This window comes from Pelobates fuscus, chromosome 5 (assembly GCF_036172605.1).
Source record: "Pelobates fuscus isolate aPelFus1 chromosome 5, aPelFus1.pri, whole genome shotgun sequence".
Classification (NCBI taxonomy): Eukaryota; Metazoa; Chordata; class Amphibia; order Anura; family Pelobatidae; genus Pelobates; species Pelobates fuscus.
This window is the reverse complement of record NC_086321.1, coordinates 84388965-84504800: the sequence shown is the minus strand read 5'-3', so window position 1 is coordinate 84504800 and position 115836 is coordinate 84388965. Positions and strand designations below refer to the sequence as shown.

General features: G+C 41.9%; 1 protein-coding gene across 1 annotated transcript; it reads left to right on the top strand.

Annotated features, from left to right (window-relative positions):
• Positions 1-14836: 14836 nt before the first annotated feature.
• LOC134612012 (chondroitin sulfate proteoglycan 4-like) lies at positions 14837-85032 on the top strand. The gene is made up of 10 exons (XM_063456396.1): positions 14837-14906; positions 28361-28524; positions 30619-34167; positions 42628-43098; positions 45330-45506; positions 73096-73294; positions 74144-74275; positions 76065-76237; positions 81817-82000; positions 82123-85032. Exons 1-10 carry the CDS (start codon positions 14837-14839, stop codon positions 84177-84179), a joined length of 7176 nt encoding a protein of 2391 aa, XP_063312466.1. The 3' UTR covers positions 84180-85032.
• The last annotated feature ends 30804 nt before the right edge of the window (positions 85033-115836 follow it).

Below are 115836 nucleotides of genomic sequence, written 5' to 3'. Positions count from 1 at the left end.
TATGCCATAGCTCTTTGTTTCATTTAAAAATAGTAAGAATACATTTCTGTATAATGTATGGAACATTTTTATTGTATGACAGATCTTCTACAACAGAAATTATGTTAATGGCTGCAGCACGTCATCGACACAAATGTTTCCTCCACTATCATGCAAAGCTATAGTGCGAGAGAGAGCACAAAAAAAATTATCCAGCGCTGTACAATAGGTGGAATAAGAAACAAGTAGTTGCAACAAGTTGGATACACAGAAACAGAGGGTGCTGAGGGCCCTGCTTAAAGGGAAACTACAGAAACAGAGGGTGCTGAGGTTCCAGCTTAAAGGGACACTATAGTCACAGAACAACTACAGCTTAATGTAGCTGTTCTGATGAGTATAGTATGTCCCTGCGGACTTTTTAATGTAAACACTGTCTTTACATAGAAAACATTCCTCCCTAGGGACACTTCCAGTGCTCTGCATGGAGGTGCTATACTTTCCCCATTGAGATGCATTGACCAATTTTGATAATCTCAGAGCTCAATCAGCTGTTCCATGGCCATTTACAACAGTCTGATTTTTAAACATACCCAGTCCAGCAAGGAACTCAGAGCTCAATCAGCTGTTCCACGGCCATTTACAACAGGACCCACTATCGCTGGAATCCAGACACACCCTTCACCTTCCCAGCCTTGTGTTTAAGAGCTTTTCTGGCAAGCTCCTGCCCTACCTGAGCAGAATGCTCTCCCCGGCTGTTCCCACCTCCTATAACCTCCGATCCAGTACCAGCACTTTATTTAGTCTACCTCGATACAAAAAGAAAGCAGCCCGATCCTCCTTCTCCTACAGAGCACTGCTATTATGGAACGACCTCCCGCACACTTTCAAATCTTCCCCAAACCTAAAGTCCTATAAGAGATACCTCTCTACATACCTCAAAACAGAATGCACCTGTCATGGTTGATTATATATTTCCTACCTGTTCTATGTACAGTTTTGTATATATTGTGTATTAATATTGTTTTTGCATTTTACTGTACCCTAATGTAACAATGCAATGATTTGTGGACCCTGGACATACTTAAAAACGAGAGAAATCTCAATGTATCTTTCCTGGTAAAATATTTTATAAATAAATAAATAATCTCAGCCAAGGAAGCAGAGCGGGGCCTACGAGCTGCTGAAAGGTGAATTTTTGTCCTATTTAAAGGGAAGGGGGTGAGGGGGACCTAAATAGTGTTTTAACACTATAGGGTCAGGAAAACATGTTTGTATTCCTGACCCCATAGTGTTCCTTTAAACAAATAGCCTCAGTTGTTGAAGAACAAATACCTTATACAGGGAGTGCAGAATTATTAGGCAAGTTGTATTTTTGAGGATTAATTTTATTATTGAACAACAACCATGTTCTCAATGAACCCAAAAAACTCATTAATATCAAAGCTGAATATTTTTGGAAGTAGTTTTTAGTTTGTTTTTAGTTTTAGCTATTTTAGGGGGATATCTGTTTGTGCAGGTGACTATTACTGTGCATAATTATTAGGCAACTTAACAAAAAACAAATATATACCCATTTCAATTATTTATTTTTACCAGTGAAACCAATATAACATCGCAACATTCATGTAGCGGAGAGCCGATCTTGCACAGCTATTCTCCACTAGAGATTCCAGTGAGGCTCAGGAACAAGGTGATGTTAAGTCCATAGGCAAGGTTTCCAGCAGGTAAAGTAATACAGCAGTATCCCCATCGCAATCCCAATAACTGGACGACACACAGTTTCAGGAGTAGACTGACAAGCTTTATTCCACAGTTCCTTATAAAGCCCTCTCCCATGCAAGGGAGGAGGTTCTAACACTTAAGACATTATCCAATCTCTAAGTAGTAACCTCCCACAGATCTCCTCCCCTCCTCTAGCATCATAATCCCCTTATTGTGTACACAGTTTTCCCCGAGTTTTGGATGTACCCTAAATACTTGGGGTACATCCACAAATCCAACATCCCCAGATAGCTCTATTCTGGGGGACCAACATACTTAAAAATTAGCCCATTCGGATGAATGGTTCGTGAGATATGGGGTTCCAAAGATTTGACCGACCGCATGGGTAAAGTATCCGAAAACAGTTCCATGCATTTTGGCCCTGCGGTCGGTCACAAACAAGGGAATGAAAACAGGCGAATTGCCTGTGTTATAGAGCCTGGAGAGGGTTTGAATGAATTCCCTTGTTTATGGGGCTCTTTCTACCGAACGGCGGGTCATTCGGTAGTTTCCATACGAATTTCTGGAAGTATGGAGGTCTCAGCGGTGTTTGCCTAGTCAAGTGTCCGATTTTAGTTCCAGACACTCGACGGCAAAACACCGCTGTTCGGTAGTTTAAGATGGCCGCCGCCACGTGTTTGTTTCCCGAATGGCGGCCACCCAGAGGACAAAGACCACACTGCACTGATTGCCAATTACCTGTTTGCAACATTGTTGCAAACGGTAATTGGAGGCACACTCATTCCTGGGTGGTCTGGTTGTTCGGTAGTTTCATTCCCTTGTTTTATTTGAATGATTCTACCGAACAACTAGAGGAATACAATTCTTTACATACATTTAACTGTCATTATACCCGGATACCATGCTTTCTATACATGTACATATACATTAAACCAGCCATATGACCAAATACACTTATTCTCATACATGTCGTGGGACAGCCCGGTACCAATCCGCTACACTGCTCCCCCTTGCCCACAAGCCGGCATACACAGTCTGATCCAACACGGATCGGCTTGGGGATGTCCGGGGGCTCACGGATCATTTCTCTAAGTCAGTTTGTCTTGACAACCCGTCAGCATTTCCATTCTGCTTACCCGGCCGGTACTGGATATTAAAGTCAAAAGGCTGTAGCGCCAAACTCCAGCGCAGCAGCCTGGCGTTGTCTCCAGCCACCCGGTTCAGCCATACTAACGGGTTGTGATCCGTGAGCAAGGAAAAGGGCTGTCCATATAAATAGGGTTGTAGCTTCTTTAGGGCCCACACCACAGCCAGGCATTCCTTTTCGATGGCGGCGTAGCTTACTTCTCGAGGTAACAGTTTGCGACTGATGTAAGCCACTGGATGTTCCCCGCCATCGGCCCCGACTTGACTCAGTACTGCCCCCAATCCAAACATAGAAGCGTCTGTGTGTACAAGAAAACGTTTAGTTGGATTGGGAGCTGCCAAGACAGGGGCATTTATCAGTGCATTTTTCAATTGTTGGAATGCCTGCTCACACTCCGGGGTCCAGTTTACTTGGCGGGGAAGGTTCTTACGGGTCAGGTCAGTGAGGGGTTTGGCCAGGGCGCTATAATTGGGAACAAACTTCCGGTAATACCCTGCTGTCCCTAGAAACGCTAAAACCTGGGTCTTAGTCCTAGGGGTGGGCCACTGGGCTACAGCCTCTACTTTGGCGGGTTCGGGTTTTTGTTTACCGCACCCTACTCTATGTCCCAGGTATTGTACCTCAGCCATGCCGATACTACACTTGGCCGGCTTCAAGGTCAGACCTGCTTCCCTTATCCTATCTAGTACAGCTCCGATGTGAGCTAAGTGTTCCTGCCACGTATTGCTAAAAATAGCAATATCGTCCAGGTAGGCACATGTATAGTCCTGGAATCCATCTAGGAGTCGATCCACCATCCTTTGGAAGGTGGCTGGGGCGTTTTTCATCCCAAATGGCATGACCTTAAACTGGTACAAGCCAAATGGGGTGACAAAGGCCGACTTCGGGATGGCGTCTGGGGCCAGGGGGATTTGCCAATACCCTTTACACAAGTCAATAGTGGTGAGGTATTGGCCCCTGGCCATTCTGTCCAGTAACTCGTCTATCCGGGGCATCGGATAGGCGTCAGATACAGTCTTCTCGTTCAATCTCCTATAGTCCACGCAGAAGCGGGTCGTACCGTCTCGCTTTGGTACGAGGACTACAGGAGATGCCCAAGGACTGTCTGAGGGTTCAATCACCCCCAGTTGGAGCATTTCGTCGATCTCCTTACGCATGTTTGCCCGTACCGCTTCTGGAATGCGGTATGGCGTCTGGCGCATGGGTAGTTGCCCTGGGGTCTCGACCCGGTGAGTTGCCAGAGGCGTGTATCCAGGTACATTAGAGAACGTTTCGCGTTTCTCTTCCAATAGTTGCTGTACCTCGATCCGCTCCTGTGGGCTCAGCCGATCTCCCAGCGTAACCTCCCCTAAATCTCCGGACAGCTGCCCATCCCCCAGCAAATCGGGGAGGGGTAAGCTGTCAAACTCTTCCGTGTTAGGGGCACAGATGGCGGTTACCTCCTCAGTACGCTCGTGGTAGGGCTTCAGCATGTTCACATGGAGCATGCGTCGCCCCCCAGTCCCTGTGCAGGGGCCGATAATATAGGTGGTATCGCATCTTTGCTCCACCACCTTATATGGGCCCTGCCAGGCGGCCTGTAACTTATCATGTCGGACAGGTTTTAAAATTAGTACCTTCTGCCCGACCTGAAAGCTACGGTCCCTGGCTCCCCGATCATACCATGTACGCTGGCGGGTCTGGGCCTCCTGAAGGTTTTCCCGTACCGTCTTGGTCAACGCTTCTAGGCGGTCCCGAAAGGCCAACACATATGGTAGGATGGGAGTGCCATCTGTGCTCCGGTCTCCCTCCCAATGCTCTCTAATAAGATCCAATGGGCCTCGGACCCTCCTTCCAAACAATAATTCAAACGGGGAGAACCCTGTGGATTCCTGCGGCACCTCCCGGTATGCAAATAGGAGGTGCGGCAGGAATCGTTCCCAGTCCTTGTGGGTCTCTGCGAAGGTTCGGAGCATCTGCTTCAAGGTACCATTGAATCGTTCGCAGAGCCCGTTCGTCTGGGGGTGGTAAGGGGCGCTGATAATAGGCTTAATGCCACAGATCCTCCAGAGGTGTTGGGTGAATTCTGCGGTAAACTGGGTACCCTGATCCGAGATAATCTCCCTGGGTAATCCCATCCGGGAGAATATCCGCATGAGGGCATCCGCGACCGTCTCAGCGTGGATGTTGGTCAGAGCCACTGCTTCTGGATACCTGGTGGCATAATCTACGACCGTTAAAATATACCGTTTTCCTGACGGGCTAACTTTATTGAGGGGGCCTATCAGATCCACCGCTATTCGGCTAAAAGGTTCCTCTATTATGGGTAAGGGGTGAAGTTTAGCCTTCCTGCGATCCCCCCTTTTTCCCACTCTCTGGCAGGTATCGCAAGTCGTGCAATATCTGCGTACTTCCTGGCTAATCCCTGGCCAGAAGAAACTCTGGGTTAGTCTGTACCTGGTGCGACTAACCCCTAGATGTCCGGATAGCGGAATATCATGCGCTATCCGGAGTAATTCAGCCCGGTACCGCTGTGGTACCACTAATTGTCTCCTCGCTATCGGGTCTAACCCCGTAATCTGTTTGGTTGTTTCCCTGTATAAAAGTTGTTTATCCCAGATAAACTTCTCTCCCTCCGCCCCGGGGGAACCCGTGCCAACCTTGTCCCTATACACCTGAAGCGTGGGGTCTGTTGCGACTTCAGCTACAAATTCATTAGGTGGAGCCCAGGGGACACATTCTAGAGGGGGGGTAGGGTTGCTTACCTGGACCTCCGGCAGTGTGTTGTGGTCCTGGGTGCGGGCCTGTTGTCGGGTGACTACAGGGTTGACCTCTCCTGTGGTGGGTGACTGGGGCTCAAAAGCAGAAGTGAGCCTCCCCAGATCGTTCCCCAATAAAACCTCCGCCGGTAAATGTGGCATCAACCCCACCTCCACTTCCCCTGCCCCCGCTCCCCAATGTAAATGTACCCTTGCTGTAGGTAGCCGGTACACTGCTCCCCCAGCTACCCGGACGGCAACAGTTTTGTTCAGTTTTGCCTGATCTGAAATCAGGTGGCTCTGTACCAAAGTGATGGTGGCTCCCGAATCTCGTAATCCCCGGACTGCTGTACCATTCAGATATACCGTCTGTCGATGGTGCCGTAGATTATCCACATTGGCCTGGACCGGATCTGCCTCGTGCAGTACCTCCCATTGTTCCACAGTAGTAATGGGGACTGCGGAACCATATGGGGTGGTGACTAGGTCCTGGTAGTGGTGGGCTGCGGCCGCCCTGGGTGGAGGTGGGCCTGGATGAATCCAGGTGGAACGGTCCCGTAGCTGTGGGCATTCCCTTTTATAATGTCCCCACTTCTGGCAGTGATGACAGGGGCCAGCGGTGGGTTGTCGGAACCGGGGCTGTGCAGCGGGTGGTGGAGGTGGTGGTAGTGGTCTCGGTGGAGCTGGGGTGTAGTTGTTTCCCCCGAATGTTTTAAAGGTTGCTTTTGGAGCTGCAGGTTTTTGTGACCTGCGTGCATCCAGGTAGTCATCCGCTTTCCTAGCCGCCTCGGTAAGGGAAGTAGGGTTTCTGTCCCTTACCCATTCCTGGACCTCATTGGTTACTCCCTCATAGAACTGCTCCATCAGCAACATTTGTATTACATCCTCCATAGAACGTGCCTTGCTAGCTTGCACCCACCCGAGCGCTGCCCCCTGTAATCGGCATGCCCACTCTGCGTGCGAGTCCTTCTCTGTTTTCTTTAGATCCCGGAACCTCCGCCGGTATGCCTCGGGTGTTATAGCATACCTGGCGAGTATAATTTCTTTCACTTTACTGTAATTCCTTATTTCGTCATTAGGTACAGTCCGATATGCCTCTGCTGCCCTCCCGGTTAACCTTCCGGCCAAAATAGGTACCCAGTCCTCTGCGTTAATTTTATGCAGTGCACACAGTCTTTCAAAGTCTTGCAGGAAAGCGTCTATATCTTCCTCTGCCTCCACATATGTTTTAAAAGCCTGGTATGGTATTTTAGGCTTACCTTCCTGTGGCACATTAATTGCAGAGCTTTGTTCTGGTGCCTGTGTCCTTAGGATGAATTCTTGTACCTCGGCCATTGTCCTGGTAACAATTTCTGTTGGGGGGTTTTCCCCATAAAAGGATAGCCTGAACTGAACCTGCCTCTGGAATTCCGATCCTTGTGGTGTTCCTCCCGGCTCCCTCTGTGCCGGAACTGAATCGCCCTCCATTCTGTACTCTGCCATGAGTTCTGTAACAAGTACTGCTTTCTTCTTATTGCTGGCTTGTATACCCCTTGCCTCTAGGAGGTCCTTTAGCGTGGAGCGTTTTAGCGCAGAAAAATCAATCTCCATCCGTACTCCATTTACGCTTGTTCCTCTGTGAGTTTGGATCCCAGCGCTGCCAACCAATGTAGCGGAGAGCCGATCTTGCACAGCTATTCTCCACTAGAGATTCCAGTGAGGCTCAGGAACAAGGTGATGTTAAGTCCATAGGCAAGGTTTCCAGCAGGTAAAGTAATACAGCAGTATCCCCATCGCAATCCCAATAACTGGACGACACACAGTTTCAGGAGTAGACTGACAAGCTTTATTCCACAGTTCCTTATAAAGCCCTCTCCCATGCAAGGGAGGAGGTTCTAACACTTAAGACATTATCCAATCTCTAAGTAGTAACCTCCCACAGATCTCCTCCCCTCCTCTAGCATCATAATCCCCTTATTGTGTACACAGTTTTCCCCGAGTTTTGGATGTACCCTAAATACTTGGGGTACATCCACAAATCCAACATCCCCAGATAGCTCTATTCTGGGGGACCAACATACTTAAAAATTAGCCCATTCGGATGAATGGTTCGTGAGATATGGGGTTCCAAAGATTTGACCGACCGCATGGGTAAAGTATCCGAAAACAGTTCCATGCATTTTGGCCCTGCGGTCGGTCACAAACAAGGGAATGAAAACAGGCGAATTGCCTGTGTTATAGAGCCTGGAGAGGGTTTGAATGAATTCCCTTGTTTATGGGGCTCTTTCTACCGAACGGCGGGTCATTCGGTAGTTTCCATACGAATTTCTGGAAGTATGGAGGTCTCAGCGGTGTTTGCCTAGTCAAGTGTCCGATTTTAGTTCCAGACACTCGACGGCAAAACACCGCTGTTCGGTAGTTTAAGATGGCCGCCGCCACGTGTTTGTTTCCCGAATGGCGGCCACCCAGAGGACAAAGACCACACTGCACTGATTGCCAATTACCTGTTTGCAACATTGTTGCAAACGGTAATTGGAGGCACACTCATTCCTGGGTGGTCTGGTTGTTCGGTAGTTTCATTCCCTTGTTTTATTTGAATGATTCTACCGAACAACTAGAGGAATACAATTCTTTACATACATTTAACTGTCATTATACCCGGATACCATGCTTTCTATACATGTACATATACATTAAACCAGCCATATGACCAAATACACTTATTCTCATACATGTCGTGGGACAGCCCGGTACCAATCCGCTACAATTCACAAATATACATTTCTGACATTCAAAAACAAAACAAAAACAAATCAGTGACCAATATAGCCACCTTTCTTTGCAAGGACACTCAAAAGCCTGCCATCCATGGATTCTGTCAGTGTTTTGATCTGTTCACCATCAACATTGCGTGCAGAAGCAACCACAGCCTCCCAGACACTGTTCAGAGAGGTGTACTGTTTTCCCTCCTTGTAAATCTCACATTTGATGATGGACCACAGGTTCTCAATGGGGTTCAGATCAGGTGAACAAGGAGGCCATGTCATTAGATTTTCTTCTTTTATACCCTTTCTTGCCAGCCACGCTGTGGAGTACTTGGACGCGTGTGATGGAGCATTGTCCTGCATGAAAATCATGTTTTTCTTGAAGGATGCAGACTTCTTCCTGTACCACTGCTTGAAGAAGGTGTCTTCCAGAAACTGGCAGTAGGACTGGGAGTTGAGCTTGACTCCATCCTCAACCCGAAAAGGCCCCACAAGCTCATCTTTGATGATACCAGCCCAAACCAGTACTCCACCTCCACCTTGCTGGCGTCTGAGTCGGACTGGAGCTCTCTGCCCTTTACCAATCCATCCATCTGGCCCATCAAGACTCACTCTCATTTCATCAGTCCATAAAACCTTAGAAAAATCAGTCTTGAGATATTTCTTGGCCCAGTCTTGACGTTTCAGCTTGTGTGTCTTGTGGTTCAGTGGTGGTCGTCTTTCAGCCTTTCTTACCTTGGCCATGTCTCTGAGTATTGCACACCTTGTGCTTTTGGGCACTCCAGTGATGTTGCAGCTCTGAAATATGGCCAAACTGGTGGCAAGTGGCATCTTGGCAGCTGCACTTTTGACTTTTCTCAGTTTATGGGCAGTTATTTTGCGCCTTGGTTTCTCCACACGCTTCTTGCGACCCTGTTGACTATTTTGAATGAAATGCTTGATTGTTCGATGATCACGCTTCAGAAGCTTTGCAATTTTAAGAGTGCTGCATCCCTCTGCAAGATATCTCACTATTTTTGACTTTTCTGAGCCTGTCAAGTCCTTCTTTTGACCCATTTTGCCAAAGGAAAGGAAGTTGCCTAATAATTATGCACACCTGATATAGGGTGTTGATGTCATTAGACCACACCCCTTCTCATTACAGAGATGCACATAACCTAATATGCTTTAATTGGTAGTAGGCTTTCGAGCCTATACAGCTTGGAGTAAGACAACATGCATAAAGAGGATGATGTGGTCAAAATACTAATTTGCCTAATAATTCTGCACTCCCTGTATTGTTCATTATATATCGAGGTAGCTAAAATCACTATAAAATCAGGATTTTTTTATATGATAGAAAGATAGATATTATAATAATATATTGACTGGATAGCAATATCATTGACTTAGAGCTAGGAACCACAATCCCGGTCCGACCAGTAAGTGACCCTGGGCGATATACCTAACGATGTATACCCTGCCCACCTCAATAATATGAGGTTATTCCTGCATCAGATGATAGGGAACCAGGGCAATCTGATGACAAGCGAGCTACTGGAACAAACCATTCCTGGATTTAAAACAAGAACCAAGACCGCTTGAATGCTACTATAACAGCAGGCACAAGCAGGCTAAATGAAATGTACGTGGGAACTATGGATGAGCAAGTGACCATCATCTACCCTAACACCAAAACAGCTGGTAACACAACATTGGAACATTGTCAAGAGAAAGCTAGTGCAACTGAAATTGGATTAACTACCGAAAACATGAACCATATGTAGAGATAACAGTTCGCCGGGAACTGTTCGCTGGCGAACATAGCTTGTTCGCGGTCCCCGTGGCGTGCGAACATATGCGATGTTCGGTCCGCCCCCTATTTGTCATGGAGGTGGGAGGGTCTGGGAGGGAGGGTCTGCTGCTGATTGGCTGGAGTGTGTCTGCTGACTGTGAGGTACAGGGTCAAAGTTTACTCAATGATGACGAATAGGGGGCCCGCCGCGGCGACCGTGAACAAGCTAGGTTTTGCCGGCGAATAGTTCCCGGCGAACTGTTCGGGACATCTCTAACCATATGCAATGAGGAAGAAATCTCCATGAGGAAGAAATTCCCATACCCACATACATACTTGCAGAGGTAATGGGGATACTCGTTGGGTGAATCCCCACCCAACGAGAACATAACAGATATAAGAAATATGATCCTGGAAAAAGTACTGATCAACTAGTGTCACAACTGGAATTGGATCGACTACCTTAAACATGAACCATATAGTTACATAGCTGAAAAGAGACTTGCGTCCATCAAGTTCAGCCTTCCTTACATTAGTTTTTTGCTGTTTATCCAAAAGAAGGCAAAAAACCCAGTCTGAAGCACTTACAATTTTGCAACAAGCTAGGAAAAAAATTCCTTCTTGACCCTAGAATGGCAGTCAGATTTATCCTTGGATCAAGCAGTTATTACCCTACATTGAAAGATTATATCCTTGAATATTCTGTTTTTGCAAGCATGCATCTAGTAGCTGTTCGAACATCTGTATGGACTCTGATAAAACCATGTCTTCAGGCAGAGAATTCCACATGCTTATTGTTCTTACAGTAAAAAAAAACCTTTCCTTTGCCTTAGACAAAATCTTCTTTCTTCCAGTCTAAACGCATGACCTCGTGTCCTATGTAAAATCCGGTTTGTGAATAGATTTCCACACAATGGTTTGTATTGGCCCCGAATATATTTGTATAAAGTTATCATATCCCCTCTCAGGCAACGTTTTTCTAAGCTAAATAGGTTTAAATTTGTTAACCTTTCTTCATAGCTGATATGTTCCATTCCTTTTTTTAATTTTGTAGCCCGCCTCTGCACTTTTTCTAGTGCCAATTGCACAGCATATTCAATATGTGGTCTTACCAGTGATTTATAAAGAGGCAAAATTATATTCTCGTCCCGAGAATGAATGCCCTTTTTCATGCATGACAATACCTTACTGGCCTTGGCCACTGCTGATTGACATTGCATATTGTTGCATAGTTTGTTGTCTATAACAATTCCCAAGTCCTTTTCGTGTGTTGTTATCCCTAATTTGCTTCCATTAAGGGTATACGTTGCTTGTGTATTCTTTATCCTGAAGTGCATAACTTTGCATTTTTCAACATTAAATTTCATCTGCCATTTGAGTGCCTAGTCCCCCAGTCTATCTAAATCCCTCTGCAGCAAAGTAATATCTTGCTCATATTGTATTATTTTACAGAGCTTTGTGTCATCTGCAAACACTGAAACATGACTTTCAATGCTGTCTTCAAGATCATTTATAAACATGTTAAATAGGAGGGGTCCCAGAACAGACCCCTGAGGGACACCACTTGCCACCTCTGTCCAGCTTGAAAATTTACTATTAATGACAACTCTTTGTACTCTGTTTTTAAGCCAATGTTCTACCCAATAATAAGCATTTTCATCTAGACCGATTTCCTTGAGTTTGAACACTAATCTATTGTGTGGAACTGTATCAAATGCCTTGCAAAATCCTAATAGATCACATCCACTGCAACACCCTGATCTATACTTCTACTTACTTCTTCGTAGAACGCAATCAAGTTAGTTTGACATGACCTGTGCTTCATAAAACCGTGCTGGTTTTGCTGATAACCATGTTCTTCTCAAGGAACTCTTGAATATTATCCCTTAATAACCTTTCAAATATTTTACCAGCCACAGAAGTTAAGCTCACATGTCTATAATTTCCAGGCAAGGATTTTGAACCCTTTTTGAATATAGGAACCACATCTGCCTTCCTCCAAGCCTCCGGAACACTTCCTGAAAGAAAAGAATCTTGAAAGTTTAAAAACAGAGGTTCACTTATTTCTACACTTAGTTCCTTAAGTACTCGTGGATGGATACCGTCAGGCCCTGGAGCTTTGTTTATATTAACTTTTTTTAGTTGTTGCAGCACCATGTCTTGAGTTAACCAATTACAATTATTCTGCAAGTTTTTAGTAGCAATCATTTGCACATCTATTGCCATAGGTTCTCCCTTAAGATATACGGAGGAGAAATAGTTATTTAAAATTCCTGCCTTTTCCTGGTCTTCATTAACTAACACACCCGTTTCAGTTTGTTTTTGGGTAATTTTAGAGGTTTTTAGAATTTATGTACTTAAGAAAATGCTTTGGGGTTGGTGTTGCTCTCTTTAGCTATCATTTTTTTATTTTGAAGTTTGACAAATCTAATTGCCTTTTTGCACGCATTATTTGCTTCCTTATATCTTTTATAAGATGCATCTGATTTGTCCGATTTAAATGCTTTAAATGCCCTTTTCTTATTTTTAATCTCGTTTTACTTCTCTACTAAGCCACATTGGTTTTAATTTGTTTCTTTTATTTATTTATTTATGAATGGTACATCCTGAGAAATGTACCTTTCTAATATTTGTTGTAAGATTATCCATTTATCTTCAGTGTTCTTTTCACTAAAGAGTTTATGCCAGTCAATATATTGTAAAGCTACCCTTAACTTATTGAAATTGGCCTTTTTAAAATTGTATGTTTTAGAATACCCCATGTGCTTTTGTTTTTTTTGAGTTTATTTCAAAGGACACTATATTGTGATCACTATGAGGAAGAAATCCCCATACCCACATACATACTTGCAGAGGGTGTGGGTATACTCTTTGGGTGAATCCCCACCCAACGAGGACATAACAGATATAAGAAATATGATCCTAGAAAAAGTACTGTTTAACAAACCTGACTTAGTGGCAGGCAAATGCCCGGTGGGCCGCGATGGCAGTGGGGCCGAGGCCGGCAGGGGAGATCACAGGATGCTGCTGTGTGCCTCCATGGGCCGGTGGGGAGATCAAAGATCTCCCTCACCGGCCCAGAGACACTGACATGCGGCCACCGGCTGGGGTGTGAGGGAGGAGAGGACCGGCGGAGCTCTAGCCAGCAGCTCCGCTGGTGTTCCTCTCGCAGGCTAGAGTTCACTCTCACACTGGACCACCAGGGAAGGATGGCAAAATGGCTCCCTACCCCCAGGCAGAACGTCTCCCCCTCCCAGGCTAAAGGTAAGAAGGGAGGGGGGGGGGATATCACTTTTTTTTATTATTAATAAAAAATATATTTAAATAAAAAATAAATTCACACTCACACTCAACAGCCCCCTCACACACATAGCACCCCCAGACACACACAGCACCTTCAGACACACACAGCACCCTCAAACACACACGGCACCCCCAGACACACACGGCACCCCCAGACACACATCGCACCCTCAGACACACAGCACACCCTCAGACACACAGCACCTTCAGACACACACAGCACCCTCACTCACACACAGCACCCTCGCTCACTCACACAGCACACTCCCACACATATACAGCACACACACACACACATATATATATATATATATATATATATATACAATATATAAAATAACCCTCAGTGAGTTAACAGACAAAGAAAATTAGAAACCTAGAATGTGACGGCAGATAAAAACACCCTCACACACAGCACCCCTCTTACATACACACACACTGCGCCCCTCACACATACAATACGTCCAAATATATATATACACACACTACAGCACCCCTCACACTGCACCACTACACACATTACGCTCCAGATACACGCTATATCCCTTACCCTATATGCACTCTTAATCCCCTACACACACACACACACACACACAATCTCCTGTACACACTCTGAGTCCTTTACACACTAGATCTCCTACACACACACACTGCACCACCTACACACACACACTACATTCCTTGTCAACAAACACATACAACATTCTCTGAACACACTCTCTCTACAACCCCTACACACACTACGTCACCTATACACACACACACTACAGCCCATATGCACACACTCGCTACATCCCCTATAACACTATGCCCCCTATACACACACTCTCTACAGCCCCTAGCCACACATATTACACCACAAAGACAAATGAAATTGACCTATTTACACAATACCACACCACACTCTACACACACGCGATCCCACAAGCAGGCTACAAACACATGCACCATACACTTTCCTGGCCCTTTTGTCCTCAGGTATCCCACTTGTGGAGACACCAGAGACAATTTAAAAGCAAACACAGCACAAGCATGTTATTAAATTTGTTTGCGCAGAACAAATTCAGGGCCTTTTTCTAATGCCAGATCTTTTCAGCGGGGCTCTGCGCATTGAACCAACATGCTCACTTTGAGAGGGGGCGTGCTTGTCATTAGTGATGACAAAACACACCCTCCCTGGCCCCGCCCCCTTCTTAGGGGGCCACTCTGATTGAAAAATGCCCGGGCCTAATATTTTTCCCAGTCCGGCCGTGCTTAGTGGTGGTTGACAAGAAACAATTTTGTTCAGTACCAGTCATGTGACTATAACATAAGGAAAAAGGAACATGCCAAGACTGAAAGAAGAGCTAGAAAGGATGTGGAAAGTGAAGGCAGTGGTTGGAAAAGGCAGGACTGAAAGACAGCACTAAGGCACTAATCCTAGCATGGAATGGAGTCTACCACAAAGAAGCCAGCATCTAGTAGCCGGATGCAAGATGTCCTGCACAAAGTAGCTGGATGTAAGATGTTAGCAGGAACAGCATACACCAGCAAAAGGGTAGTTGAGAATGATCTAAGATCCAGACAGACAAGCAAATGCTGGCCAACCTTGTGGTGGTAGACAAGGAAAAGAAGACTGCAGTCGTAGTGGATGTAGATACCCAGTGACTACAACAACAGGAAGAAGGAACATTAGAACGTGGAGAAATACCAACACCTGAATGAAGAAATAGAAAGGATGTTAGGGGGTGGCGGGCGGTGGCTTCAACAGATTCCAGGTGGGACATCTGAGATCACTGTCCAGAAGTGTACAGTTCTAGGAACAGCTACTGCGCAGAACCCTCAGACTCCCAGGACTCTGGTAGAGGACCCGAGAATGAGGAATAAACATACCACCCAGGAGGGGTAAAAAATGTTTTTTTTAAAATGTTTATATATATATATATATATATATATCAGCCCTTTTAAAGATTAGAAGATGTTTGTGACTCTGCATATTCTACATTGTCAAGTTAATAAACAATTGCTACTTAGAATACCTTAACCATTAGGTACCAAGGCTATTTAACACACTAGGACCAGATTCGTTTTGCTACTTTTATTTAACTGTAATTTCCTGATCTTTTATTTTATTGCTTATAATCATTATACACAAGTAGAGAAAATGTGTCTCAAAATAAATGTGCTTGTTGTGATTATGTTTATACTGGATTTGTTGAGCATGTTTATCCAAGTATAATTCACAATTTCATTAATGGAGGGCTAGTTGCTTCTGGGCCATATTTCTACTCTTCGTCATTCATGGTAATACAGGTTAACTTTTCTATAGAGAAAGCTTGGTTTATTATGGGAAGGTTAGGGCAGTGTCACTCTCAATTACGGCAAGTGACAGAAAGTTGAGTATGTTCCTTCAAGAGACACTCCAGGCTGCTAAACAAGGTACGTTTAAATGAAAGCTAATAAGCTGAAATACCTGTGGTTAGTTTATTTTCTTCCAATTCTGTGTAGTTTTCCTGCAGTGCTGTAAAATGTTTTGTTGTTTTCAGCAGTGTAACCCAGCCTCCTTAGCCACCCCCCTCTCACATGTCAACATGTTCCTGGTTCCCAGACTCTGAAATAAACATACCTTTTCCAGCCAATAAAAATAGAGGCATGTCTTCTGCAGTGTAAGGAATGCTCGCAGCACAGACTGCACCACAGAGACAAAGCTAGAGCCCATATTCACTCCTCTCCCTCCCTGTTTGTAATGCAAGTAAATTCTCCTGCAGCCTATGTCAGCCAACACCCCTACCCTCTGTTAACTCCTTTCCTACCTGTCCCTGTCAGCTAACCTCACTACCCAACTGTCCCTGTCACCCAACCTCACTACCCACTGTTAATTCCTTCCCTGCCAGTCCCTGTCAGCCAACCTCACTACCCAACTGTACTTGTCAGCCAACTTCACTACCCACTGTTAACTCCCTTCCCTGACAATCAATGTCTGCCAACCTCAGTACCCACTTGCCCTCCAGTCCCTGTTATTCAACCTCCCTAGATAGAGATATAGAGAGATTGATATATTACACAAAGCTCTATAGGTATTTATGAGTTTGCCTGTCTAAAACATATGACACTATATGATAAGGTGTGTGTGTGTGTGTGTGTGTGTGTCGTTGTGTGTGAGAGATGTGGTATGTAAGTTATAGTGTCTGAATGCTGTATTTGTAGTGTAACTTAGTTTGAGTACTTCTTGGGCAGGCATTGTGGGCATGTGTTAAATAGTGTTGTCGCGAACCCGAAATTTTCGGTTCGCGAACGGCGAACGCGAACTTCCGCAAATGTTCGCGAACCGGCGAACCGCGCGAACCGCCATTGACTTCAATGGGCAGGCGAATTTTAAAAACAACAGGGACTCTTTCTGGCCACAATAGTGATGGAAAAGTTGTTTCAAGGGGACTAACACCTGGACTGTGGCATGCCAGAGGGGGATCCATGGCAAAACTCCCATGGAAAATTGCACAGTTGATGCAGAGTCTGCTTTTAATCCATAAAGGGCAGAAATCACCTAACATTGACACCTGTCCTCAAAGCCCAGCCCTGATACTCACTGACACAGAGCAGAATAGAGACTGTTCCCTGTCCACAGAGACCATGATACACACTGACACAGAGCAGAATAGGGACTGTTACCCCTACATAGGGTCACTTGGCAGATATGGATTGACACCTGTCCTCAAAACCCCTGATACACACTGACACAGAGCAGAATAGGGACTGTTCCTCCTACATAGGGTCACTTGGCAGATATGGATTGACACCTGTCCTCAAAACCCCTGATACACACTGACACAGAGCAGAATAGGGACTGTTCCCCCTACATAGGGTCACTTGGCAGATATGGATTGACACCTGTCCTCAAAACCCCTGATACACACTGACACAGAGCAGAATAGGGACTGTTCCCCCTACATAGGGTCACTTGGCAGATATGGATTGACACCTGTCCTCAAAACCCCTGATACACGCTGACACAGAGCAGAATAGAGACTGTTCCCCCTACATAGGGTCACTTGGCAGATATGGATTGACACCTGTCCTCAAAACCCCTGATACACACTGACACAGAGCAGAATAGGGACTGTTCCCCCTACATAGGGTCACTTGGCAGATATGGATTGACACCTGTCCTCAAAACCCCTGATACACACTGACACAGAGCAGAATAGAGACTGTTCCCCCTACATAGGGTCACTTGGCAGATATGGATTGACACCTGTCCTCAAAACCCCTGATACACACTGACACAGAGCAGAATAGAGACTGCCCCCCCTACATAGGGTCACTTGGCAGATATGGATTGACACCTGTCCTCAAAACCCCTGATACACACTGACACAGAGCAGAATAGAGACTGTTCCCCCTACATAGGGTCACTTGGCAGATATGGATTGACACCTGTCCTCAAAACCCCTGATACACACTGACACAGAGCAGAATAGAGACTGTTCCCTGTCCACAGAGACCATGATACACACTGACACAGAGCAGAATAGAGACTGTTCACCGTCCACAGAGACCATGATACACACTGACACAGAGCAGAATAGGGACTGTTACCCCTACATAGGGTCACTTGGCAGATATGGATTGACACCTGTCCTCACAACCCCTGATACACACTGACACAGAGCAGAATAGAGACTGTTCCCTGTCCACAGAGACCATGATACACGCTGACACAGAGCAGAATAGAGACTGTTCACCGTCCACAGAGACCATGATACACACTGACACAGAGCAGAATAGGGACTGTTCCCTGTCCACAGACACCATGATACACACTGACACTGAGTATTGTATTGGTAGTTCATAAGGGCTTTACGCATTGTACATAATTAGAATTGAACATTAAAAACATGAACATTTACCAGAGTGCAGTACAAAGACATGAGGCAGATAATTGGTGGCATAAGGGCTTAGAAAGACAGGAATCAAAGGTGAGAAATGTCCTGCTACAACAATCTTACAATCCCTTTGTGGATGACTCAACATTCATTTGTGGGTAAGATCAGGCTGGCACAATTTATTTTAAAACTGCAAAACTGGGTACAATCATCAGTCCAGTCAACTATGAAAGTATTCTCAAAATCACAACAGTGCACAACATAATGAACAGACCCCTGTTTTTAGCTAGACAAATCCATCAAGAAACAAATCTCAAGTATTATTATGCCTGATAGTATATTTTAAAATCATTTGCAATACTTTTAAAACACCTAAAAATTATAAAACCTTTTCATTTCACTTTTAAATTAATTTGCTTCGAATTAAAAAAAAAAAAAAGAAGAAAAGAATATATTATGATTTTCTACTGTTAACTCCTAGATGAATCGATACACAATAACTAAGAAATAACAGAATAAATCAGAAAAAGGAATATAACAAAAGAAAGCTGAGTCAGCAAATTAATTTCTATGCAAACACTGACATTCATAATCGCACAAATAAAATATTATCCAGCACAGAAGCCCACTTTTAGATTGTAGAAGGTGGGATTTGGCATTATGTATCTAAAATGCAGAGCAACTGTAATGGAAGCACACACACACTCATATCAAACATTTAACCAAGAACAATTCTGCACACATTAGTGTGCACACATTAGTGGGCAAAGTTCTGAAAGTGGAGCAGTCACCATGGAAACCAGTGGCATGTTCCTGCTGAGTGATCCACTCTTAGAACGTTGCCGCAGACTCTCTATAGTTAGGCAGGTGGTAAATATCCACTGAGTGCCCTATGTAGTAAGAAATGGTGCCTTTGTTATAATACAGAGGATAGAGGAGCTGCCTGTATTACACAGGGGATATTATTTACTATACTATATATTATCCTAATTATTATATTAATTATTATCATTAAAGGAAAAATCCAGTGCCAGGAAAACTATCGGTTTTCCTGGCACTGGAGGTACCCTCTCCCTCCCACCCCCCAATACCCGGTTACTGAAGGGGTGAAAACCCCTTCAGTCACTTACCTGAGGCAGTGACGATGTCCCTCGTCGCTGTCTCCTCCTCCGCGCCGCTCCTCCTACTGTCTCCGTCGGCCAATGGGCGAGACTAATCCCGCCCACCGGCCGAGGAGACCTAATGCGCATGCGCGGCATTAGCGCTCCCCATAGGAAAGCATTGAAAAAGATTTTCAATGCATTCCTATGAGGAAATGAGCGACGCTGGAGGTCCTCACACAGCGTGAGGATGTCCAGCGACGCTCTAGCACAGATAATCTGTGCTATGAAGGAGGAAGTGACCTCTAGTGGCTGTCTAGTAGACAGCCACTAGAGGTGGAGCTAACCCTGCAAGGTAATTATTGCAGTTTATAAAAACTGCAATAATTACACTTGCAGGGTTAAGAGTAGTGGGAGTTGGCACCCAGACCACTCCAATGAGCAGAAGTGGTCTGGGTGCCTGGAGTGTCCCTATATTAATTGTTAATATGTTAATATTAACAATAATATTATGATAATATGTAATATGTTATAATCACAGTATAGTATTATAGTATAGTATTGACTCCTTGACTGACATCAAAATTGAAGATCTCAGCCAATCCGATGCTTTCCTATGGGAAAGCATTGTGATTGACTGAGATCATCAGTTTAGATTATGTAAGCCAATTGGGCGGATCCGGCGCTGGCGGACTTGTGCAGCTCTAGAAATTAGGTAAGTTTTTACTACATTGGGGGGGGGTGGGGGCTAAATAGTTAAACACGATAGGGTCAGGAATACACATTTGTGCTCCTGATACTGTAGTGTTCTTTTAATACACTGTTGAACTTTATTTCAACTTTATTTCAGTTTTAGGAGACATCAACAAGAATAACTAAGTAGTCAGCCACAAACCTTTTATCTATACCCAATGTTTGTGTATAGGTATTTTGTAGAATAATTTAATAACAAAAATAAGTTTGTGAATAGTGAGATTATGAGGTTTATTAAAGGACCACTCTAGGCACCCAGACCACTTCAGCTTAATGAAGTGGTCTGGGTGCCAGGTCCTTCTAGGGTTAACCCATTTTTTCAGAAACATAGCAGTTTCAGAGAAACTGCTATGTTTATGAATGGGTTAAGCCTTCCCCCTATGTCCTCTAGTGGCTGTCTCATTGACAGCCGCTAGAGGCGCTTGCGTGCTTCTCACTGTGATTTTCACAGTGAGAGCACGCCAGCGTCCATAGGAAAGCATTGTGAATGCTTTCCTATGTGACCGGCTGAATGCGCGCGCAGCTCTTGCCGCGCGTGCGCATTCAGCCGACGGGGAGGAGAAGAGGAGGATCGGAGGAGGAGAGCAGGAGGAGATCTCTCCGCCCAGCGCTGGAAAAAGGTAAGTTTTTACCCCTTTCCCCTTTCCAGAGCCGGGCGGGAGGGGGTCCCTGAGGGTGGGGGCACCCTCAGGGCACTCTAGTGCCAGGAAAACGAATATGCTTTCCTGGCACTAGAGTGGTCCTTTAATGTTTGCCTTAAAATATATAATTTATACAGTTAATTTTAATATCGGCTGCTTATTTTTTCTTTTTAGCGCGCGTGGCGCGGGGGGGGGGGGGGGGCTCATATTTGATTTTCGCCTAAGGCCTCAAAAAGTCTAGAGCCGCCTCTGATGTGAAGACATTATTATCATGCAGGTATTAGAAATAGCAGTATTAGGCAAAAGCGTTGGAGCGATAAAAATCTTGGGAGCCCAGTGTGAGTCACCTGTTTCAGCTTGGAAAGGTGCAGAGGGGGCAAGTCAGAGTTCGCTGTGTCGGTTGTATTAAACAGTGTCCTCAGAGCTGTCTTACGGTGTGAGTTCCCCTTCATCCAATACCCCTCGTGGGAAAAATTGTTAAATGTGCTTGTGGGTCCCGCCGGGGTAGTCCAGTTGCAAGGTCTCCCGTGCTGTGCCTGGTTGCCCATCTCCGTGGGAGCTTGTGATTATGACGCAGGTTAGTGGTGTGCTTGTCTGGGTCTTTATCAAGCTGCTGCACCGCAATGAGGGTCTGCTGCTCAACTGTTGCTTATCGGGGTTCGGTTTCATGTGGGATTTAGGTAGGTCCCGCAGGCCCCTTCGAGGTGGTGTCACCGCTTGGTGTGTTAGCTTAGAGGTAGACAGGAGATGTCTCCATCGTTGGTGCCTTCTTGTTCCCTTTACCTTCAATCGAGGTTCAGGTCGGTTGTGGTGGAGACGCGTGGGTCCCTCTCTGGGCAGGGTCATTTGCACTTTTGCCTGCCTCTCTCTATTTGCTATTTTCGCCCAAAAGGCGTTGAAGATTGCGTTCAGCCTTGTCAGCGTGTCAGTGCCGTTGGAGCCACATGGTGGCGTCTGCCATTTTGTGGGCCTGTATAGCTGAGGGTTGCTTCTGGGGCTCCGCCGTCTGTATCAGCCGTGGTCTCTGTGTCTGGCGGGGTTGGACTGCGATCACCCCCACCGGTCCTAAGGGGGGGGGGCGGGTAAGCTGTGGCTCGGTGCCCCCGGTGTAGAGGCGAGGAGAGCGGCCGCTTTCACCCAACCCCGTCCACCGTAGGCCACCGTGGGCCACCTCTGTTTCGTGCTTGCGGGAAACACCGGTGTCTGTTAGTAGTCGGGGTGCCTCTGACACGGGCAACGTATCCTGGCATCAGTTTAGGCTTCAGATCCATGACACTTTCCCTTTTAGTCAGCTATGGCTTCGGGAACTCCTCCGCCATGCGAACGCTCAGTTTGCAGGTCAGGCCCCGCCCCCCAACACAGGTACTTTTAAAAACCCTTACCTCAATAAGCACTTACCAAACTGGACATATTTTCATTAACGTCCCCACTGTGTCTTTAGATTCCTCTCTATGATATTCCTTTCTCAAGCTCAACCACACACTAGCTGGACAAGATACGTACATTCCAACATACTTTCTAGCAAATCATTACGCTTCTATTGCCCTGCATTCCTTAGGGATAGATCAACTGGCTGTTAAGAGTATTGGTGTGGGCCATGTCATTGTATATTTGTAATTCAGTCATGCAAGGCCTACACCCATCCTCATGCTGAGGTATTCATCCAACAGCGCAACTCATAGCTAGAGCCTTGCTCCTACCTCTCTAGGTTTTAGATAGGGCCTCACATGTCACGGCCACTTCTCTGAATCTCTTACTTGTCACTGAGGGGCCAACATTCCTGCCACATAGTTCGGTGGCCTCAGTCCCTCTGCCAATTTATAGCTAGAGCCTCTCAGAGTCACTTGGCACTTAGTAGGGCTTCACCTTTCCCTCATTTAGCTTCTTTTTCACCATTCGACACTATGTAAGCCGCCAGTTGTTATACTATCACCTACATGACTATCACATTTACTCTACATATAGATTTTGCACAACTCAGAACTAGTAAGATATTTCAATCCAGGCTCCCCAGCCAAACCCTCCACCCCACCTAGTCCATGCATTCCAGCCATAACCCAGGTTACCTCAGCCCCACTTCCTGGCGATCTTGTACCGTTCCACTTTTACCACTGAGCTCAGACATAAAGGAGTGCCATTTCGCTTTTTTGGCTCAGAAGATTGTGCTGTATTGACTCTGGTTTATAGCTCTGGGCTACCCTACCTTGTGTCAGCACCCAAGCTGGAAAACACAGAGAGCATGACAGGGATATAGGCCATGATGGCTCCCATCGTTTCATCTTTTGAATAATTGTTGACACTAGTGATGTTTAGAATTCCCTGACTTTGTACATTTTATCATCCCATGTAGTACCCTACATCATGCTCATTACTTCCATCAGCTCATTGTTACACTGACAGTTGCTATCCAGCAGATGTTTCCTCATCTAATGTTATTAGATATTATTAGTTATCTGTACAGTAAGGTCCCCGGTTAGTAGTTCAAAGCTAGGGAACACAGATGGTATATCTTGACTGTTCCGTATTCGTTCTCACCTTTTGTCACTAAGAGCCATCTCCCTCAATAATCACACTTCCCCTCCTCTAATTGAGTTAATTACAGGTGTCATTTCACTTCTACCAGGTATTAGAATTTGTTCTAAGCTCCAATCTATTAGTTAAGACTCATACAACTTAAGTACTATAAGTAGCTGAATCAAGTATTGGTTTCTTGCTGGGGCCTTTTATCAACCCGTTTATTTGCGGGTGAACCTACCATATTAGCCTAATCAATGGGAATCACAATTATTCCTGCGCAAGTTTATTATCGGCTCCTTGTTCTTTAAAGTTCCCAGCATTAGGTCATGGTATTTGGCCTATCTTAAGGGCCACAGAAGCAGCCTGACTAGGAAGATGCCATATTCCTCATCTTCAAGTTGCTCCCAGTGCATCAGTCCCAGTGGCATTTGCACGATATTTAGCGAACTGAGTATTCTACTTTGCCACCCATCTTATGTTTGGAGTGAAGAGATGCCCAAACTACTCAATATAGTTGCATAATCTATCTGTAGGCTCCTCCTGTATGTCAGTACTCAGTAATCTACATGAGGGTATTGATTATGAAACCAAATGCCATACCCTGAAGCAGATGTGTCTTTTGTATCTGGTACATCCTTTGGAACTCCGCTGTCTTGATCAACCTTTGGCCCCTACACCAATTTTAATTTCAGGAAATACATAAGACTTGAGATCATTGCAGTTCAGCAACCGTGCCGCATAAGTCCAGCATATCAGGGAAAGGGAAAATCCTTTCTGGGCAAAGATGCCTGTTTCCCATATAGATCTCAAGTCTCTCCTTGGTCTGCTGAACTTTAGCATGCACCTTACATAAGGGAGTACATTAATTTACCATCCACTCAACCTGCTCCCAGGTTCACCTGTCAACAATGTCAAAAATAGCGTTGTTACATTCAAAACATGCTTGAGCAGTCCTGTTCATGTCGCTAAACTTTCTATCCCACCAGAACAGGGAAACCATGTTCACTCCACCATTGTCTCTCATTTCTGGACTAATACAGCCACCTACACTGGATTGCAGCCAATTTTATAGTTAACTGGGTCTGTGACACATTTCCCATAGTGAAACCTACCCTGATTAGTAAATCAGCAGCATGGGAATTATTACCGGTCAGTCCCCCTCATTAACAATAATAGGGTTGATTAGCTGGCAGCATCACAGAAACTCTACTTTGTTCACGTACCTATACCAGGCTGTCACAACATAGCAACCGATGAGGTGACTCGATCACAATTTTTCTTATTCTTCTGAACTCTCTCTACGGTGGCCAAATGAGCTACTAAACCCCTACAGTCCAGAATTTAATTGCTGGCACACACAGCACTCTCTGCCAGGGCTCTGGCCATTTTCAATAAACTCACTATCGCATATGAAATCATCAAACCATTCGATTCCATGAAGGCATTCACATATTTTTTGCCATCTCAACCTTTAACTAGCTTTAACTAGCTTTAACACCTTAAAGTGACTCGAATACAACCGTTAACATTTTCAAGTCATGCTAAAAGAATACACGCTGCTCCTACTACCTCTAGTAATATCCCAGAATGTATAATCTAATGGGTGGGACAGTAGAGTCATCTGCATATGCCATACATATCCCTCAACCTGAGAGGGAATTAAGTCATGCATTTAAGTATTGGTTATATAATGTCAACACATATTTAGTGTTAAACTTTTTGCCCTCTTTTACAGGCCTACCCAAACGTTGATTCCGGCACACCACAACCGACTTACACCACCATTACTATAACTCTACTTATTGTATACGACCACAAATGAGAAGGCGAAGCCTGTAATTGTGCGAGGAGTTATCCGGCCTATAAATACACAGACCTCCCCTTCCTCTGGGTTGAGACTGCCTGGTTCAGCCCACCTACCTCTCCCTTTATTAAGCCATTCATCTTGGTGGGTCCTCTTTTACAGGCCTACGCGAACATTGGTTCCAGCACACCACAAATGAACAAAGAATGATACTTGTGGCTGGGGGTGTAGCCAGGGCTGTTCTGAAACTGTTTAAGTGACTTACTTATGACTTAATAATAACAATTTGTGCAACAAAAATGCAGTTTAGAACAAGAACAATGTATCTTATTTACACAGACTGATTTCTAAACATATTTATTGTCGTTTAAAGACCCATTACTGTATTAGTTCTACAGTACACACCAACAATACAGAGCTACTATACAGCCTGTTCCAAATTATTATGAAAATTATATTTTTCTCATTTACCTAAATAATTGATGTAAATACCAGTCAGCATAATTCTCATGTTATCAACTATTAAGATTACAATTCACATTTTATTAAACAAACCTCCTAATGATAACAGCATTTTTATTAAACATAAAAAACTTACAATGCACTGTTCCAAATTATTACACACAGTAAGTTTCAAAACACTTTATTGGTTGTAAAGAACTGAAAATTGTCATTTGTTGTGTTTGCAGCATATTTACTGAAATCAAAAGCTATTTCAATCAAACTTACAACAACATTCTAACTTTTTAAACATTTTAACAGGTCACGTTACATTTTAACATAGGACCCCTTACTTGATAGCAGCTTCACAAGTCTTGCATCCATTGAACTTGTGAGTTTTTGGACAGTTTCTGCTTGAATTTGTTTGCAAGATGTCAGAATAGCCTCCCAGAGCTGCTGTTTGGATGTAAACTGCACCCCATCCTCATAGATCTTTTGCTTGAGGATGCTCCAAAGGTTCTCAATAGGATTGAGGTCAGGGGAGGATGGAGGCCACACCATGACTTTCTCTCATTTTATCCCCATAGCAACCATTGGTGCAGAGGTATTCTTTGCAGCATGAGATGGTGCATTGTCATGCATGAAGATGATTTTATTACGGAAAACATAGTTCTTCCTTTTGTACCAGGGAAGAAAGTGGTCAGTCAGAAACTCCACATACTTCGCAGAGGTCATCTTTACACTTTCGGGGACCCTAAAGGGGCCAACCAGCTCTCTTCCCATGATTCCGGCCCAAAACATGACTCCACCACCGCTTTGCTGACGTCGCAGCCTTGTTGGAACAGGGTGGCTGTCCATCAACCATCCACTACTCCATCCATCTGGACCATCAATGGCTGCACGACACTCATCCGTGAACAGGACTGTTTGAAAATTAGTCTTCATGTATTTTTTTTTGCCCAATGCAGCCATTTCTGTTTGTGAGCATTGGTTAGTGGTGGCCGAATAGAAGGTTTATGCACAGTTGCAAGACTCTGGAGGACTATACACCTTGATGTCCGAAGGACTCCAGAAGGCACCAGCAGCTTCAAATATCTGTTTGCTGCTTTCTAATGTTATTTTAGCAGCGGCTCTCTTGATCCGATGCATGAATCTGGCAGAAATCTTCCTCAATGTGCCTTTATCTGCACAAACCCATCTGTGATCTGAATCAGCCACAAATCTCTTAATAGTGCGATGATCACGCTTACGTTTTTGTGAAATATCTGTTTTCATACCTCGTCCAAAGCATTGAACTATTTCACTCTTTTTGGCAGCAGAGAGATCCTTTTTCTTCCCCATATTGCATGAAAGGCCAAAATAGGGATTGTCCCTCCTAAATAGGGAACGTTGGGATATATGGCACTGTCGTGAGTTATGTGTGTATGTTTGTTATGCAAGTGTGAGAGCTGTTGATTAGGTATGTTTATTTCATTAATTTGGTATGTTTAAGAGTTACAGCTAATATGGTGTAAGCGTATATGACTGATTAAAACATTGTATAGGGCTCTTAAATTCCAGTGATATTTTTAAGCTGTGATGAACCAGCAGCGTGATTCCCAAAAATGAGAATTGCTGGGAATTAAAAGTTAATTTTACATTTAAAGTAAAATAGGAAAACTGAGAAAAACAATTGACTTGGATAATTTTTCTGGTTTGGCTATTCAACCCTAAACTGTGTTATTTACTTTTTAAATTTCACTTTGAGTTCATGGCAATTCGAAATTGTACGTTCACTTAAACATAGATTATGGACTTAAAGGGACTCTCCAGTTTCAGGAAAACAATCCGTTTTCCTGGCACTGCAGGTCCCCTCTACCTCCCACCACCCATCCTGGTTGCTGAAGGGGTGAAAACCCCTTCAGTGACTTACCTGAGACCTGGTTTCGGGTTGCCGCCGCTTCTCCCCTTCCTCACGTCAGCCGGCGGGGAGACTCTTATGTTCATGCCCTGGCAGCAAGCATCCCTTGCACACATTTGTGCCAGCACAAATGCTAGCAAATGTATGTTCTATTGCTCCGCGTTACTGTGTTACTCACCCAGTAGGTGTTTCTCACACTCACTGGGGAAGTATGGGATGCACAAAGTATGGGAAGTATGAAGTAAAGCAGTAAAGCTAGCATGTTAGCAGACCTCCCAACATTGGCCTTACAGAATCAGTACGGAGAGTAAAGGGGACAGGTCAGTGAGGCAATCTGACGCAATCCAGTCACTGGCTCTCCCCATTAGGGGCATACCCACCAAACAGGGGAGCGTGCCCACCCACATTACTAGCAGGTCAGCCTGCCAATCATTTTAGCCAGTCCATTGAGGGCAGACTCTGTAGGGAGCACTGTTACTATGCTCCCTGCTTGGTCCTCCTGCCATAAACATAGCACAAGCACTTCTGTGATGCGCCAATGCTATGATTTTTGGAGGACATCCGAGGACTAAGTCAGGATGGTGGGACTGTCCTTCCAAAATCAGGACAGGTGGGAGGCATGTGTTACCATCAACATGGAGGATTACTCTCCTTGGGCTAGGGTACCTAAGCAGACTCAATCAATCCACACTCACAAACCCCATATATAATCACTCAGATAACTCCTCACAATCACACTCAGCCAACCAGACACATACATACAATAACACTCAGCCACTGCACATATCCCACTCAGGTATATTACTTAGGGGGGGAGCAAGGAAGAGCGATGAGGCGGGCCCTTCTTTGCTTCTTGCACTGTGGTCTTGTGGTTCCTAGTTATGCCCCTAAAGTTATTAGTTATGCTAATATATTCTTGTTTTAATATTTGACAGCTTCATTTTATGGAGAAAGTTATATTGAGTTAAAAACCGAAGAATCGTTCTCCACATCATCTCTTCAACTTCGATTCCGTACAAGCAAGCCAAATGGACTACTCTTCCTCGCAGCTGGGAAGAATGACTACTGCTTACTACAGCTATACAACGGACATGTTCAGGTATTATTTGAAAGTTATTGCTTTACTTTAAAGATTAAACAAAATCCATGTTATTTGAACTTTGATTTTGATTTATCCATTCTGATCAAGTGCTTTCTCCCCCGCCCACCCCCCCCACTACCACTTACCCCTCACATGTCAAAGGATTCATGATTAGATTTCTCTTACATTTTGGGCATAAACTTTTCATTTTGGTGAAACCTGTACTTTTAGGATTTTTGCTATTGCGGGATGAGGGTCGCATTCACCCTTTAGATGTAATTATTACAATTACAAACTCCTTTAGAAAGTGTATGGTATTTGCCACTAAAATACCTGCTTTATCTTTCGTTTTAAAATATAATTATACTTTTCTTTATTTTAAACTAATCTTTTGTAGGTGGGTGTGGAGGCAGTAGACACACAAACACATAGTGGAAACCATTGTGCAATAGTCACTATTCCCTCCAATGGATTGTATGCTAGTAGATCAACAATGCTAGTAGCAGCTTAATGTAATTGTCAAAATCTAATTTAACGTAAAAATTACTGAATCATCAAGACCCCAATAGTACCACAGGGAATCAACAAACTATTCCCTCTTTTTGAAAGAAAAAAAAATGCGTGGCAATCACAAGAAGTCTCTAGTAACCAGCTATAATTTTTTCCTTTTTTCTCTATGGAAATACAGTCCAAATATTTTAAAATAACATATTCTTAACAATGCAAAAATCTAAAAGTTTAAAAAAAAAAAAAAAAAAAAGGATTGTTTGGTTTACTTGTTAATTTAATGCAGCAAATGCATCAATACATCTCACCTATAACATGTTTTTGTTTTTTTTTAATTTTGCTAGTTTTACCACTATTGTTGTTTTTTTTTTTTTTTTACTTCATTGTACTAACAGAACCGCCCATGAAGATTGGTTCTGAGTAAGTTGGCTCCCTCATCTATAATAGCCATGCATAGGATAGAGCATTCAAACACAATCATCTTGATAAAAAGATCAAAATAAAGTTGATTAACTGTGCAGTCCCTTTAATTGTTATTAAAGTGGCTTGTACTACCACCTAGTGATTGAAATGAGAAATTAGGAATTCATGTATGACAGTAGTACATTTCTATGAAGTAGTGGAAACGTGCATCCACATAGTGTTACATTGTTGCAAGCTACAAAATCACAATTTCAGAGATCTTGGTTTTTATTCGGGATGTGCATGGGCAAAAAATTTGGTTCGGTTTGGCATTCGGGACTTTGGAAATTCCCTAACCCTAACCCCAACTCTAATCCTACTAGTGTTGGGGTAAAGGGTAGGATTAGGGGGTGGGGTAAGGGGTAGGGTTAGATTCCTGTCATCATTCCCTTCATTTTCCCTCCCTCTCCTGTTTTGCCACTTTTCAGAAAGCCGGAGCACTTCAGCAATTCGAAGCAAGAAGCATCCGAATGTCCAAATTGCAGAAATTCGTCCGAATTTTAATTCGGGCAAAAACTAATTGCACATGTCTAGTTTTTATCTTGCCTGATGACAGTCAAGTTATTTTCATCTGGACTTTTCCACAACAACCTAATCTTTATTTTCTTACTTGTATCAAGGATTAGTAGACAGAGCCCAATGTGCGTTAGCAGGCTAAAACAGAAATCAAGGCAAGGTACTGGCAGAGAAAAAACAACGGCATAGTCAGGATAGCGAGAGGTCAGGCAGCAATGGTTCAGAAATTGATAACTGGATAAATACCAGTAAGATACGTGTAATCAATGGGAGCAAAAAAAGGCAACTTAACTGAACAAGGAGAGCAGTCTACTTATAGGGAGAAAAAAGTACGCCTCCCCACGTCCTGCTCACATTAACAAAACACGTCCTGAGACAAGAACTCCCCTTTTAGAGAATCTCGACCGAACCAGGATTCGCCGATACTCCACGGCCTGGCATCCTGCAGAAAGAGAAGATGGACGCAGCGTGGGAGCTAGAGGTAAGTGCGGGCCTGAACAGGAGCCTGACAATTTGACATAATTTTTTTTTCTCATTCTGTGTCTGTGCACTGTTGCCTGTAAAACACAATTTTAAACAGCAATTTATACATATTCATAAACCATTATTATGTTTTTCACCTTTCAGGTAAAAATGAAGCTTGGGAAAAATGAACACATCATCCTCCTTGACCAGACACCTCGACTCGATGACTTGGAATGGCACTTCATTACATTAAATCATAAAAATGCTGATGTTGTTCTTAATGTTGATACAAATTACAAATCAAGTATAAAAATTTCTGGAGGATCTTATAAAATCAATGTTCAACATGGACTTTATGTTGGTGGTATTGGTGACCTCAATGCCCCATACAAAAATCAAGTTCATGGTTACTTCAGAGGATGCTTGGATGATGTTGTATTCAATGAGCATAAATTACTTTCCTCTCTGAGACCATACCCTGGTTTGAAAAGTGTCTATGAAGTATCCCTCGGTTGCAGCGATGAGTTCTTAATCACTGAAGATGACCCTATCAATTTTTTCAGCTCCAAGTCATACATAGCTTTTCCCTCTTGGAATGTTGGTGAAGGAGGAATCTGGGAATGCTTACTGCAGACCTCCATTGGAAGAGGGTTACTGCTTTATCATACAGGAAAAAATGGGTATTTTGTTTCATTGGAAGTTCAAGACTGGATAGTAAAAGCTCGTATAGGAAAAGGGAAAAATGCAGTCCACCTTTCCTCTATCAAAACCATTACAGAGAACAAGTGGCATTCACTTAAACTTAAGATCACAGAGAACCATCTGCATCTGACAGTAGACCAAGAATCTGCAAAGGCATTGCTTGCTTCTCCCTTAAACACTAATCAGTTGAATGGATCATTGTATGTTGGTGGTGTAGATGATGCTTCACGTCCTCATATAATTAGCTTAGGTCTACCTGCAGTTTCTGGCAAGCATGCAAAAGGTGGTTCATTTAAAGGCTGCATGAAAAACATAAGAATAAATTCTGTGAAGTATGGACTGAAACATGTGCTGTCTAGTAAAGATATCTCTCCTGGCTGCAAAACTGAAATAATGCAAGTCTTGGAAACCAAAACCGTATCTATTACAACTGTTGCTCCAACTACCAGTTTAGTTACTACTCCTTCTGTGGCCAAACATAATGTTAAAGACCGATTCCTCATTTTGAATAATTTAATCGTACAGGAGGGAGGAAGAGCTGCTCTACTGTCTAAACATATCAAACTCCAACTGGATTTTAAAAAGCTGGGGCTCCGTCAGTCTCAAATTGTATTTCGTATAGTGGAACATCCACTGCATGGACAGCTCAAAATGGACATCCCATCCCAACAAGAGAAGGATATGTTCACAATGTTAGATTTATGGCATGGGCGAATTACCTATATTCATGATAGTTCTGAGGGGACAGGGGATCATTTTAGTTTTTCTATTTCCACTACAAGCAAGAATGAAATGCCCTCATACTTGCAAGGTTCAGAACTATATATTTCCAATATTACTGTCACCCCAGTAAACGATGCTCCTGAACTCATCCTTCCAGAAGGCAATCTTTTTGTGTTACTGGAATACTCAAAGAAGCCCCTCACCGCTAATCTTCTTAAAATTATAGATGTAGATACAGAGCCACAGAACTTAACGTTAGTGGTTCTTGGTAACCTCAACCTAGATGCTGGATTTTTAGAAAACGTGAAAAATCCTGGAAATGCAGTTACCACATTTTCTTATTTTGATTTGCTTGAAGGGAATGTATTTTATGTTCATCGTGGGGTGAAGAACTCTAGATTAGTGCTGAGAGTAGTTGATGGAGACAAGGTGAGTAATACAATAGTACTCAGAATTTTAGCTGTTCCTCTTGAATTTAATGTAGTGAACAACACTGGCATTGAAGTAATGCAAGGTGAAAGTTCTTTAATACAGACCAGCAAATTAGCGGTGGAAATAAATGCTGTGAATCAAGAGATTGAAATTAGATATGAAATAACTGAAATGCCAAAGTTTGGTGAAATCCAAAGAAAAAGTTCTGGAAATGAGTGGAAGGTCGCGGTCTCATTTACCCAACGTTCTCTTGAACGTGAGCGAATAAGATATCTTAGCACCTATAAAGAAGTACAAGAAACCAATGTGGTTGAATACTTTAAATGTAAAGTCAACATTGGAAATAAATCAAGTGAAGAATTTACATTTCCTATTCGTGTTTCATGGATTAATTTTACATTAGTCAGAAATACCCCTTTAAAAATTGAGAGTACCAAAAAGGCATCTCTTAGTACAGAAAACCTATATGTTATTCTACATGGGATAACAATACCAGAAAAAGACATTTGTTTTAAAGTATTGTCCCTGCCAAAAAAAGGAAATTTGCTGGTTAATAATAAGATTTTAAAGAAAAATGCAAAATTCTCCCAGGTAGATATCACAAATGGAAAATTGGAATATGAACTGTTTGATCGACCTAATCAAGACTCCCAGGATTTGTTTAGTTTTGCATTATTCACGAAACATGCAGAGTCAAAACCTCATAATTTTATAATTCTCCTGAAAGCTGACATGAACGCAATTATTGTCACTAACACAGGTTTGACTTTACCAGAAGGGGATGCAAAACTCATAACCAGACAGCTGCTTTTTGTGCAAACTTTGAATAATAAAACCTTCAACTACAAGATTTCGAAAAGCCCCCAACATGGCAGTCTCAAATTAATGAATTTTTCAGACTCCCAACTGAGCAACAGTAACATCACAGAATTTTCAAGCCAAGATATTGTAGGTGAACGTTTAATGTATGTCCACGATGATTCTGAAACAACGTTTGATACATTTACACTCATAGCATCTTCTGTAGAGTCTGATGAGAGAATTGTTGATGAAGATGCAGTTTCTTTGCAGGCAGAAATTGTCTTTAATATATCCATAGAACTGAAAAATGATGAAAAACCTGTCCGTGTGGTTGATAAACTCTTTCACGTTGTTCGGAATGGACAGAGGCTAGTCACATTGGATGATTTGCGTTACCATGACCCTGATACAGATTTTGATGACAAAGAGTTATTATATACAAGACGTGGTATTCCCAATGGAGACTTGGTATCCGCTGATGATTCTTCTAAAAAACTTTACGAGTTTACCCAAGAGAACTTGGAAAAAAAACAAGTCCTTTACATACACCATGGAAGTGATTATGGGCGTTTTGTCTTGTTTATTACTGATAAAAAACATTACACCTCATCACTACTAGAAGTTAGTGCATCAGAACCATTCATTAAAGTAGTAAACAATACTGGTCTACTGGTGCAGAAGGGGAAGGAGATTATATTGACAACATCTAACTTCAGTTGTGTGACAAACCTTTACATTTCAGGAGATGAAGAGATTGTATATCATGTAATTTTGCCACCAAAATATGGACAGATTCGTGTACAGAATCGTTCAGCCAATTCTTTTAATCATCAAGACCTAAAGTTGGGTCAAGTAGTTTATAAACATGATGACCGCAATAATCTAATGGACACTTTTAATTTGACAGTAAAAGTCAAGTCTATAGTTCTGAATGTTGAGATTAAAGTTCGTGTGTATTTAGAAAGCCATCAAAGATTGCCAAAAGTTTTGCACCTGAACGGTCTTCTAGTAGAAGAAGGAAAGCCAGTTAAAATTGACAAAGAACATTTGCAGGTGAGATTGTAAAAATAAAATATACTTTTTACTTGGGGAACATAATTCTATTAATGGTAATTGATGGATTTTCAAGCAGATTGATTTTGTAAAATGAAATTAAACATCAAAGGAAATAACAAAATATATTTCTTGATTGAAGTCCATATAGTGAGGGAAAAAAAGTATTTGATGCCCTGCTGATTTTGAATGTTTGTCCTCTGACAAAGAAATGATCAGTCTATAATTTTAATAGTAGGTGTATTTTAGCAAAAAAGTTATAAATTGATTTGCATGCTGTCAATGAGTGAAATAAGTATTTGATCCCCTATCAATCAGCAAGATTTATGGCTCCCAGGTGTCTTTTATACAGGTAATGAGCTGAGATTAGGAGCACTCTCTTAAAGGGAGTGCTCCTAATCTCAGCTCATTACCTGTATAAAAGACACCTGTCCACAGAAGCAATCAATCAGATTCCAAACTCTCCACCATGGCCAAGACCAAAGAGCTGTCCAAGGATGTCAGGGACAAGATTGTAGACCTACACAAGGCTGGAATGGGCTATAAGATCATCACCAAGCAGCTTGGTGAGAAGGTGACAATAGTTGGTGCGATTATTCGCAAATGGAAGAAACACACAATAAGTGTCAGTCTTGCAATATCTCACCGAGTTTCAATAATCATGAGAACGGTGAGGAATGAGCCCAGAACTACACGGGAGGATCTTGTTAATGATCTCAAGGCAGCTGGGACCATAGTCACCAAGAAACCAATTGGTAACACACTACGCCGTGAAGGACTGAAGTCCTCCAGCGCCCGCAAGGTCCCCCTGCTCAAGAAAGTACATGTACAGGCCCATCTGAAGTTTGCCAATGAACATCTGAATGATTCAGAGGAGAACTGGGTGAAAGTGTTGTGGTCAGATGAGAACAAAATCGAGCTCTTTGGCATCAACTTAACCCACCATGTTTGGAGGAGGAGGAATGCTGCCTATGACCCCAAGAACATGATCCCCACCGTCAAACATGGAGGTGGAAACATAATGCTTTGGGGGGGTTTATCTGCTAAGGGGACAGGACAACTGCACCACATTAAAGGGACGATGGACGGGGCCATGTACTATCAAATCTTGGGTAAAAACCTCCTTCCATCAGCCAGGGCATTGAAAATGGGTTGTGGATGGGTATTCCAGCCAAGGCAACAAAGCAGTGGCTCAAGAAGAAGCACATTAAGGTCTGGAGTAGCCTAGCCAGTCTCCAGACCTTAATCCCATAGAAAATCTGTGGAGGGAGATGAAGGTTTGAGTTGCCAAACGTCCACCTCAAAACCTTAATGACTTGGAGAGGATCTGCAAAGAGGATTAGGACAAAATCCCTGCTGAGGTGTGTGCAAACCTGGTGGCCAACTACAAGAAATGTCTGACCTCTGTGATTGCCAACAAGGGTTTTGCTACTAAGTACTAAGTCAAAGGGGTCAAATACTAATTCACTCATTGACAAGTAAATTAATGTATAACTTTTTTGACATGCGTTTTTCTGGATTTTTGGGGGGATATTCTGTCTCTCACTGTTAAAATACACCTAAATAAGGTTTGGTTAATAGATTAATTTCAATTGAAGCATTATGTAGCTTATTCGCTTAAGTTACTGCATAAATTATTAAGCTTAAAAATTGTACAACTATAAAAGTTTCTAAAAAAAAAAAAAAAAAAACACAACCAAAAAGCCGGGCAGTTACTTTGCATAATAAAAGAGGTAGTGGAATAGGGACTTGAAATATTTTTGCCCGCTTAGACTTCATTCAAGTAGAGCGCTAGGAAATATGGCACTGTGTATATACTTAGGTTGTATATTCTTTGTTTGTGTTGGGTTTTTTTTTTTTTTTTTTTCCTCACCCTGCCCTTCCCTGGGTCACCACATTGCCTGGAGAACCAACAAAATATTACGTACCTGTATATGTATAAGAGTATAATGGACAATGAGGAATAATTGAATTAGGAAGATGGCCAATTATTTAACTATACTTACTTTAAACGTTAAAGGCCTAAACAGCCCTCATAAACGCAGAATGTTAGAGCATGAAATGGTGAAATCAAAAGCTGCAGTGGTATGCCTTCAGGAGACACATTTGTGTGTTAAGAATCCACCTAAATTTAAAATTAAAGATTACCCCCAAAGTTTTCACTCTATGTTTACGACCAAAAGTAAAGGGGTATCAATTTATTTTCATTGTGATTGGGGTTTTATTCCTGATAAACAATATATTAGGAATGATGGGAGATTGCTGATTTTGGTTGGATTACTAAACGGATTACAAGTAACTATAGTGTCACTATATGCACCAAATGATAAACAAAAATCGTTTCTCACTATGACCTTTCGAAAGATAGAGCAATATAGGGTGGGGCATATATTTATCTGTGGTGATTTTAATTGTGTTCCAGACCCCTCTTTTGATATCAAAAGAGTAGAGGACAAATCACCGAAACAATCATCAGTCTACCTTGGTAAATACTTAAGGAATTTATTGCATGAGTTTGATTACTATGACCTTTGGCGTAATCTTTATCCAAGTGAGAGGGACTTTACATACTATTCAACTGTACATAAAACTTTTACTAGAATAGACCTATGTCTGTTGGACATTAAAACCTTGCCCTTTGCAATTAGCGCACAAATAGGTTCAATAACGTGGTCAGACCATGCGCCTCTTAGCATTAAGATAAAAGTGCCATTTTCTGTAAGGGGGAAGAGTTCTTGGCGCCTAAATGATAGCTTATTAGATAGTGAAGAATATCTCCCAAAGTTGCAATCTCAGGTAGAAGTGTTTTTTAGAAATCATGTGAACTGCCAGACTAATGTCACTACTCAGTGGTTAGCCCATAAGGCAGTTATAAGAGGCATGTTAATACAGCAAGGAGCAAGGGTAAAGAGATTACGGTCACAGGAAATGAGCAAATTAGAATTAGAGTTGACTAAGATTGAGGCCACTCATAAAGCTGCCCCTACTTCACGCTCACATTCACAACTGATGGTGATAAAGTCAGCTGTACAAGATTTACAACTATTAGAGACAGGGAAGCATATGAGAATATTAAATCAATCGCATTATGTTATGGGGAACAAAGCGGGTAGACTTTTAGCTAATAAAGTAAAAAAAAAAATTACAAGTTAAAATCCCTTATATAGTCTCAAAAAGGAATGATAAATTATATAATCCTCAAGATATAGCAAATGAACTGGCAAATTATTATTCAGGGCTCTATCAATTAGAGAGAGATACTAATACATATCAACCAAAGGAGGAGGAGATCAAAATTTTTTTGGAGAAGGCAAATTTACCTAGGTTAACACCACTTCAATGTACCTCCCTTGATAAACCATTTGAGGAAGAAGAGGTAGCAGTAGCAATAAATTCCCTCACTAAACATAAGGCTCCCGGGCCAGATGGATTTTCAAATTATTATTATATAAAATTAGTAAAACAACTGATCCCTACTCTTACGAGACTTTTTAATTTTATAAAAGATACTGGTGCCATTCCCCAAGAAATGTTGGAAGCAAATATTGTGGCTTTACCGAAACCTAATAAACCGCCTACACAGAGTGAAAATTTAAGACCGATATCCCTACTTAATACGGATATTAAGATCTACGCTAAATTGATAGCTTTACGAATTAAACATTTCCTCCCGGATCTTATCTCAGAGGAACAAGCAGGGTTTATACCTGGAAAACAGATAGGGGATAATACTAGACACTTTGTGAACTTGGTGGAATGGGCAAACACTTCATCACAACAAGGATTAATTTTAGCTTTAGATGCTGAAAAAGCATTTGATCGTTTACATTGGGGGTATATGTCACTTACGCTTATTAAAATGGGTTTTCCATCAAATTTTTTAGCAAGTATATTAGCATTATATCAAAATCCTAGTGCAAGAGTGTTTAATACTGGTTTTTTTTCTGATAAAATAAAAATAAGTAACGGCTCTCGGCAAGGCTGCCCCCTTTCCCCTCTTATTTTTATTATATGTATGGAACCTGTAGTAAGGATTATTAAACAAGATAATAATATTAAAGGGTTGACTACACCAGGGGGTACTAAAAAAATAGCGTTGTTTGCGGACGATATTCTGCTCTTTATTAAAGACCCAGAGTCTTCCTTACCAGTACTGATTAAACTATTAATAGAATATGGGCAGGTGTCGTATTATAAAAACAACATAGCTAAAACACAGGCGCTACCTATTAAATTACAACAAACAGTAATAGATAAATTGAGGCTACAATATAAATTTGATTGGCGTACTACATTTATAAAATATTTGGGAATTAAACTTACTAAAGCAGCTAAAACATTAATTAAAGTAAACCATTACCCAATGCTCCAACAAATTAAAAATACAATGGCAAAGTGGGAAGGTTTGGAGATTTCATGGCTGGGACGCATAAATCTTATTAAAATGATGATACTACCTCAGATACTATACCTTTTTAGAACATTACCCATAGCACTCTCTAACAAATTACTTAAACAAATTCAGAGCACTATAAATGCTCACATTTGGAAGAGGAAACCCCCAAGAGTGGCACGAGGGAGTTCAGGTCTTTCATATGTAAAAGGAGGTCTGGGAATGCCAGACATTAAAATATATTACAGAGCATTCTTTTTAGCAGAAGGGTTTAGATTACTCAGAATGAGAAAAACCTCTCAATACCCAATTTGGCTAACATTTGAAAATGCATGCTTAGATACAAATAACATAACATACTACCTATGGACATGCTCGGTTCCCCAGTCTCCTTTAAAACCTATGTTACAAAGCACAAAACTCTTACTAAGATTATGGAAAAAATGGTGTCCATGCGTAATAAATCTTAATTTGATGTTTAAAGCTGCACCATTAATGGCATTAGCAGCCCTTTCTTTGGACCTTCAGATGAGAAGGTGGCAAGAGAAGGGGGTAAGACAAATAGGCAATTTAATGACCGGGCCGCAAGTAAAATTATTTCCTAATCTTCAAAAAGAATTTAACTTAGATACTAAAGAGATGTTTGTATACTTAAGGATTAAGAATATAATAAAGGCATATGCTATGGATAATGCAGATAATGAGGCAAATATCTTACCCTCACCAGAATTTATTTTGTCCCGTAAGTCTAGTAAACCATTTTCTTGGTGTTATAATGCACTGATTGAAAGCGAGGCACCAGAAAAATTAAAATATATAAATAAATGGGAGAATGAAATTGGGAAGCAATTTTCAAGGAGAGATTGGCACTTAGCTATGTTCAGCACCAAGCAAGCCTCACGTAGCTTATCGTTATGGGAGGCGTATTGTAAGGTGACAATGAGGTGGTACTTGGTACCGCAAAGATTAGCACATATGTATGCTGACTCATCAAGGTTGTGTTGGAGGTGTGAGAAAGAAGTTGGTTCTATGCTGCATATTTTCTGGGATTGTCTATATTTAAGAGAGTTTTGGAAGCGAATTCAGAATCTAATATATGAAAAAACAAAGCTTATGATTCCATTGCATGTGGAGAAATTTGTACTTCATATTATTCCTGGGATTAATACACATGCTCACAGAAAGGTAATTTTAAATATCCTTATGGCAGCAAAAATAGCCCTAGCAGGCAATTGGAAGCAGAAAGGTATTCCTTCAAATGAGGCAGTATATGCTAAACTGAACAAGATTAGCTCATATGAAAAGATGGCTAGTGAAGTTAATGGATGTCTTGACAAGTATAAAAAAGAATGGTACAGTTGGATAAAAAGCGACTGAATATGCTCTTTATATAGAGATAGAGGGATTAAATAGAGTACATAAAGGTAATGGGTGACTAACCAGGGTTCGGCGGGGTGAATGGTGGTAGGGTGCTTTCTGTTTTTTTTTGTTTTGTTTTGTTTTTTTTCTTTCCCTTTTTTTTTTTTTTTTCTTTTTTTTTTTTCTGTTTTTCTGTTTTGTTGTTTTCTCTGTTGTTTGGTTATGGAAATTAAAAAACTTAAAATTAACTGATACTGCATCAAATTAAAAGGAGTATATTACAATTGTAAGACAGATGAGGAAAAGATAAGATAGATGAGGAAAAGATAAACTAAACCAGAAAGGAAGGCATTCACTTTTCTCCTCTTTTATATAATAGGAATATAATATGAAGATAAATGATTACAATGCTAATGAACGATATAAAGGCAATGTAATAATGCAATGATTACAATATTAATAAATGAGATAAAGGTAATGTTAGAATGTAATGGGGAAATGTGCTATGAAATTGTGATGTACTGCGTGTTAATACTCTTTTTGGAACTAATAAAAACTAAAATGTAAAAAAAAAAAAAAAAAAGAAAAACATTTTAATATAAATAAATATACCTACATTACATATTTAAAGAAATACATGACAGTAATAATCCTCACTAGGATATACAATCTACTGCATCTATATCAATCCTCAAGAGTATATACAAGGGAAAATATGTAATATGAATAGGTATAAATGGAACAGGTCAACATTTTTAGATTCTATTATTGGTTATTTAATGATTAGTTCATTGGGGATATCTTGTAAACAAAATTAGACCTTTATATAGTGTTTATTCAGTCACAGATAATATATCCCTTGCCACAAGTAATACAAGAGATACACACCACATATTTTGTGTATTTTATTAAAAATATGTTTGTTTAAAGAGCATAGTCACCAGCAGTGTCTGTATGAAAAATGTATGTGGTGCCTCATAGTGGGGACCCTTTGTTCTGTCGGATAGCGGACCATAACTGGTCAACAGGTTTTGTGCATAGGAAGCGTTCGAGAGCCAATCGGATCAATCCTGGTCAGAGCAGTGCACTGTATAGTAAATATAAAAGTAATATTTATTTAGTGGAGCGTAAACTACATCTCATAAATAAATACTCAAGAGATATTAATACAGTAAGGATTTTTAAGGACCTTCTCATATGACCTACAGAAAGTGTTTTAGGTCATAGTCCTCATTTAAAACCATTGGATATAGTGTCTCCAAAGTACTTATCCATTTGGTCTCTTTCTGCAGTAACATCTTTTGTCTATCACTGGCTGCCCCTACGTAGGTGTGGGATACCATCAATTACTTGAAACCGTAATTGATTAACATTATGTCCTAGTGTCTTGGTACAGGAGTTTCACTTGATCCTCTCTGTAATGCTGCTCTGTTGCCTCTCTTGTACTCTCCTATGTGTTCCTTACTGGCCTAATCGTCTCACCCAGATAAAGCAATCCACATGGACATTTCAAGATATAAACTAAATGGTCTGAGTTGCAAGTGTAATAATCATTTATTTTATATTTTTTGCCTGAGTGTGGATGTGTGAAGTATTCTCATTTAATTACACTGTTGCAGTGTATGCAACCTAGACACGGAAATATGCCTTTCTTGGGTTCTGAGAAAAACCTTGTTTGTTTTTTGTTGCTCCCAATGTCTGACCATACCAATATTTTTTCAAGGTTTTTGGCCCTGCGATATGAAAATAGTAGATGTCGAATTCTTTAGGTAAATTAACATCACCCTCAAAAATCTTCCAATATTTCATTATAATCCCCCTGATGTTTTTGCTGTATGGTGTAGGGTGATAAGAATGGTATTCTATCTAAATTATCCTTCCTTTTCGTTGTATTAAGGGCTTGTTCCCTTGTGAGTTTACATACTCTCTCTTTGTGTGCTTCAAGTAATTAAACGGATATCTGGTTGCATCTGGTTTTCTTGTGATACTATCTTTCTCACTCTTAGTAGTTGACTGTAGGGAAGACCATATTTTAAGTGTTGGGGATGATAACTGCTAAATTCCAGGAGGTTGTTTCTATCTGTAGGTTTTGTATATAGTTCTGTATGTAATTTATGTTCTCATAGATATATTTGTGTGTCCAAAAAGGATACCTTGTACTTATCACATGTGATTGTGAATTTTATATTAGGATCCAATAAGTTCAGTTGATAAAAAAAGGTATGCAATTGGGCTCTCGTATGAACACTGTTTATATGTTGCAAAATGCGAATGTAAATAAAGTTATGTTAATGTGAAAAAAAAAAAAATACACCTATAAAATTATAGACTGATCATTTCTTTGTCAGTGGACAAACGTTCAAAATCAGTAGGGGATCAAATACTTTTTTCACTCACTGTATAAACATCAGCAATTTGCACTTTGGTAAGTTCCAGGAAGCTGATCAGTCTTGGGGGAATGTTAGGGTTCAATGAAATACACCTTGAGAAGTTTCAAAGTTTGGATTAATCACAGGGATTGGTTGGGTTTCAACGAAGATTAAATAAATTCAGCAATAGTTTTTAATTAATTTTTAAAATGCCTCCTTACCTTAGTAATATTAAATGCATTGGTTATATAATGTAATCAATTTAATTAATTTGCATAATCTTGATTTAGATTTTTATACAAACATTTAATTTCATATAACTATTGTGTTTTATTCTAGGTTATCCATGAATATAACTCACCCAATGAAATAGTTTTCACAGTAGTAACAAGCCCATTACATGGTTACATACGCAAATTTGAACCTACGGAAGGACACTTGGCTACGGAATCCAGTTCTCTAGTGACATTTACACAAAAGGATGTTAACATGGGAAATGTTCAGTATGTACAAGCAGGCTTTGGTCAGCTTCATGATAACTTTACAATGGATGTTACCAATGGAGTACGAGAGATCACTGGAATTACATTGTTTATCGATATCATTCCTACCTTGATCCCTCTGGAGGTTCAAAATATAACTGTGAAGGAAGGGGCATCAAAGGTCCTAACACTGGAACAATTAAGAATCCCCAGCAAGCATTTTGCAGGTCTCGTTTGTGATTTTGTCTTGATAGATTTTCCAAAGAATGGTTTTGTGGAAAACACAAGATATCCTGGAATAAAGCTCTCACGTTTTACTACAAAACAGGTAATATGCATGTATGATTACTTGCACCAACGTATATTATTATAGTAGAAAGTGAAGCACCAATGTTGCTCACATATGCAACAGTAAAGTGCAATTAAATAAAGCCATTGCTGAGTCCAGCTGGGTGCTTGTAGTGCATAAATTGTTGTTCATGACAACTAAAAGGCTAGGTTAAGGCGAATAAAGGTGAAAAGTTCCTTGAAGGGTCCATAGGTGTCTCATCTATCAATGTGCAATCCTTAACACATGGTCTTCCCAATTCAATATGACGCACCTTCCAGAGTGACCAGTCCTGTGGGCTGAGTGACACCTTGGGTTTCATGGATCAATGTTTCCCCATATCAGGCTATACGAGTGTTACACTTAAACTGAGCCACAATACATTTTGTCTAATACAAACATTTAAGCGGTGTGTCTTCATCCTGACAGTGAAAGTCCAAGCCTTCATATAAGTAACGGTAATACAAAAACGTGAAATTTGCTCCTTTGCTTTCTGTGCAATGTGCAAGGTCTAATTGCCAAAACGGACCCCAAAACATATATGAGGTATTCACAGAATTTAAACAAATTATATAAGCTTTCAACTTCTATAACTCCCTGGCATCGTAAATGAAGTAAAATGTATTTTGTATGTTCAGTAGTTTTAAAATTTTACTCATATCCAAAATTAATGTTCCCTTTCCCATGGAATAAATTAGCATTAATATGCAGTTTCAGGATATTGTTATAATATTTAGAGGTAAAAGGAGAGAAAAGGCTGCGCCAAAAATGACTTAAAAATACAATAAAATAAGTCCCAATAAAAGTAAACAAGTAAAACGAAGGATAAATGTCAATGTTTGTTGTACTGGATACACTGGTGGAGTGTTCTCTCTTCTTGTGATGCTTTGAATCCTCCCGTGATATGTAAAATATAAAAGGGAAAAGGACCAATTGTGCAGGTTGTGGGGTACGTAGTAGGTAAAAAAAAAAAAAAATGTGTAAAGAACTCACATTTTCATGAGCTATAACCAGCTCAAGTGGAATAGGCGTTCTGCAGTATAATCCCTGCTAGTAGGATATCACGGAAATCTGGTCCACTTTGGGTCTGGTGCTGTCCAATTCTCAGGAGAAGGGAGAGAAATATATAGACAACAGATAGTGCTCTCCGTAGATAAAATGTGGTATAGATGCAAAACAATAATAAATATACTCACAGTGTAAAGTGCAGATGACACTGCACTTGAGATATGGCGTGGGTGGTATAATCCCCACCTTAGGATGTATAAAATAGCCAGGAAAGGAGAATATAAAATAGTAGTAATAAAAATATGAATGGCACAAATGTAAAGCCAAACGTAATTTATTGTTTAAAAGTATATAATAAAATCAAAATGAAAAAACCTTAGTGGTGAAACGCGTTAATGGATTTTATTATATACTTTTAAACAATAAATTACGTTTGGCTTTACATTTGTGCCATTCATATTTTTATTACTACTATTTTATATTCTCCTTTCCTGGCTATTTTATACATCCTAAGGTGGGGATTATACCACCCACGCCATATCTCAAGTGCAGTGTCATCTGCACTTTACACTGTGAGTATATTTATTATTGTTTTGCATCTATACCACATTTTATCTACGGAGAGCACTATCTGTTGTCTATATATTTCTCTCCCTTCTCCTGAGAATTGGACAGCACCAGACCCAAAGTGGACCAGATTTCCGTGATATCCTACTAGCAGGGATTATACTGCAGAACGCCTATTCCACTTGAGCTGGTTATAGCTCATGAAAATGTGAGTTCTTTACACATTTTTTTTTTTTTTTTACCTACTACGTACCCCACAACCTGCACAATTGGTCCTTTTCCCTTTTATATTTTACATATCACGGGAGGATTCAAAGCATCACAAGAAGAGAGAACACTCCACCAGTGTATCCAGTACAACAAACATTGACATTTATCCTTCGTTTTACTTGTTTACTTTTATTGGGACTTATTTTATTGTATTTTTAAGTCATTTTTGGCGCAGCCTTTTCTCTCCTTTTACCTGTACATCCTTATCTCAGAGGGTTAGAGGGTGACCCTCTGTAAGGTTGCTGCCTTTTTTATATATTATTAGCGCTAACCTACTCCCCACTTTTTTTCTTATAATATTTAGAGCTTGTACTCCTTATTGTTGCATAGAGGTTCTGATCAGATTATTTAGCAAATTATTAAATGCTGTTTATTTCTCTTTTAAGGCGGAGCAGGAGCTGATCTACTACACCCATGATGACAGTGAAACTTCCTTCGATAATTTTTCCATAATAGTCAAAAACACTGAACTTGCCAAGCAAAGTCTGCCGCAAACAATTTATGTAACAGTGACCCCAGTAAACGATGAGCTTCCAGTTATTACAACTAACAGGATATTTCGGGTAACAATTTTTTATATATAAATATAAAAGTATATTACTCCAATTACTTTTTTTAAATGTTGCAGGTTGTAAGGTAAAGAACACTCAACGCACCATATTCATTACAGCATTTCAGAACAGTTTGACATTTTACCTGGGGTACGGCCTCTTCTCTTTAGCTTTGAGAGCAGGGAGCTCCTGCTAGGAGATTCCATTAGCCCTGCACTGCCGGGCTTAGCTCAGACAAACAGCAGACCTCAGGTATGAAGCCAAAACTTTCTTAAACAGTATGACTACTTACATTGTGAGGGGGCACTAGGACATAACCGATGTAAACGTAAAAATGTAAAAAGAAAAAGTCCAGGGGGTCAATGCAACCTTCATACTAGTATAAGGGAGATTGTAGACCTCACTTATGAACCCCTGAGGTCATACCTACCAAAATTAGGAAACAATGGCTGCCCATTCACTAAAAAGGCCCATTCCCATATTGTCTCAATCCAGTTGCTAATGGGCTTTATTGAATTAGAGACTCCATGTTATTTAACCTCCACTAGATGTCACTGTAATACCTAATCTCTTAATAGGTATAACACTCTTTGTTGTTATTATGCAGCGTTCATATATTTCATAATTCATTTCAGTATAATAGCACCAGAATTAAGATATGTCCCTATATTACTTAACCTCCCATAGATTGTTTTAAAACTTTTGTTGAATAGTTTTATTTTAATCTTTAATATGGAAAAAGATCTGATGGAAAACAAAGAGCACTAGACGACGTATGCCATAGCTCTTTGTTTCATTTAAAAATAGTAAGAATACATTTCTGTATAATGTATGGAACATTTTTATTGTATGACAGATCTTCTACAACAGAAATTATGTTAATGGCTGCAGCACGTCATCGACACAAATGTTTCCTCCACTATCATGCAAAGCTATAGTGCGAGAGAGAGCACAAAAAAAATTATCCAGCGCTGTACAATAGGTGGAATAAGAAACAAGTAGTTGCAACAAGTTGGATACACAGAAACAGAGGGTGCTGAGGGCCCTGCTTAAAGGGAAACTACAGAAACAGAGGGTGCTGAGGTTCCAGCTTAAAGGGACACTATAGTCACAGAACAACTACAGCTTAATGTAGCTGTTCTGATGAGTATAGTATGTCCCTGCGGACTTTTTAATGTAAACACTGTCTTTACATAGAAAACATTCCTCCCTAGGGACACTTCCAGTGCTCTGCATGGAGGTGCTATACTTTCCCCATTGAGATGCATTGACCAATTTTGATAATCTCAGAGCTCAATCAGCTGTTCCATGGCCATTTACAACAGTCTGATTTTTAAACATACCCAGTCCAGCAAGGAACTCAGAGCTCAATCAGCTGTTCCACGGCCATTTACAACAGGACCCACTATCGCTGGAATCCAGACACACCCTTCACCTTCCCAGCCTTGTGTTTAAGAGCTTTTCTGGCAAGCTCCTGCCCTACCTGAGCAGAATGCTCTCCCCGGCTGTTCCCACCTCCTATAACCTCCGATCCAGTACCAGCACTTTATTTAGTCTACCTCGATACAAAAAGAAAGCAGCCCGATCCTCCTTCTCCTACAGAGCACTGCTATTATGGAACGACCTCCCGCACACTTTCAAATCTTCCCCAAACCTAAAGTCCTATAAGAGATACCTCTCTACATACCTCAAAACAGAATGCACCTGTCATGGTTGATTATATATTTCCTACCTGTTCTATGTACAGTTTTGTATATATTGTGTATTAATATTGTTTTTGCATTTTACTGTACCCTAATGTAACAATGCAATGATTTGTGGACCCTGGACATACTTAAAAACGAGAGAAATCTCAATGTATCTTTCCTGGTAAAATATTTTATAAATAAATAAATAATCTCAGCCAAGGAAGCAGAGCGGGGCCTACGAGCTGCTGAAAGGTGAATTTTTGTCCTATTTAAAGGGAAGGGGGTGAGGGGGACCTAAATAGTGTTTTAACACTATAGGGTCAGGAAAACATGTTTGTATTCCTGACCCCATAGTGTTCCTTTAAACAAATAGCCTCAGTTGTTGAAGAACAAATACCTTATACAGGGAGTGCAGAATTATTAGGCAAGTTGTATTTTTGAGGATTAATTTTATTATTGAACAACAACCATGTTCTCAATGAACCCAAAAAACTCATTAATATCAAAGCTGAATATTTTTGGAAGTAGTTTTTAGTTTGTTTTTAGTTTTAGCTATTTTAGGGGGATATCTGTTTGTGCAGGTGACTATTACTGTGCATAATTATTAGGCAACTTAACAAAAAACAAATATATACCCATTTCAATTATTTATTTTTACCAGTGAAACCAATATAACATCGCAACATTCATGTAGCGGAGAGCCGATCTTGCACAGCTATTCTCCACTAGAGATTCCAGTGAGGCTCAGGAACAAGGTGATGTTAAGTCCATAGGCAAGGTTTCCAGCAGGTAAAGTAATACAGCAGTATCCCCATCGCAATCCCAATAACTGGACGACACACAGTTTCAGGAGTAGACTGACAAGCTTTATTCCACAGTTCCTTATAAAGCCCTCTCCCATGCAAGGGAGGAGGTTCTAACACTTAAGACATTATCCAATCTCTAAGTAGTAACCTCCCACAGATCTCCTCCCCTCCTCTAGCATCATAATCCCCTTATTGTGTACACAGTTTTCCCCGAGTTTTGGATGTACCCTAAATACTTGGGGTACATCCACAAATCCAACATCCCCAGATAGCCCTATTCTGGGGGACCAACATACTTAAAAATTAGCCCATTCGGATGAATGGTTCGTGAGATATGGGGTTCCAAAGATTTGACCGACCGCATGGGTAAAGTATCCGAAAACAGTTCCATGCATTTTGGCCCTGCGGTCGGTCACAAACAAGGGAATGAAAACAGGCGAATTGCCTGTGTTATAGAGCCTGGAGAGGGTTTGAATGAATTCCCTTGTTTATGGGGCTCTTTCTACCGAACGGCGGGTCATTCGGTAGTTTCCATACGAATTTCTGGAAGTATGGAGGTCTCAGCGGTGTTTGCCTAGTCAAGTGTCCGATTTTAGTTCCAGACACTCGACGGCAAAACACCGCTGTTCGGTAGTTTAAGATGGCCGCCGCCACGTGTTTGTTTCCCGAATGGCGGCCACCCAGAGGACAAAGACCACACTGCACTGATTGCCAATTACCTGTTTGCAACATTGTTGCAAACGGTAATTGGAGGCACACTCATTCCTGGGTGGTCTGGTTGTTCGGTAGTTTCATTCCCTTGTTTTATTTGAATGATTCTACCGAACAACTAGAGGAATACAATTCTTTACATACATTTAACTGTCATTATACCCGGATACCATGCTTTCTATACATGTACATACACATTAAACCAGCCATATGACCAAATACACTTATTCTCATACATGTCGTGGGACAGCCCGGTACCAATCCGCTACACTGCTCCCCCTTGCCCACAAGCCGGCATACACAGTCTGATCCAACACGGATCGGCTTGGGGATGTCCGGGGGCTCACGGATCATTTCTCTAAGTCAGTTTGTCTTGACAACCCGTCAGCATTTCCATTCTGCTTACCCGGCCGGTACTGGATATTAAAGTCAAAAGGCTGTAGCGCCAAACTCCAGCGCAGCAGCCTGGCGTTGTCTCCAGCCACCCGGTTCAGCCAGACTAACGGGTTGTGATCCGTGAGCAAGGAAAAGGGCTGTCCATATAAATAGGGTTGTAGCTTCTTTAGGGCCCACACCACAGCCAGGCATTCCTTTTCGATGGCGGCGTAGCTTACTTCTCGAGGTAACAGTTTGCGACTGATGTAAGCCACTGGATGTTCCCCGCCATCTGCCCCGACTTGACTCAGTACTGCCCCCAATCCAAACATAGAAGCGTCTGTGTGAACAAGAAAACGTTTAGTTGGATTGGGAGCTGCCAAGACAGGGGCATTTATCAGTGCATTTTTCAATTGTTGGAATGCCTGCTCACACTCCGGGGTCCAGTTTACTTGGCGGGGAAGGTTCTTACGGGTCAGGTCAGTGAGGGGTTTGGCCAGGGCGCTATAATTGGGAACAAACTTCCGGTAATACCCTGCTGTCCCTAGAAACGCTAAAACCTGGGTCTTAGTCCTAGGGGTGGGCCACTGGGCTACAGCCTCTACTTTGGCGGGTTCGGGTTTTTGTTTACCGCACCCTACTCTATGTCCCAGGTATTGTACCTCAGCCATGCCGATACTACACTTGGCCGGCTTCAAGGTCAGACCTGCTTCCCTTATCCTATCTAGTACAGCTCCGATGTGAGCTAAGTGTTCCTGCCACGTATTGCTAAAAATAGCAATATCGTCCAGGTAGGCACATGTATAGTCCTGGAATCCATCTAGGAGTCGATCCACCATCCTTTGGAAGGTGGCTGGGGCGTTTTTCATCCCAAATGGCATGACCTTAAACTGGTACAAGCCAAATGGGGTGACAAAGGCCGACTTCGGGATGGCGTCTGGGGCCAGGGGGATTTGCCAATACCCTTTACACAAGTCAATAGTGGTGAGGTATTGGCCCCTGGCCATTCTGTCCAGTAACTCGTCTATCCGGGGCATCGGATAGGCGTCAGATACAGTCTTCTCGTTCAATCTCCTATAGTCCACGCAGAAGCGGGTCGTACCGTCTCGCTTTGGTACGAGGACTACAGGAGATGCCCAAGGACTGTCTGAGGGTTCAATCACCCCCAGTTGGAGCATTTCGTCGATCTCCTTACGCATGTTTGCCCGTACCGCTTCTGGAATGCGGTATGGCGTCTGGCGCATGGGTAGTTGCCCTGGGGTCTCGACCCGGTGAGTTGCCAGAGGCGTGTATCCAGGTACATTAGAGAACGTGTCGCGTTTCTCTTCCAATAGTTGCTGTACCTCGATCCGCTCCTGTGGGCTCAGCCGATCTCCCAGCGTAACCTCCCCTAAATCTCCGGACAGCTGCCCATCCCCCAGCAAATCGGGGAGGGGTAAGCTGTCAAACTCTTCCGTGTTAGGGGCACAGATGGCGGTTACCTCCTCAGTACGCTCGTGGTAGGGCTTCAGCATGTTCACATGGAGCATGCGTCGCCCCCCAGTCCCTGTGCAGGGGCCGATAATATAGGTGGTATCGCATCTTTGCTCCACCACCTTATATGGGCCCTGCCAGGCGGCCTGTAACTTATCATGTCGGACAGGTTTTAAAATTAGTACCTTCTGCCCGACCTGAAAGCTACGGTCCCTGGCTCCCCGATCATACCATGTACGCTGGCAGGTCTGGGCCTCCTGAAGGTTTTCCCGTACCGTCTTGGTCAACGCTTCTAGGCGGTCCCGAAAGGCCAACACATATGGTAGGATGGGAGTGCCATCTGTGCTCCGGTCTCCCTCCCAATGCTCTCTAATAAGATCCAATGGGCCTCGGACCCTCCTTCCAAACAATAATTCAAACGGGGAGAACCCTGTGGATTCCTGCGGCACCTCCCGGTATGCAAATAGGAGGTGCGGCAGGAATCGTTCCCAGTCCTTGTGGGTCTCTGCGAAGGTTCGGAGCATCTGCTTCAAGGTACCATTGAATCGTTCGCAGAGCCCGTTCGTCTGGGGGTGGTAAGGGGCGCTGATAATAGGCTTAATGCCACAGATCCTCCAGAGGTGTTGGGTGAATTCTGCGGTAAACTGGGTACCCTGATCCGAGATAATCTCCCTGGGTAATCCCATCCGGGAGAATATCCGCATGAGGGCATCCGCGACCGTCTCAGCGTGGATGTTGGTCAGAGCCACTGCTTCTGGATACCTGGTGGCATAATCTACGACCGTTAAAATATACCGTTTTCCTGACGGGCTAACTTTATTGAGGGGGCCTATCAGATCCACCGCTATTCGGCTAAAAGGTTCCTCTATTATGGGTAAGGGGTGAAGTTTAGCCTTCCTGCGATCCCCCCTTTTTCCCACTCTCTGGCAGGTATCGCAAGTCGTGCAATATCTGCGTACTTCCTGGCTAATCCCTGGCCAGAAGAAACTCTGGGTTAGTCTGTACCTGGTGCGACTAACCCCTAGATGTCCGGATAGCGGAATATCATGCGCTATCCGGAGTAATTCAGCCCGGTACCGCTGTGGTACCACTAATTGTCTCCTCGCTATCGGGTCTAACCCCGTAATCTGTTTGGTTGTTTCCCTGTATAAAAGTTGTTTATCCCAGATAAACTTCTCTCCCTCCGCCCCGGGGGAACCCGTGCCAACCTTGTCCCTATACACCTGAAGCGTGGGGTCTGTTGCGACTTCAGCTACAAATTCATTAGGTGGAGCCCAGGGGACACATTCTAGAGGGGGGGTAGGGTTGCTTACCTGGACCTCCGGCAGTGTGTTGTGGTCCTGGGTGCGGGCCTGTTGTCGGGTGACTACAGGGTTGACCTCTCCTGTGGTGGGTGACTGGGGCTCAAAAGCAGAAGTGAGCCTCCCCAGATCGTTCCCCAATAAAACCTCCGCCGGTAAATGTGGCATCAACCCCACCTCCACTTCCCCTGCCCCCGCTCCCCAATGTAAATGTACCCTTGCTGTAGGTAGCCGGTACACTGCTCCCCCAGCTACCCGGACGGCAACAGTTTTGTTCAGTTTTGCCTGATCTGAAATCAGGTGGCTCTGTACCAAAGTGATGGTGGCTCCCGAATCTCGTAATCCCCGGACTGCTGTACCATTCAGATATACCGTCTGTCGATGGTGCCGTAGATTATCCACATTGGCCTGGACCGGATCTGCCTCGTGCAGTACCTCCCATTGTTCCACAGTAGTAATGGGGACTGCGGAACCATATGGGGTGGTGACTAGGTCCTGGTAGTGGTGGGCTGCGGCCGCCCTGGGTGGAGGTGGGCCTGGATGAATCCAGGTGGAACGGTCCCGTAGCTGTGGGCATTCCCTTTTATAATGTCCCCACTTCTGGCAGTGATGACAGGGGCCAGCGGTGGGTTGTCGGAACCGGGGCTGTGCAGCGGGTGGTGGAGGTGGTGGTAGTGGTCTCGGTGGAGCTGGGGTGTAGTTGTTTCCCCCGAATGTTTTAAAGGTTGCTTTTGGAGCTGCAGGTTTTTGTGACCTGCGTGCATCCAGGTAGTCATCCGCTTTCCTAGCCGCCTCGGTAAGGGAAGTAGGGTTTCTGTCCCTTACCCATTCCTGGACCTCATTGGTTACTCCCTCATAGAACTGCTCCATCAGCAACATTTGTATTACATCCTCCATAGAACGTGCCTTGCTAGCTTGCACCCACCCGAGCGCTGCCCCCTGTAATCGGCATGCCCACTCTGCGTGCGAGTCCTTCTCTGTTTTCTTTAGATCCCGGAACCTCCGCCGGTATGCCTCGGGTGTTATAGCATACCTGGCGAGTATAATTTCTTTCACTTTACTGTAATTCCTTATTTCGTCATTAGGTACAGTCCGATATGCCTCTGCTGCCCTCCCGGTTAACCTTCCGGCCAAAATAGGTACCCAGTCCTCTGCGTTAATTTTATGCAGTGCACACAGTCTTTCAAAGTCTTGCAGGAAAGCGTCTATATCTTCCTCTGCCTCCACATATGTTTTAAAAGCCTGGTATGGTATTTTAGGCTTACCTTCCTGTGGCACATTAATTGCAGAGCTTTGTTCTGGTGCCTGTGTCCTTAGGATGAATTCTTGTACCTCGGCCATTGTCCTGGTAACAATTTCTGTTGGGGGGTTTTCCCCATAAAAGGATAGCCTGAACTGAACCTGCCTCTGGAATTCCGATCCTTGTGGTGTTCCTCCCGGCTCCCTCTGTGCCGGAACTGAATCGCCCTCCATTCTGTACTCTGCCATGAGTTCTGTAACAAGTACTGCTTTCTTCTTATTGCTGGCTTGTATACCCCTTGCCTCTAGGAGGTCCTTTAGCGTGGAGCGTTTTAGCGCAGAAAAATCAATCTCCATCCGTACTCCATTTACGCTTGTTCCTCTGTGAGTTTGGATCCCAGCGCTGCCAACCAATGTAGCGGAGAGCCGATCTTGCACAGCTATTCTCCACTAGAGATTCCAGTGAGGCTCAGGAACAAGGTGATGTTAAGTCCATAGGCAAGGTTTCCAGCAGGTAAAGTAATACAGCAGTATCCCCATCGCAATCCCAATAACTGGACGACACACAGTTTCAGGAGTAGACTGACAAGCTTTATTCCACAGTTCCTTATAAAGCCCTCTCCCATGCAAGGGAGGAGGTTCTAACACTTAAGACATTATCCAATCTCTAAGTAGTAACCTCCCACAGATCTCCTCCCCTCCTCTAGCATCATAATCCCCTTATTGTGTACACAGTTTTCCCCGAGTTTTGGATGTACCCTAAATACTTGGGGTACATCCACAAATCCAACATCCCCAGATAGCTCTATTCTGGGGGACCAACATACTTAAAAATTAGCCCATTCGGATGAATGGTTCGTGAGATATGGGGTTCCAAAGATTTGACCGACCGCATGGGTAAAGTATCCGAAAACAGTTCCATGCATTTTGGCCCTGCGGTCGGTCACAAACAAGGGAATGAAAACAGGCGAATTGCCTGTGTTATAGAGCCTGGAGAGGGTTTGAATGAATTCCCTTGTTTATGGGGCTCTTTCTACCGAACGGCGGGTCATTCGGTAGTTTCCATACGAATTTCTGGAAGTATGGAGGTCTCAGCGGTGTTTGCCTAGTCAAGTGTCCGATTTTAGTTCCAGACACTCGACGGCAAAACACCGCTGTTCGGTAGTTTAAGATGGCCGCCGCCACGTGTTTGTTTCCCGAATGGCGGCCACCCAGAGGACAAAGACCACACTGCACTGATTGCCAATTACCTGTTTGCAACATTGTTGCAAACGGTAATTGGAGGCACACTCATTCCTGGGTGGTCTGGTTGTTCGGTAGTTTCATTCCCTTGTTTTATTTGAATGATTCTACCGAACAACTAGAGGAATACAATTCTTTACATACATTTAACTGTCATTATACCCGGATACCATGCTTTCTATACATGTACATATACATTAAACCAGCCATATGACCAAATACACTTATTCTCATACATGTCGTGGGACAGCCCGGTACCAATCCGCTACAATTCACAAATATACATTTCTGACATTCAAAAACAAAACAAAAACAAATCAGTGACCAATATAGCCACCTTTCTTTGCAAGGACACTCAAAAGCCTGCCATCCATGGATTCTGTCAGTGTTTTGATCTGTTCACCATCAACATTGCGTGCAGAAGCAACCACAGCCTCCCAGACACTGTTCAGAGAGGTGTACTGTTTTCCCTCCTTGTAAATCTCACATTTGATGATGGACCACAGGTTCTCAATGGGGTTCAGATCAGGTGAACAAGGAGGCCATGTCATTAGATTTTCTTCTTTTATACCCTTTCTTGCCAGCCACGCTGTGGAGTACTTGGACGCGTGTGATGGAGCATTGTCCTGCATGAAAATCATGTTTTTCTTGAAGGATGCAGACTTCTTCCTGTACCACTGCTTGAAGAAGGTGTCTTCCAGAAACTGGCAGTAGGACTGGGAGTTGAGCTTGACTCCATCCTCAACCCGAAAAGGCCCCACAAGCTCATCTTTGATGATACCAGCCCAAACCAGTACTCCACCTCCACCTTGCTGGCGTCTGAGTCGGACTGGAGCTCTCTGCCCTTTACCAATCCATCCATCTGGCCCATCAAGACTCACTCTCATTTCATCAGTCCATAAAACCTTAGAAAAATCAGTCTTGAGATATTTCTTGGCCCAGTCTTGACGTTTCAGCTTGTGTGTCTTGTGGTTCAGTGGTGGTCGTCTTTCAGCCTTTCTTACCTTGGCCATGTCTCTGAGTATTGCACACCTTGTGCTTTTGGGCACTCCAGTGATGTTGCAGCTCTGAAATATGGCCAAACTGGTGGCAAGTGGCATCTTGGCAGCTGCACTTTTGACTTTTCTCAGTTTATGGGCAGTTATTTTGCGCCTTGGTTTCTCCACACGCTTCTTGCGACCCTGTTGACTATTTTGAATGAAATGCTTGATTGTTCGATGATCACGCTTCAGAAGCTTTGCAATTTTAAGAGTGCTGCATCCCTCTGCAAGATATCTCACTATTTTTGACTTTTCTGAGCCTGTCAAGTCCTTCTTTTGACCCATTTTGCCAAAGGAAAGGAAGTTGCCTAATAATTATGCACACCTGATATAGGGTGTTGATGTCATTAGACCACACCCCTTCTCATTACAGAGATGCACATAACCTAATATGCTTTAATTGGTAGTAGGCTTTCGAGCCTATACAGCTTGGAGTAAGACAACATGCATAAAGAGGATGATGTGGTCAAAATACTAATTTGCCTAATAATTCTGCACTCCCTGTATTGTTCATTATATATCGAGGTAGCTAAAATCACTATAAAATCAGGATTTTTTTATATGATAGAAAGATAGATATTATAATAATATATTGACTGGATAGCAATATCATTGACTTAGAGCTAGGAACCACAATCCCGGTCCGACCAGTAAGTGACCCTGGGCGATATACCTAACGATGTATACCCTGCCCACCTCAATAATATGAGGTTATTCCTGCATCAGATGATAGGGAACCAGGGCAATCTGATGACAAGCGAGCTACTGGAACAAACCATTCCTGGATTTAAAACAAGAACCAAGACCGCTTGAATGCTACTATAACAGCAGGCACAAGCAGGCTAAATGAAATGTACGTGGGAACTATGGATGAGCAAGTGACCATCATCTACCCTAACACCAAAACAGCTGGTAACACAACATTGGAACATTGTCAAGAGAAAGCTAGTGCAACTGAAATTGGATTAACTACCGAAAACATGAACCATATGTAGAGATAACAGTTCGCCGGGAACTGTTCGCTGGCGAACATAGCTTGTTCGCGGTCCCCGTGGCGTGCGAACATATGCGATGTTCGGTCCGCCCCCTATTTGTCATGGAGGTGGGAGGGTCTGGGAGGGAGGGTCTGCTGCTGATTGGCTGGAGTGTGTCTGCTGACTGTGAGGTACAGGGTCAAAGTTTACTCAATGATGACGAATAGGGGGCCCGCCGCGGCGACCGTGAACAAGCTAGGTTTTGCCGGCGAATAGTTCCCGGCGAACTGTTCGGGACATCTCTAACCATATGCAATGAGGAAGAAATCTCCATGAGGAAGAAATTCCCATACCCACATACATACTTGCAGAGGTAATGGGGATACTCGTTGGGTGAATCCCCACCCAACGAGAACATAACAGATATAAGAAATATGATCCTGGAAAAAGTACTGATCAACTAGTGTCACAACTGGAATTGGATCGACTACCTTAAACATGAACCATATAGTTACATAGCTGAAAAGAGACTTGCGTCCATCAAGTTCAGCCTTCCTTACATTAGTTTTTTGCTGTTTATCCAAAAGAAGGCAAAAAACCCAGTCTGAAGCACTTACAATTTTGCAACAAGCTAGGAAAAAAATTCCTTCTTGACCCTAGAATGGCAGTCAGATTTATCCTTGGATCAAGCAGTTATTACCCTACATTGAAAGATTATATCCTTGAATATTCTGTTTTTGCAAGCATGCATCTAGTAGCTGTTCGAACATCTGTATGGACTCTGATAAAACCATGTCTTCAGGCAGAGAATTCCACATGCTTATTGTTCTTACAGTAAAAAAAAACCTTTCCTTTGCCTTAGACAAAATCTTCTTTCTTCCAGTCTAAACGCATGACCTCGTGTCCTATGTAAAATCCGGTTTGTGAATAGATTTCCACACAATGGTTTGTATTGGCCCCGAATATATTTGTATAAAGTTATCATATCCCCTCTCAGGCAACGTTTTTCTAAGCTAAATAGGTTTAAATTTGTTAACCTTTCTTCATAGCTGATATGTTCCATTCCTTTTTTTAATTTTGTAGCCCGCCTCTGCACTTTTTCTAGTGCCAATTGCACAGCATATTCAATATGTGGTCTTACCAGTGATTTATAAAGAGGCAAAATTATATTCTCGTCCCGAGAATGAATGCCCTTTTTCATGCATGACAATACCTTACTGGCCTTGGCCACTGCTGATTGACATTGCATATTGTTGCATAGTTTGTTGTCTATAACAATTCCCAAGTCCTTTTCGTGTGTTGTTATCCCTAATTTGCTTCCATTAAGGGTATACGTTGCTTGTGTATTCTTTATCCTGAAGTGCATAACTTTGCATTTTTCAACATTAAATTTCATCTGCCATTTGAGTGCCTAGTCCCCCAGTCTATCTAAATCCCTCTGCAGCAAAGTAATATCTTGCTCATATTGTATTATTTTACAGAGCTTTGTGTCATCTGCAAACACTGAAACATGACTTTCAATGCTGTCTTCAAGATCATTTATAAACATGTTAAATAGGAGGGGTCCCAGAACAGACCCCTGAGGGACACCACTTGCCACCTCTGTCCAGCTTGAAAATTTACTATTAATGACAACTCTTTGTACTCTGTTTTTAAGCCAATGTTCTACCCAATAATAAGCATTTTCATCTAGACCGATTTCCTTGAGTTTGAACACTAATCTATTGTGTGGAACTGTATCAAATGCCTTGCAAAATCCTAATAGATCACATCCACTGCAACACCCTGATCTATACTTCTACTTACTTCTTCGTAGAACGCAATCAAGTTAGTTTGACATGACCTGTGCTTCATAAAACCGTGCTGGTTTTGCTGATAACCATGTTCTTCTCAAGGAACTCTTGAATATTATCCCTTAATAACCTTTCAAATATTTTACCAGCCACAGAAGTTAAGCTCACATGTCTATAATTTCCAGGCAAGGATTTTGAACCCTTTTTGAATATAGGAACCACATCTGCCTTCCTCCAAGCCTCCGGAACACTTCCTGAAAGAAAAGAATCTTGAAAGTTTAAAAACAGAGGTTCACTTATTTCTACACTTAGTTCCTTAAGTACTCGTGGATGGATACCGTCAGGCCCTGGAGCTTTGTTTATATTAACTTTTTTTAGTTGTTGCAGCACCATGTCTTGAGTTAACCAATTACAATTATTCTGCAAGTTTTTAGTAGCAATCATTTGCACATCTATTGCCATAGGTTCTCCCTTAAGATATACGGAGGAGAAATAGTTATTTAAAATTCCTGCCTTTTCCTGGTCTTCATTAACTAACACACCCGTTTCAGTTTGTTTTTGGGTAATTTTAGAGGTTTTTAGAATTTATGTACTTAAGAAAATGCTTTGGGGTTGGTGTTGCTCTCTTTAGCTATCATTTTTTTATTTTGAAGTTTGACAAATCTAATTGCCTTTTTGCACGCATTATTTGCTTCCTTATATCTTTTATAAGATGCATCTGATTTGTCCGATTTAAATGCTTTAAATGCCCTTTTCTTATTTTTAATCTCGTTTTACTTCTCTACTAAGCCACATTGGTTTTAATTTGTTTCTTTTATTTATTTATTTATGAATGGTACATCCTGAGAAATGTACCTTTCTAATATTTGTTGTAAGATTATCCATTTATCTTCAGTGTTCTTTTCACTAAAGAGTTTATGCCAGTCAATATATTGTAAAGCTACCCTTAACTTATTGAAATTGGCCTTTTTAAAATTGTATGTTTTAGAATACCCCATGTGCTTTTGTTTTTTTTGAGTTTATTTCAAAGGACACTATATTGTGATCACTATGAGGAAGAAATCCCCATACCCACATACATACTTGCAGAGGGTGTGGGTATACTCTTTGGGTGAATCCCCACCCAACGAGGACATAACAGATATAAGAAATATGATCCTAGAAAAAGTACTGTTTAACAAACCTGACTTAGTGGCAGGCAAATGCCCGGTGGGCCGCGATGGCAGTGGGGCCGAGGCCGGCAGGGGAGATCACAGGATGCTGCTGTGTGCCTCCATGGGCCGGTGGGGAGATCAAAGATCTCCCTCACCGGCCCAGAGACACTGACATGCGGCCACCGGCTGGGGTGTGAGGGAGGAGAGGACCGGCGGAGCTCTAGCCAGCAGCTCCGCTGGTGTTCCTCTCGCAGGCTAGAGTTCACTCTCACACTGGACCACCAGGGAAGGATGGCAAAATGGCTCCCTACCCCCAGGCAGAACGTCTCCCCCTCCCAGGCTAAAGGTAAGAAGGGAGGGGGGGGGGATATCACTTTTTTTTATTATTAATAAAAAATATATTTAAATAAAAAATAAATTCACACTCACACTCAACAGCCCCCTCACACACATAGCACCCCCAGACACACACAGCACCTTCAGACACACACAGCACCCTCAAACACACACGGCACCCCCAGACACACACGGCACCCCCAGACACACATCGCACCCTCAGACACACAGCACACCCTCAGACACACAGCACCTTCAGACACACACAGCACCCTCACTCACACACAGCACCCTCGCTCACTCACACAGCACACTCCCACACATATACAGCACACACACACACACATATATATATATATATATATATATATATACAATATATAAAATAACCCTCAGTGAGTTAACAGACAAAGAAAATTAGAAACCTAGAATGTGACGGCAGATAAAAACACCCTCACACACAGCACCCCTCTTACATACACACACACTGCGCCCCTCACACATACAATACGTCCAAATATATATATACACACACTACAGCACCCCTCACACTGCACCACTACACACATTACGCTCCAGATACACGCTATATCCCTTACCCTATATGCACTCTTAATCCCCTACACACACACACACACACACACAATCTCCTGTACACACTCTGAGTCCTTTACACACTAGATCTCCTACACACACACACTGCACCACCTACACACACACACTACATTCCTTGTCAACAAACACATACAACATTCTCTGAACACACTCTCTCTACAACCCCTACACACACTACGTCACCTATACACACACACACTACAGCCCATATGCACACACTCGCTACATCCCCTATAACACTATGCCCCCTATACACACACTCTCTACAGCCCCTAGCCACACATATTACACCACAAAGACAAATGAAATTGACCTATTTACACAATACCACACCACACTCTACACACACGCGATCCCACAAGCAGGCTACAAACACATGCACCATACACTTTCCTGGCCCTTTTGTCCTCAGGTATCCCACTTGTGGAGACACCAGAGACAATTTAAAAGCAAACACAGCACAAGCATGTTATTAAATTTGTTTGCGCAGAACAAATTCAGGGCCTTTTTCTAATGCCAGATCTTTTCAGCGGGGCTCTGCGCATTGAACCAACATGCTCACTTTGAGAGGGGGCGTGCTTGTCATTAGTGATGACAAAACACACCCTCCCTGGCCCCGCCCCCTTCTTAGGGGGCCACTCTGATTGAAAAATGCCCGGGCCTAATATTTTTCCCAGTCCGGCCGTGCTTAGTGGTGGTTGACAAGAAACAATTTTGTTCAGTACCAGTCATGTGACTATAACATAAGGAAAAAGGAACATGCCAAGACTGAAAGAAGAGCTAGAAAGGATGTGGAAAGTGAAGGCAGTGGTTGGAAAAGGCAGGACTGAAAGACAGCACTAAGGCACTAATCCTAGCATGGAATGGAGTCTACCACAAAGAAGCCAGCATCTAGTAGCCGGATGCAAGATGTCCTGCACAAAGTAGCTGGATGTAAGATGTTAGCAGGAACAGCATACACCAGCAAAAGGGTAGTTGAGAATGATCTAAGATCCAGACAGACAAGCAAATGCTGGCCAACCTTGTGGTGGTAGACAAGGAAAAGAAGACTGCAGTCGTAGTGGATGTAGATACCCAGTGACTACAACAACAGGAAGAAGGAACATTAGAACGTGGAGAAATACCAACACCTGAATGAAGAAATAGAAAGGATGTTAGGGGGTGGCGGGCGGTGGCTTCAACAGATTCCAGGTGGGACATCTGAGATCACTGTCCAGAAGTGTACAGTTCTAGGAACAGCTACTGCGCAGAACCCTCAGACTCCCAGGACTCTGGTAGAGGACCCGAGAATGAGGAATAAACATACCACCCAGGAGGGGTAAAAAATGTTTTTTTTAAAATGTTTATATATATATATATATATATATATCAGCCCTTTTAAAGATTAGAAGATGTTTGTGACTCTGCATATTCTACATTGTCAAGTTAATAAACAATTGCTACTTAGAATACCTTAACCATTAGGTACCAAGGCTATTTAACACACTAGGACCAGATTCGTTTTGCTACTTTTATTTAACTGTAATTTCCTGATCTTTTATTTTATTGCTTATAATCATTATACACAAGTAGAGAAAATGTGTCTCAAAATAAATGTGCTTGTTGTGATTATGTTTATACTGGATTTGTTGAGCATGTTTATCCAAGTATAATTCACAATTTCATTAATGGAGGGCTAGTTGCTTCTGGGCCATATTTCTACTCTTCGTCATTCATGGTAATACAGGTTAACTTTTCTATAGAGAAAGCTTGGTTTATTATGGGAAGGTTAGGGCAGTGTCACTCTCAATTACGGCAAGTGACAGAAAGTTGAGTATGTTCCTTCAAGAGACACTCCAGGCTGCTAAACAAGGTACGTTTAAATGAAAGCTAATAAGCTGAAATACCTGTGGTTAGTTTATTTTCTTCCAATTCTGTGTAGTTTTCCTGCAGTGCTGTAAAATGTTTTGTTGTTTTCAGCAGTGTAACCCAGCCTCCTTAGCCACCCCCCTCTCACATGTCAACATGTTCCTGGTTCCCAGACTCTGAAATAAACATACCTTTTCCAGCCAATAAAAATAGAGGCATGTCTTCTGCAGTGTAAGGAATGCTCGCAGCACAGACTGCACCACAGAGACAAAGCTAGAGCCCATATTCACTCCTCTCCCTCCCTGTTTGTAATGCAAGTAAATTCTCCTGCAGCCTATGTCAGCCAACACCCCTACCCTCTGTTAACTCCTTTCCTACCTGTCCCTGTCAGCTAACCTCACTACCCAACTGTCCCTGTCACCCAACCTCACTACCCACTGTTAATTCCTTCCCTGCCAGTCCCTGTCAGCCAACCTCACTACCCAACTGTACTTGTCAGCCAACTTCACTACCCACTGTTAACTCCCTTCCCTGACAATCAATGTCTGCCAACCTCAGTACCCACTTGCCCTCCAGTCCCTGTTATTCAACCTCCCTAGATAGAGATATAGAGAGATTGATATATTACACAAAGCTCTATAGGTATTTATGAGTTTGCCTGTCTAAAACATATGACACTATATGATAAGGTGTGTGTGTGTGTGTGTGTGTGTGTCGTTGTGTGTGAGAGATGTGGTATGTAAGTTATAGTGTCTGAATGCTGTATTTGTAGTGTAACTTAGTTTGAGTACTTCTTGGGCAGGCATTGTGGGCATGTGTTAAATAGTGTTGTCGCGAACCCGAAATTTTCGGTTCGCGAACGGCGAACGCGAACTTCCGCAAATGTTCGCGAACCGGCGAACCGCGCGAACCGCCATTGACTTCAATGGGCAGGCGAATTTTAAAAACAACAGGGACTCTTTCTGGCCACAATAGTGATGGAAAAGTTGTTTCAAGGGGACTAACACCTGGACTGTGGCATGCCAGAGGGGGATCCATGGCAAAACTCCCATGGAAAATTGCACAGTTGATGCAGAGTCTGCTTTTAATCCATAAAGGGCAGAAATCACCTAACATTGACACCTGTCCTCAAAGCCCAGCCCTGATACTCACTGACACAGAGCAGAATAGAGACTGTTCCCTGTCCACAGAGACCATGATACACACTGACACAGAGCAGAATAGGGACTGTTACCCCTACATAGGGTCACTTGGCAGATATGGATTGACACCTGTCCTCAAAACCCCTGATACACACTGACACAGAGCAGAATAGGGACTGTTCCTCCTACATAGGGTCACTTGGCAGATATGGATTGACACCTGTCCTCAAAACCCCTGATACACACTGACACAGAGCAGAATAGGGACTGTTCCCCCTACATAGGGTCACTTGGCAGATATGGATTGACACCTGTCCTCAAAACCCCTGATACACACTGACACAGAGCAGAATAGGGACTGTTCCCCCTACATAGGGTCACTTGGCAGATATGGATTGACACCTGTCCTCAAAACCCCTGATACACGCTGACACAGAGCAGAATAGAGACTGTTCCCCCTACATAGGGTCACTTGGCAGATATGGATTGACACCTGTCCTCAAAACCCCTGATACACACTGACACAGAGCAGAATAGGGACTGTTCCCCCTACATAGGGTCACTTGGCAGATATGGATTGACACCTGTCCTCAAAACCCCTGATACACACTGACACAGAGCAGAATAGAGACTGTTCCCCCTACATAGGGTCACTTGGCAGATATGGATTGACACCTGTCCTCAAAACCCCTGATACACACTGACACAGAGCAGAATAGAGACTGCCCCCCCTACATAGGGTCACTTGGCAGATATGGATTGACACCTGTCCTCAAAACCCCTGATACACACTGACACAGAGCAGAATAGAGACTGTTCCCCCTACATAGGGTCACTTGGCAGATATGGATTGACACCTGTCCTCAAAACCCCTGATACACACTGACACAGAGCAGAATAGAGACTGTTCCCTGTCCACAGAGACCATGATACACACTGACACAGAGCAGAATAGAGACTGTTCACCGTCCACAGAGACCATGATACACACTGACACAGAGCAGAATAGGGACTGTTACCCCTACATAGGGTCACTTGGCAGATATGGATTGACACCTGTCCTCACAACCCCTGATACACACTGACACAGAGCAGAATAGAGACTGTTCCCTGTCCACAGAGACCATGATACACGCTGACACAGAGCAGAATAGAGACTGTTCACCGTCCACAGAGACCATGATACACACTGACACAGAGCAGAATAGGGACTGTTCCCCCTACATAGGGTCACTTGGCAGATATGGATTGACACCTATCCTAATGATCCCTGATACACACTGACACAGAGCAGAATAGAGACTGTTCCCCCTGCATAGGGTCACTTGGCAGATATGGATTGACACCTGTCCTCAAAACCCCTGATACACACTGACACAGAGCAGAATAGAGACTGTTCCCCCTACATAGGGTCACTTGGCAGATATGGATTGACACCTGTCCTCAAAACCCCTGATACACACTGACACAGAGCAGAATAGAGACTGTTCACCGTCCACAGAGACCATGATACACACTGACACAGAGCAGAATAGAGACTGTTCACCGTCCACAGAGACCATGATACACACTGACACAGAGCAGAATAGAGACTGTTCCCTGTCCACAGACACCATGATACACACTGACACTGAGTGTCCGCGTGAAATAGGGCCGTGAGTAATGACGTCACGGGTAGCCTGCCCATAGTATCGCATAGGGTGGAAGAGCTGATAGGACATCTGAAACGTATTGGGATGGAAATGCTTAATTGTTCTCCAAAATGCTTGACACCACCCCATAGTGAATCTCTGCAAACTTTAATACCATCAGAGGAGGAAGAATGTGGCAGCCCACTGGGATTATTCGAAAAATTTCAAATTGATGATTTTCCAGACCCTGGGTTTGACATTAGTCCAGATTTACATCTTGTGACCCATGAGGATGTTCCAGGCACTACTTGTGAAATAAAGACAGATAATAAAGTGAATGATTCTTCTCCTTGGGACTTGCACCCTGTCGTTGAAGGTGGAGTAGGCAATGGCAAGAGCATGCTGTGGGTAGTCAGTGCAAACACTCTCTTCCCGGTGAATAATGAGGAGACTAACTATGATGACGTTATTTGCATTGAAAGTAATGATGCCAGAGATCTTTTGAAACCATATGGAAGGAACGAATTGGTTAAAAGAAAGTCAAGAGACCACCTGCATATAGACAAGAATACGCATAAGAGAAAGAAGAGAACAGGTGAAAAAGAGAAGCTGCAGACTGCCTATCTGCAAATAGTTGAGTTATGTCCTGAAGATGTCCGTGTTACCACAGTGCAGACTCTGTTTGATACACTACTGAGGAGAGTCAGAGAAACCCCAGATCTTCACGTATTGGATGAGTCGGTGCGTGGAGTTGCAGAGAACGTAGAACAAGAAATATTTAAACTTTTCCTGTGTACTGACAGCAGATATACATAGGGTCACTTGGCAGATATGGATTGACACCTGTCCTCAAAACCCCTGATACACACTGACACAGAGCAGAATAGAGACTGTTCCCTGTCCACAGAGACCATGATACACACTGACACAGAGCAGAATAGGGACTGTTACCCCTACATAGGGTCACTTGGCAGATATGGATTGACAAATCCCTGACAAACAGCTACCACATGCAAGGAAGGCAGCAGGGGCGCAAATGACCCACTCCCGACGCGGGAAGGTAGTGACGACAAATAACAATACAGGACTCTTTAGAGGCCCTGTAATTGTAATCAGTCCACTTGAAATCCTTTAACTTTGATCAATTGGAGGGAAGTCTGGTGCAGAGCCACTGACCCATGCGCAGGGCCAGCCTTAGGCCTTTGGGCGCCCTGTGCAAGAAATCTTCACCCTGTCACACCCATGTGCAAGAAATCTTCACCCTGTCACACCCATGTGCAAGAAATCTTCACCCTGTCACACACACACACACAGGCAGACAGCCATACACACGCACACACACAACTGCGACTGACTAGGTTTGTCACCTCCTCAAAAGGACGCATGAGCCTACAGGCATTGCGCATGAGCGTCCAGTAACGTGGCAAAAAAATTCCCAGCTCCCCAGAGGCTGTCCTAGCACCCCGGTCATACAAATATTCATTAACAGCTTTTTCTTGTTGGAGCAGGCGGTCGAACATTGGGAGTGTTGAATTCCAACGTGTAGGGCTGTCGCAAATCAAGCGCCTCACTGGCATGTTGTTTCGCCGCTGGATATCGGCAAAGTGAGCCATGGCCGTGTAGGAACGCCTGAAATGGCCACACACCTTCCTGGCCTGCTTCAGGACGTTCTGTAAGCCTGTGTACTTATGCACAAAGCGTTGTACGATCAGATTACACACATGTGCCATGCACGGCACATGTGTCAACTTGCCCAACTTCAATGCCGCTATCAAATTTTTTCCGTTGTCACACACAACTTTGCCGATATCCAGTTGCTGCGGAGTCATCCACTTTTCCACCTGTGCGTTCAGGGCGGACAGGAGTGCTTGTCCGGTGTGACTCTCTGCTTTCAAGCAAGTCAAACCCAAGACGGCGTGACACTGCCATATCCGGGATGTGGAATAGTACCTGGGGAGCTGGGAGGGTGCCGTTGATGTGGAGCAAGAAGCAGCGGCACAAGAGGACTCAGCCGAGGAGGTTATGGAAGAGGATGGAGTAGGAGGAGTAGAGGAGGTGGCAGCAGGACTGCCTGCAATTCGTGGCGGTGTCACCAACTCCTCTGCAATGCCACGCATTCCTTGCTTGTCAGCCGTCAGCAGGTTTACCCAATGCGCAGTGTAGGTGATATACCTGCCCTGACCATGCTTTGCAGACCAGGTATCAGTGGTCAGATGGACCCTTGCCCCAACACTGTGTGCCAGACATGCCATGACTTCCTTTTGCACAATCGAGTACAAGTTGGGGATTGCCTTTTGTGAAAAGAAATTCCGGCCGGGTACCTTCCACTGCGGTGTCCCAATAGCTACAAATTTTTTGAACGCCTCAGACTCAACCAGATTGTATGGTAAAAGCTGGCGGGCTAATAGTTCGGACAAGCCAGCTGTCAGATGCTGGGCAAGGGGGTGACTTGGTGACATTGGCTTCTTACGCTCAAACATGTCCTTGACAGAAACACATGACTGTGGGCAGATGAGCGGGAACTGCTCAAGGCGGGAGACGGAGTGGCGGATGGTTGAGAGGGGGCAAGAAGGACAGCAGTGGTTGACGTGGCTGAAGATGCTGGACCAGGAGGAGGATGGCGGCTTAGAGTAGGCGTGCTGCTTGTACTCATGTGTTGATCCCATAGGCGTTTGTGATGTGAGATCATGTGCCTACGCAAAGCAGTTGTACCTAGGTGGGTGTTGGACCTCCCACGACTCAGTTTCCTTTGGCACAGGTTGCAAATGGCATCGCTGTTGTCAGAGGCAGACACACAAAAAAAATGCCACACTGCTGAGCTCTGCAATGACGGCATTCTGGTGGTGGACACAGCATGCGTTGATTGGCGTGCTGTCGGGCTGACCCCGGGTGCCGATGCATGCTGTCTGACTGTGCCACTAGCTCCTTGCGACGACCCCCCCCCTGCTTCCAACTCGTCTCCTCCTCCTCCTCTCTGTCTCCCCATCTGAACTTTCGCCCTGTTTTTCTTCTTGCCGAGCGGGCACCCACGTGACATCCATGGACGCATCGTCATCATCAACCGCTTCGCTTGTATCTGACAACTCAGAAAAGGAAGCAGCAGCGGGTACAACATCATCATCATCACACCGTACCTCCATGTGTTTAATGCTGCCTGCCTGAGACATATCCCTGTTATCTACATCCTCTAGCAATAATGGTTGCGCATCACTCATTTCTTCAAACGGGTGTGTGAATAACTCCTCTGACATACCAAGTAAAGCGGCTGTGGTGCTAGTTTTGGTGGTGGCGGCAGGCAGGTGAGTGCTATCTTGAGAGGTGCCTGAAGCTAAGCTGGAGGAGGATGGTGCGTCAAGGTTCCGAGCGGAGGCTGTACAAGATTGGGTGTCCTGTGTTAGCCAGTCAACTAAGTCCTCAGAACTTTTCAAGTTCAGGGTACGTGGCTTCTGAAAACTGGGCATTATTCTAGGGCAAAAGGGAATCACAGCACCACGACCACGACGGCCCCTGCGGGGTGGCCTGCCTCTGCCTGTCATTTTTTGGGGGATTAGTGGTACTATGCGTGCAAGCTACTGTGAGACCAGATATGATTGGCAATGTGCACTGGAACAGTTCTGCAGAGCACACGCTACAGGAAGGACTGACAGAGCCGCTTGAAGACAAGTAACTGCTATTCAATCTATAACAGTGAAAAACAAATTTTGGTTTTAAAAGCACGCTATAGAGACACCAGATATGATTGGCAATGCACACTGGAACAGTTCTGCAGAGCACACACTGTAGGCCTGAGACACCGGCTTGAAGACAAGTAACTGCTATTCAATCTATAACAGTGAAAAACAAATTTTGGTTTTAAAAGCACGCTAAAGAGACACCAGATATGATTGGCAACTGTCAAAGCACGCTGGCACAGGTCTGCAGAGCACACGCTGAAGTAGGCCTGACACCCAGACGCTTGCAGACAACTAACTGATCTTCTATTACAGTGAAAAAAAATGATTTCTTTAAAATCTAAAGCTTAAGCTATTGTTAAAACAGATATGAGTGGTGGCACTGACTGTGCAAATGGGCAAGGCATCCAACCTGACACAGAAGCTGGCTGCAGGCAACTGCTCTTCTATTACAGTGAAAAAAAATTATTTATTTTAAATCTAAAGCTTAACCAATTGTTAAAACAGATATGAGTGGTGGCACTGGGCTAGTGGGCACAGTATCCAATGTGAACCTCACACAGAAGCTGGCAGGCAGGCAACTGCTCTTCTATTACAGTGAAAAAAAATATTTATTTAAAATCTAAAGCTTAACCAATTGTTAAAACAGATATGAGTGGTGGCACTGACTGTGCAAATGGGCAAGGCATCCAACCTGACACAGAAGCTGGCAGGCAGGCAACTGCTCTTCTATTACAGTGAAAAAAAATTATTTATTTTAAATCTAAAGCTTAACCAATTATTAAAACAGATATGAGTGGTGGCACTGGGCAAATAGGCACAGTATCCAATGTGAACCTCACACAGAAGCTGGCAGGCAGGCACCTGCAATTACATTACACAGGGAAAAAAAAAAAAAAGCAGCCTGATGTTATAGCCCTAAAAAGGGCTTTTTGGGGTGCTGTCCTTACAGCAGAGATCAGATGAGTCCTTCAGGATTGTAGTGGACACTGAATACCCTAGCCTAGCTATCAATTTCCCTATCTAATCAGCAGCAGCTAAACTTTCCCTCCTCTCATTAAGCATGCATCTTCCGAATGAATCGAAAATGGATGCTGGGAGGGAGGTTGGAGGGTGTGGAAGGGAGGGAGTGCTGCTGATTGGCTGGAATGTGTCTGCTGACCGAGAGGCACAGGGTCCAAGTTTGCCCAATGATGACGAATAGGGGGCGGATCGAACTGCGCATGTGTCCGCCCGCAGCGGCAAACGCGAACACGCTAATTTCGCCAGGAACTGTTCGCCGGAGGACAGTTCGGTACATCACTAGTGTTAAATGATGCAAATAGTATCACTAAGCTCCAGCCCACCCATATAGGTGTGTCATTATTGATTCTCATAGAGAATCACTGGAGCATGGCCATTAATTAGTGATATCGCGAACATGACATTTTGAACATGAAATAGACTTCAATAGGCAGGCAAATTTTAAAACCCACAGGAACTCTTTCTGGCCACAATAGTGATGGGCCCCCACCCACCTGAGCGGTGGGTGGGGGCCCTAAACAAGAATAAGGGGCCGACCTAATGTCCTCCCCCTTGGCCCCCACCCCTGAGCGGTGGGTGGGGGCCATAAACAAAAGTAAGGGGGGGAGGACCTACTGTCCTCCCTCTGGCCCCCACCCCTGAGTGGTGGGTGGGGGCCCTAAACACAAATTGGGGGAACCTAATGTCCTCCCCCCTGGCCCCCACCCCTGAGCGGTGGGTGGGGGCCCTAAACACAAATTGGGGGGGAACCTAATGTCCTCCCTCCTGGCCCCCACCCGTGAGCGGTGGGTGGGGGCCCTAAACACAAATTGGGGGAACCTAATGTCCTCCCCCCTGGCCCCCACCCCTGAGCGGTGGGTGGGGGCCCTAAACACAAATTGGGGGGGGACCTAATGTCCTCCCCCCTGGCCCCCACCCCTGAGCGGTGGGTGGGGGCCCTAAACACAAATTGGGGGGGACCTAATGTCCTCCCCCCTGGCTTCCACCCCTGAGCGGTGGGTGGGGGCCCTAAATACTAATAAAGGGGGGACCTAATGTCCTCACCCCTGGCCCCCACCCCTGAGCGGCGGGTGGGGGCCCTAAATACCAATAAGGGGGGACCTATTGTCCTCCCCCCCCGCCCCCACCCCTGAGCGGCGGGTGGGGGCCCTAAAAAAATGTGTCCCCCAGGTGACTAGGGGTCCCCAAACCCCTAGTCACCCCCTCCCCCCCAAAAAAATGATCCCCCTACCTACCCCCCTCACCCTAAAACTAATGAGGGGGGAACATTTAACCAAGAACCTGTAAAAAAAAAAAAATAACTTACCATTCGATGTTTTCTTTCTTCTAAAATCTTTTTTCAGCCCCAAAAAAGGCCAAATAAATATCCATAATAACCGACGCAAAAAAAAAGCGCAAAAAAATATAATCCATCTTCACCCGGCGAGGGCTCCACGCAGACTGAGCTCTGCCGGGCGGGGGAAGGCTTATAAAGCCTTGCCCCGCCCTGCAATTAGGCTCAGAGCACTCTGATTGGTGGGTTTAAGCCATCCAATCAGAATGCTCTGACAGGTAAATGAAGAGACTGACAGGTCCAACCCCCCCTAAATTGTGTTTAGGGCCCCCACCCACCGCTCAGGGGTGGGGACCAGGGGGGAGGACATTAGGTGTGTCCCCCAAACACAGGTTACTGGCTATGGGGGGATAATGTATAATAAACACAGGTTACTGGCTATGGGGGATAATGTATAATAAACACAGGTTACTGGCTATGGAGGATAATGTATAATAAACACAGGTTACTGGCTATGGAGGATAATGTATAATAAACACACACAAAAAAAAATGAATGCAGCTTCAGAATCAATCTAAATTGTATGCTGTCTAGGAGGTGGGAGGGTCTGGGAGGGAGGGTCTGCTGCTGATTGGCTGGAATGTGTCTGCTGACTGTGAGGTACAGGGTCAAAGTTTACTCAATGATAATGAATAGGGGCAGACCGAACATCGCATATGTTCGCCGTCCGTGGCGAACGCGAACAAGCTATGTTCGCCAGGAACTATTCGCCAGCGAACCGTTCGGGACATCACTAATTATTTCTAAAGTACAAACAGTCCGGCTGAAATACAGGAAGCAGGGAGAACGCAAACGGGGAAATTACATAAAATCAGGAGGAGCAGAAAAGCTAATCAAATAAATATATATATGTTTATTTAAATAAATAAACATAAAAACATAGAATGTGACGGCCGATAAGAACCAATAGGCCCATCTAGTCTGCCCAATTTGAAGTAAAGTATTACTTTACTGAGAGGGTAGTGGATGCCTTCCAGCTGAAGTGGTAGCCTTCCAGCTGAAGTGGTAGATGTTAAAACAGTGAAGGAGTATAAGCATGTGTGGGATAGGCATAAGGCTATCCTATATTTAAGATAAGGCCAGGGACTAATGTAAGTATTTAGAAAACTGGGCAGACTAGATGGGCCGAATGATTCTTATCTGCCGTCACATTCTATGTTTCTAATATTTAAAAAAGGTATTTCTAAAGCAAATTTTTACACTGTTTAGGGGGGAAAAAACATTTAGTGACAGTAGGTTTACTGTTGGGGGGGGGGGGAGAGTGGGACAATGATATGCATTTTTTTTTACCTATACTGTTCCTATAATATGATAATGGAGGAGTTACACCATTTTCTATTTAAAGGGGGTGGGGGCAGCAGAATGTGCGAATGATGCAGTTAAACTTTACTTATCTCCGCCTTCCTATCACTTATGATCACTGTGTATGTTGTCAGAGCAAGATAATGGCCCTAAGGGTTAGACAGGGGACATGAAACTATGAATTTGCTTGACCCATTAGCTAACTGGTAACTTGCCTAGGGCCCTGTTGGATCTTAATTCTTCTCTGTATGACGGTGAAGTTCAAAGATCTTTGTTCGCTGTAGATTTGTGGTCACTGAAAAGATGAGGGCAACCTTTCATTGCCAAGCCTCATACTCACATGCAGGGCAAATATGTGCAGTATACTGTTAAAGTGTGCATCAGCTGAATGTTTTCCTACACATGGATCACTCTGAGAGCAAACGCATGCTGGTAACTTATTGGGAAGGAGTTAATCCTAAGTGCTTCTGGCCCAGAGCAGTTACATTTAGCTTTTTGATAGTGATCACTGTGCATGTAACAGTTCCACTGCGATTAACTGCATTTCAATATGGTAAGGTCACTGGTCCTCTGGGACCAGCTTCTTTTGTTTGTGTTTTACACATAGGACAGTGGTCCTTTTAAGGGTTTAATTGAAAAGTGGGGGCAGCAGAATGTAGGAATGGTCCAAGGGAGGGGGGAAAGTAACTTTTATACAGCCCCTGTCACCCCTCCACAGTCCCTGTCACCCCACCGCCGCCCCTGTCACCCAACTATAGACACTGTCACCCCACCACAGCCCTTAAATATAAATACATTAGGGGTGCATTGGGGATACTGGCTCTGTCTGTAACTACCACTAAAACTGTGTATATATTAACATAAAAACAAACAAACCACATCAGTAAATATTCTCTAATTTCAGGTGTGGGTTGGCTCGGTCACAGAAGTTACTTCCGAGGACCTATCTGCTGAGGATAAGGACTCTCCTCCAGCAGATCTTGCGTATTCCATTACTCCACCAAACAATGGCTACCTGGCACTAAAATCTGATCCCAACAAAAGTATACTCAATTTCACCCAGGAACACATAAATGAAGGTCATCTTGTATTTGTACATAGTGGTAAGTTCTATAATATTTTACGGTAAGGTATCCCTGCACTAGAACATCAACTTTTTGTGTATAGTATACAGAAATCAATTGGTGACTGCTGTTCAAGCCTAGGACCTTGTGCATTTGTACATTGTACATTTTGTACAATAAATGCCTGTAAATACTGTTATTAATATATTTAATAAGTCTGATAATAGTTTTACAAGTAAAGTGTAACATTAACCACCTCCCACCCTCCAACACCCCAATCTTTTGGTGTAATCCCCACCTTTTTTTTTCTCTTTAATTTCATTATTCATTGTTGGTGTTTGTAAATACAGTGAACTTCAGCCATTTTTTTAAAAACTTGACTACCTCAGATTTGTCTTTCAGATGTTAAAGAATTATTAATTATTTGTCCCACTGCACCTGGTGTTTGATATTGATATATTCAGTCCAGTATATTTGCATGCATAAGGATTGCATTGGTGTTTACTGCAACAATGACAAAAAAAGTGTGCCGATACTTCTTTCTCTCAGTTATATAAAAAATATCTAGGCATAAGACAAGTAATGTAATGCTTTGTGTAGGATTATTACATTTTATATTTTTTTCTTTTGTTTTTTTGTAGATATAACATTGACTAGCCTAGATAGCATAAAGTTGAATACCTATGATTAAAGTACATTGCACCCAGAATATTTGGAAAGATAATTTCCCAGGCAGTGTAACGACACTTATTTTTTTTCAGCAGATAATGACTGCAAATACCTTTTAAACATATTTTAGCCATTTTCTATGCATATGTTTTTAGTGTGTATTTTAATCGTATATCTCAGAATTTATGCATCTCTGAGTCTATACTCATTTCTTTTCAGGAGCAATGTCGGGGGGGTTTAACTTCCAGGTCACAGATGGTTTGAATTTTGCACCACGGCAAATCTTTAGTATCACCGCAAGGACCCTTGTCATAAACATAGAAGTTAACAAAGGATTGGGAGTATTTCCAGGTAATTTGTCTTTAAATAATACTTTCAGATATTTAGAGGAACACTGTAGCTTTAGGAATACAGGCTTATATTCCTACAGTGCCCCTGTCACTAGTTATATTCAGCTCCCCCATGTTGCCATAAAATTGTTATAAAAGGGTTTTGGCTTACCCTTTTTAGCTCCGAGACTCCCTCTGCATTTCTGCCATCTCCATCTCCAGCAATGTCATAGAGGAGGCACCACTTCCTCCATCATTAGGGACCTGATGCAAATGTGGGATTCCCTGTGAGCTGCAATGTGACGTGACCAAGTTTTATTTGATCAGTGCAGTGTAAGCACCTATAATGGCTTAACCCTTCAAAGTAGACATTGCCCTTTCTGCAAAATGGCAATGTTTTGCTTTGAAGGCTAACATACAGGACCACTGCCCCCAGACTACTTAATTGTAATGGAGTAGTCTGGATGACTTTTGTGTCCCTTTAACCCAGAAAAGTATATGTATCGCCTAAGTGCTTCCTGGGGTACAGATGTTATTTTTTCAATATCTACACTTATCAGCCACAACAATAAAACCACTTACAGGTGAAGTGAATAACATTGATTATATTGTTACAATGGTACATGTCAAGGGGTGGAATATATTAGGCAGCAAGTGAACAGTCAGTTCTTGAATTTCATGTGTTGGAAGCAGGAAAAATGGGCAAGTTAAAATATCTGAGTGATTTTGACAAACAGTGATGACTAGATGGACTGGCCAGATCATCTCCAAAACAGCAAGTCTTGTAGGGTGTTCACAATATGCAATTGTTACCCACAAACCGGCATCAGGATCATTGGTGCCCAAGGCTTGTTGATGCATGTGGGGAGCAAAGGCTAGACCATTTGGTCCGATCACACAGAAGAGCTACTGTAGCTCATATTTCTGAAAAATGTAATGCTGGCCATGATAGAAAGGTAAAAACTAAAGTAAAAAGTTACTTTCGGACTATCCCAAGGCCCAATGCACATTTAAATAACTGGAGGTATGTTAGTATCACTAAAGTGGCCATTTAAGTGTAATCTCATCTGCCAACGTCAAGGCAAAGCCTCCTAGGGGAGTCCTACACTAACAATTCACCTTGCTGCTTTCAGCTAAAAGGTAAAATCTCTGAGACAAAGGTTATTTTTTCACCCTCTACACACTTATTAACCCTTAATAGGGAACACATGGGGTGGGCGGCAGGACCATAACATGGCTGTGTAATACAAAAGCAAATACAAACATGCAAAATTAAACCCTGCTCTCCAACTCCCACTACTCCTGGGCAGCAACAAGGACTATAGTAGACATCAACCCAATCAATACAATAAAAACCAAATCAAAATGTTACTTGTGCACTATCCCATATCTCTATGGACATTTAAATAATTGATAGAAAGGTGTCAGAACACACAGTGTATCACAGTGCATTTCTACAAAGCCGCAGACCGGTCAGAGTGCTTATGATGACTTCTGTCCACTGCCGATCTGCCGCTGGATCATTGAGCAAGAAGGTTGCCTGGTCTGACAAATAACATTTTATTTTAGATATGGTGGTTGGTCGGGTGCGTGGTTTACCTGGGGAAGAGAAAAAGGCAGGACGGCAGTAGCTCTGGACAGTGTTCTCTTGGGAAACCTCGGGAAGTCAAAAAAGGGCAACCCTGCTTACATTATTCGAGTTTATGGTTTTTTTTTATTATTATTGTTGTTGTTATACTTTTTACAGATTACACTGCCCACAATTTCCTTCATACTATAGTTAGCTCTGACTTTTGTATTGTGTTTTTCAGGAACCAAGAAGGGTATTTCTTCTGATGTATTAAAAGCAGTAACTAATGATGAAGATAATATGAGGAACAGGACAGTAACATTTACTGTTGTCAGTCCACCAAAACATGGACAAATTGTAAAGTTAACCACACCGAACAGAACTGAGGAAGTCTCTAGTTTCACACAAGAAATGGTTTGTATCCCACAATGTATAAGTTTCTACATTTAAACAAACAATATGTGTTCCAGAGATACACCATATTTGTTTAGCAAGCTTCTCACGAGCAAGAATAGTTTGAAGTGACTCTTAGTTTAAACTAGTCGAGATCTAACAATTCAATACATTAATGGTTTGATAGCAGATACAGAAGTAGATCATTTCAAATATTGGGAGCTAAGGGAAGCTTTTTTTTCTGGATGGTTTTTCCACCTTTTTAAGTCTTATAAAAGTATTCTAGACTCTCTTTGGTTTTATAATATTCATTAAAAAAAAAAAAAAAACAGTTTTCAAAACATGGACTTCAGCCCCCCCAAAACATCTTCATTGGAATTGTTATTTTAACAAACTGTTTGAATTATTATGAAACTTTTTTCTGAAACATCACTAGAATACTTATATGTTCAAAATATAATATGTAAAAGTCGCCAACATTTCAACCTAAATCCACTCTTCACCTTTCCTGCTTCATTCAGACTGGCTTATCTGTGAATCTCCCACTCACTATGAGCAGCATACTCATGCCAACTCCACACACATCTGCAATAACTAGTCAACCTCTTGTACTTTAGAAATAATTAGTGATGTCCCGAACGGTTCGCTGGCAAATAGTTCCTGGCGAACATAGCTTGTTCGCGTTCGCCACGGACGGCGAACATATGCGATGTTCGGGCCACCCCCTATTCGTCATCATTGAGTAAACTTTGACCCTGTACCTCACAGTCAGCAGAAACATTCCAGCCAATCAGCAGCAGACCCTCCCTCCCAGACCCTCCCACCTCCTAGACAGCATGCAACTTAGATTAATTTTGAAGCTGCATTCTTTTTTTTGTATTATTTTTTTTGTGTGTTTGTGTTTATTATACATTATCCTCCATAGCCAGTAACCTGTGTTTATTATACATCATCCCCCATAGCCAGTAACCTGTGTTTATTATACATTATCCCCCCATAGCCAGTAACCTGTGTTTATTATTCATTATCCCCCCATAGCCAGTAACCTGTGTTTATTATACATTATCCCCCCATAGCCAGTAACCTGTGTTTATTATACATTATCCCCATAGCCAGTAACCTGTGTGTAATATAGAGATACTGTGTGTAATACAGAGATACTGAGTGTAATACAGGGATACAGTGTGTAATACAGGGATACAGTGTGTAAAACAGAGATACTGAGTGTAATACAGGGATACTGTGTGTAATATAGAGATACTGTGTGTAATACAGAGATACTGAGTGTAATACAGGGATACAGTGTGTAATACAGGGATACAGTGTGTAATACAGGGATACAGTGTGTAATACACAGATACTGAGTGTAATACAGGGATACTGTGTGTAATATAGAGATACTGAGTGTAATACAGGGGTACTGTGTGTAATATAGAGATACTGAGTGTAATACAGGGATACTGTGTGTAATATAGAGATACTGAGTGTAATACAGGGATACTGTGTGTAATACAGGGATACTAAGTGTAATATAGAGATACTGTGTGTAATACAGAGATACTGAGTGTAATACAGGGATACTGAGTGTAATACAGGGATACTGTGTGTAATACAGGGATACTGTGTGTAATATAGAGATACTGAGTGTAATACAGGGATACAGTGTGTAATATAGAGATACTGTGTGTAATACAGAGATACTGACTGTAATACAGGGATACAGTGTGTAATACAGGGATACAGTGTGTAATACAGAGATACTGAGTGTAATACAGGGATACTGTGTGTAATATAGAGATACTGTGTGTAATATAGAGATACTGTGTGTAATACAGAGATACTGTGTGTAATACAGAGATACTGAGTGTAATACAGGGATACTGTGTGTAATACAGGGATACTGTGTGTAATATAGAGATACTGAGTGTAATACAGGGATACATTGTGTAATACAGGGATACAGTGTGTAATATAGAGATACTGAGTGTAATACAGGGATACTGTGTTTAATATAGAGATACTGGGTGTAATCAGGGATACAGTGTGTAATACAGGGATACAGTGTGTAATACAGAGATACTGAGTGTAATACAGGGATACTGTGTGTAATACAGGGATACTGTGTGTAATATAGAGATACTGAGTGTAATACAGGGATACAGTGTGTAATACAGGGATACAGTGTGTAATACAGGGATACAGTGTGTAATACAGGGATACAGTGTGTAATACAGAGATACAGTGTGTAATACAGAGATACAGTGTGTAATACAGAGATAATGTGTGTAATACAAGGACTATTGGAGAGGGGCAGTAAATGTAATATAATAGAATTAAGGGAGGAAGACATGAAGAGGGGGGCAGTAAATGTAATATAATAGAATTAAGGGAGGAAGACATGGAGAGGGGGGGCAGTAAATGTAATATAATAGAATTAAGGGAGGAAGACATGGAGAGGGACATGGCACTAAAAGACTGTGTCCACTCCGGGCAGCAGCCAGCTGACCCATGTGAGTCAGGCTGGGGCTGCCGGGAGCGGACAAGGGGGAGATATGTGGCGGGACATCGCCACTAAGTGCCATGTCCCCTGAGTATTCAGAGGTTTGGTTTTATATTTTGTGTCTTCAATATGTACTGTGATGGTTTTCCCTTGTGTATGTCTTGCTATTACTGCATTGCAGAACATTTAAAAGTTGAGAGTTGAGAGTTGACAGTTAACTCCTGGAGCCTTGAATAAAAATTGTCAGTTTACTCCCAGGCTATGTGTCGTGTGGTCCTTGGGAATGGGAATTATGCTGTGTGTCCTGCCTTCTGTATGATGAATCCTGAGTACCAGCAGAGAGCCCTTGGATTAACCCCTGCCGCTCCGCTACAAGGCTCCCATTGGCCCACGTCATTCCAGCACCCCCACACACAAACGTTTTGGGGGCGTAGGCATGACGTTGGCCAATCATTGGTGTAACAGTAGTGTACATTAAAAAAAAAACTAGAAATTTGACTGTGAAATAATAGCAGTCAGTTTCCTTCACACGTGTGCGTTTCAGGGCCTGCCAGGGCACAGTGTAACACCAGTGCAACTCATATCTGGTGTAAAAGTAGTGTACATTTAAAAAAAAAAATGAAGGGGGCTTGTTGTCACCTTTCGGGGACCCTTGGTGTTGTACGTGGCTGGGTGGAGGAAGAGACCTTCAATGACATCAGTGAGGACAAGGAACGGGACATGGCTAGCTTGGTATCCAACCTTGTGCAAATGGGGAGTTTGCGGTTGTGCAAATGGACTGTTTGCGGTTGTTTGCGGTGCGTTAAACGGGGTGTTTGGTCTGTCACTGTGAAGCGGGTGTAACCCTTACACTACCTGATCGATACAACATCATACCTGAATGTTAGGTGATTTATGCCCTTTATGGAAATAAACCAGACTCTGCATCAACTATGTAATTTTCCATGGGAGTTTTGCCATAGATCCCCCTCCGGCATGCCACAGTCCAGGTGTTAGTCCCCTTGAAACAACTTTTCCATCACTATTGTGGCCAGAAAGAGTCCCTGTGGGTTTTAAAATTCGCCTGCCTATGGAAGTCTAAGGCGGTTCGCCCGTTCGCGAACATTTGCGGAAATTCGCGTTCGCCGTTCGCGAACCGAAAATTTTATGTTCGCGACATCACTAGAAACAATGAATATTAATAACTTAAAAAGCCTTAAAAAGGTGGAATAACCATCCAGAACAAAGTTTCCATTAGCTCCAAATATCAGAACACACAGTTCATTGCAGTTTGCTACGTAGCCTCATACCAGTAAGAGGGCTCATGATGACTCCTGTCCACCACAGAAAGCGCCTTCAATGGGGATGTGAGTGTCAGAACTGGACCATGGAGCAATGGAAAAAGGTTGCCTGATCTGTTGAATCAAGTTTAGATCAGGTGGATGGCCAAGTTCATGCGCATCTTTTACCTGGGGAAGAGATGGCAGCAGGATGCAATATGGAAAGAATGCTTGCCAGCAGAGGCAGTGTAATGCTCTGGGCAATATCCTGCTGGGGAACCTCTGGCATTCATGTAGATGTTACTTTGACATGTATTACCTACCTAGAGAATGCAGACCACGTAAACCCCTTCATGTCAATTGTGTTTCCTGATGGCAGTGGCCTCTTTCAGCAGGATAATGCAACCTGCCACACTGCAAAAAAATTGTTCAGGAATTGTTTAAGAAACATAACAAAGTGTTTAGGGTGTTGTATTGGCCTCCAAATTCCCCAGATTTTAATCCAAAAAACTTGCAGGACGTAAAAAGATCTGCTGCTACTGTCTTGGTGCCAAATACCACAGGACACATTGAGAGTTCCTGTGTAGTCCATGCCTCATTGCATCAGAGCTGTTTTGGCAGCACAAGGAGGACCCACATGATATTAAGCAGGTGGTTTTAATGTTATGGCTGATCTGTTAAAGCTGCTCATTTGTATTTTAGTATGACTAAAATCCCAGAATTAATTGTTTCAGAAAACATTTGGTTCAAGCAGCAAAACATTTTTTCATCTATGTTATTTTAATTAATTGTAGCTAAATTCTAAGCACCCATTGGGATCTCATTATTTCCTCCTGCTGGTCATGTGGTGCTTTCCTGGGATGGTTTTGGTTGTTATTTTGCAAATGATAAATTACTTGTTTTTCTTTGGTTTCTGGTGGAACATTTGACTAACCTATGGTGGTACCTGCAATCATCTTGTTCTAAATAATTGTAGATCCAAATTATGTGGGTATGCCCTCTAAAATGTGCTAATTTACATAAATCAATCACATCAAAACACGTTGGATAAACTACTAAAGATATGGTAACTTCATATTTTATACTATTCTCCACATTTTTTAAGATCTCAAGTTCATTTGAAGTTGTGCTTTAAATAACTAAAGTGGAGCCTAATGCCCGGCACCTGAAATTTGTCTTTTTGTTTTGTTCACATATTTCATACAAAACCCTGTAGGGGGAGCCCTTTATTAGCCGTACTGTTTACATAATGTTGAAATAAGTTGCCTGTTTATTTAGATGTACTTAGCATGATTTACAGTAAGACATTTTTTTACAGTAGGGTTTGTGAATTCTACACCTATTTTAGGGCATGCATGATTCAAGGATTGTTATCATTTTAAGGATTTCTGATACCTTTTTGAAAGGTTGTAGAATATTTATTTAAGGATATATTTTTCTTCCAATTCACAAATGTTCAGAATTTTTCCTTTATGCATATTATTAATTTGTGTCCCTTAAATATAATCTAAATACTGTAAGCAAACCTACATAGCATCATAATACAATTCATTCGTGTTGCATTATTTTGGCTCACGAGTGGCAATTTACAATCATCTACAGGGAGACAACTTACACAAAACAAAGTACCAGCAGTTGCAGTTCACAAAGGTGATGTGCTATTAACAAATAACTAGCATGTGCAAGGGAGACAAAAATCTGAAAATGTAAATACCCTACATTCCTCAAAACACATGAATAATATCTTGTTGTTTTTAATACAGTTAAAAACTCAGTTTCTTAAGCCTGTATGTTAGCTAACTGTAGATCGGCTACTTACTGGTTTTTATGTCTTTGCACAGGTCAATGATGGGTTAATATTGTATGATCATACAGATAGAGAATCTGTGGTCTGGAGTACACAGGATTCGTTTTCATTCACCGTTTCTGCTCCCCCAGCTGTCCTGATTTCCCAAGTATTCCTTATCACAGTATCTTATGATATTAGTGATCCTAAGAGATCGACACAACTTGTAGCCAATACAGGTAAACATGTAAATTATATTTTATGCCTTTCTTTAGTACACGTTTCTAGATTGATATGAAGAGTCTTGGAATGGAATCCGCTGTTAAATACAATGTACTAACGTAGATTTGTTTTGTACTAGGTGCTACTGTTGAGGAAGGTGGAAAAAGTCTAATAACTAAGTCAATGTTGGATGCTTCAAATCTTTTGGTCAAGCTTCCAGAATCACAACGCCCCTCCTACGAAGTTTGGTACCAGGTGATATTAATGCCCAGCCACGGAGTAATTATAGTCGGAGATCGGAATATTACAAAAGAAAAACCCAACTTTTCACAGTACATTATCAACAAATTTGGAATTACATATCTACATGATGGCTCAGAGTCTCTCAGTGATAATTTTACATTTGCCACCTGGCTTAACTTAAAAAGCAAATCAGCGGTGAAGCCAGAGGCTGGCGTAGTGGAAGAGATGTTTAACATCACTGTCATAGGTGTAAATGACCAAGCTCCAGAGCTGAAGACAAAAAGACCATATTTGAAAGTCTTGCAAGGGAAAAAGATCGCCATTTCCTCTAACAATCTAAACGTTGAAGATCTAGATAACCCTCCAGCAGATATAAAATACACCATTATAAGTCCTCCTAATAATGGTTTCTTGGCAAAACGAGAAAATTTTAATGTTTCTGTTCAGCATTTTACACAAGCAGATATTAATAATGACAATCTTTGGTTTGTGCAAGATGGAAGCTCTTCTTCTGGACTTTTTTATTTTAGTGTGACTGATGGAAAGCACAAACCTTTGTATAAGCTGTTTAATCTGGAAGTCACTCCTGTTTCGATCACCTTAGTTAACAAAACAAATCTTGCCATTCCTCAAGGACAAACCTTGGTTAACATTACTAATGCTCATTTGGCAGCAGTAACAGATGGAAAGAGCACTGTTATAAGCTATGAAGTGGTACAGCCGTCTCTCTTTGGCAAGCTAATCATAGACGGTATAGCTGTGACCAAGTTTGACCAGAACAACATAGACCTGGGTGAAATAACTTACGAAGTTGGGCACCTTAATGCATCTTATGATAGTTTTGAGATTGTTGTCTTCACATCTGAAAGCAACCTCACAGGTCAGGTGGTTAATATCACAGTGGAACCTCTCTTGAATGTGGGATCGGAGATAAAGATAGCAGCAGGTACAGTTTACACATTAAAGAAAAAAGACCTAGACGCAACTGAATTGGCAAATATTACAAGTAGTGATCCAGAATTCCATCTGCTTGAATCTCCGACATATGCTAGACTTGTACAAAGAAAACATCCCCAAAAGCACGTACTGGAGGTTATTGATATGTTTACTCAAAATGACATTGATACAGGTTGTGTACAATTGGATGTAATTGCCAATGTTACAGATGTTGAAATGCTAAATGACTCTTTTGCTTTCTTACTCAAGGCCAAAAATGTGCCACCTGCAATAGGATACTTCCACTACTCAGTGGTTCCTTATGATTCCCTCTTTGTGACAACAGAAGCATCTATATCAACGAGCAAATCTCAATCATTGCTTACCTCTGTTGCCAGTGAAAAAAATACACTGAATTACTGGCAAAATACTACAACTGCAAATGCACCCATAAAGGTGGTACAGCGGCTTGGGAATCGCAATCGATGGGGAAGCCTGAAGGATGAAGACAATCTTTTCTATGACACAGACACAGTAACCACTAGTTCCTCCAGAAGAGTGACTGTGGCTACCATAAAATCTGTTGCCATAAGCCCTAAATCAGAGCCAAGTCAAGGCAGCAATACACTTTCCATAATTATTCCACTTGTGATATTTGCTATTTTGCTACTGGCTGCCATTTTCTTTGTTTGGTTTTGGCTTCTAAAACGTAAGACAAAAAAGACTAAGCCACATGTCAGAAGCCATTCATATAGCATTGTGCCTCAGGTCCCGAGCCCACACACTGAACGAAGTACAACAGTGCCAACTGTCACAGTAACCCCTCTACAGAAAAGCACGGATTACATCTCTGTGAGCCCAGTATTGTCCACTAGGCATGACCATTCGCCTACTAAATATGACCCATCTCTTACCATAAATGCTCAACAGAACTCCTGGCTACTAATGGATCCTGAAATGATTCAACACTGTAGAGCAACAAATCCTACCCTGAAAACTAATCAATATTGGGTATAGAGAACAAGCCAGCTCAAGACATTTTTTTGTAAGCCCTTGGATGTATTCTATAAATGTTTTCATTTTTATGTTTACTAAAAGCGCGATTATATTTATTTTATTGTCATTTATCTCTTGTGTTTTTTATAGAGTAAGCAGTGTTTCCTGCTTTAACAATTAAACAGTTGATCTATAATCAATGGGCTACTTCTGCTGAATCTGAACTACTGTAGTAGTTGTTATATATCAATGTGTAATTATTATATTTTATTTATAGTTAAATATATTGCAAGCGTCATCTCTGATTCCCAAATTAGATTTATCACTGTTACCTAGAAATACAGTGGAACAAAATGTGTCGTGGCTTTAGATCTATAAATATAAATACATACCTTAGTTTTATTTATTTATTTTTTGTGTATGTATTCAATATCTATGTATATCGCCGTTAATATCACATAAATAACCCCGTTGTTTATTATATGTGGAACAGATACTGTACTGTTGACAAACAACAGTTTGAATGATATACAGTAGAGGCGGTTCACTTGCTGAAGTTAAGTGTTAAAATGGCTAAAGAAAAATATTGTTTCTTTTTATGTGTGTGTATGTTTGTGTGTGTGTTCGCCATAAACATATAGTTAATCAAAGTAAATGTTTCTGTATATAACAGTTGTTAAATTTATTTTACATATAATATAATATTGCATACACAGGTTATTTTACTTGATAGTTCTATACATGTTTTCATGTTACTTTCCATGCAATATATTTAAATATATATTTTATATTGTAGTAAAAGTAGTAAACCAATACACATTGAAAAGCTCATTTGTTACTTTGTTGCCACATTTGTAAATAAAAAAAATTACCTTTTCGTTTTTATTATCTTATGGATGATGCTGATAACATAAACTAGCTTGTAATACAAAAGCATAACATTTGACGATAGATTTATCTAGTTTTTTCAGTTTTTTTCAACTGCAGAAAAATATCTAATTCGATCTTTCTTTAAATTTAAAATACCCTTATAGCCTCTATGATCAAATCTCTTTACTGCATCATATGTACCAGTTCTGCTAAAAAGTCATAATAGCAAAGTATTTAACCAGGAAAGGTACATTGAGATTATTCTGGTTTTCAAGTACGTCCTGGGCATGTTACCGTAGCCCAACATCCAGGGGGTGTTACTATTACCCAATTCAATACCCTATGTGTATGCATGACACCATTAAAAGAAGAGGAGGGGAATTACAGTAATAATTCTCAGTTTTACATTTGATAATTTATACACACCAAGGACAAAGAAATCAAACTTAAAATAGATTCACTAATTAGTCCTGATTGTTAAAATGCCCAATATGTCTAGTATTTCCATTTTTAGAAGTCATAAAATAAATACTGGAAGGAGCGAATTACAACTTTAAAGCTAAAACTTTGCAAAATTTGGCATCCTGACATTAAAACTTTGATTGTCGTCATCAAATCCAAAACTGCTACATAAAAGTATATATTTGTAGAAAGTACATCCCACAGACTTTATAACTACAAACATTTTGACACATTTATAAAACCATTTTATCACCATATTAGTTTTTTTTCCCCCACACGTTGTATTTTGAGGAAATTCACAAACCACACGTGTCCCACTAATGCAATCACCCCATATTTGTATTCTGCTACTGTTCTCGAGTATAATGATACCCTACATTTCATCCCAATCCTAACCCAATATTGTCTCTAATCCAACCCATAATCATACCAGTAATCCAACCCACAATCCTATCTCTAATCCCAGTCCTAACCCCACCTGCTAACAGATTCCCTTTGTTGATGTCTGTAGTGACATCAGCAGAGGAATTTCCTAGCTCATACAGTACAGAGGGCACACAGAGCCCCTTGGACTGTGTGATTGCAACATGAGTGGAAGAGCATTTCTCATTCTGCAGGTCCTCACACAGAGATTTGGGCTGGGCAGCTGGCAGAGTGCAGCTCCGATCCTAAAGCAGAGGGCAAGCAGATAGACCTCACCAGGGTAATTTCAGGAAAGGAATAGGAGGCCCCAACTGACAGAGGAGACCCCCAGATGTCAAACAATACCCGAGAATCTCTTTTATTTTTGCTGTTGGCTGGGGCAGTGGTAGAAATACCACAGCTGAGCGAGATCGCTCAGACGTGGTATTTAAAGGCTATGCAAATAGCTCATCTGTCTGTCTTGGCCCCAAATGACAGATTGTAACCCTAAATATCCACTAATACTTGGGATTCCTTGTACCACCTGAGATTTAACCCCTGCTATATTTTCACTGCATGGCAGTCTGTTGTCACTGGGCATGAAAGCCCTGCGCTGCATGACGAAATAGACAGTCATGTGGTCATTAAGTGGTTAAGAATAAGATAAGACCATAAACTTTGGTAGACACCTGACGCCTAATTAAAGTCCTTCCACAAAACTTCTCTGACATGTATAACACAGGCTATCGCTGAAACTACATATAAAAGCAAAATACAGTTAAACTATTGTGTTAATGGAAAGTAAAAGCCCCCAGCATGTGCAGTATGTGTTCATGTAACTGGTTACAATAGAAGTGTGTGTAACTAGGTCGGTGAGGAGGGCCTTGGTAAAACAAGCTTATAAGGTAAAAGGAGTGCAGATATAATTGCATAAGAGGGACAAGTGCTGTTTCACGCCAGACTTGATGCTAAAGTGCCAAGAGCATATTCTGTATCTAATTATACACATTATTTACCTATCAATTACGTGAGCAAACAAGGTATAATTGTTTGTGGATTAATGAAGATGCAATAATGAGCCATGTGTCTGAAATGGTAAGATTTCTTCTAGATTTGGTAATTGGAATAATGTGACGAAGGAAGCAAAAAGGCACAGGGTGAAATTGTAGCACTGTTTGTCCCTCTATAGAACTGACGTAGAATAGGCAGTACAATTTATGTAGATCCGGGTTGGACAATGTATAGATGCACCAGCTAAGTCTGATCTGGATCTCAAAAGGAACAAACAGACTTCCATGGCATAACGGGAGTTGTAGTTCACAGTTATCTAGAGGTCCTGAGTTTTTGTCTTGAACTAGAATGTAGGGCAGCATTATGGATATGTGAGGCTGATATAGAAAACTGTGTATACATTAAATTGAATGCTCTTTAATTTAAGACCAAGTTGTGTGTACCATGATCGGTACACATTGACACTTGAAAAAAATTATAATATTCCAGGTAGGTTACTAAATATACAGAATTGTTTAACCTCTGGTGCTTAATGGTTAAAGACCTCGGAAGGTTTTGTTTTGTTTTACTTTTTTGTATTCTGTTAGTTAAAGTTTGCTTGAGGTTGCATGACTACTTTCGCCTTAAATAACTTTTCAGAAGCTCAAGAAAGCAGAGCTGTATGCATGATGCATGATTTGCTACAGGAGTCCTTAGCCAGAACCAAGTTATTTATATGATTTAATTGATTAAAGTTTAGAAATACTTTATGACAGTTACAGCGCAGGAACTACATTTTAGAAAGCCTCTTGAATGGTAAAATGCCCTTTTCCACTTTTAATTCCTGTGCCGGTATTTGTTAAAATGCAAGAATCTCTATAATATGAAGACATTGCACAGGAGATCATTGCCCAATGTATCACTGCTTAGTTAGATTCTTCTTCAAGGAAACGCTCAGTACAGTATTCTTATGTGTGTATGTGTGGGTGTTTTTCACAAACCTGACGGTTCATATAAAATTCATGTTCTGTTTGAAATGAGAAACTTGTGATAGTGAGTCACAGGATTTATAAGCAATACCAGCTGAGCTGATGGAAGGTTGGATTTCCCGATTTCTGCTTATTGTCAGGGACATGCAACACATAACGGAATTATATAAGCTTTTGTCCGTACTCTATACACCCAAGCATTGTAATGCTGATATGGAGGAATATTCTGCATATTATTGAATACGATAAAATTGTCTTCAAATTTGCATCGTGTGCCTGCACCTTTAATCTAGTCTGACATAATGCCGACTTGTCCCTCCATTAAGGTAAACAGTTATAAAATCTGTGTGGCTAAAATATAACAGCTTAAAGGACCACTATAGGCACCCTTCCCACTTCAGCTCAATTAAGTGGTCTGGGTGCCAAGTCCCCCTAGTTTTAACACTACAGCTGTAAATATAGCAGTTTCAGAGAAACTGCTATGTTTCACTGAGGGTTAATCCAGCCTTGAAAATCACATTGAGGACATGCTAGACGTCCATAGGAAAGCATTGAGTAATGCTTTCCTGTGGGCGGTTTGAATGCGCATTCGGAGCTGACGTCGGCAGGGGGAGGAGAGGTCACCAGCGCCGAGGGAGCACGGCGCTGGATTAAGCTAAGTGGCTGAAGGGGCTTTAACCCCTTCAGCCCAATGGGAGGGGGGCTCTGAGGGAGGGGGGGACCTAATAACCCTAAAGTACAAGAAAAAGGGTTTGTTTTCCTGGCACTATAGTGCTCCTTTAACTTCATTCTAGTAATCATGGATTGAAAAATTTAACAAAAAAAACAATATTAGTGAGATATTTGTTTGTTTTTTTCCCCACTATATATGGTATGTAAATTGAAGAAAAGTTGATTACACTTGTTAAAAAAGATAAATGTTGATGCTACTTTGAATTTATGTGTAAACTGGGGGATATCCACAAAAGATTGCACTTATTCAGTTATATTTAGACAAATAATTACGCCAACTTGAGATGCTTGAAGCAGAACTATTATCTTGCAATTGCAAAATATCAAATGAAGAGAAAAAGCAAATGACCTTCGAAAAAACTCATCTTGAACTTACTGTCTAATTATTCTTAATAGTTTATAGCCAACTTGAAAAAGCATCGAGATTGCAGCATGGGGAAAAAAGGATCACTTGCTAACTTTATATGATATAACTAGGCATATTTTAAAATATTCTGGCCACTTTTATTTCCACTTATAACAATCAACCTGTAACCAGCAAAGTTCTTACACATAAATATCTTGGAAAGTATGTTTGTAAGGTTTAGAGTATGACCTTTTTCACCTACCGTGAGCCAATCCTTGATATTGAGGGGAAATAGTGCAATTCTGGGGGCGGAGCCAAGCCACGAACCTGAATGGCCACATGTTACCGGAGCTCCGGACCAAGCCATAGCAGTAGACCCTCTAACACGGCACAAAACCCGTATAAAGGGCACCAACCGACACCGCTAAATAGGGGCGAAGAGATGGGCCGGAAAACTAATAAGCCCAAGCCTGACAAGCCCCGGCTAAGCGGAACTATTGGCGACTTATGGCGGCAGGCCTGCAGCAACACAGGCCCAAACATGGCCGACTATGCCAATGACTACTCTGAAATGTCCGATGATCTCACAAGCGGGCCTGACCTACACTGCCCACCCACCTTAACAGCTCCAGCCCAAGCAAGCACGCGAGCGGACAACTCACCCGGGACCACCGCGGTGATGAAAGAATTGCTGGCAGGGCTGCAACTCACCATACAGGCAGACATGGCCCAGATACGCAGAGATCTGCAAGGTCTGACAGGTCGCCTAACCACGTTGGAAGCAGACACCCGCCGTAACACACGAGAAACAACACAGCTAACTAAAGCCGTGCAGGACCTGCAACAACTGTCCCACACAACAGACCAAAGATTTGCTGACCTTGAAGATCAGAGGAGAAGCCTGAACATTAAAATCAGGGGTCTCGGAGAGGATATCCCAGAGGCGGAGGTACCGCACTTCATGCGATGCCTACTGGCGTCTCTGCTACCCGCCAAACAGGCCAAGCAGGCAACGCTGGGAGGGATGTTCCGCCTCCCACGTCCACCTAAAGCCCCAGCTACAGCACCGAGAGACCTCCTGGTGCGCTTCCTGAACCACGGGGACAGAGCAGCGGTCCTCCAAGAGACCAGGACACAGTCCCCATTCGTGTTCGAAGGCAGACAGCTAGCATTCTACGCGGACCTCTTGGGGCCGACACTGGCCTGGCGCCGCACCTAGAAACCTTTTACGGCCCTCCTCACCTACACAAAATCACCTACCAGTGGAGGCGACCCTGGGTGCTCCTGATCCAACACGGCGAAACTTCTTACAAGGTCCGCGACCTACAAGGAGCCAGTGATCTTTTGCCAACCCTGGGACTGCCACAGAACTCCCTGGCCGGCGCGCCCGGCGACGGAATCGGCGATGAGAGACCCTCCGGCGGCAACACCCCTCATCCCACGACGGGCGCCAACATCGCCAACAAAGAATAGCCCCTGCGAAGCCCCGGGACTCAACACTACCTAGCACTCACCTCCTAAAAGCCCCAGGGCCACATGGACACACTGTTCACAGTGACCGGGACTCTTCCTTTCCTCACCCACTGAGCCTAACTATAAGTTCACCTTCCCCCCCCTCTCCCCGGGGTAATGGGGTACACCTTTCTAACGGGAGCATGTAGCTGAAGAACCCACGCACCGGGTATAGCTCCCCAGCGGCCCTAACAGGAAAACTGTACTATACCTAACCTATTAAGTCATTTAGCTAACAGCCTAACAGCCCCTAGCAACGTCGGCCATGCCGGCCTTATGACCAAGCCACTAGACCCCCAGGCTTACGTATTAACTCTGACACCCACTACCCAAAATAAAATTCCCTCAGCTCATGGCCCTTGCTTACTTAAACCCCACACGAATCTCACACATTGGTCAAGTTTATCGTTATGTATTAACTGTATTGTCTACACTGTTACCTCTCTTCTGTAAAACTCAATGGTCTCACTGAATCCATGACCTGAGTCAAAAATAAAGAATTAAAAAAAAATGAAAATAAAAAAAATTAAAAGAAATAGTGCAATTCTCCTAAATATTTAAACAGCCACAACAACAGCAACAACAAAAAATCTTACCTTTAACAATCCTATAAGCTTCTCCAAGTGCACACCAGTTTCGGGGTACTATCCCCTAAGCAGCAGTACCATTCATTGCATGAAAACATTGCTGTAAATATAGCTAAACAGTAAAGCGTTCAGTGTAACTAAAATTGTATTTTATGAACTTTATCAACTTGCTGAAATTGCTTTTAAAAAACTACGTTAAAAGTAATTACTGCAATTCACATTCTTTTTATGTGCATTGATCTGTGCTATGGAATCTTTGGCGCTACATATATACATTTTGTAACCATATACCTTTTGTTAATAAGCTAGTGGATGAATCAGTTACCTATGTCAATCTTTCTTCCTCTATCATATATTTTCACGTTTTCTGCTCTTCTACTTTAAAAAAAAGATAATTCGTGCCAATAAAACCATGAAACCTTACCGTACGTGCTATTTGAAACCAAGTCCACACAAGGGAATACAGATCCATATAATCACAACTCCTGTGCTGCAGTGGGAGTTTACAGTTACATTTATAGACCTGGTCTGTATATAACAGCATTTATATGCTTTGACTTTGTCTCTTAATCGATGGTCTTGCACAGAAATTGAACTTTATTGTTTAAGTGACTTGGTATATAAAACAAGTAAATGATCCAACTGCTGTACTATTGAGAAACAACAGCCTCATGAAACGTATGCCATGGTATTTATTGCTGGACTTTAAAATAGTGCAAACTTCCTATTTCGGCCCCAACTTTCCATTTTTGGATACGTTTTTCAAACTATTTAATATTTTTGGCTAAACTTTCAGATTTTGAAATGTATATTTTAAAATGTTTTATTTTATTTATATGTATATGAGATATCTATGCATATTTGTATGTATATTTTTGATATTTTAATATTTTGAAAATTAATTTTAAAAGTTTGCCATTAAAAAAACACTTTGAGAGTCCGCTTACCGCATAAGACAATCAGAACCCAGACAAAGAGAGACATAGAGAGCCTGGTGGGGCAAATAGATACACAAAGGGGCTGGGGAAGAGACACACAGTGGGGCTGAGGAAGGGGAAAAAGATAAACACAAAGGAGTTGGTGGAGGAAGAAAAACACACAAATTGGCAAATTTTGTATAGGGGACGGGGGGGGGGGTTGCATGTAGCTTTTCTTGCCTAGTGCGCAAAATAGTCTTACTGTCACGACACTCCTTAGTTAATATGCCCTCGTGCAGTACTCACACTCACCACTGTTTCTGTTTGGCACTGTTTCTCATTTCTTTTCGTTAAGCACTACACCTGGCCCTTGTTTAGCACCTATATATTCTGGTTTCTCCCCTCACTCCCTGTCAGATCATTATCCTTTATCCTTCATCCTGTACCTGCTGTCTCCTGGTTCCCGTGATTCTGACTCCTTGCTCCTGTGTCTTTTATCCTGTGTATCCTGATCCTGTGTTCCTGTTCCGATGTCCTTATGGTCCTGTGTTCTCGTCTCTGCCTGGTCCTGTGTCCTGTGCCTTCCGTTACAGTGTTTGCTTGCAGTGTTCCTGCCTATACTCCATTTCCAGTGATTCTGACCTTGCTGCCTTATTTTCGTGTGACCTGCTTTGGGCTTTGCTCCTTGGTGTATTTTATTTAGTGCTTGGTGGCTTAGGATCTGTGCCCCACGTATATTCTGTGGTGGCTGCACTAGCCTAAGGCCTTTACTTTTGCCTAAGGACTATCACGTGTACTCTGCCTGCTCTATTGTATTTATATTGATTTCTTGTATATATTTATATATATTTGTGGCATTGTACATATTTTGTTTTGTATATAATATCCTTTGGTTTTCTTTAACCCCTTAAGACCGCAGCCAAATGTACAAGTTGTGATCCAAAAAAAACGTAAACAAAACCTGGCATTTGCGCTACATGTCTGTCCAACCGTAATTCACCTCTTTCATATTAAATGCACCCACACTTATTATATATCATTTTATTCAGGGGAAACAGGGCTTTCGTTTAACATCAAATATTTAGGTATGGAACATAATTTAATATGAAAATAATATTACAAAAATGGGAGAAAATAAGAATTTTTGTAATTTTTTTAGTTCTACGTGACATTCTAACTGTGAATGTCATAATACTGCTTGCTTTTACTGCAATACAATACACATATTTGTATTCAGCGATGTCTCACGTGTAAAACAGTACCCCCTATGTACAGGTTTTATGGTGTTTTGGGAAGTTACAGGGTCAAATATAGCATGTTACATATTTCATTTTTTTCACATTGAAATTCGCCAGATTGGTTACGTTGCCTTTGAGACCATGTGGTAGCCCAGAAATAAGAATTACCCCCATGATGGCATACCATTTGCAAAAGTAGACAACCCAAGGTATTGCAAATGGAGTATGTCCAGTCTTTTTTAGTAGCCACTTGGTCACAAACACTGGCCAAAGTTAGTGTTAATATTTGAAAATGCAAAAAACTAATTTGAACGCAAATTTTGGCCAGTGTTTGTGACTAAGTGGCTACTAAAAAAAAAAACATACCCTATTTGCAATACCCTGGGTTGTCTACTATTGCAAATGGTATGCCATCATGGGGATAATTTTCATTCCTGGGCTACCATACGGTCTCAAAGGCAACCTGGCGAATTTTAATGTGAAAAAACTGAAACGCAAACCTTATATTTGACTCTGTAACTTTTGAAAACACCATAAAACCTGTACATGAGGGGTACTGTTATACTCAGGAGACTTCGCTGAACACAAATATTAGTGTTTCAAAACAGTAAAACGTATCACAACAATTATATCGTCAGTGTAAGTGCCATTTGTGTGTGAAAAATGCAAAAAATGTCACTGTCACTGACGATATTGTCGTTGTAATATATTTTACTGTTTTGAAACACTAATATTTGTGTTCAGCGAAGTCTTCCGAGTAAAACAGTACCCCCCATGTACAGGTTTTATGGTGTCTTGGAAAGTTACAGGGTTAAATATAGTGCTAGCAAATTAAATTCCCTATAGTTTCAGCATGGGTTGTCAGGCAGGTCCTGCTAATTGTAATTAATAAAATGACCTAATTATGTAAAATTATTACATAAATATATGCGTATAATTATTATATATATAGGTGTGTATATATATATATATATATATATATATGTATATAATTGTTTTTATTATTTTTATTTATACATAGGTATATATTTAGTGATATATACGTATATAGATATATATATTATTTCGTTCTACATGTATTTTGATATCAATATATATATATATATTAATTTTAAGATACAGTTAGAACGAAATTACGCATGTTTATATATTTTTTATCTATTTATTTTGTATTATTTTTTTTATTTTATTTTTTAACGTATTTATATATTTATTTGTTATTATATATAAATATATATAATAAAAATGATATATATATTTAATCAATATCATTGTACGTGTATTTTGATATTAATATATATATATATATAATTATGTATATATTAATATTAAAATACATGTAGACAGTGTATGTATATTTCTGTGTATATATATATATACTTAGATCATATATATAATAAATATATATATGATCTAAGTATATATTATCTTATTTTTACACTGTTTTAACTGATTTTATTTGAATTTCAGACAGCAGGGGGAGTACCTGTCATTACAGGCACTCCCCCTGCTGGCACTGCCTTGGACGGCTATGCCGTCCAGTTGATCGCGGGGTCCTCGCAAGGACCTCGCGATCACATGGCCCTGGGGGGCCGAAGAGGACGGAGGGGGACTCCCTGGGCTCCCAGGTAAGTCCCCCATACCGCGATCGCCGGCGTGGGATCACCAGCGACCGGGTAAGTACATAAGATCGCAGGACGTTCTATGCCGCCCTGCGGATTTTAGAGCCATCTAAATAAGGACGGCATAGAACGTCCTGCGGTCTTAAGGGGTTAATACATTTTCTTGATTGCTCCATTCATTGTGTCCTTGCATTATTTCTCTCCTAAGTTGGTTCCCACATTTAAAGGAACAGTGCTGTCGCAGGGCAGCACCCCTTCATGTCCTTACACTTACATCTGCCCTGGCACTAACCTTATTTCTGACATTAATTTTAATAACCTGAACCTATCATTATTATGTAATATAAAAGATACACAATGGCAGCTAATGTATTAGGTGAAAATAATACAGTCTTTGGATTCTAGAGTCATACAGTCTCTTGGTTTACTATGATGTTTTTCCTATGATACACAATTCAGTTTTATGTACCCATGTTGTGAACTATTTTTTCTGTTAATTGTTGATGATGACTTGATGTTTGTAGGCCAATATATTTTGACCATTTTTGGAAACATCTTTCTTATCATTATTATTTTTCTATGTATTAATCCAGTGCTTTCATTTCCCTTGTGAAAGAATCAAATCATTGTCTTTGGAATAAAATGTGATTACTAGAGGAATGCTGTCCTAACATGTTCTCAGATGAAGAATAAAAATGTCTTTACTGTGCTTTCTTTATTGCAGCCAGGAGCTGACCTCAAGGTTCCTTTCAGAATCATATTTCACAATGCATTCCCATTTCAAAAGCAAGCAGGGCAGTAATAATCTGTTAACCAATAGCAGATGCAGATTTGCCTTTCTTGACAAGCTAGGCTCAAAATTCTATGCAAACCAAACAACTAAAAAACAAAACCTGAATGACTTCATTACTGCGTCACTGGATCAAAGGATTGGTTTCTAAGGCAGGATGTATTGTAACTTATAATAATTGCAATTATTAGAATATACTTTTTTTTTATAGGGCTGGTCTCGAGAAGCACTTGGAGGGTCATTTCAAGTAGAGAAAGACATTTTATCTAAATGTCTATCACAATATATTTTAGGTGACTTTATCACCTACTGAGAGACCTTAAAGGGATAATCCATTAAAGAAAAGCTGATAGGTAGATAACAAAAACAGAGTGTACACCTTAAGAATAAAACATTTAAACATGTATAAATATAATACCTATTCCTGTATTCCAGTCAAGCAGGGAGATCAAAAACGTATACAAAAAACAATAACACAAAGTGCTTTCTCTATATACAGGGAAGAATCTCAAAGTCAGTGGTGGAATATAACTCACACAGTATAGAGCCGTATCAGGCTCTGTATGATGCTCTCCAGGGTGCCTATATAGGCTTATGATGTGTATTATCTTCCCACTGTAGTATAAATACTGGAAATGAAGGCTCCAGAATAAGTATAAAGTACTTTATTGTGGTCAAAATTAATAAAAAATAACAGGACAAAAATAAGCAGTGAAATAATAACATATAAAAAAGTAAACAACAAGGAATATATAATAGTCCCATTGTGTTCACCTGGCTTCCGCATGACGTCACGTCCAGCGTGACGTAGTGCGGCATCAATCTGAGTCTTCGGAGTTTGTAGGCGTGACACATAGTAATTGCGTCACTTCCGGTTTCGGAATAAAATTTACACATTTACAGCTAATTTAAAGAAAGTGGATCAGTTCAAAATCTATATTAAGACCTTTGGGGATAAAAGTGTCTAATGTAAAAATCCATTTACTTTCTATTTTGCTGATTTTTTTACAGTTGTCCTGTCCTCTCCAATTAGGGATTTTTTTTTTTATAAATGGCTATAAAATTTAAACAAGATGGATCCTTATTATGAAACTTAGCAAACTGTGTTTCATAATAAGGATCCATCTTTTTAAATTTTATAGCTTAATTGATTGTATGGAAGGACAGAACTTACAACCTGAGTTCCTCTTAGATAGGAAGTCTTTTGATATGTAGAGAGGCTTGCTGGCTCCCACGGCAGGTGGTCCCTCACAGTGCAGCATTTAACTTGATTGTCTACATTCCCTGGACCTCGCACTGCCGCTGGAGAACAAGATCGGTAGTCCCTATTCCCTGGACCTCGCACTGCCGCTGTACCGTTGTCTGGTGCTGGGTTGTGGTACAGCGGCAGTGCGAGGTCCAGAGAATAGAGACAACCAGTCGTGTTCCCCAGCGGCAGTGCTGTTTGCCTGCTCACTTATGTTTTATTTAAGAAATGGTACATATATTACCAATTATATAAGGGTATGCAAACTTCTGAGCTCAACTGTATGTCATAATGAAGTATCCTTAGTATTTTTGCTATCATGCGCTGGTCCTGTACCTATGTATTTTGAAGTTCAGATACACTTACAGATAGGAACTGTAAATATTGGTTCATGTGCTGACCCTATCCATTTAGCTCTTCACTGTCATTAGCCATATTTGTCATATGCCTCTATTCATGACATATAGTTCCTTACTGTGCAGATTAAGTTTTAAGTAGCATTTATCATCTTTTTGTATCTCTTTTCTATTTTGTCTTTTCCCATGTCTGTATAATTTCAAGAACGTTGGTATTACACTTTATTGGATATAAACAAATAAATGCAAGCTTTCAATAGTATGTATTTGACTGGGTTGCCTAGTAAATAGCTATTTAATCTTTATAGACTCTTGTTGATAAAGTAACAGCTGGTATTTCTCCCTCTAGGCTGCTATAAGAGTTACTGTGCAAACACTGTTATTACTAACAGGCTGATAATAGATTATTGCTGGATACAATAGAAGGTTGTTAACATCATATACCTTGAGGGTTTATAAAACTGGCGTAACAACATTGGAAGGGAAATAATATAATAATTAGTTACGTGAGCATGATGACTGGTTAGTGGTTGGTATGTTATATTTTTAGGTTGTTGTTTTTTTTTAACTTTAAGATCTCATAATTGATCACATTTTGATAGGATATCATGTAAAATCCTAAAATTAAAGTGTTGAAGGAACATTAATGATGATTTTGTCATGTGTTACAAAACTTTTGCATGTTTGAGAAAGAGACCTCTGTTTCCCAACAAACTAAGCAGTCTCCTAGACTGGCCATTTCTGCTTAAAAGGGAAATCTTGACTCGTGGGAAAATGTTTAACTTTTAGCTCTAAGTTATGCTTCCAGTTTTGGGGGGTTAATTTGAAAAATCAGAAAAAAAATGTTTTTACAGATACATAATAGAGTGGAATACTAATCTTGCCACACTTACCTATACTCGTTCCATGTTCTTTAGATAAGGGGTTAATAATATATATCAGGTTCCTAAGGCCTGATATGACTTAGATCCTATCCCTAAATACTAGGTTTCTAGTTCCCTGGCTGTAATACAGTGACTAGTTCATTCCTACAAATAAAACCAGGGTATGGCTAGTCTCCAAATCTCAAGTAAAAAAATACCTTTCACTTGTTTTTTCAGGGGTTCCCAATGGTTGTGTTAATATTACTCATTGAATAGTAATACACTATCAACACTACCGGAGGTTTAGATGACCTTTCAGAAAAAAATTGTAAAAAGATGACACATCCTTAAAATACTGTCTGTTCATAAAACTCTTTTTGTGAAAACGCAAGCTATCGAAAAAAAACTAAAAATAAAATAAAGAGCAGACAAACATAAATCTGTAGATTATCTGTGTGAGATAGTGTTTTACTGTGTCATTGCAGGTCTCTTTTGGTTATTTGGGGACTTCTCAAAAAAAAAAAAAAAAAAACATTTGCATCAAACTTACCCCAAAAATGTTTTAATAGCCGGTGTGGAAATCATTGATGTTTAAATGTGAAAACACCCAAAGACACGTGAAGTTGATATTTTTGGCATACATCATATATCTTCTCACAAGAACCAGTACGACCAATGAATCATTATCAGTCAGAGTTTATATGATATTTTCAAGGTCATTATTTACATCAGCAACACAAATGAATTACATCAACAACACAACTACACGTATCAACTTCTAAAGAAAACAGCAATCACTTTCCAACTTTCGATAATGCTAGGCACATTTAAGAAGAAGAATGGAACGGTGTTCATAACTTTAACCGGAACCGATCATCATGTGGGAATCCCAAAGCTGGATGTAAATAACTACACAGGGACAAGCAATCAAAACAAAGACCTTAGTCGCCAATACCATTACAACACTTGCAAATTTCCATTTGAGGTCCTAAGAAGCCATTATGCCAATGTCCTGGATGCAATGGACTGGTCAAGTGTAGTTGCTCCATTAGGTGAGGAGAACCTCTCTAGGAACCAAATGTTATACAGTTATATCAACTGCTAGTAGGTGTGTGATTGCTTAGAATGCCTATCAAGCATTCATCATCCGACAGTCAACACTGTGCTACTACTTCATGGCTGGTGTCTATACTGGAAGGTGGCTGTTAAGTAAAATTACCTGTTTCCTTAATATGTATAACTTATTTTAACGGTATTGCAGATTAATACAAAGACAATGTTCAGGTTTTCCAGATCCCTACAATACAACACTAGCAAGATGTGCTTTTGTTACGATGGCATGCTAAATTCACATAATGTTTCCCGAGATAGACAGACAACTTCAGTGTTATTTGGCATCCATTAACATCCCTGCTGTATGTATAACAGATGGAAAACTCTACCTCCTGCCATCATCAACCAGTTGACTTCCAGCCAAGAAATAGTGGCCGGTATAGATTTTTACTTTCCTAATTTTTTCTGCCGCCATCCAAAACTTGCATGAGTAGCCCAATGTAAATATGACCTGCATTTAATTATGTAACAAAAAGCTGCATATGGCTTCAGTTTAAAATTGTTGATGCTGGTATTTGTATTTTGAGGGGTTGCTTGCCACCATCTGACAATGGCATTATTTATAACCTACAAAATAAGGACAGACTTGCAGCATTTAGTCCAAAACAGCAACATTCCCCATCTGTGAAGTGCATGTATAGATTTTTCAGCTCACCTATCTTGGCCTAACTAGTGTTACCTATTGGTCAACTTACTATTTTGTGAATAATTGGATGTAGCACATGAGATCCATAACAGGGTGGACTTTATTGGCAAGGTTCTCCATATCCAAGTTCTAGTCTGTCTGCCGGCAGTGCCCAGGTGCCCTCCCAGGGTAAGAAGATAACCAATCTGCAAACAGTTTGACAATTCATGGTCTACCAGACACCAAGCAGAGGAGGTGAGGGGAACAATGTCTAGAAGTTCACAAATTATTTGTCTACTTGTCCATGGGAGGGCACCAGGGCACTCCTGTTACAATAACCACTAGACCATAATAGAGTGGTTATGGTGCTCTGGATTTTATATGTAGCATTAAATAGTTTAATAACACATATATCACCTATTAGCATCTTTAATGCACTTAGAAATCTGTAACATTCCGTCTGTGATGCAAATTAACTCTAGTTTAGGCCCTGTTTATAATAACAATAACTAATAATGTTCTGTCACTTCGTGTGTGTGAAATTATATTGTGAGTGCTTTGATAAATGTCTCACAATACTGGCCAAAAGTGAAAAAATGTCATTAATCATGCTAAAACAAACCTGGATTGTAATATAGGTCATTGTTAGACATAGACAAAGAGATAAGATTCACAAAGCCCACCTACTAGATTGTGGAGGCAATGTCTCTAAGGCTGAATTGTGGTTAGTTATGACTAATAGCACATGACTTGTACAAAGGCAGGGCTCCGTTTGTATGGGGGAAGGGAGATATTTGTACACGTGAATAAAGACCTTTACAGTGTAAAGCATACAATACACATACTTAGCAATACATTGTCTTCTCTGGTAACCAGCACAAAAAAAACATTAGTTATCGCGGTTCCTGACAGTTTATCTCTGCAACATATACAATAAATAGGTAAACATACTACATTATACAGTATAAATCACTATATGAGGTTGGCTAACTTGATTAGAAAGTTTTTGTCAAATTTGATTAAAGGGACACTATAGGCACCCAGACCACCTTATCTCATTGAAGTGGTCTGGGTGCAATGTCCCTGCGATCCTTAGTCCTTTTAGAGAAACTGCAATGATTACATTTCAGGACTAAGACTGCGTCTAGTGGATGTCAGACAGCAACTAGAGGCACTTCCTGGTGGCTAATCGGCTTTTGGTCGCCTGACTCTGGACGTCCTCACGCTCTGCAAGAGGACATCCAGCATCAGTAAAATCCCCATGGGAAAGCATTGAAGCAATGCTTTCCTATGGGGAGGGCCTAATGGGCTTGCAGCAGTAGCTGCACATTTGCTCCCTGTCATATGATGTCATAGGAGACGGAGCGTCGACCCAGTGCCGAGGGAGATCAGTGCTGAGATCGGGTAACGGGGGGGTTAGAGGGAGGGAGGGTACGAAGGGGGGAAGGGCGGCAGGGGGGACTATAGTTTAAGGAATACAACTTTGTATTTCTTAAACTAGAGAATCCGTTTAACTAACAGTCTGCATTAACCCTTTGTGTCATGGTGTATCATAAATTGCTTATCAGTGGAGTATTTCCCCTCGAAGTGCCTTATTATACATGACAATTGCAATGGGTTTTAGGGTTTAGAGTCCTATAATTCACAATCAAAATACCTCGCTAGTAAGATATGTCAGAATCAAGAGTGCATAAGGGGCATAAGTCTAAAGAGTGGGACAGGGAGATATAGTCTGTGGTCAATGTAATGTCCATGGAGATCGTACATAAAACCAGTGCTTCTAAACAATTGTACCCATGTTCATACACCATTAATACCATAAGTGGCTGGGTATGTGGCACTCTTTGCCAGCTGTTTCTGACAGTATTATTTGGATTTTCAATTAAATGCTGTAATATATCTTCAACTGTACGGCTGTGAACCATATGTTGGCACAATACAGATTGTAATAATAATATATAAACATACATATATGTATACAGTGTGTTAAAACATGTGGTGATCTAGAAAGGAATGCTTTTCATTCTATAGCTAGAATTTAGTGTGTTCCTGCATGTATGAGAAATGTACATTACCTTACGCTGTATACCTAATTAACAATACTAAATCTGGTGTATATGGGTTATACAAAGTAATTGTGAAAAAGCTATATAACCGATACCTTCTACAAGTACTACGGTACAAAATATACGCTGACTCACTATTAACGTTGCAACAGCACTAAACAGGAAACCGGGGCTGTAACCACAGACATATGATCTCTATTACTTCACATTCTGAGGAAACACAGATTCTTTAATAGAGCAGTTTCTATGTCTGCCTAGAAAGGAAGACTGGAATGTAAATGTTAGCATTTAAATCAGGAGTGTTCAGTCTTAGACTTATAGTCGCTTTTAGACTATATTTTCCTAAATTCTGGGGGAAAAAGAAAAAGTTGAAAGACAAAAGCTAATAAAGTTATCATGATTTAATTAAAAACAATAGAGTTTATTAAAGCTCATTGAAGTGATCTGGGTGGAGTGAACCTGTCCCCTTAACCCTGCAATGTTAATTGTTGCAATTTCTGATCAACTGTAATAATTACATTGCAGGGTTAAGACTGCCTCTAGTGGCTGCCAATCAATTAGAGGAACTTCCTGGTGGCTAATCGACTTTTGGTCACTTACCTGACACTGAACGTCCTCACTCTATGAAACTGGACAACTAGCATCGGTAAAATCCCCATAGGAATGTATTGCTGCAATGCTTTCCTATGGGAAGGGGCCTCCCCCCATCACTATATAACATTCAAACCAACATGGCCAGCTTTGTCCCCTCTCTGCTCTTACTAGATTGCATCCCTTTGAATTCTCTTATAAGATCTTATTTAAAGGGACACTATTGTCACCAAGACAACTTTAGCTTAATAAAGTAGTTTTGGTAAATAGATAATGCCGTGCAGTCTCACTGCAAAATTATCTTCCATTTAGGAGTTAAATCACTTAGTTTATGCAGCCCTAGACACATCTCATGCATGTGACTTACACAGCCTTCCTAAACACTTCCTGTAAAGAGTCATCTAATGTTTGCACTTCCTTTATTTCAAATTCTGTTTAATTAAACATTTCTAGAATTTCTACTTTGTTAATTGCTTGCTAGACCCTGCAGGTGCATCCTGTATGTTATTATTATTATTATTATTATTATGTTTTTATATACCGCCAACAAATTCCGTAGCGCTTTACAGTGGGTGGACGAACAGACATGTAGTTGTAACCAGAAAGTTGGACACACAGGAACAGAGGGGTTGAGGGCCCGGCTCAATGAGTTTACCTGCTGGAGGGAGCGGGGTAAAATGGCACAAAAGGTAAGGATAGTATTAGACTAATGACAGTTGCAAGAGAGGAATCAGTCGGGAGCTATTAACAGTTTAATTGATACGCTTTTATGAAGAAGTGGGTTTTTAATGATTTTTTGAAGGAGTGGAGACTGGGTGAGCATCTAACGGAGGAGTGAAGTGAGTTCTACAGGAATGGTGCAGCCCTGGAGAAGTCTTGAAGGCGAGAATCAGAGGTGGGAGTACAGACAGAAGATAGACTTAAGTCTTCAGCAGAGCATAAGGGCCTAGACGGGACATACTTGTGTATTAGTGAGGATCGATAGGTGGGAGCAGCATTATGTAGAGATTTGAAAGCAAGAACCAGAATTTTAAATTGAGCCCTATATCTTATAGGAAGCCAATGTAGGGACTGACAGAAAGGTGAGGCGTGGGATGAGCGGGCAAACAGTAAGATGAGCCTCGCCGCCGCATTCATTATGGACTGTAATGGCACAAGTTGGGAGCACGTAAGACCACTGAGAAGAGGATTACAGAAGTCCAGGCGAGAAAGGACAGTGGAATGGACCAGCACCTTAGTCGCATCTGGTGTTAAGTAGGGCCGGATGCACGCAATGTTTTTGAGATGGAAACTACAGGATTTGGCGATAGACTGAACATGAGGCGTGAAGGAGAGGTCGGAGTCAACAGAACACCTAATTAAAGTTCAATTTATAGAACAGGAGATAAAAACTTTTAAAGTAAGTAACATCTGATTGAATATTAAACCATTTTGTTTTCATGCAGGCTGTGTCAGTCACAGTCAGGGGAGATGTCGCTAAGGCTGCATAAACAGAAACAAAAGTGATTTAACTCCTAAATGGCAGAGAATTGAGCAGTAAAACTTCAGAGGCATGATCAATACCAGGCATAGGCAACCTTCGGCACTCCAGATGTTTTGGACTACACCTTCCATGATGCTTTGCCAGCATTATGGGTGTAAGAGCATTATGGGGGATGTAGTCCACAACATCTGGAGTGCCAAAGGTTGCCTATCCTTGATCTATACTCTAGAACTGCTTCATTAAGCTAAAGTTGTGTAGGTGAATGGTCTGATAAGACACTTATGGCCATTCAAAACTGGACCAATTCTTAGGCAGAATGATAAACATGGAACAGTCAGTAATACCATTCTTTTGTTTCCAAGGTGATTGTTTCACAATTAACACAGACAATAACTCCTAATGTCTTTGCCCTAAAATTGTTCTGATATCCATTTATAAATAAGGCTCAATATGCTTTTCTGTGGTGTCTCTGGAAATGTTTTCCTGTCCATTAATACTTTTGCAGAGTGAAGGAATAATGTTTATTTCTGCTGGCTGTTAAAAAAAGAAAGAACTTACACTCCTGCTTGCAGTTTTTTTAAACAGTGACTATGGTATCAGCTGTCTAAAACGAGCTGAATCATTTACGAAGTAAAATGCTCCACACATGTTCATGCATTTGCCACATCAACATTTAGAAAGTTGTGTTCAAATTCTACAAAAGCATTTCAAGTTATCTGTCATCTAACCCAAAGCGGGGGATGAAATATGTACAGTATATTGTTCTTTACATTTACAAAGTGATCTGATTTTTAGATTTTAGATTTGTTACAATTCCAATTGCTTTATTTCTAAAAACCCACGTTGCTGACTCTTAAAGACAGAAATTAAAGACGTGACTAAGGCACTTGTTCATGCGCTTATCATTTCCTGTCTCAGCTATTGCAAAGCACCCCTTATTTCCCTCTACAAGCCACAGTGCCTAACTACAATCTGTAATTAAAGCTGCTGGCAGATTTACCTTCTTCCCCTCTGTTTTTCTAACAACCTGCCCTTTTGTCAATATTTATATTGGTTTCATGTACTCTTTAGGATACAATTTAAATAAACATTAACTTACAAAGCATAATAACTATGCTCCTTAAAATTCATTCCTCTTGTACCCTTCATCTCGTCTAAGCTGATGTTTAGGTAACTGTCTACTTGCTGGGGAGAAACTTCTTGGATGCTGAATTCGTCACCCAAACTGCGGACTATAATCACGCTTCAGCAGTTCGGGAGAAAATAGGTGAATGGGTATCTACAATACCAGCATTTGTAACAAGTATAGAAACAAGTCTAATATCATTTCATGGAGTTCAACTTTGTGAGAATCCAGCATGTGTCTCTAGTTGCTGTCTGGAAGAAAGCCACTAGAGGTTGTGACACTTCATCTCAAGCACTACCGTACTTTACCTCAAGCACTTCAATGAGATGAAGTGGCCTTGGTGCCTATACTGTCGCTTTAACCCCTTAAGGACCAAACTTATGGAATAAAAGGGAATCATGACATGTCACACATGTCATGTGTCCTTAAGGGGTTAAAGGGACACTATAGTCACCAGAACAACTATAGCTTATTGAATTTGTTCTGGTGAATAGAATCATTACCTCCAGGCTTTTTGCTGTAAACACTTTTTCAGAGAAAATGCAGTGTTTACATTACATCCTAGTGATAACTTCACTGGTCACTCCTCAGATGGCTGTTAGAGATCCTTCCTGGGTCATGGCTGTCTAAAATGCATCCAAACATTCAGTGTCTCCACCCGCTGAATGCAGACACTGAACTTTCCTCGTAGAGATTTATTGATTCAATTCATCTCTATGAGGAGATGCTGATTGGCCAGGGCTGTGTTTGAATTGTGCTGGCTCTGCCCTTAATCTGCCTCTTTGTCAGTCAGCCAATCCTATGGGGAAGCATTGTGATTGGATCAGGCTACCACCTCTGATGAGGTCAGCAGACAGCATGCAGAGTTACAGCTTCAGGCTTGAATACAGTAAGATTTTGCTATATTTATGGAGGCTCAAGGGGCCCAGGGGGGCTAGATGGTGGTTTTAACACTATATGGTCAGGAATACATGTTTGTGTTCCTTACCCTATAGTGATCTTTTAATGGTGCCACACTTGGCTTTTATGCAAGTCCCCATGCAAGGGGCACTCCCACATGGACCTTGTTGGAGACTACAACGCAAAGTTACAAACCAATGGCAACAAGGTCACAAAGTATGACACTCCTCTACATACCATACAATCCCTCATCTCTGCCTGGGAGATAATTGAGTCAGATACTGTAATATCTCAATTATCTCCAGGCCGAAAATATTTTTTTTCCATAAAACTTCAAAAGTACCCCAAAACACATAAAAATCCCCACAATTGTTACATCCCCTGATAGCCCTTATATGGGATACCAACATATCCAAAAATCACCCAGATCAGTTCAGAGACTTAGGAATTTCATGGAGGTCTTATGAGTTTAGGTTGTGCGGTTGGTCTATTTCGGAAAGTCTAAAAACCAAACAAATCCACACACAGTACCCCCTGGCTCATAGTAGAGTTTGTTCCCCTAGTCCGTGGGAACAAAACTACCGAATAGCGCTCTCCTGGCTGGTCTGGGAAAGGGAGCAGGCGTTCGCAAAGTTTGACCAGTGTTCAGGAAGTTGAGTGTCTGATTTTAGTTCCAGACACTCAACGACCAAGTCCTGCTGCCTCCTTTCGTGCAAACAAGATGACCGCCGTTTTCTCCTGCACGTGGCGTTTGACTATACAAACGGCGGCCACACAGGAGAGCACTTCATCCACTGTTTTTTTTAAGTTAATGGGCCACTACCGAATGAAAAAAAGTCAAAGTACCGAATAAACAGGGTAGTTTCATCACACTTTTCTATGGGGAAGGTCTATTGCATGAGTGGCACTTGCTGAACATGCGCATTAGGTCCTCCATCTGTGTGACACTGCTGGCAGAAGAGAGCAATCCAGTGCCAAGGGATCTTGATGCTGGAATTAGTGAAGTGAAAAATGGGATTTGTACCCTTTTTGTGCTCACATACTATAGTGTCAGGAATACGGTTTTGAATTCCTAATTCTATAGTGTTCCTTTAATTATTCTGCTCTCAATATGACCTTTTATGCCTTGGTTGTCAATTTCTGTGACTCTCATATATTCTTCTTCTTCTTCCTGTACTCCTCTTCCTCACTTGCTTTTAGATTGTAAGCTCCTCTTTGCAGAGTCCATCTTTGCCTCTATTTTATTTTGCCATTAGTTTGCTATTGTACATCCTCATTGTAAAATGGTGTAGAAAATGGGCTATAAAAATGATAATTGTAATAATTTTGCAGGTATAAAATTAACATGTCTGGCTACGGAACTATTCTAATACAATAGACATTTGATCAAAACTTACTTTAAGAAAGGATAAATTAATGCATCCATATAAAGCAGTGTCTGGAGCTGTAATAAGTGTCAATCTATAGCTTCATTCATAGATATCTAAGTAAATAATGGAACACTCCAAACACTGCAAACACTACAGCACTCTGTAGCGGTTAAGGTGCCTGGAGTGACCTGAGGCCCTCCCACAGTAACTAATTAAGCCATTTGAAAATGGTTTGACAACTTACGTAGGTTCCCCTAGGCTTCGGTCAGAGCCTCCAGGAGAGCGAGAAACTCCTGCTCTAAGCTTCTGTTAACTCTACTGAGCTAAACCCTGCAGTGCAGGTCAAGCTCATTAACTGAGAGCGTCAGGTCAGTGCTCTTATCAAATAAGCTAAGCCATGAATTTTTGAGCTAACTCAGGGCAGCAATCATGCAGCTCTCCTGGAGCAGGTGACTGGCACCAAGAGAACCCTTGAAGTGTTCCTTGAATTATCTTGTAGGCAATGGATGGAAACCTGTGAATTGGTGGGGAATTAAAGAGCTATACAAAATGTATTGTCTTAGGCCCCACAAGTACAAAGGGTTCCCTGAAACATAAGGAAGTTAAATCTACCAACATACAAAACTGCCTTACTTGATTCTGAGCAAGGTTATATAATACACTTGATTAGATTAATAATCACCAAATGTGATAAGGTTAATATACCCTTTAGTGTGATATGGTGATTCAATAAATGGGTTTCTGGTGACATAGTTAGGCTATATCCTATACATGTGATTTACATTTCTCATTACGGAGCCAGACACAAAAAACATGAATATATATATATTTTTAAACACGACATTGTGTGTGTATATATATATATATATATATATATATATATATATATATATATATATACACAATGTCGTGTTTAAAAATACACTACAAGGTGTGGTGAATATGATGTATTTATTTCTTCATAAGTACATTTGTAGCTGGTTTTCATTTTACCTCTTCAACCACTCTTTCAGGACAATTTAGTAAAACAGGTAAAATAACAAAATTCTCTAAATCAGACATGTTTTCAGCAAGGTTAATTTTGCCTAAATTTGAAATTCCTTGATTCATTCCAGATAATACGAACTTATCCTACTGGCTACCTTTCTAAATTTGAGTACTTAAAAGTCATGTGTTGAATTTGTAATGTTCACATATCATAAAACAAATTCCATCACTGGGGCCTGACTTTATATATGAGGATGTTGGAATAAAGGATTGTGGGATTACCGTAAAGACATGGGAAGGCAGATGAAGATTTACATAAAATCTGATGGAGGGACAGGTATAGAGAAAAGGAATACGGAAACGTGCTTGACGGCCTCCAACACACACAAGATGAGGACATGTCTTTTACGTAACGTATCATATTAAATTATAACATCTGAAACATTCATTCATTGCATTTGTAACTTGATACAAGAGGCATTTCTCGAAACAGTCAAAAAAGTGCTACTTTGCATTCTGTGGTCTTGTAATAAAATGTGTTTACCTAGTAGCTCTGTTAACAATAGTTTTATATTATCACTGTGCATGATATTGTCTATATACTTTTATTCAGGTACTGATGATTTACCACCATATATAATTCTCATGCTGATTCTTTATATATCTAAATATATAGTGCTGACTATTTCTATCCATCTAAACATTATTTTTTTATATCTCCATATAACCCCATAATTCTTGTGTTACATGCTATCCCAATTATAACCCCTTCCTACACTGCACACACTGCCTTTTGTAGTGTTGAAACAAAAATTCCTATGAATCTATGTCGGACACCCTACAAAATACTGCTATACCTGCTGTCCTCCCAGGATTACACTGCACTACTACTGCAGAGGCTCTCCTATTTTCCTACCTGCCCTTTATTATGGCACATAGCAGTGCACTTATGTGGTGGAATCTCGGTAAAAAAATAAATTTAGTAGGCCGAGATTACCATGTGGCATGTGTACGTGCATATGCTGACGTATCGATCAGTTGGTTGCACGTGGCAAGATACGATCAGTAGTGTACGGAGCATGTGCAAAGAATACAGGATGTAGTATTCCCCTCCTCCATTGTGCTGGACAAGCCATGCGGTCAAGCAGGAAGTTAATTCTTATTTGTATTGATTGGTCAAGAGAATGTGCGGGTGGAGCTTAATATGGGAGGAGTTATGTGCCTATATAAGGAGCCTGCACTATTGTCCGGGGCTCAGAACTTGTGGTATTTTGGTGACGCTAGTCCCTCTGAGTCCCGATCGGTGATCCAATAAAGAATCTCTTCCTTCCTGAAGAAACCTGTGTCCATCTCTCTGTGCTTCGCTTCCGTCAGTTTCTCCGGTATCATTTGGTGCATTGGCCGGGAAGCTCATCGTTCAACGGTAGCTGAGAGGCAGAGGCGTGAGACGGTCTATCTTTGCCCACGTTCTCTACGGCTGCACCCCTGAACTTCTGCGTGGACCTCCCTTCGTCTCGGCGCCACTGGTCTGTTGTCCAGGAGATCATCGGCCTCTACGTGAGAAGTGCTGGGGTGTCCCCGTCGATGAGTGTGAACTCAGGTTCAGGAACGAGGAGGTAAGACAACTGCTGTTTTAGACGGCAGACCCACTAGGGGTATACCGATTGTGCGGTAGGCCCATAAGGGGTTATTTGTGTATGGAATCTGCCCCCTCTGTCGGAGGGAAGGAGCGAAGGCGCACCGCTCAATTGAACGCTCTTTAGTCAGACCGTTTGATTTGGTTAGTCAGGCAGGGTCCTGTGTAAATAGCCCTAGCCGGACACCGGTGTCTTGTCTAGACTAGCGTTCTAGGGTGTATATTACGTTCGCTAGGTCGGAGGGACCGGGAGACTAAGCGGCGCCTGTGTAAATTCGGTTCGCTAGCTCTCAACCTATCTTGGCTAAGTGGGAAGGCGTGTAAATTTGGAACCCACTAGATTTTTGATAGTAATCGACTAAGAGGCGCCTGTGTAAATTCGGTCCTCTAGCTCGCTATATGTGGTGCTTGGGCAGTGTGGCTAACCAAAACGGGTGTATATAGTTTTAGGTAGTCCATCAAGGTACTGGCCAATAGTTTAGTTGGGAATTGTAAATGTGATAAAGATTGTTTAGTAAAGTGTATATCTTGTTAGATAGCGCGAGCTCAGCCGTCTAGCGAGAGTGTTAATAGTGTGTTGCTGTATTATAGTGCACGGTACCATAACCCTGTATATTTACTGACACTGTATATAAATACTAATCATTGTCGTCCATTGCATGTCTAACACCATAACCACTAATAATTGTATTGTGACCTTAACTTGTGCTTTGACCTATGCTAACCGTACTGTAACCGCTATTTGTAAAAGACGATGTTACTGGGGTGTGTTATAGACGGGTAATTCGTATATAGAGAATTATAGCGTGGGTGACTGTATAGTTACGCCAAAGGGCATAATATTGATTATTTAGTGACTGGTGTAACAGCTGTGTGTGCACGGGAATTCCCTGAGTGTTTATTGTGTTATTGTATACGTTTCACTTGGTAACTGTACCACGTGGTGCTGTTGCCAGAGGAAACGGGTGTGACTGTTGAATAGTACGCGTGCATAGTATTCGTTGTCAACGACGTTCCATTGATAAGTATGGGCGCGTCGCAGTCAACGATTCCGGATCCCTTAGTTGTATGGTGAAGAATTTTAAAAAGGGATTCAAAACTTGTGATTTTGGGGTTAAAATGTCTCCTGTACGTTTGGTCACTTTGTGTACTAGGGAGTGGCCTACTTTGGTTGCGGCATGGCCGCCACGTGACAGTTTGGATCCAACTCTGGTACAGCGCTTACACGTGGCTGTATCGGGTAGGCCTGAACTTTACGGCCAGTTTCCTTATATTGATTGTTGGAGACAGGCCGTAAATGACTCGCCAAAATGGCTCCAGACATGCCACGAGGAGCAATGTCGCCTCATGGTAGCTAGGACTTGTTTGTCCACTAGGACTGGTGTTAGGCCCATTTTGGACACGCCCCCTGAGTCCGAGATCCCTTTGCCGCCCCCTTACTTTCCGTTAAGAGGAAGTGACGCAAATGCAGGAAGTCCTGCAACCCTCCCCTCATTACCCCCATCCACTTCCGCTTCCTCCTCCAGTACAGAATCCACCCCCTCTCGTACTAAATCTCCCCTTCCGGAATCAGAACCAACCCCCATTAAATCCGAATATCCTGATTTGGCGCCACTTCAGACTTCCGGTCAAGCTTCATCTAGCTCGACTCGAAGTGTTTTATTTACAACCTTTTCCCAAAACCAAGCTCCCACATCCCCATACCCTATTTCTCCCCGACTGGAACCTATGACTGACGCCCCTCCACGTAGCCCCATACAGACCCGACAACTGACCGGTGCCCAACAATTAAAACACTATCAGATGCCTCTTCGTCTGAATCCTGGGTCAGCCTATATCGATGCCGCAGGCCAAATGGCACATGCTGACCCAGTCTTTGTATATGTCCCGTTCACGACAACCGATCTCTTAAATTGGAAGACCCACAATTCCTCGTATACTGAGAAACCACAAGCTATGACTGATCTGTTCACCTCAATAGTACAGACACATAACCCGACATGGGCTGATTGCCAGCAATTATTAATGACTTTATTCAACAATGAGGAAAGGACAAGAATTAATCAAGCGGCCATTAAAGCACTAGAGGATAAAGCCCGTACTTTAAACCAAGCCAATCCATCAGCATGGGCCGCAACACATTATCCCAACACCGATCCCGATTGGAATGTAAATGGTGCTGATATGGTTCAACTCAGAGCCTATAGAGACGCTATAATTGCTGGCATGAAAGCCGGAGGAAAGAAAGCCATTAATATGTCGAAGACAGTTGAGGTGATTCAGAAAAGTGATGAAGCGCCCAGTGTCTTTTATGACCGATTATTGGAGGCGTACCGCTTGTATACCCCCTTTAATCCGGAAGACGCAGATAATTCCCGAATGGTGAACTCCGCCTTTGTCAGCCAAGCTTACGGAGATATTAAGCGCAAGCTACAGAAGTTAGAAGGGTTTGCAGGTATGTCCATCACCCAACTAATGGAGGTAGCGAATAAGGTATATATGAATAGGGAAACAGAAAGTAAGAAAGAGGAAGAGCGCAAGATGCGTAGAAAGGCAGACATGCTAGCGGTAGCGATCGCAGGCGTAGATAGACGGGGCCCAGATAGAGGCGATAGTAGATGGAATAGGGAGCCTTTGAGTAGGAATCAGTGCGCGTATTGCAAGGAAGAAGGGCATTGGAGGAATGAATGTCCACAAAGAGAGCAGTACGAGAGAGACCAACCCAGGGCAGGTTACGGAAACTTTAGAGGCAGAGCGAGAGGTAGAGGAGGCCCCGGAGGGAGTAATGGTAATAGAGGGAGCAATGGAAACAGAGGAAGTGTTAGGGAAGATAGGTATATCCCAGCAGCGCAAAGGTCCCGCGATAGAGAAGGCAGGGACTTTGTAGGATTGGCTGACACGGTCATGGAGGACTATTGATACCGACCGGGCTCCATCCCCCTTGGTCGAGCGGAGCCTATGGTCGATGTATCAATAGGGGGAAAAAGGAGTGCGTTCATGATCGACACTGGTGCTGAACATTCAGTGGTGACTAATCTAGTTGCTCCTCCATCTGGAAGGACTATTACTGTAATAGGAGCAACTGGAAGAAGTGCTGAAAAACCGGTTCTTAAAAGTCGACTCTGTACATTGGGAGGCCACGTAGTAAAACATCAATTCCTTTATATGCCTGAATGTCCAGTCCAATTGCTGGGACGTGATATGCTATCAAAATTACAAGCGCAGATTACGTTCCTACCAAATGGAACAACATCCTTAAAGTTTAATGGACCTTCAGGTATTATGACATTATCCGTACCAAAGGAAGAAGAGTGGCGACTTTATACAGCGTTGACTAGCCAAAACCCTAGGAGTGATGAGTCATTATTCAACATACCAGGAGTTTGGGCAGAGAACAACCCACCAGGACTGGCCCGCAATATTCCACCTATTAAAATTGAACTAAAACTTGGGGTTTATCCAGTAAGCCTAAGACAATACTACATCCTGCAGAAGGCTAAGAAGAACATCCAATCTTATCTGGATAAGTTGAGTATCGACCTGTGCAGGACTTGAGAGCAGTCAATGATGCGGTTGTTAGTATACATCCAGTTGTACCCAATCCATATAACCTGCTTGCTTTAATTCCGGGCGGGGCTACTTACTTTACAGTCTTAGACCTCAAAGACGCCTTCTTTTGCCTCCGAATTGCCGCAGAAAGTCAATGTATTTTCGCTTTCCAATGGGAGAACGCTGTAACGGGCTCAAAACGCCAAATGACCTGGACAAGACTGCCCCAAGGGTTTAAAAATTCACCTACCCTATTTGGTTCAGCTCTAAGTCAAGATCTACTGGATTTCGAGTCCATCCCAGGAGAGTGTGTATTGTTACAATATGTAGATGACTTGTTGATAGCAGCAGTTACAAAAGAAATCTGTCAGCAAGCAACGCACGATCTACTACACATTCTCTGGAAGGCAGGATACAAGGTGTCTAGAAAGAAGGCTCAGTTGTGTTTGCCAACTGTCAAATATCTGGGATTCCATATCTCTGAAGGTCAAAGAATTATGGGGCCAGAGAGAAAAGAAGCTGTGTGCCAAATACCGATACCCAAGAATAGAAGACAAGTGCGAGAATTCTTGGGGGCAGCAGGCTTCTGTAGGATATGGATTCCCAGCTACGCGATACTGGCAAAACCTCTGTACGCAGCTATCAAAGGTACAGAGCACGACCCCTTCTTATGGACCCAAGAACAGCAAACGGCATTTGAAGATGTGAAGAAGGCTTTGATGAGTGCCCCAGCATTAGGTCTACCTGATCACACACGACCATTCTACCTGTATGTACATGAGCAAAGAAGAATGGCTGTGGGAGTATTGACACAGTACTTGGGATCATGGCAAAGACCTGTTGCCTACATGTCTAAGCAATTGGATGCAGTGGCCAGCGGACTTCCACCTTGTCTAAGAGCCGTAGCGGCAGCCGCCCTGCTAGTAGCTGAAGCCGATAAACTCACTCTGGGTCAAGAACTTTATGTACGAGTCCCACATGCAGTACAGACGTTGTTGGATTACAAAGGAAATCATTGGTTTAGTAACAGCCGTATGACCAAGTATCAAGCAATGTTGTGTGAAAACCCAAGAGTGCATTTAGAGACTGTAAACACCTTAAATCCAGCTACCCTTTTGCCACAACCTACTGAAAGTCAACATGATTGTTTGGAAGTAATGGATGAAGTATTTTCAAGTAGACCAGATCTTCGTGATTTTCCCATCCAGAACCCCGATGTTCAATATTATACCGACGGCAGTAGTTATGTGAAAGAAGGGATCCGCTATGCAGGATATGCAGTGACAACAATAGACAAGGTGATAGAAGCTCGGCCACTGGCGAAAGGAACATCAGCACAAAAGGCAGAATTGATAGCACTGACACGAGCGTTACAATTGGCTGAAGGTTTAAGAGTGAACATCTACACGGACTCCAAATATGCGTTTTTAACCACTCATGCCCACGGAGCTTTGTATAAAGAAAGAGGACTACTGAATTCAGAAGGCAAAGAAATCAAATACGCAGCTGAAATCCTACAACTATTGGAAGCAGTGTGGGAGCCGAAAGAAGTCGGTATCATACATTGTTGAGCGCATCTGAGAGGAGATGGTGATGTAACCAAAGGAAATCGGATGGCAGATAGTGCAGCTAAGTGTGCTGCGGAATCAGGAAGACAGGAATATGTGGGGCATATAGCTGCTCTTATACCAACTCCACTGTCCCAATGGACTCCAGTTTATACAGCTCAAGAAGAGGAGTGGTTAAAGACTGAACCAGGAAAGTATTTGGAGAACAAGTGGTATCAGCTAGAAGATGGAAGAATAGTCATACCAGCATCACTAGCGGTAGAAATTGTCCAAAATTATCACAACGGGACACATTCTGGGAGAGACAGCACAGAAGAATCTCTCAGAAAACATTTCTACATACCAAGATTGTCCAACTTGACTCAGGCCATTGTACGAAGATGTGTAACGTGTGCTAAAAATAATGCAAGACAAGGACCAGTAAAGCCACCAGGAGTCCAGTTTATGGGGGGACTCCCCATGTCCGATTTACAAATTGACTTTACAGTGATGCCTAAATCGGGTGGACATCGTTACCTGCTGGTAATTGTGTGCACCTATTCAGGCTGGGTAGAAGCATGTCCTACTCGTACAGAGAAAGCAGGAGAAGTTGTGAGATTCCTGCTACGAGAAATAATACCTCGATATGGACTACCCTGTTCTATAGGATCGGACAATGGTCCAGCTTTTGTTCATCAGTGCCTACAACAACTGACTCATATGCTTGGTATAAAGTGGAGGCTTCATACAGCATATAGACCCC

What these genes read in the sequence shown, in the direction of transcription:
- LOC134612012 (XM_063456396.1), top strand. Translation starts at nt 14,837, where the DNA reads ATGGAGTCTACCACAAAGAAGCCAGCATCTAGTAGCCGGATGCAAGAT. An exon ending in CAACTAACAGGATATTTCGG is followed by an intron (nt 45,507 to 73,095) that starts GTAACAATTTTT and finishes CTCTAATTTCAG; the next exon opens with GTGTGGGTTGGCTCGGTCAC. An exon ending in ACAACTTGTAGCCAATACAG is followed by an intron (nt 82,001 to 82,122) that starts GTAAACATGTAA and finishes GTTTTGTACTAG; the next exon opens with GTGCTACTGTTGAGGAAGGT.